Genomic DNA, 103,519 nt, shown 5'->3' with positions numbered 1-103,519 from the left:
CCTCAGTGTGGCTCCAGGTATGCTGCAGGAGGTCCTGCCTATTAAAGGCCCCACTGTCCAGCAGGCTGGAAACCTTAGTCATAGAGTCCTGAGTCTTGAGGTCAGCTGGGGACCTGATGGCAAAATAGGAAGGGAAAACCCAGGGTAGAGGGGCCTCCAGTAATTGGAATAGCTCTATCTACTACCCAGGACAGGAGCCATGAGAAGGGGGAACAGAGGCAGGAGAGCCTGAGGGATAGCTGGCCACTCCATTGCTGTCTCCAAAACTGTTCATGTGCTTGGATCTTGAGTAACCCTTAATCCTCAGGGTGGATCCCACCATGACCCTGTCACTGGGAACCTCAGAATGTTTTCATAGCAGGTGGTTTCCCACAAAATTATTTCATCCAGTCAAGACCTGTGGTGGTGCAGTGGATAAAGCGTCAACCTGGAAACGCTGAGGCTGCCGGTTCAAAACCCTGGGCTTGCCTGGTCAAGGCACATATGGGAGTTGATGCTTCCTGCTCCTCCCCCCTTCTCTCTCTCTCTCTCTCTCTCCCCCCTCTCTATAATGAATAAATAAAAAAATCTTAAAAAAAAAAAAAAGGCAGTCAAGAAAATTACTTTAAAAAAAAAATTATTTCATCCAGTGTTCACTTGGTTTATTGTGCACCTTCCTTACTGGATCTTTTGCCCCATGAGGACAGGGGCACTGTCCACCTTGATCCTTAGTCAAGCCCAAATGGATGTCCAAAGACCCGCCTATATGGGCCAGTCCTAGACACTGGTGGTGTTCTGAGTACCACTGGGCACCTGGACCTTCTTGGGCAGGGAGATGCCACGGATAGTATGAGGAGGGATGTCTAGGTAGGCTCCAACACAAACCCAGAGCAATGGAGACACCCCCCTCTAGATTAGCGCTGGCCCCAGCCTTGTCAAGAGGCAGCAGAGAACTCTCATCCATGACGCCTGTCAATCTATTCTGACTTGGCAAGAGAAAGCGGGGACTGCGCGAGCGCCCACATCCACCCGAATGTAGCCCCTACGCGGGCAGCATGAGCACACCCAAGTTTTGGCCCTTGGCGCCCGCCAAGCCCGCGCTCCCACCCAGGGGCCTGCGCGTGTTGCTCTTGGCGACCGGCGACCCAGGATCAGGGGCTCTTGGCCTCGCTGCATCCTCGGGTTCGGTGCTGTGGTCCTGCTGACTGTCTCCGCCGCGAGACCGCGGCCATCACCTCTCCGCGCTGACCCTGCCTGGACCTGGCCCAGGGCGAGTCGCTGGCCGCATAAGGCTCGGGCCTCGGTCTCCTGGCCGCCGCCTTACTGTGCTGGCACGCTCAGCTGGCGACCGTGGCGGAGGGCCTGGCGCGGGAGTAAGGGAAGCGAAGCTGTGGCGGGAGCCGGGAACGCCCTGAGTCCCAGCGCGAGGCCGGGTCCCCAGTGACGTCGCGGCGAGCCGGGAGCCTCCTCTCCCGGGACCTCGCCCAGGCTGGACAGAAGCAATGCCGTGCGCGGGTCGCGGGAGCCCCCTTCTCAAACTGTTCCTTTCCGAACCTTTGGGAGGCCCGGACGAAGAGGGTTACGAGACCATTTCCTTCCCCTTCCCCATTGGTTTTCCTCTTCTCGCAACACCCTCCGCCCAATGTTGCTTTTCAGCATTTCGATTGGCGCGCAGAGCTGATCGCAACCGCAGAGCCGGCCAGGCTTGAGCGCGGGTGGCCGAGAGTCAGCGCAGCACCGGGACCCTGCCGAGTGCAGGGTGCAGGGCGGCGGCGGGCCGAGGACTCGGCGTGGCCACCCAACTGGGGGCGAGGAGCAGTGTGAGGTGCCCCTGTCCCCAGCCGTCCGCCTTCCCCGTTGGTTTGGTTGAGGCATAATAGGCGCTTAAAAATACCTGTTTGTGTGATACGTAAACAAGTGGTGGCTAGAAAGCGTCCCGCGGAAACAGCAAGTCCTAGGGCTAGATCGGGAGTATTTAATCAGTTGACCTTTTAAATGAAAGACCCCAGCCCCCTGAGGCCTCAGACTGTCGGACCCGCTCGGTCTGTCCCCCAGATAGGTTCCCAGCATGCCCCCAAACCAGCAGCTGTCATCCTGCGGGGCTGAGATTGGGGGTGCGGGGAGCACAGCGGCCTGAGAAGTTGCAGGTTGGGGAGGCAGAGCATCTTCTAAGGTGCCAGGAGGGGACAGGGTCAGCGAGGAGGTAAGTAAGATGTTCGAGAAGGCCCAGTCAGGGGCTGGGGACAAGTGGCAGAGTCTACCCACAAGCAGCAATAAGCCTTCACTGGGGGTTGTGGGGGAGGCCCCCCTAATATCTTCCAGGGCTGCCCTAGGGGCCAGAAGAGAATGTGTTCAGGGGGCAATTCCAGGGAAGAGACTCAGCTGCCTGCAGCCTCCTCGCTGGGGAGCTGGTGGTGCAACAGGCCCAGGGCTGATCCCCATGAACACTCACAGCAGTCTGAGCCCAGTGGGACTCCTTCCTCCCACCAGATGTTCTGCAGACTCCACTGAGGAGGCTGAGCTGCAGACAAAGCCCTCAAGGCTGACAAGGAGGGGAGAGGCTGCTCCTTGCTTGCTCCCTCCTGGCGGGAGTCCTATATCCAGTCAGTAGGGTTTCCCTGGAGGCTTATCTCAAGCCCTGTGGAACTCCTATATCGGGCCTGGGCATTTTCCCCCACCATGGCTGTCTGGTCACCTCGCTTCTAATGGTGACCCAAGGATATATCACAGTACCCACTCTCCCACCAGAGCTCTTCCCATCCTAGGCGGCATTTGAGAATGGCCACTAGACGGCCTTGAAAAGGGTGGTTAGGAAGGTGCTGTTTCTGAACTTGACCCCTCTGGTAGCTCAGTGTGCATCCACCCTGCCATTTCTCCATGCATGGCTTTTTATCCTCCTAAAGATTTTATTTATCAATTTTACAGAGAGAGGAGGAGGAGGCTAGAAGTATCAACTCATAGTTGCTTCACTTTATTTTTTTTTGAGAGAGAGAGGAAGGGAGAGAGATGAGAAACATCAACTCTGGTGGTGCTGTGGCACTTTAGCTGTTCATTAATTGCTTCTCATATCTCATATGTGCCTTGATTGGGGTGTGTGCGTCTGTGTTCCAGCTGAGCCAGTGACGCCTTGCTCAAGCCAGTGAGTTTGGGCTTCAAGCTAGCAAGCTTTGGGCAGGCTCAAGCCAGTGGCCGTAGGACCATTCAATGATACCACACTCAAGCTGGCGACCTTAGGGTTTTGAACCTGGGGTTTTGACGCTCTATTCACTGAGCCACCACTGGTCAGGCGCTTCACTTTACTTATTGATTGCTTGTCGTATGTGCCTTGACCCGGCAAGCCACACTGATGACTTCAACATTCCTGGCTGATGCCTCATCCACTGCGCCACCACAGGTCAGACTTGAGCATGGCTTTTTGTTGTAAAGGGCTCATTCTCTTTACTGGGAAGCTGAGGGCCTTGTAGCACACACTCTGTGGGGCAGGAGGAACCCACAGTCTTCCTATTGCTGCCAAAGGTAGAGGCCAGCAGCCCCTGTGACCCTCCTGGGTGAGTCTTTCCAAAGCCTCCCATCATCTCATTAGCCCCTCCACACACACCTCCACCACTGCATTTGTGCCAGTCAGGTCCCAGGCCTGACCAGAGGATATCAGTCACTCTAGGTGCCCCGTCACCCTGTCTTCCTCCTTCTTCTCGAAGGTCAAGCCCTCCGGCTCTCTTCTCCAGTTTCCCCTGGGAGGCTCCAGTATCTTCCTCCCCCCCCTCCATCCTAAGATTCTGCTTCTTTCTATCCTCTTCTTGGGGGTCCTTGCAGCATCTCAGGCCCAGTAGAGAATGATAGGTCCACTAACACAGACATACTTGTGGCATCCTCCATTGGCTGCAGGACTTGGCCTGGAATCACTATCTGAAACTTCAGGCCTCAGAGCTGTCCCAAGTAGGACGTGTCCCTCTGTGCCCTTCCCTTTCAACATGGGTCCAACCCCTCCTGGGATGCTTGGCCCCCCTCCATCAAGGACCTCAAGGTGGTTGGGGTGGGGTTTCTCTGTCCAGAGCAATTCCTGGACCCTCTTGGCTGGAGCCACTCTCAGCTGCAGCTGCCCCATCCCCAGTTGGTGTTCAGGCTACCGAGCTGGGCTTTTGCCTCAGTCTCCCTGCCTAAGCCTGCTGATTTGTGGGTCAGGCTCAGCAATACAGCCACCTGTAACTAGGCCCTCCTTGTGATTCAAACTCCACTCTTTACCTCGTCATAGGTGGCCAAACCCCTAAACCCCAAAACCATCTACCCCTAGATGGCTGTTACACTCTCACATATACACACACAGCTTCTACTTCCTCCCTGCCTGTTCTGGGGGCTGGGCCTATCATGATGTTGCAACTAGACACTCAGAGACCCAGGGAAAAGAGTTTGGCTTGATCTGGGTGGAGGACCCCAGCCTCATCCCTTGGATTAGCTCAGGGCAGTCCCAGGCAGTCCTTCCTGAACATAAGGCAGGAGGGACTCAAATCTGTTGAGCCTGCAGCAAATCAAATTCCCCACCCCCACCCCCACCCCAGCTCAGCAACGTTGAATAATAGGCATGTGGCCAAAGAGGAAACTGAGGCTCCATCAGGTTAAGGAATCTGAACCACACAGCCGGAAATTGGAGCAGTTTAGATTCAAAATCAGAACTGGTCCCAATCGTGGTTTTTTGTACTAGAGCAAACTGCCACCTTGGGGATGTCCCACAACCACACCACCAGCATGGCTTGGACTTCCCATGGCCTGTGCATGTCCTGTATGGACATCAGGGAGCATCCCAGCTCCAGACTTCAGACCTAGGGCCTAGCTGGCCTAATGGGCCTGAGGAAGGAGTCTGCCAGACCCCCCTGCTCAGCAAGTGACAGGGCCCCAGGAGCAGTCAAGGCCTGGCTGTGGGCCAGAGGCCCTGCTGGGTGGTCCCCCACGGGCTGCGTGGCTGAGCTTTCCCCTCCAGACCCCTCCCAGTAGTGCATTCCAGGCTCCCCGGCCCCTCCCCCGCTGGCCCAGCCAGTGATTGAATCTGCTTCTGATTCCCGCTATGCCGACGAGGCCCCCTCTTTTCCCCTCCCTCCTTCGCGGCCCCAGCAGCCCCGCCCCCGGCTGGGCCCAGGCTTGAGCCTACTGCGCCCCCCACCCCCACCTGGCACAGCTCACCCGCCCTCTTTGCAGCGGAGAGGAGGCGGCGGCCTGGGCGCCCCAGGGCCCGCCCGCCCTCAGCCATTCCCGGGAGGCCGGGAGACCTGCTCCACCCGGCCCTCCGTGGGTGAGTGTGAGCTGCAGGCGGCGGGTGGGGCCTCCGCAGGCGGAGGCACTGGGAGCTGAGGCGAAGGCTGTCATCGCTGCAGGCCCAGCGGGACTACCCGCCAACATCCTCGCTGCTTAGGTAGGCCCGGGGAGTGCCAGCGTCTGCTCGCACCTCTGGGCCCCGGTGGGGGCCGCTAGGGACCTGCGGTTGCTCCGCATTGCAGGCCAGCCAGCAGAGTCTCCGACCCGGGCTCTACCCTCCCGAGGGCAGCGGCGTGGGGCCACGGCCATCTGGCTGACCCACGGCGGCTCCGGCCATGCCCAGCTGGTCCTGGGGGCTGCTGCTGACCGCGGGCACGATCTTGGCTGCGCTGAGCCCGGGGCCGCTCGTTCCCGCGGACCCCTGCCATGACGAGGGGGGCGCGCCCCGACGCTGCGTACCTGGCCTGGTGAATGCCGCCTTGGGGCGTGAGGTGCTGGCGTCCAGCACGTGCGGGTGGCCACCCACGCAAGCCTGCGACTTCTCCGACCCGCGGCGGGCACACCCCGCGGCCTTCCTGACCTTGGCAGGGGGCACCACAAACCCTGCGTGCTGGCGCTCCGACTGGCTGACGAAGGCGCCCCTCAACGTGACCCTCACAGTACCCCTGGGCAAAACTTTTGAGCTGGTGTTTGTTAGCTTGCGCTTCTGCTCCACGCCCCCCACTTCAGTGGCCCTGCTCAAGTCCCAGGACCATGGCCGCAGCTGGGTCCCACTGGGCTTCTTCTCCTCCTGCTGTGGTCTGGACTATGGGCGCATGCCTGCCCCTGCCAGTGGCCCAGCTGGCCCCGGGCCTGAAGCTCTGTGCTTCCTTGAGCCCCAGACCCAGCCTGATGGTGGTGGTCTTCTGGCCTTCAGTGTGCAGGACAGTAGCCCACCAGGCTTGGATCTGGACAGCAGCCCAGTGCTTCAAGACTGGGTGACCGCCACGGACATTCAAATAGTGCTCACAAGGCCTGCCATGCTGGGGGACACCAGGAACTCTGAGGCCATGGCCCCTTACTCTTACTCAGCCACTGAGCTCCAGGTGGGCGGGCGCTGCAAGTGCAATGGGCATGCCTCAAGGTGCTTGCTGGACACCCAGGGCCACCTGATCTGCGACTGCCGGCATGGCACCGAGGGCCCTGACTGTGGCCGCTGCAAGCCCTTCTACTGCGACAGGCCGTGGCAGCGGGCCACAGCCCGGGAAGCCCACGCCTGCCTTGGTGAGGCCTTAGAGCAGTGGTAGTCAACCCGGTCCCTACTGCCCACTTGTGGGTGTTCCAGCTTTCATGGTGGGCGATAGCGGAGCAACCAAAGTATAAATAAAAAGATAGATTTAACTATAGTAAGTTGTTTTATAAAGATTTATTCTGCCAAACTTAGCGAAAATCTGACAAAGTACTTGGTAAGTAATTATTATTATATGCTTTAACTTGCTGTAACTCTGCTTTATAAATTTTATAAAGTAAAGTTACTTCCCTACTTTATACATCACCATTACTGTGGAACCGGTGGGCGGTTAGAAAATTTTACTACTAACAGAGATACGAAAGTGGGCGGTAGGTATAAAAAGGTTGACTACCCCTGCCTTTAGAGGGTAGCCTGGGGATCTTGGACCCAGCCAGCCGGCCGGCCCCTGACCCATCCCTCTCTGCAGCTTGCTCCTGCAATGGCCATGCCCGCCGCTGCCGCTTCAACATGGAGCTGTACCGACTGTCCGGCCGCCGCAGTGGTGGTGTCTGCCTCAACTGCCGGCACAATACTGCTGGCCGCCACTGCCACTACTGCCGGGAGGGCTTCTATCGCGACCCAGGCCGTGCACCAAGTGACCGTCGCGCTTGCAGGGGTGAGCTTGTCTACCCTCACCCTCTGGCTTCCCATATCCCCAGATGGGTTTCTGACCATTTTACCTCTGTCTTCAGCCTGTGACTGTCACCCTGTTGGTGCTGCTGGCAAAACCTGCAACCAGACCACAGGACAGTGTCCCTGCAAGGATGGTGTCACTGGCCTCACCTGTAATCGCTGCGCCCCTGGCTTCCAGCAGAGTCGCTCACCAGTGGCACCCTGTGTTAGTGAGTGACCCTGCTTAGGCCCCCCCAGCTTTCTGCTGCTGCCTACCTGTCCCCCAAGTGCTCCAGATCCCTCTGCTCCCCACAAATGTAGGCCATTCTCTCATCCTCTCTGCAGAGACTCCTGTCCCTGGACCCACTGAGGAGAGTAGCCCAGTGGAGCCCCAGGGTGAGTGGACACAGATCAATGTTCTAGACTGGCATGTCCATGAGGGAAGGAGTGCTATGGGTTCAAGGAGGTGAGGAGGAGAGATTGGGGGAAGGAAGTGGGGATCTGCACCAGCCTCTCCACTACCTTACCCCCCCTCCCCAGACTGCAACTTGCACTGCAAATCCACCCGTGGCAGCTACCGCATCAGCCTGAAAAAGTTCTGCAGGAAAGATTATGGTAGGCAGCCCTCAGGCCCCCTGCCTCTACCTTCTCATCTTGTCCTTTCCCTTTGGATACCCTACCCTTGCTGGGTCCCAAGGCCATCCCCACCCCGCAAGGTCCTCCTCTGCTTCTGGCTCTGCCCCATCAGCCCCTGGTGGTCTCTCTGTTCCCTCCCTTGCCATAGTCTCTATGCCCTTCCTCTCCAGTGGGTGTCCTCTATGCCCCTCCTCTGCCCTCCCTCCCGGCCCTGGGTGCCGAGATCCTCTGCTCCGTGTCTGCCCACTCCCAGCTTGACCCCACGCCCCTCTCTGCAGCTGTGCAGGTGGCTGTGGGTGCCCACGGCGAGGCACGTGGATTGTGGACGCGCTTCCCAGTGGCGGTGCTCGCAGTGTTCCGGAGCGGCGAGGAGCGCGCACGGCGCGGGAGCAGCGCACTGTGGGTGCCGGCACGGGATGCTGCCTGTGGCTGCCCACGCTTATTACCTGGGCGCCGCTACTTGCTGCTGGGGGGCGGGCCAGGGACCGTAGTCGCGGATCCAGGAGGCCGAGGTTCCGGGCTCAGCGCCGCCCGCGGGAGCCTCGTGCTGCCCTGGCGCGATGCGTGGACGCGCCGCCTTCGGAGGCTGCAGCGGCGCGAGCGGCGGGGGCGCTGCGGGGTGGCCTGAGGCCGCGGGCCAGGCTGGGGTTGGGCGGGGCGCTGCTCCCACATCAAGACGCACATTCAACCAGTGCATCTGTCTGCGAAGGAGTCTTTGCTCACGTAGTACGCGTCGCCATCTGGACCCCTACCCAACCCTGCCGGGCACCTCCCTCTGAGCCTCGCGCGGGTGCCCAGAATGGGTGTGACCCACGCAGCGACACAGGGATGTGATAGCCCCAAAGAGCTTCTTGGAGGCTTCCTTTGGTAGCTGTTATCCCAGAGGATTCCTTGGATCCCCCACACTCGAGCTACCTTCCCCCTCTACGGGGCACCGTGATACCTACAGAAAGCTGTGAATCTCCTTGTGGGTCCCACACTTTGGGGCTCTGCGAACAACCCAAGGACATCTGCGCCTCGCCTCCCCATGATATCGTAGTCCCTCAGGGAGCGTTCTCATCTTTCTAAAAGGCACTGTGACACCCCCCAGACGTTATGAAGCCCCTTATCAATCCAGGACCCATTATAGGTCTGAAAACACGCAAAGGGCCGCTGTGACTCCACTCCCCACACGGACTCTTGTAATCCGCCAGAGAGCGCTATGACTCACCTAGAGGCACTGTAGCCACCAAAGATGTCCACGGATCCCATAGGGGCTCGGCGACACTGGTTTCCCCGCCCCCTGCCAGAACCCGCAGAGGGGGCTGTGACTCCTTCCCCAGCGAGGACGGTGGCCTCTGGTCCCCGTCTGTCCCACTTGTCCCCTATGCCTGTCCTTTCTCTGCTGGTGGAGCGTCCGTGCCCCTGTCTTCGCTCCGTCTGCCTGTTTGTTCAGCCTCTTTCTTGGCCTGTTGTGTTCCTGTCTCTTGTCTCCGTTCGTTGTCTTATCGGACTCAGCCTCAGGGCTCCTCCTCTAAGGTCCCAATCCTAGGCCCCCCTGAGCCCCTTCTGCCACTCGGAACCGAACATCGTGCCCAGGGGGACGCGCTTCCCGGGTCAACACGTAACCCAGCGGGGCGGCAACGCCGGCGGAGAGCCCTCCCGGCTCCAGATGCCCTCGGCCCGGCCCTTCGCAGGGGCCAGTAGCCGCCCGCCCCCTCGATTCCTGCAGGGAGAAACCTCTCACGAAGCCCTAACTCTCCGCGCGGGGACCCTCCTGGGCCGGCGCAGTATCCTGCCGCCCGCTGGGTGTCGATGCGCATGCCCAGAGCCCGCTGCCGCGGAGACCCGCGGCGCCAGTGGTGGGCAGCCGGTGGCGCGTGCTCGGCGGGGGCGGGGCAGCATGCGCGCATGCGTAGAGAAGCCCGCGCTCAGTTGCGCGGCGAGCGGAGGGAACAGCAGTTCGCTGCATGGTGGGGTGCGGCGGGACGGCGGTGGTAGGTACGCGGCGGGCCGCGCGCGGGTTGTGACGATCCGCAGTGGGGATTCGGGGACTGCGGAGTCAGGTCGCAGGCTGTCACCGCAGCGGGGGCGTGCTGAGGGTTGGGGTGTGGGGGCCCAACTGTGGGGCCTCGGTCCGAGGTGGGCGCGGGGGCTTGCCGCTGCGCGGAGGTCCGGGGCCCGCGGCCATACGCCGGTCACTGCCTGCGGGCCCTGGCGCTGCCGCACGGACCTTGGCTCCGCCGGACACTCACCACGGGGGCAGGGACGGCGCTCCCGACCAGCCGCCGTCTGCGAGCCGGCTGGCCCAGGGAGAAGCATTGGTCAGAAGGCGCTGCCTGTGTCATTTCTTCTCGGGCCACCTTCTCTCTCTGCGGGGTAGGAAATTCTCTCGTCTCTAAATTGCAGAAGTCTCCAATAACGTTCTGCCGCCGAAGACCTGCAGCTGCTCCCTTTCCTGCCGTCCGCTTGCCTCGGGATGACACTCCCGCCCACTTACCGCCTATCTCTGAGCCCTGTCGGGACGGTGCCCCCTTGGCATGGCCACTGGGCGGGGAGACAAGCATTTCCACAGGGTTCCTGGGCACCGTGCTTTCTGGGCCTTGAGGAACGCCGCTGGACGTCAGGGAGGGGCTACCCCGGTTTGTGGTTTTCCCAGAGCAGGGGTACTGGTGACCGGGGCCCACCCAGGTTTTCATCTGCGATCTTATGGAAACAGACGTGCCGTGGGCCTCCTGAATTACCACTCTCGGGGCTGACACTAAAGGCCACAGGTTGTCTAAGGACTGCCTGGGCTGTGTGGAGGCCTGGGTTGGCTGTTAGAGTAGTGGTGTGCTGGGAGGCATATAGGCCTGGCGGCCGATGTGACTGTGGTTCTGATTCTGGTGTTATGGTCTTTTCCAGATGCTTATTCCAAGTCATTTATTTGTCTGCCTTTCCAGGGCCGATAGAAGTACTGGAAGGTGATTTCCCTTATTCTGCTGTATGTTTGCTTGGGACTCAGCAAGGATTTTCAGGCAGTTGCCTTGTTGATAGACCATCCCATTATTCAAGGACTGTAGCTATTTCTTCCACTTGAGGGTGAGGGCTCCGTCTTCACATTCTATCCCCAGCACAGAGTAGGCATCTGTAAATGTACGTTTAATTGTCTTAAAGATAGGTATACAGGTTCTTTTAATTTTAAGGGATATAGACTGGGAGAGACAAACCCAGATAAGGAAAAAACAAGACATAGCACCAAAGTGTTTCAGCTTACAAACATTTACAGCCAGTGGAATGACCCTCAACATGCACTTCCTTTTTTTCTGAAGACTTGTCCTCATTTAATTTTCTCAGCCTTCAGATTAAAACTTTAGTAAAGTGCTTATCAGGTAGTGAGTGCTCTAATATACAAGCTTGTCTGTCCCTGTGAACAGAGCTGTAGACACTTTGCATTCATTTTTTCTCCCCCATTGCCTGGCATGGAATGGGTGGGAATAGCGCTTGAAATGAACCAAGGTGCTAAATAAAACTGGTGTGGTAGTAAGGGTGACCTATGGGGGGATATGGAAATAATCTGGTAATCCAGGCAGGTTTTTCATAACCATAATAAAATTCACCTCCTGGATCTGCAAGTTCATCGGCAGGTGAGCCTCACCACCTCTTGCTGACCACACCTGCCAGAACTGTCTAGAAGGCCAAGTGACCTTGGGCACACATTGTTGTTTCTAATTATCACTACAGTCTCTGCTAACCTCATATGACATTTTAAGTGTTTGCTTTTAGATGGTTTCTGGTTTAAAGTACATAAAGACAATGAAGCAGGTTGTAAAAAAGCACTTAACATTTACCCTGTTCAATGTTTTACCTGTTTGAGCATACCTTTTCTGTTATGACAACTCAGTACATAAAAGAAAGAAGCCCTTTTTAACTTGAAGCAGCAAGTTCAGTGATTCAAATGTCATTTTCTAAATGAAGATAATATCAAGGAAACGAAACCTCTGGCTTTTACTAAGAATCAATTTCACTTCATTATTTGATGACTTTAAAGTTTTTTCTACATAAGCTTATTGAAATCATAGTTCCCCTGAGGAGGGCGTGTACCCTGTGTTCTGTGGCTACGAAGTTGAGTGAGTCTCTCTCTGCTCTTAAGGAGCTTACTATGGAGTCAGGAGACAGGCCAGTGAACAGTGGCACTGTGGGAGGCACTCCCATAGAGGAAGATAGAGCTTGCTTTGGGCACAGCATGGCATTCAGCTGGCCTTTGTTGGGGGCTCCTTATAAATGTTTGGGCTATTCTGAAGAATGAATAGGAGTGGCAAAATCATATGAGAGAGCTTTCTGGGCAGAGACTGTGTGTGAAGTTATAAGAGTATGACCCACCCAGTAGCTGTTGGGAGAAGGGCAATGAGTAGCTCTGGTAGGTGGGGTAAAGAGAAGATGAGCTAGGGTCTGACCTGGTGGTGGCGCAGTGGATAAAGTGTCGACCTGGAACACTGAGGTCGCCAGTTCAAAACCCTGGGCTTGCCTGACCTGGTGGTGGCGCAGTGGATAGAGCGTCAGACTGGGATGCGGAAGGACCCAGGTTCGAGACCCCAAGGTCGCCAGCTTGAGTGCGGGCTCATCTGGTTTGAGCGAGGCTCACCAGTTTGGACCCAAGGTCGCTGGCTCCAGCAAGGGGTTGCTTGGTCTGCTGAAGGCCCGCGGTCAAGGCACATATGAGAAAGCAATCAATGAACAACTAAGGTGTTGCAATGCGCAATGAAAAACTAATGATCGATGCTTCTCATCTCTCTCCGTTCCTGTCTGTCTGTCCCTGTCTATCCCTCTCTCTGACTCACTCTCTGTCTCTGTAAAAAATAAATAAATAAAATTAAAAAAAAAATCTCTTTTAAAAACAAAAAACAAAAAAAAACCCTGGGCTTGCCTGGACAAGGCACATATGGGGGAGTTGATGCTTCCTGCTCCTCCATCCCTTCTCTCTTTCTCTCTTCTCTAAAATTAATAAAAAAGTAAAAATAATTTAAAAAGAAAAGAAATTAAGGGGCTAGGCTGGGAGCAGATTAGGGGAGGCCTTGAGTATCAGGTCAGAGTTTGCATTTTAGCCTGAGAACGGTGGGGGGTCACCAAGGGATCTTGGGTCCATGACTGACTGATCAGATTGTGTTCTCCACTGGTGACCTGACAGTGGTTACCAGGATGGATTGGTGAAGGGTTTTACTGAGACCAGCGTGGTTAAGAGACCACCATGGCTTGCTTATTTATTTATTTATTTATTTATTTATATTTTAGTGAGAGGAGGGGAGGCAGAGGGACCTTTTTTTTTTTTTTTTTTTTTTTTTTTTTTGTGGCAGAGAAAGGGACAGATAGGGACAGACAGGAAGGGAGAGAGATGAGAAACATCAATTCTTCGTTGCGGTTCCTTAGTTGTTCATTGATTGATTTTTCATATGTGCCTTGACCGGGGGGCTACAGCAGACCAACTGACCCCTTGCTCGAGCCAGCAACCTTGGGCTCAAGGTGGTGAGCCTTGCTCAAACCCGATGAGCCCACACTCAAGCTGGCGACCTCGGGGTCTCGAACCTGGGTCTTCCGCTTCCCAGTCGGATGCTCTATCCACTGCGCCACCTTCTGATCAGGCGAAAGACAGACTTCTGCATGCGCCCTGACCAGGATCCACCTGGCAAGCCCACTAGGGAGCGATGCTCTGCCCATCTGGGATCTTTGCTCCATTGCAACCCGAGCCATGTTTTAGCGCCTGTGGTGGAGCCATAGAGCCATCCTTAGTGCTCAAGGCCAACTCGCTAGAGCCAATTGAGCCCTGGCTGTGGGAGAGGAGGTGGAGGGGGGGTAGCAAAGCAGATGGTCTCTTCTCCTGTGTGCCCTGACCAGGAATTGAACCCAGGACTTCCACATGCCAGGCTGACGCTCTACTGCTGAGCCAACCAGCCAGGGCCCACCATGGCACATATAGGGAGAAGGAAGACGCAGCACCAATGAAGGGCAGCCGGGCAGAGAAGGCAGAGCAAAAACCATGAGACAAATGGCTATAGAGATTGAGAAAGGGCCAGAGAGAAAGGAAGACTTGGGGAATAGTCCAAAATTGGGTGACTGGCAGCTGGGTCCATGCTACCTACAGTGTGCAAGAAGTGGGCAGGCTTTGGGGCAGGTGACAACTTTCAATTTAGAGATGTTGAGCTGATTGGTAAGCTGGTTGGTAAGGCTTCTTAGTGTAGGTTGATGGATATATTTTGATTTGAAGCCAAGCAAAGTGTACTAGGCTTGAGAACATTTGGGGACTCTTTCCTGTGTAACAGTAAACCCAAGGAGTAGTGGAGTAGGCCTTCCTAGAAGAGTATATGGAGTGAGAAAAAGAAGACTGAAACCTGGAGGCACTTAATGTTTTATGTTTATAAAACAGTAGATAAGCTAACAAAATTCTCATTAATAACCCCTTGCTTTTTGGGAGTGTGAGTGCAGAATGGTGTTTTTTTATTTCTGTGGTGAAGGCCCAGTATGTTGCTTAGAGTAAATGGGAAGGTATAAAATGCGCAAGGTTAAAAAAAATCACACAATCAATTCCAGGGGCCTGTCTCATGTGTTTGCTCTTTGGGACACTTCCAGATAGTCATTCATCTTAAAGGACCACTTTTCCCTCCAGACTGAGGATTAGTCCTCTCAGAGCATTCTCACAATTCTATCTCTGAAAAAAGGTCTTTTCAGACCCAGAGATGGATCCAAGGTTGCAGAACCTTTGGGGTCCCCTTGTTTTTATTCCAGGACCCCACAGTTGGACCAGCTGAGACCAGCAAAGCTATCCTCAGTTCCAGGGCAACGCTTAAACCAATCAAGCCACTGGCTGCTGGAGGGGAAGAGGGAGAGAAACAGGAGAGGGTGAAGGGAGAGAAACAGATGGTTGCTTCACATGTGAACTGACCAAGAATTGAACCTCAGTATTGTTCCATCATTTTTCCAAAGCTGGAAACAGGGAGGCAGTCAGACAAACTCCCACATGTGCCCGACCGGGATCCACCCGGCACGCCCACCAGGGGGCAATGCTCTGCTCATCTGGGGTGTAGCTCTGTTGCAATCAGAGCCATTCTAGCGCCTGAGGCAGAGGCCACGGAGCCATCCTCAGTGCCTGGGCCAACTTTGCTCCAATGGAGCCTTGGCTGCAGGAGGGGAAGAGACAGAGAGGAAGGAGAGGGGGAGGGGTGGAGAAGCAGATGGGCACTTCTGTGTGCCCTGGCCGGGAGTCGAACCCGGGACTCCTGCACGCCAGGCCAACAATCTACCACTGAGCCAATCGGCCAGGGCCTAGAAATGTCTTTTTTAATCTGAGCCACAAATGGCACTCACTGGCCTGCCCTCTTAAAGAGCTGTGAAGGACTTGCTGGCCTGAATAGCTGTGCTGTCCAAGGCCCTGTGTTATGCCCATGCTGTTTCTGATGCTTCCTGGACAAAGCCCACCTATCCTTCAGGACTCAGTTGAGACACGCTGGCCCCCAACCCGTCTTTCCTCATAGCTCATTTCCTGAGTTGGCATGGCCAGTACACCCTTGTCTGCAAAGCCAGAAGCTCAGTGAGAGCTGGAGCTGAGCCTCTCATCTTTGTATTCCAGCATTTGGTACACTGTCATTCAGGAAGTGTTTTGAATGCCTGTTAAAATGATTAAACCTGCAAGATTTCTTACTGGCCCGTCTGTTGTCAGATCTAAAAATACTTTTGGAGAACCTGCTATTACCCTGCCTTCTGAGGCACACTTGTTGAAGGCACCCTACTTGGAATTCTGACTAGTCAAATTTCTAATGCTGTTAAAAAGGAAAAAAAAATTCTAATGCTGCTGACAACCAAATTCTCTTTCTCTGGTTCTCATTCTTTGCAGCTAGCTGGTTTATCCTGTGCCCTGGGGGAGTGTTTTCCCAGCTTTCAGCTGAGAGGACCCTTTGAGCTCAGAATACAAAAATCCTGAAGTAGCAGAGCTCCATCCAACCCCTGATGGACCAGATCAAGTTGGGGAAAAGGTTTTCTGCCTGAGAAAGGGATGCAGGGAACTATTTTGCGTGGCTAACCAGGTTGGGATTCTTCTTTGCTTGGGGCCCCATGCCATAGGTGAAGGTGCCACTTACAAGACCTGCATTTGAACTTCTGATAGGCAGCAGGCAGATGGGACAGCCAACTGGCCTGGGGTGCTGTGACTCACGCCTAATGCCTTAATGGTTATACCCTTTGTAGCTGGCACGTGCCCTCATTAGCAAAGGGCCCATTATCAAGTTCCCCAGTAACTGGCTGCCTGATAGTCACTGTGGAATGCCAGTTGCCATTAATATTTGAGAAATGCCTGTGCTCTGCTTCAGTGCTGAGGCAGCCTGCCTTCCTTTCATGCGAAGATTGTGGCTGCGAAGGTCACATGCCTAAACAAGTTGGCGAATGCCTTCTGTTGTTGTTTAGAATTAAATTTTCCTCTTGCACCCACGTGGTTTGGGATTTTTCTGAGTTCCCATGTGTTTCTCTCTTGTTTCTTCTTTCCTGGGTACACTGGGTATGGTGTGAAAGAGCTGGCTCAAAAGTATAGTAGAGGATCTGTACTCATAAGCAGGTCATCACGATGACGTGCCAAGAGTTAGAACAGATTTGGATAAGGAGGGGTAGACTGTAGCCAGGGTGCCCTCAGACCTGCCTGGGAGGTTGATAAGGGCTGGCAAAGGAGGAGGCATCTGTGCAAAGTAGATTGAACTGAGAGGAGAAAGGAGAGCAAATGTGTCCTTTCTTTCCTCCTGTGGATGTGCCCTGTGCATATGTCGTGGGGGCTGTAGTTGGTGCTCTGTGGGCAAGGCTCCTGAAGTTGCCCTTGGAGGGGAAGTAGGGCCAGATCCTAAAGGGATGGTGGGAGAACAGGATGTGGGTGCAGGTAGAGAGTGGGCAGAGCGCATTAGGGTCAGAGCTGAACATGTTGGAGTCATGTGGAGTGTACAAAGGATGGGAGATGTTCAGGAAAGCAGTTGGAAGTATGGCGTTTGAGTTCACAGGAGGATTCCAGGCTGAGAAGAGGATGGACCTCCTGTCTTCAAAAATGACATTTAAGAGACAGGCGGAGGAACAGAAAGGACAGCATCCAGAGAGGTGAGGAGACAGACACAGGAAAGGGCTTTAGGAGGCTTAGGGGAAGGAGACCTGATAATACTGGGGTTGCGCTGTGTGCTTCAGGGATAGAAGGGCCCAAAGGTGTTTGTTAGACAGTCTTGTAGCCAGGCAGTGAAGATGGGGGAGGGATGGCAGACAGGTGTAGCCTGCTTTCACCAGAAGCTTGGCTGGGAAGGAAAGGAGGAGAGGCAGAGCTGGAGTAGAGCGTCAGGCTTCGTGAGTGGCTCTTTTGGGGTTTATCTATAATAGCAGAGAGGGAGCATTAAAGATACAGGAGAGTTGGAGTCCCCAGGAGGTGAGATTTGAGGTCAGAGGAGAGAGGAAGCCCTTTCCTGGCACCTCATTCTCAGGAGAGGGAGGGCAAGGGCTACAGGCGATGTGAAGCTATAAGCTAGGGGAATAGGAGAGGGTGCTGGCACAGCATGCCAAGAAAGGCTGCCAGGTGATGAGCAGGGCAGTGTGATTTTTCCCTTTGTAAGTAGTGTGGGAGCACGAGAAGCATGCTATCGATCTGGTTCTGTGGCTGAGACAGGAGCACAGGAGGAGCTTGGAGTGGGTCTAGGCTGAGCAGGCAAAGACATAAAGCCACAAAGGGCTGGTAGGTGAGGGAAATGGAGTCACGTGCTTGAGAAGAGGGTGATAAAGAGCTCTAGAAAAAGGTTAGGAGAGAGTAGGGTTATGATATGCTACCTCTGGCTGGAGTGGTTTCCAGGGCTGACCAGATTGTGGATAAAATACTAGAGAGGTAAAGTCTTCTGAAGGTGAGGAGATTCACACCACGGCTGCCTGCTCAACCCTCGAGAATGGAGGCCATGAGCTGGAGTGAGAGTAGTCTTGAGTCCTGGAAATATTCTGGAAAGAGGGGGCAGAGTCCTGGGGAAAGCCTGGGGAGAGGGGCCAGCAGGGTCCTGGGGAAAGCTGGCTGCTGTCTGACCAGAGGGGGAAGGGGTGCTTTCTGGGAAAGGATGACGTGATGGGTTCTTTTTTTTTTGCTTTTCTTTTTTATACAGAGAGAGACAGACAGACAGACAGGAACGGAGAGAGATGAGAAACATCAATCATTAGTTTTTTGTTGTGACACCTTAGTTCATTAATTGCTTTCTCATATGTGCCCTGACTGTGGGGCTACAGCAGACTGAGTAACCCCTTGCTCGAGCCAGCGACCTTGGATCTAAGCTAGTGAGCTTTTTTTTTTTTTTTTTTGCTCAAGCCAGATGAGCCCGCGCTCAAGCTGGCGACCTCAGGGTCTCAAACCTGGGTTCTCCGCATCCCAGTCCAACACTCTATCCACTGTGCCACCGCCTGGTCAGGCAGATGTGATGGGTTCTTACCCTCAGACAAGTTTCAGAGAAAGATGAGAGGTGGGGGTGCGGTAGGTAAAAAAAGGACAGTGAGGCACTGGAATGTGGAGGACCCATGGTTACCTGTGGTTACCCCAGACAGTGACCGTGTCACCAGTGGTCGTCTGCAGAATTGAGATTCAGCTGTCATTCTACAGCTGAAGCCTGGGGTGGGGAGATGAGTCTCCACCCACGGTCCAGACAGTCCTGAAGCTGTGTCTCTGGGAGCTACAGCTGAGTCCTGGGGTGGGATTGGACATTTTCCTCGCCTCTCCCCATGGCTCGGTGGGAGGACTGGGCTTTTCATGAGGAAATCAGACTTGACTCAAGCTTGGGAGGAAGTTCCTGCACAATAATAGGAGAGGGTGCTCATCACCTGCCTTGGAGTATGTCTTGCTCCAGGCCTCTTCCCGCCCCTTCTTGTTGTCCACGGTGGATGGCCTCACCTTCCTCCACCTTCTGCTTCCCAGACTCCCAGCTGTCTCATGGCCCCTGCTCCTCCACCCTAATGCTCTGCAAGCTGAATCACACTCTCAGCCACCCAGATACACCCCCCCCACACACACAGGTCCTCTTCCCTTCCCTGTCCTGCTGCCCCCTGTCACTGGCACTCCAAACATCTCCTTATCAGGCAGTGAACATGTCCTATAATTACCGTCTTTCTCATCCCCAGACTCACACACCTGGGGGCTGGAGTGAGGTGCTGTCACCTCTGCATGCCTGTCCCCTGATGCCAAGTAGGTGTTGAGGGACTTGATCATTCTGCTGTGTCCTGGCTTGCTCCACCTCTGCAGGCTCCACCTCACTGGGTATTGGTGGTCTCTAAGGTACAGGGACTATCTAGAGAGCGAAACTGAGAGAAGTATGCATTTCTTTGTCACATGGAACTCTTCAGGCCCAGAACAGAGCACCTTCCTGCCCCTCCTTCCGGTCCTTGCCCAGTTGTCTGCCAGGCTGGAGCTGCAGCCTCCTTCCTCTTAGTTCTTTGTTGCATTGTTCCACTCCTGGGAAACATGGAAGGTTACTCAGACTGGAGAGGAAGAACTGAGACACAGCAGCTAACACCCACAGAGCTTCCACCCTGTCCTGTGGCACAGTGACTAAGGTCCAGCCCTGCCCAGTCCAGGGTCCTCTGACTGTGAGCTGTTTCTGCAGCCAAGGTGGGGTGGTGGTCAGGCCCAGGCTGGGTAGGGGGCAGTAGGAGGTTGGTGATTGCTAACCTTTCTAACCTTTCTCTGCTCAAGGGTGCCTCTTGCCCGGTGACCCCACAGTTGGCACTTTGGTGGTGCTCTGGTGTGTGTGTGTGTGTGTGAGGTGCTATCTATGAGGTCAACTGGGTGAGAAGTCCAAGAGCCAGCATGGGCCTTTGAGGTGAGGGCTGGATGTCTGGGCAGGATCTTGGAATAGCAGCCCATGGTTCTGCCTCCAGCCTGAACTGCTCTGGCATTTGCCTGAGAGGCATCTATATCATAACAGGCATCTGTGTCATAACTTTCAACTCCAAAATGGAGTGCTGTCTCTGCACTACCAAAACTCCATCCCTGGGCCAGAAATCTCTGTTCAGTGCTTGGGTCCTGCTCCTAACCATTGGTTACCTTGTCTGATAAAATCTAACCCCTGGGCAATCTTTTGGGTCCACCCCATTTTCTTCATCCTTCCTGGCCAGGCTTGGCCCAGCCTTCCTCATGCCTCCTCTTCTGGACTGCCCTTCTTCCTCCTTTTTTTTTTTTTTTTTTTACAGGGACAGAGAGAGAGTCAGAGAGAGGGATAGATAGGGACAGACAGACAGGAATGAAGAGAGATGAGAAGCATCAATCATCAGTTTTTCGTTGCGAGACCTTAGTTGTTCATTGATTGCTTTCTCATATGTACTTTGACCGGGGGCTTTCAGCAGACCAAGTAACCCCTTGCTCGAGCCAGTGACCTTGGGTCCAAGCTGGTGAGCTTTTGCTCAAACCAGATGAGCCCGTGCTCAAGCTGGCGACCTCGAGGTCTCAAACCTGGGTCCTCTGCATCCCAGTCCAACACTCTATCCACTGTGCCACCGCCTGGTCAGGCACCAGGGCGATATATTTAAAGTGCATGTCGCCTTCTGGCCCTGGCCTGTAGGCTAAGTGGCAGAGCATCAACCTGGCATGTGGTGTCCTGGGTTTGATTGCTGGTCAGGGTACACAGGAGAAGCAACCATCTGCTTCTCCACCCCTCCCACTTCTTTCTTTTTCTATTTCTCTCTTTATCTCTCTCTCTCTCTCTCTCTCTTCCCCTCCAGCAATCATGGCTTAATTGGCTCAAACGAGTTGGTCTCTGGTGCTGAGGATGGCTCCATGGCCTCTGCCTCAGGTGCTAAAAAATGGCTCCAATTGCCCCAGATGGGCAGAGCATCGCCCCTTAGTGAGCTTGCCAGGTGGGTCCTGGTTGGGGCACATGCGGGAGCCTGTCTCTCTGCTTCCTCTCCTCTCACTAAAATAAATAAATAAAAATTTAAAAAGTGCATGCCACCTTCTGCTTAGACTCTCCTCTGACTCTTTCATATGAGGGTGACATCCAGGCCATCAGATGCCCTCTTAGCCCATCTGCAGCCACTCAACACCACCTGCCTGAGGCTCCCCAGCTTGCTGCATCCTCCCTCATACGTCCATCCTCACCTCCACATTGGGCTGGCTCCCCATCTTGATAGTACAATTGGGGGACCATTGCTCCTTCTGTGGTACTCATGTGAAGTCAGCGTCCTGCCAGGGCTCTGCATGGACTGTGATAATTATTCTACTCAATAGCCGTCTTCTACTCTCTTGTCCCCAGTTCCCTGCCCAGGACCCAGCTCAGAAGGGGCAACTCAATATAAGTTTGTCAAACCAATAAAAGTTTGGGGCAGGGAGGTTATGATGGGGTGCCGGGGCCCCTAGGAAAGACAACATGAATGGGAGGTGTAGTGCCCAGTGTTGGTGGGTGGTTTATATGGAATCACCCAGGCTTGATGTGAGAGTCTGTGTTTGTCACAGGAAAACAAATTTGTTTTCAAATCTAATTGTTTGGGAAAATCATGTTCCCTGTTCTTATGGTTCAACAGACCTAAGGTGTGTTTTAGGACAGCAGGTGGCATTGAGAAGCCAGCCCTGAACTTGCTGAGGATGGAACATGGGTGGGGCTGCCCAGTTTGGGTGGGGGAGGGGTCTCAGGCACTGTGGGGTTGCCATGAGCACTCTGGAGGCTGACAGACCAGATACAGTTTTCTATGTACTTAGGGACACCCCCCGCCCCTGTAGCACTCTGTGCCAGTTTCCTCATCTATACGATGGAGCAAATCCCTGTGCTGTGGGGTTATTATCCTCAGGATTAGAGATAGAAATGCAAAGCTAAATCACCTGATAGCCAGCAGCTGTGGAATTTGTGTTTGGTGGTACCCGAGGGTGGGATATGAGGGGGTCCCACTTGAACCCCAGCTACTTGGTCCTGATGTCTCCTGCCCTGCTGTCCACAAGGTCTTGTCATTCCGTCTATATCCACTTTCCCTCCCACCCTGGTCCTGATCAAAAATCTTGGAGGGCTGCACCCAGAGCAGGTAGGTACAGGGAGACCTGGGCTCCTCTCACCCCTGCTGGCCACCTCCTTTCTGTGGGCACAAATTGGTACCAATCTCTGTTAGTACTCTGGGCCTGCAGCCACTGAATGGGGGCCCCCTAATGCATTGGGTCTCTTCAGAAGCTGATGCGAACTTGGCCTTGGCAGACCCAGGACAGTGTACTTTGGCCAGAGGAAGCATTGGTTATCATGATGGATAAAAGCGCGACAGAGGCCCTGGCCAGTTGGCTCAGTGGTAGAGCATCGGCCTGGCGTGCGGGAGTCCCGGGTTCGATTCCCGGCCAGGGCACACAGGAGAAGCGCCCATCTGCTTCTCCACCCCTCCCCCTCTCCTTCCTCTCTTGTCTCTCTCTTCCCCTCTCACAGCCAAGGCTCCATTGGAGCAAAGTTGGCTCGGGCGCTGAGGATGGCTCTGTGGCCTCTGCCTCAGGTGCTAGAATGGCTCTGATTGCAGCAGAGCGATGCCCCAGATGGGCAGAGCATCACCCCCTGGTGGGCATGCCGGGTGGATCCCGGTCGGGCGCATGCGGGAGTCTGTCTGACTGCCTCCCCATTTCCAGCTTCAGAAAAATACAAAAAAATAAGAGGAAAAAAAAAGCTCGACAGAGATGTCACTGACATGGAAAGATAATATTTTGGGGAAATGAAGGTCATTCATTTCCATGTATGTGTTTTTCTTTTTAAGAAGTATTTGCCTGACCTGTGGTGGCGCAGTGGATAAAGCGTTGACCTGTAACACTGAGGTCACTGGTTTGAAACCCTAGGCTTGTCTAGTCAAAGGCACATACAGAAAGCAGCTACTATCAGTTGATGCATCCTTTTTCTTTCTTCCTCTCTTTTATGCTCTCCCTCTCCTCTCTCTAAAGATCAGTAAATAAAAATCTAAAAGCCTGACCTGTGGTGGCGCAGTGGGATAAAGCGTCGACCTGGAAATGCTGAGGTCGCTGGTTCGAAACCCTGGCTTGCCTGGTCAAGGCACATATGGGAGTTGATGCTTCCAGCTCCTCCCCCCTTCTCTCTCTCTGTCTCTCCTCTCTCTCTCTCTCTCTGTCTCTCCCTCTCCTCTCTAAAATGAATAAATAAAAAAATAAATAAAAATAAAAATCTAAAAAAACCCACAAAACCTAAAAAATATTTTTTTAAAAAAGATTAAAAATAAAAAAAGAAATATTTGCTTCCCACCATGTAGCCTGAACTCTCAAAAGAGGCCCAGTAATTGTGAGGAAAGGGATGTGAGGATCACTGAAAGGGGCTTTCTGGGTGGGAAGCTGCAGCTTAGCAGGGAAGGGGAAGCAGGTCTGTCAGAATGGCCACTTGGAGGGTCCATCCCTGAGAGAGCAGGGAGCTTGTGTGGGCCTACAGGAGAACCTCAGTGTTGGCCTGTGGCTACACCTCTCCCCTGGGGCGGGAGATTGTGCTCAGGCCCCTCTGGAGGACTGATCAGGCATTGATTCCCCGTAACCCTGTCACTTCCCAGGCATCTCAGAGCCAATGCCAGGTCAGGGGACCCCAAGGAGCAGTAACAGTGAAATACCCTCAGGACATCTTAGCTGCCCTGGCAGGTCAGGCTAGGCTGAGTGCTTTCTATAAATGGTCTCAGTTAATCCTTACACACATCTGTTGGATCACATCTCTTCACTGCTTCCCTTTGTGCTTGGAATAAAATCCAAACCCCTCCCTGTCCATGATCTCTATGCTGTGGGTCTCTCTGCTGTTCTTGTTCTTGCTCACTGTGCTCTGCCACACTGTTGCCTTTCTTTCCTTGGAGCACATCAGGCCTGTTTCTGCCTCAGGGCCTTTGCACTTGTTCTTCTCATTGTCCAGAGTGACCTTTCCTCAGCTCTTCTGGCTGCTTCCTCTCGTCACTTAAGCTCAAATTGAGGAGGTTTGCCCTAACGACCCTAGCTAAAGTAGCCACCACCCTGCAGACAAGCTATGTGGTTAGTATCCCCGCTCTCTGAAATGATCATTGTCTGTAGTTCTTGTGATTCTAACAGGATGAGTGGAATTTTTCCCAGAATTGCAGTCTAGGCCTAAAGCTGAGGACAAAAGACACAAAGTACAGTTAACCCTTAAAAAACATGTGAGTTAGGGTACCTCCCCAAAGAAAGGTCAGGGGACTCCCCACACAGTTGAACATCCCAATACAACTTTTGACTCCCCAAAAACTTGACTAAGAGCCTACTGTTGACTGAAAGCCTTACCAGTAATGTAGTCAATTAACATGTTTTGTACATTATGTATATCTATTATATATTCTCACTATAAAGTAAGCTAGAGAAAAAAAATCCTAAGACCTGACTGGGAGTGGCACAGTGCATAGAGCATTAACCTGGGACACTGAGGTCCCAGGTTCGAAACCCCAAGGTTGCCAGCTTAAGCACGGGGTCGCTGGCTTGAGCGAAAGATAATCAGCATGATCCAAAGGTTGTTGGCCTGAGCCCAAGGTCTCTGGCTTGAGCAAGGGGTCAATGGCTCAGCTTGAGCTCCTCTGGTCAAGGCACATATGAGAAGCAATCAGTGAACAACTAAAATGACGCAGCTACGAGTTGATGCTTCTCAACTCTTTCCTGTTCTCCCTCCCTCTCTCTCTCTCTCTCAAAAAAAAGAAATAAAAATGATAAGAGAAAATACATTTACAGTATTGAAAAAAAATCCTTGTATAAGTGGACCTGTGCCATTCAAACCCATATTGTTCAAGAGTCATTTATAAAAAAAAAAAAAAAAAAGTCATTTATATTTCCCGTACATTCCAAGTTTAGATTGCTGCAGGCAACTGGGGCCAGTGCCCTCCCAAGGGTGGGCTGATAGAAAGGTGTCATTTCATAAACCAGCCCTGTCCCACCCCCACCCCCACCCCCATTCCTCTGCAGTGAACTTGGACTGGTGGCCTTTAGGTGAGTGCAGTGTTTATCATAAGAAGCCATGCCCTCCCTTCCTCCCACTCTGAGTCTGAGGGTAATTGCACCAGCTGGCTCCCTGCCCTGAACTGCTTAAGCAGGGGTGAGTGGAAGTGAGAGAGAGTGGGATGTCACCTGCACCCTAGCCACTGAGCCCCAAGTAAGAACTTAGCCCTCAGGTCTTACATGGGGACTAATGCCAGTGATGCTGGTTGTGTTTGTCAGCTGTGTTTTACAGACAGGCACCTGCCTTTCGGAAAGGAGCCATGGCTTGTTTGAGGTTCAGGCAAACAAGTGGCAGAAATGGACATTGAAGCCAGGCCTGTCTGATTTAAAACTGGATCATTTCCCACATCTGCCCCTGCCTCCCTTTTTTCCTTTGACCTTTGTCAGGAGCTGGGGGACTGTGGGGGAGCAAGCAGTGTAGATAGTGTTGTAAGATGGATGCACGCAGCAGATGGAATAACAGGGAGAGAGCATCACTTCAACTCTTAAGACTTATCTCCAGAGTGTGAGTGTGCAGTGTTTTCTTTTGTTTTAGAGAGAGAAAGTGACATACAGGAAGGGAGAGAGATGCGAAGCATCAACTCATAGTTGTGGCACTTTATAGTTCATTGATTGCTTTCTCATAGGTACCTTGACTGGGGGACCCGAGCTGAGCCAGTGACCCCTTGCTCAAGCTGGCAACCTTGGACTTCAAGCCAGCGACCATGGGGTCATGTCCATGATCCCACACTCAAGCCGGTGACCTTGAGATTTTGAACCTGGGTACTCAGCGTCCCATATCAACTCTCTATCCGCTGCTCCACCACCTGGTCAGGCTGATTTTATGTTTTTGATGTTTCCTGCCTCCTGACTTCCCCTTTCCAGTAGCCAGCCTTATCAATCTAACTCAGCTGTGGATGTGTATGTAAATATATATAAGAAAAGGCTTTGTAGGATTGCAATAACGAGAGCAGTGGTTGATTCTCTGGTGAAAGAGGGAGTAGGATTGAAGGGATAATGTGAACAGGACTTTACATTTTATTTTATTGATTGATTTTAGAGAAACAGGAAAGGGAGAGAGGGAGAGAGAAAGAGAAAAGCATTTATTTGTTGTTCTACTTAGATGTGTATTCATTGGTTGCTTCCCATATGCACCCTGACTGGGATCAAACCTGCAACCTTGGCGTTTCGGGACAACACTCTAAATGACTGAGCTAAGTAGCCAGGGCAGGACTCTACATTTTTACTCTGTAATTGCGTGTTATTTGACTTTTTTTGTGATTATGCATTCATGTAAAAAGAAATCTAAGGAAACCACCCTGAACCTGGTTTTATAGGTGTCTAAGAAGGTCACACTGCAAGCCTGTTGGCCCAGCCCCAGAGACATCATGCTTGCTTTCTGGATGGAGGCTGGGAAGGAAGCCTGTGGGTGTCCAGGGGACTCCTTCAGGGTAGCCTGCATGTGTTCCTGCCTCCGAGTCCCTCGGAACCCAGCTTGTCTCTGGGCAACTTGCTGCAAGAAACAAAACGGTGGGTCCTCTCTGAAGGAACTTTGCAAGGTGCAATAATCACTTTTGGAGTTTCTAGTTTAATGTTCAACCTGAATCTGAGACCAGTTGAGTGAGGGTTGGTGCTGTCCTGCCCTGTTCTTGTTCTGTTTTTAAACATGTTTATTGCCCCGAGAAGGAGCTGGTTCTTTTCACACAAACAGGATGGGCCTGGGGTTCCTTTAGCGGTTAGTGGGCTCAGAGCCTACACAGAAGGATTTAAAAGCTATAGGTAATTTGCACATGAAAGATTGGGGAGTGCAAACTGGGCATGGCCATAGGAGTGTGAGTGGGCCTGTTGGCCTGATCTTTTGAAACTGTGAAAGAAGGGAATCCTGCTTTCTCTCCCAGAACAGAGCAAACAAATCAACCCCAAAGGGTATCTTTTCTTCTGAAGAAGAAGGTCCCACTACCGTAGCAGCCCTGGTTCTGCTGTGGGCAAGGGATTTCCAGTGGGACATATTAAATGGATGTTGTCAGAAAACCTTGTTTTGCCTGACCAGGTGGTGGCGCAGTGGATAGAGAGTCAGACTGGGATGCTGAGGACCCAGGTTCAAGACCCTGAGGTTGCCAGCTTGAGCGCGGGCTCATCTGGTTTGAGCAAAAGCTCACCAGCTTGGACCCAAGGTCGCTGGCTCGAGCAAGGGGTTACTTGGTCTGCTGAAGGCCCACGGTCAAGGCACATATGAGAAAGCAATCAGTGAACAACTAAGCTGTTGCAATGAAAAAATGATGATTGATGCTTCTCATCTCTCTCCATTCCTGTCTGTCCCTCTCTCTGACTCTGTCTCTGTCTCTGTAAAAAAAAAAAAAAAAGAAAACCTTGTTTTAATTAATGTTTTCTATAGGGAAACAATATCAGTAGATAATACTGTATATCCAAAGAAACTAGTGACAGGGACTTGAGCAGATACTTGCACACCCGTGTTCACAACAGCATTATTTACATCACCAAAATGTGAAAACAGGCCCTCACTGGTTGTTGGCTCAGTGGATAGATGCCAGCCTGGCATATGGATGTCCCAGGTTTGATTTCCAGTCAGGGCAAAGGATTTTTAGGGCAGTGAAAATGCTCCATGTAATACAGTAATGAGAATACATGTCATTTTACATTTGTCCAAACACATAGGGACTGTTACTCTTTAGGTTTTGGGTGATTATGATGTGTCCATGTAGGTTCGTCAGGTAAAATAGATGCAGCACTTCATGGTGGGGATGTTGATAATGGAGAAGGGCATGAATGTGGGGGCAGGGGGTATATGAGAAATCTCTGTCTTCCTCTCAATTTTGCTGTGAACCTAAAACTGCTCTGAAAAACATTGTTAATTAAAAATTTTTTTTTGATGCATGCTGTAAACATAGATGAACCCTGAGGACATATGATCAGTGAAATGAGCCAGACACAAAAGGACAAATACTGTATGATCCCACTAAAATGAGCTCCTTAGAGGAGTCAAATTCTCAGGGACAGAAAGTAGAGTGGTGGTTGCCAAGAGAAGGGGGAATGAGGAGGTAGCATTTAATGGGCACAGAGTTTCAGTTTGGGAAGATGAATAAGTTCTGCAGGATGGTGGTGATGTTGGACAAACAACAGTGTGAATGTACTTAATGCCACTGAACTATACATACACTTGCAAATGGTCAAAATGGTAGGTTTGTTATGTGTATTTTACTACAAAAAAATGCCATATTAACAGTGCTTTCTTAAGGTATCTTTGGCCCTGGCTGGTGGCTCAGTGAATAGAGTGTTGGCCCAGCATGTGGACATTCCGGGTTCGATTCCTGGTCAAGGCACAAAGGAGAAGCAGCCGTCTGCTTCTCTCCCCCTCCCCCTTCTCCCTCTTTCTCTCCTGCAGCCAATGGCTCAGTTGGTCCACACATCAGCCTCAAGTGCTAAAAATAGCTCAGTCCTTGAGCACCAGTGCCAGAAGGGATTGGCAGGTGGATCCTGGCCCAGTAGTATTTGGAAGTCTGCCTCACTATCTTCCCTCCTCTCACCTAAAAAAAAAAAGATGTCTTATAATGCAGGTTTTACAATATAACTTTTTACTTTCCATTCGGTGTTCTTAAGGTATTTTTTGCTTTTTTTATTTTCAGATGAATGTTCTAGATTCAAGATAAACTGGAATGATCTGATAATTTACCAGAACTCACTGAAGCAAACCCTGTGACATCTCCAGACACTTATACCGTCACAGGCAGAAAGGTTGGTCTGAGGTGCATGGGCAGGTTACTGTAAAGGCTGAAGACAGGAGCCTTTAGCAAAAACGGATGTTAAATTGTGGTGCCCTCAACAATAGACTTCTGTCTTGCTGTCCACGTGCAGTGGCCTATGAGCCAAAAAGTTTCATATAGCAAGTATATTTTACCCATTTAAAAAATAATTTCAACAACAGCCTGACCAGGTGGAGGCACAGTGAACAGAGTGTCAGACTGGGACACGGAGGACCCAGGTTCAAAACCCCGAAGTCGCTGGCTTGAGCACGGGCTTATCCAGCTTGAGTGTGGTATCGTAGACATGACCCCATGGTCACTGGCTTGAGCCCAAAGGTCGCTGGCTTAAGCAAGGGGTAACTTGCTCTGCTGTAGCCCCCTGGTCAAGGCACATATAAGAAAGCAATCAATGAACAACTAAGATGTCGCAACGAAGAACTGATGCTTCTCATCTCTCTCCCTTCCTGTCTGTTGGTCCCTGACTGTCTCTCACTTAAAAAAAAAAAGAAGAAAGCCCTGGCCGGTTGGCCGGTTGGCTCAGTGATAGAGTGTCGGCCTGGCATGTGAAAGTCCCGGGTTCGATTCCCGGCCAGGGCACACAGGAGAGGCGCCCATCTGCTTCTCCACCCCTCCCCCTCTCCTTCCTCTCTGTCTCTCTCTTCCTCTCCCATAGCCAAGGCTCCATTGGAGCAAAGTTGGCCTGGGCGCTGAGCATGGCTCTGTGGCCTCTGTCTCAGGCGCTAGGATGGCTCTGGATGCAACAGAGCGACGCCCCAAGATGGGCAGAGCATCGCCCCCTGGTGGGTGTGCCGGGTGGATCCCAGTCGGGCGTATGCAGGAGTCTGTCTGACAGCCTCCCCGTTTCCAGCTTCGGAAAAATGAAAAAAAACAAAAAAAAAAAACAGCAGCTTCCTCTCAGAAGGCCCACAGGTCATAGGGTGGTAGTGTGCGGAAGCCTTCTACCCCCCCAGCTGAGAGATGTTTTTAACAGGGTCAGGCTCTCTTTTGAAGCCTTCTGGGAACTCATTGCTAGGCTTTCAAAACTGTGACCTATTACAGTAACTTGATAAGCCCCATGAAAAGAAATTATACTCCAAAGTTTATAGTGAATACTCAGAATATGTTTACTTATTTTAAGTGAAATTCCTTATAATACATTATAGAAGAGTCAAACAATATATTCTTTAAAATGTGAACTTTTATACACATGTATTGAGCATGGTTTTTAATCCTACAGGATATGAGGTGGCAAACAGGTTATCAGAAAAGCCTCTGAGGGCGCTGGAGGATTTAGCTGCTCTTTGTCCCCTCCTGGCAGACCAGGGCCCTCCCCTCGGGTGCTCCCTGAACTATGTACTCCGAGGGGTACAACTGCTTTGTGGACAGAGATAAGATGGACACTGCTATCCGGGACCTGGGACCCAAGGAACTGAGCTGCACTGACCTGCAAGAGCTAAAGCAGCTGGCGCGCCAGGGTTACTGGGCCCAAAGCCACTCTCTGCGGGGGAGGGTGTACCAGCGCCTGATCCGGGACATCCCCTGCCGCACGGTCACACCTGATGCCAGTGTGTACAGTGACATCGTGGGCAAGATCGTGGGCAAGCACAGCAACAGCAGCCTGCCCTTACCTGAGTTTGTGGACAACACACAGGTGCCCAGCTACTGCCTGAACACACGGGGTGAGGATGCTGTTCGAAAGATTCTGCTGTGCATCGCCAACCAATTCCCTGACATCTCCTTCTGCCCTGCCCTGCCCGCGGTCGTGGCCCTGCTGCTGCACTACAGCATCGATGAGGCCGAGTGCTTCGAGAAGGCCTGCCGTATCCTGGCCTGCAACGACCCCAGCAAAAAGCTGATCGATCAGAGCTTTCTGGCCTTTGAGTCTTCCTGCATGACATTTGGGGACCTGGTAAACAAGTACTGCCAGGCAGCCCACAAGCTGATGGTGGCTGTGTCAGAGGATGTCCTACAGGTCTACTCGGACTGGCAGCGCTGGCTATTTGGAGAGCTGCCCCTCAACTATTTCGCTCGCGTCTTTGATGTCTTCCTGGTGGAAGGTTATAAGGTGTTGTACCGTGTTGCACTAGCCATCCTCAAGTTCTTCCACAAGGTGAGAGCTGGGCAGCCGCTCGAATCGGACAATGTGAAGCAGGACATTCGTACCTTCGTCAAGGACATCGCCAATACCGTGTCACCCGAGAAGCTGTTGGAGAAGGCATTCGCCATCCGCCTCTTCTCTCGGAAGGAGATCCAGCTCCTGCATATGGCCAACGAGAAGGCTCTGAAGCAGAAGGGCATCACCGTCAAACAGAAAAGGTAGGCTGGCCTCTGGGCAGGCTGCCAGGGGCCCACTGAGGGCGGGGCTTTGGTGGAATACATCCTGGGATTGGGGGCATGAGCCTGTCTTGCCAGCTTCTTGGTCTGCCTACTGCCAGCCAGCCATCTGTGCATGGATAGAAAATGATGGGGAAGGAGAGAGGGCCTTCCTGGTTACTGCCACAGGCTACTGGGGCACGGTGGGAGTGGAAGGTGTGGTTACTGTCCTCAGGCTTGAGGCCCATGGCGGAGATAAAAGCTGTTGACCATGTAGTTGGAAGATCAGATAGTGGGCCAAGCTAGCCACCTCTGGTCATTTCACTGCAGCCCTTTTCTGCCCCTCCAAATCTGGGCTCCCTTGTTGCTGGGCGTGGCCCCCTGCCCTGAGCACAGCCCCCTGGGGAGCAAGGGTGGGTAGGGCCCACGATGTCCTGAAACTGGGTGTCAGATGATGTGATTTTCGACATGGGGACCTTTCTTCCAGGCCAATGGCAGGCCTGTCCTGGGCACCGATTCTTGCCACTAACCTCTCCTTGTCTGTTTTATTTTTCTTCTTCTCCATGTCCGTTGCTTCCTCCTGTTTTTCAGTGTTTCACTTTCTAAAAGGTAGGTCTGGAAACTGCATCTCCATGCCTGGATTCTCTCTGTCTTCCAGTCTGGCTGTCCTGGGGCCTGGCTGCTTGTGCTGGCTCTCAGGACTGGCTTTAGCAGTGCTGCCTTAGAGCCTAGCTGATGTTTAGGCGCCATCTGTTTGTCCTGTCTCTGTCCATCTGGTCCATTGCCTCAGTTGTGTGCCTGTGCTTGGCTGGCTCTGAACATTATCTTGCCAGAGCTGACTCACTTTCTGTTCCCATTCCTTAGAGAAAAGATGCTTTTTGTTCCTTCCTGGACTGGATGCTCTTCCCTCTTAGTAATAGGATGGGAGTGAGGCTCCAAGGGTCAGCTCTATCCCATTTCTCCCTGAGGATACTTAGGGCCAGGCTTTAAGCTGGTTAAGTAAGTGAGAAGTTCCCTTCAGGCTTGGCTTCCAAGAGAACCAGTGTACACCCCTGGGGTGGGGGGCATGGTCAGGACTGGGTCACAGCTGTGCTCTGAACCTTCCCTGGCTCTCCCCAGGCAGTTTGTGCACCTGGCTGTCCATGCAGAGAACTTCTACTCGGATATTGTCAGTGTGAAAGAGATGAGAGACATCTGGTCATGGATCCCTGAGCGATTTGCCCTCTGTCAGCCCCTCCTGCTCTTCTCCTCACTGCAGCATGGGTACAGCCTGACCAGGTAATGCCAGGGAGACTGGGGAGGCAGGGCCTGCCTTCCAGGGCCCTGAGGCATGGACTCTGAGGGCCAGGTGTTACAGGAGGGGCAAAGGGAGTGGTGGATTTGCCCAGCTTCTGGTCCTTCCAGAAAGTCACACTGGGAATGGGCCTATGAACCTGGGCACCTGGGTGAGGCCCTGCCCCTTCCTGTGGGCTCTAGGATTGGGAGGCCCTTTTCTGGGCTTCTCTTACTCCCAGACCACCCAAATTCAGGGGTCACTGCCGTTCACACCACAGATCCAGGTCCCTATGTAGGTGTTGTGATGACATGGGAGGCAGAGCTTACAGAACTGTAAGAGCTGTGATTCATTACTCCCCGCCCCCACTCTGTCAGTCCACAAGCCAGGAGCTGGCTCGCCCTGTGGGACTGTGGCTGTGCTGGCCTCCCCAGGGCACACTGCCTCCCTGGCAGTTCTGTCAGGTTCAGCTCCCCCTTGAGCCTCAGACTTCAGGTGACATTAGAAGCTCTGGCTTGGGTCACAAGTGATCCAGCAGAGGCAATACAGGCAGAGTTAGCCCAGCCCACATAATGGCCACCATCTGTAGCCACATGAACATTATAACACAATTAGAGCTGCATTCACCCAGTTTTTTTTCTTTTTGTTTGTTTGTTTTTGTGGTCACAGAGACAGAGAGAGTCAGAGAGAAGGACAGATAGGAACAGACAGACAGGAAGGAGAGAGATGAGAAGCATCAATTCTTTGTTGCGGCTCCTTAGTTGTTCATTGACTGCTTTCTCATATGTGCCTTGACCGTGGGGCTATAGCAGAGCAAGTGACCCCTTGCTCGAGCCAGCAACCTTGGGTCCAAGCTGATGAGCTTTGCTCAAACCAGATGAGCCCACGCTCAAGCTGGCGACCTCGGGGTCTCGAACCTGGGTCCTCTGCATCCCAGTCCGACACTCTATCCCCTGCTCCACCGCCTGCTCAGGCCTCATTCACCCAGTTTTAACCTCTGTGTGGCATGGGAGGCCCACTGAGGGACGGCTAAGCGGAGCCACTGGAGCCGCCAGACAAGCCCAGGGCATCTGGAGCCACCACAATGGCAACCTCAGGCCTTCTCACATGCTTCCCAGGCCAGTTGGCTCCCATGTGCTTGGATTTTGAGCTTTCCTAGAGCAGGGACCTGTTCTTCTTGTTCTTGCTTCCCCAAAGCACCTGGCACATAGTTCTGTCTGCTGGGGGCTGTTTGCCTTGCCAGTTCCCCCCGCTTCACACCAGCGCAGACAGTCCTAGGGCAGCTGACTGCTCAGCCTGCAGGCCACCTCGGCGGAACTCCATCTTGGCTTAGAAGATGCCCAGGCCAGAGTGTCAGCAGGTCTTTGGCCACTATGCCTGGTCCCCAGGAGATAAGGAAATGCAGTTCCTAGGCCTGTCCACCATGGCCAGTCCAGGTTTCTCAGCTGCTGTGGGCACTGGTCAGCAGAGGCTGGCTGGAGGTGGCATGGGGAAGGGATGCAGGATAACTGCTTCCTTTCAGGACTGGCCCATGTGGTCTCTTCCCCCAGGTTCTATCTCCAGTGTGAAGGACATGAGCCCACCCTCCTGCTCATTAAGACCACACAAAAGGAGGTGAGCAGGGACCAGAGGGAGCCTGGGGTCTGGCCTCTGAGTTCTGGTGGGCTTGCTGCTCCTGTGGCCCAGGAAGGGTGGGTGCCCCTGGCCCTCCCCCAAGCCTTCCTGCACTTAGGGCCACAGAGCAGAGTCACCCTCCATAAAGAAGTGAATCCAGTCTCCCTGTCTGACTCCCAAGTACTCAGGGCCTCCTTGCTTCCCCTGAGGCCCAGGCCCAGCTGAAACAGCCTGGCTACTTAGGAGGAACATTGCAGAAATGCCTGGTAAGGAAGGCCCCGCATCCACCCGCCACTGTGGCCCATACCAGGTGAATCAAATGCCTTCACCTGCCTCCACTCCCTAACAGGTAGCTATCGGGCCCGTTCTTCTACAGTACCTTTCCCCTGGAAAGCCCCCCAAGACTAGGGAGATCAGAGCTCATGTGCTCCCATCCTGGGGTGTCTGCCTCCAGTAGAGGCTTCTTTTCCAGTGGCTCCCAAACCTACACCCATGGAAGTTTTAGATTCCTCACCCCATTCCAGACTCTGCATCTGGCTTTCCTGGAGGAGCCTGGGCATCTTATCATAGATGACTCTGATGGTCACTTTGGGAAAAGCCTGCAGCCATTACAGGGACTTAGTTCTAATGGTGTAATCAAGTGCTCTGCTGGCTGACGGGTGGAGAATGTTGTTGAGCAGGTGTACCTCCTGGAAGCTCTCATCTGAGGGACGTCCCTAGAACTGATGCCCAAAATCAGAGTGTGGACATGAGGCTTATTCCAATGCTTGAAGACCAAGAAGGGAAACGAAATGAAAATATCCCAAACAAGCTGATGGCAGCCACCACCCCCCCACTCTCACTGCCTACCCCATGCCCTCCAAACTCCAACTCCCCACATCTCTTTACCTTCAGTCCTTGCCCTAGAGTCGGGGTGGGAAGTGCTGTGACATCATCACCCCACCCCAAGCTGTGTCGGTTCCACAGCCCCTCCGCAGGCCCTGAGCAGAGGGATGCTCCTGCAGGCCAGCACGGTGCAGCTTCACCTTGGGCTTTTCTCCCCAGGTTTGTGGAGCTTACCTGTCAACAGACTGGAGAGAGAGAAATAAGTTTGGAGGCAAACTGGGCTTCTTTGGGACCGGAGAGTGCTTTGTGTTTAGGGTGAGTGGGTCTCCCTGCAGGCGCTCTACGGTCAGCAGGCCTGTCACCCCTGCTCACATGACCCTGCTTACTTTCGTTTTAGCAGTTACCCTACAGGATAACCTCCCCGTTTTCTTCCAGTCTGTGATCATTAGACCGACCGTTAACTCCATGAGAGCAGGCAGGCCCTTACCTGCCCACGTGGCACCATCTCCCCAGCCCTGGCTGGCGTGAGGCCTTGTACACAGAGGGCTTCAGTGAAGATTTATGGGAGGAAAGGGGCCAGAAAGGCCCTGCCGGGCGCACTGTAGCAGCTCCTCATACTGCCCTTTCCTCCTCAGTTGCAGCCGGAGGTCCAGCGCTATGAGTGGGTGGTCATCAAACACCCAGAGCTGACTAAGCCAATGTCTGTGGGGACCACTGCCACACCATCAATGCGCTGCCCTTCCATGTCCTTGCCTTCATCCTCATCCTCGTCCTTTGACCCTGCTGACCGCCTCTCACCATTCCTGGCCACTCGGCACTTCAACCTGCCCTCCAAGACTGAGTCCATGTTCATGGCAGGGGGCAATGACTGCCTCATCATAGGTGGGCACCTCCCTTTGTCTCGGGCTGGCCTCACTTAGCCTGGGAGAAGGGTATGGGGTCATGGGTGGCCAAACCCCTGGGCCAACCATTGTGGACCCAGATGGCAAGTGCCTCAGCTGAAGGACAGGCAGGGCCCACATGGCAGAGGAAGAGAACGGGCTTGAGGAGCAGGAGTGGGGAAAGGTATTCTGGGTTGACTGGCCGGGAAGGGGGCTCTAGCTGAGAGTTTGGACCCCAGCGGAGGGCTGGCAGGCTTTGGAGGATCAAAGGTCATCCCTGTGGTTTTTAGAGTAGCCTCTGACAGGGCTGGGGTAGGGACAAGTGGAGACGCTTCTGGGCAGGAGGAGAGCACCTCCAGGGCAGTCCCAGACAGAGGGCAGCCACTGACTGAGCATCCTGCAGGCGGAGGGAGCGGCCAGGCTCTCTACATCGACGGGGACCTGAACCGGGGCCGCACGGGCCACTGTGACACTTTCAACAACCAGCCCCTCTGCTCTGAGAACTTCCTCATCGCTGCTGTGGAGGCCTGGGGCTTCCAGGATCCCGACATCCAATGACAGGCCTGTGCCGACGGTGACCAAGCTGTTGCTATGGGGTGGGGTGGTGGCCGGGCTCCCTCTTCAGGGAGGAGGTAGTGAATGAAGATCCCCTCTTCACTTGCATGGGCAGCATTGGGGTATACCTGGGGCCTTTTTTTTTTTTTTTTTTTTTTTAATTCCTGTCTCTCTTTATTTATTTATTTTTACAGAGACAGAAAGAGAGTCAAGAGAGAGGGACAGATAGGGACAGACAGACAGGAACAGAAAGAGATGAGAAGCATCAATCATGAGTTTTTCATTGCAACACCTTAGTTGTTCATTGATTGCTTTCTCATATGTGCCTTGACCACGGGCCTTCAGCAGACCAAGTAACCCCTTGCTTGAGCCAGCGACCTTGGGTCCAAGCTGTTGAGCTTTGCTCAAATCAGATGAGTCCACACTCAAGCTGGCGACCTCGGGGTCTCGAACCTAGGTCCTCCGCATCCCAGTCTGACACTCTATCCACTGCGCCACCGCCTGGTCAGGCATACCTGGGGCTTTGATGCTGGTCGGGCATCAGCTGGCCAGGCTTATTCTTCTGACTCTGCTAGGACTTGCTCAGACTTGCCACTGCCTTCACCATGGACTCAGGTCCTGGCTCTCCTCTCTGGGGGCATCCTGTGTCCCAGGCCTGGGAGGGACTTTGTCTTGCAGCCCCTGAGACTTAATCCCTGTGGAGACAGGACTGGTAAGGCAGAAGGGACCTGTTGTCAGCTGTGGGTCTTTGGCACCCCCTGTTGGTGCCTCTTTGCATGGCTTCTGTGCAGGCCCCTGCACCTTCCTCCCTGGCCTACTACTGTGGCTCCCCAGAGGTGTGTTGGTCCTGAGAAGAGACAGGTTCCCCAGGGATTATTTCTTGGCAGGAACGTCTACCTAGGGCTTCTAACCGATTCTTCTTCCTTCCCATGCTGGCCTCCTGGGGCCACCTCTTGGACAGTTAACCAGAAGGTGAAAGGTTGGGGAAGGAAGGATATATGCTGAGCTCTGGGCTCCTCCCAAGGGAGGGTCAAAGGCCAGTGGGATGAAGGACCAGAAAGGACATCATGTGTTCTTGTGTTTCTGCAGAGTCTGAAGCTTCTGCGGGGCCTCGCGTATTTACGCCTGGAGAAGACTCCCAGGGTGGCCCTCTGACCTCAGACCAGCCAGCTCCATTTCCAGGGGCCTACCTGGAGAAGCCTGGACCCATGGAGCCTTCTCCAGTCCTCTTCCTCTCCAGCCAGGTCCTCGTCAGCCCTCCTGAAGTCTCTGTGGTGACCCCGTTTCTCCATGTTGCTGCAGTGAGCTGGTTCCCGGATCCCATCCCAACTCCTCAGCGTGGTGCGCTTGTCTCATCTAGTACTGCCCGCCTCCACTTCACTGCACCCCACCACTTTCATCTAGTACTGCCCGCCTCCACTTCACTGCACCCCACCACTTTCATCTAGTACTGCCCACCTCCACTTCACTGCACCCCACCACTTTCATCTAGTACTGCCCGCCTCCACTTCACTGCACCCCACCACTTTCATCTAGTACTGCCCGCCTCCACTTCACTGCACCCCACCACTTTCATCTAGTACTGCCCGCCTCCACTTCACTGCACCCCACCACTTTCATCTAATACTGCCCACCTCCACTTCACTGCACCCCACCACTTTCATCTAGTACTGCCCGCCTCCACTTCACTGCGCCCCACAAGTCTCATCTAGTACTGCCCGCCTCCACTTCACTGAGCCCCACCACTTTCATCTGGTACTGCCCGCCTCCACTTCACTGCGCCCCACCACTTTCATCTAGTACTGCCCGCCTCCACTTCACTGCACCCCACCACTTTCATCTAATACTGCCCGCCTCCACTTCACTGCACCCCACCACTTTCATCTAGTACTGCCCACCTCCACTTCACTGCGCCCCACCACTTTCATCTGGTACTGCCCGCCTCCACTTCACTGCACCCCACCACTTTCATCTAGTACTGCCCGCCTCCACTTCACTGCACCCCACCACTTTCATCTAGTACTGCCCGCCTCCACTTCACTGCACCCCACCACTTTCATCTAATACTGCCCGCCTCCACTTCACTGCACCCCACCACTTTCATCTAGTACTGCCCGCCTCCACTTCACTGCACCCCACCACTTTCATCTAGTACTGCCCACCTCCACTTCACTGCGCCCCACCACTTTCATCTAGTACTGCCCACCTCCACTTCACTGCACCCCACCACTTTCATCTAGTACTGCCCGCCTCCACTTCACTGCACCCCACCACTTTCATCTAGTACTGCCCACCTCCACTTCACTGCACCCCACCACTTTCATCTGGTACTGCCCGCCTCCACTTCACTGCGCCCCACAAGTCTCATCTAGTACTGCCCGCCTCCACTTCACTGAGCCCCACCACTTTCATCTGGTACTGCCCACCTCCACTTCACTGCACCCCACCACTTTCATCTAATACTGCCCGCCTCCACTTCACTGAGCCCCACCACTCTGTGTACCACGTCCGCACTCTCCGTAGCTCCCTGCCCACACGGCACCTTCGACACCAGCCCCTGTTCATGGCGTGTGTCCTCCTGCATCCCTCTCACAGCACTGTGAGTTGGCTACTTAGTGTGATATTTTTCTGCTGCCACCTCTCCCCTTCTGCCCTGCCCTGCTCTGCCTGGATCTACACCAGACTCATGCATAGTAGGGGAGGTGCCAAGTGAAAACTGGCCAGTGAGCACTGCAGGGAGCAGCACCCCTGCCCCATGACCTCCCTCAGCTGGTCCTGAGGGCCTGGGCACCCAGGAGGGAAGTGGGGAGAAGCAGACACCCAAGTGGCTGAACTGCAGCAGCCTGGGCTATGGGTGCCAAGAGTTACTACCCTCCAATCATCCCCCTTAGTGTCCCTACACACCACACCCCTGCACATCTGCACACTCTGCTCACTCTTCCTGTGGGGTGTTTGTCCTCCCTCCATTCACTTACAAAAATCTCCAGGCCAGACCACAGTGAGGCTGAATAAAGCACCAGGAGCCCTGGGTGGCTTTGGAGAAGCCAGTGAACCTGTTCAGAACTCAGTTTCCCCAGCTGTAAAATAGAGCCAGTCGTCCTGCTCTGCTGTCCCCCTGGGACTGTTGAAAGGCTGTGAGGGGAAAGATGCTGGGTGGCAGTATCACTTACCCCAGATCACTGCAGCCCTTGCCACACCCCTTCCTTTGAGCTCCCGCAGCCCTTGCATGTATTTTGGTGTTCATTAAACATTGTCTTATTACATAGTCCAAGTTTGGTCTCTTTAACAAGAGGGGTCGCCAGGGGCTCCCCTGTCCCAGGTTTGTTACTAAATGGGATCTATAAGGCTATTCCCCACAATGCTTTTCAGTGCTTTATCACTGGAATGTTGAAGGCCTTTTAAAAAAACAGCATTGCCTAACCAGGCGGTGGTGCAGTAGATAGAGCATCGGCCTGGGACGCTGAGGACCCAGGTTGGGAACCCTGAGGTGTGAGCACAGGGTCACTGGCCTGAGTACAGGGCACTGGCTTGAGCATGGGATCACCAGCTTTAGTGTGGGATCACAGACATGACCTCATGGTTGCTGGCTTGAAGTCCAAGGTCGCTGACTTGGCTGGAGCCCCACGGTCAAGGCACATATGAGAAAGCAATCAATGAACAACTAAGGTGCCACATGAAGAATTGATGCTTCTCATCTTTCCCTGTCTGGTTCTCTAAAAATAAATAAATGAAAAAAACATTTCTGGCCCTGGCCAGTTAGATCAATTGGCTAAGACTCATGCATAGTAGGGGAGGTGCCAAGTGAAAATTGGCACCTGGCCGGTTGGCTCAGTGATAGAGCATCGGCCCAATGTGTGGATGTCCCAGGTTTGATTCCTGGCCAGGGCACACAGGAGAAGCGCCCATCTGCTTCTCCACCCCTCCCTCTCCCCCTCTCCTTTCTCTCTCTCTCTTCCCCTCCATTGGAGCAAAGTTGGCCCAGGCACTGAGGATGGCTCCATTGCCTCCACCTCAGGCACTAGAATGGCTCTGGTTGCAATGGAGCAATGCCCCAGATGGGCAGAGCATCGCCCCCTGGTGGGCATGCCGGGTGGATCCTGGTCGGGCGCATGCAGGAGTCTGTCTCTCTGCCTTCCTGCTTCTCACTAAAGAGAAAAAGTGTCATTCAGAAATGACAAGGTTGTGGGTTTGATCCTCAGTCAGGGCGCACACATGAAGCAGACAAAGGATGCACGACTGAGTGGAACAACAAACAAATGCTTACCTTTCTCCTCCCCTGTCTTTGTCTTTCTAAAAATCAATAAAAATTGGCTGTATAGCTTGGTTGGTTGGACCATCCCAGAGTGCAGAAGTTGCTGGCTCACTTCCACAGTCAAGGCACATACAGTAGCAGCTCAATGTTTCTGTCTCCCTACCTCTCAAAAAAACAAAAGCCATAGCCTGACCTGTGGTGGCGCAGTGGATAAAGCATCAACCTGGGAACGCTGAGGTTGCCGGTTCAAAACCCTGGGCTTGCCTGGTCAAGGCACATATGGGAGTTGATGCTTCCTGCTCCTCCCCCCCTCTCCCCTCCCTATAATGAATAAGTAAAATATTAAAAAAAAAAAAAAAAAAGCCATAGCCTTTCAGCCTGATTGTTGGTGGTGCAGTGAAGAAAGCATCAGCCTGGAGTCACTGGTTTGAAACCCTGGGCTTGCCGGGTCAAGGCACATACAGGAAGCAGCTACTATGAGTAGATGCTTCCCACTTCTCCCCCTTCTTTATCAATGTCCCTTTCTCTCTTTCTCTCTCTCTTCACTCTCTCCAAAAATCAATAAATAAAACAAAGAAAAATAGATCTTATTTATTGATTTTACAGAGAAAGGAGGGGGAGAAGCGATGAGAAGTATCAACTCATAGTTGCTTCGCTTTAGTTGTTTAGTGGATTGCTTGTTGTATGTGGCAAGCCCAGGGTTTCAAACCAGCAAACTCAGCATTCCAGGTCGACGCTCAATCTACTGCACCACCACAGGCCAGGCTAAATGTTTATTTTATTATTATTTTTTTAAGTGAGAGCAGGGGAGATACGGAGACAGACTTCCACATGCGCCCCAATCGGGATCTACTCAGCAACCCCCGTCTGGGGCAGATGCTCTGCCCATCTGGGGCTCCTTGCAACCGAGCTGTTTTTAGTGTGCCTGAGGGGGAGGCTCCACAGAGCCAACGTGCTCGAATCAATTGAGCCATGGCTGCAGGAGAGGAAGAGAGGAAGAGGCAGGGGAAGAAGCAGATGGTTGCCTCTCCTATATGCCCTGATCAGGAATCAAACCCAGGACATTCACATGCTGGGTCGATGCTCTATCATTGAGCAAACTGGCCAGGGCAAAATGTTTATTTTAAAAATAAAAACTTCAATACAGTTTAGCCTGACCAGGTGGTGGTTCAGTGGATAGAGTATCTACCTGGGACGTTGAGGGCCAGGTTCAAAACCCCGAGGTCACTGGCTTGAGCGCGGCCTCACCAGCTTGAGTGCAGGGTTGCCAGCTTAAGTGTGGGACCACAGACATGATTCTATGGTCACTGGCTTGAGCTCAGAGGCCGCTGGTCTGAAGTCCAAGGTCACTGGCTTGGCTGGAGCCCTCCAGTCAAGGCACATATGAGAAGCAATCAAACAACTAAAAGCAACTAGGAGTTGATACTTCTCATCTCTTTTCCTTCCTGTTTGTCTCTGTCTCTGTCCTCTGTCTCTCCCTCTCTCTAAACCAGGGGTCCCCAAACTACGGCCCGCAGGCTGCATGCGGCCCCCTGAGGCCATTTATCCGGCCCCCGCCGCACTTCTGGAAGGGGCACCTCTTTCATTGGTGGTCAGTGAGAGGAGCATAGTTCCCATTGAAATACTGGTCAGTTTGTTGATTTAAATTTACTTGTTCTTTATTTTAAATATTGTATTTGTTCCTGTTTTGTTTTTTTACTTTAAAATAAGATATGTGCAGTGTGCATAGGGATTTGTTCATAGTTTTTTTTATAGTCCGGCCCTCCAACGGTCTGAGGGACAGTGAACTGGCCTCCTGTGTAAAAAGTTTGGGGACCCCTGCTCTAAACTTTAGTACAGTATAAACCACTTCACTGATTGATTTATTAAAATGGACTATATGCCTTTAGGACTTCAGAAAATAAGTTTGTCTATAATTTTTACTATAAGAATCAGCCACTAAAAATTTAAAAAAAAAGCCACTTTATTTTTCAATTCTAATTGAATTAAACTTAGTATTTCAATTTTTAAATATTTTTATGACCTACATGTTTAATTTTTTTAGTTTTCTAGGACAGCTTGTTTTAGAAAATTTTAGAATTTCAGAAGGCCTTCAAATTTCTCTTATTTCCAGCCCTGGCTGGTTGGCTCAGCAGTAGAGCGTCGGCCTGGAGTGCGGGAGACCCGGGTTTGATTCCCGGCCAGGGCACACAGGGTGCTTCTCCACCCCCCCTCCTTCCTCTCTGTCTCTCTCTTCGCCTCCCGCAGCCAAGGCTCCATTGGAGCAAAGATGGCCCGGGAGCTGGGGATGGCTCCTTGGCCTCTGCCCCAGGCGCCGGAGGAGTGGCTCTGGTCAAGGCAGAGCAACGCCCCGGAGGGGCAGAGCATCGCCCCCTGGTGGGCAGAGCATCGCCCCCTGGTGGGCAGAGCGTTGCCCCTGGTGGGCGTGCCGGGTGGATCCCAGTCGGGCGCATGCGGGAGTCTGTCTGACTGTCTCTCCCCGTTTCCAGCTTCAGAAAAATACAAAAAAAAAAAAAAAAAAATTCTCTTATTTCCTGAAGCAATAGAGTATTAGTTTTTTGGTTTTTTTTTAGAGAAAGAAAAGAGAGAGGGAGATATGAGAAGCATCAACTTGTAGTTGCTTTGCTTTAGCTTTAGTTCATTAATAGCTTCTAATGTATGTGCCTTGACTGGGGACCTCAAGCTGACCCAGTGACTTTGGGATCATGCCAATGATCCTGTGCTCAAGCCAGTGACCCTACACTCAAGCTGGTGCACCCATGCTCAAGCTGGTGACCTCAGGGTTTGGAGCCGGGGAACTCAGTGTCCCGGGTCAATGCTCTATCCACTGTGCCACCACCAGTCAGGCCTATTTTATATTTAATAGATTCAGTTTTTGTAACTTTTTATTTTGAAATAATTTTAGATTTACAGAGGAGTTGCAAGATGGTACAGGCTTTGGCCAGTTGGCTCAGTGGATAGAGTGTTGGCCCAGCGTATGGATGTCCTAAGTTCAACTCCAGGTCAGGGCACACAAGAGAAGTGATCATCTGTTTCTCTCCCACTTCTTTCACTCTTCCCCTCCCGCAGCCAGTGTCTCGATTGGTTGAGCAACGGCCTGGGCGCTGAGGGTAACTCAGTTGGCCCAAGTGTCATCCTCAGGTACTGAAATAGCTTGGTTGTTTAAGTATAATCCCCAGGCAGGGGTTTCCAGGTAGATCCCTGTTAGAGCCTGTATGGGAGTCTGTCTTACTATCTTCCCTCTTCTCACTTAAAAAAAAAAAAGGATAATACATAGTTCCATATGTTCTCTCCTTAGTTTCCCCCAGTATTAATATTGTACATTATCAAAACAAAGAGTCTGACCTGTGGTGGCGCAGTGGATAAAGCATTGACCTGGAACACTGAGGTCACCGGTTTGAATCCCTGTGCTTGCCCGGCCAAGGCACATATGGGAGTTGATGCTGCCTGTTCCTCTCCCCTTCTCTCTCTCTCTCTCTCTCTCTCTCTCTCTCTCTCTCTCTCTTTTCTCTCTAAAATGAATAAATAAAGTTTTTTAAAAAACAACAACAACGCCTGACCAGGTGGTGGTGCAGTGGATAGAGCCTTGGACTGGGATGCGGAGGACCCAGGTTTGAGACCCCGAGGTCGCCAGCTTGAGCGCAGGCTCATTTGGTTTGAGCAAAGCTCACCAGCTTCGACCCAAGTTCGCTGGCTCGAGCAAAGGGTTACTCGGTCTGCTGAAGGCCCACGGTCAAGGCACATATGAGAAAGCAATCAATGAACAACTAAAAAGTGTAGCAGCAAAAAACTAATGATTGATACTTCTCATCTCTCTCTCTTCCTGTCTGTCTGTCCCTATCTCTCTCTCTCTCTGTCTCTGTAAAAAAAAAAAAATTAATTAATTTTGGCCTGACCTGTGGTGGCTTAGTGAATAAAGCATCAACCTGGAATGCTGAGGTCACTGGTTCCAAAACCTGGACTTGCCCAGTCAATGCACATTTGAGCAACAACCCCTACAAGTTGATGCTTCCTGCTCCTCTCCCACCCCCACCTTATCTTCTCTCTCTCTCCCTCCAAAAAAATTAATAAATAAAAAAAATCTTCAAAAAATAAAGAAATGGGGCCTGACCTGTGGTGGCACAGTGGATAAAGTGTCAACTTCAAATGCCGAGGTCACTGGTTCTAAACCCTGGACTTGCTTGGTCAAGGCACATATGGGAATTGATGCTTTCCGATCCTTCCCCCCTTCTCTCTCTCTCTCTGTTTCTTTCTCTGTCTCTCCTCTCTCTCTAAAAAAAAAAAAAATGAATAAACTTAAAAAGTAATTTTTAAAAAAAGAAATGGTATAATGCTATTCATTTAAACTAGCCTTTTTCCTTTTTCTTTTTTTTTTAATGAGAAAGAGAGAGACAGAAAGGGAAAGAGATGAGAAACTACAGCCATTTTTCTCTGAGTTTTTCTGCAGTCTGTTTTCTGTTCTCTATAAAGTTTAAATGCATTATTTTATAGATATCTACTTTCCCACATTTTTATTAAATCCAGAATGTCATCAAATTCACAAGGCTAACACTGGTTTAAAAAATGCCACTAATTAGCCTGACTAGTGGTAGCTCAGTAGATTGAACCTCTGCCTGGGATGCTGAGGGCCCCAATTCAGTTTGAAACCCCAAGGTCAGCCCTGGCTGGTTGGCTCAGTGGTAGAGCGTCTTCCTGGCATGTGGAAGTCCCGAGTTCAATTCCTGGTCAGGGCACAAAGGAGAAGCATCCATCTGCTTCTCCCCTCTCCCCTTCTCTCTCTTTCTCCCACAGCCATGGCTCAATTGGTTCAAGCACACTGGCCCCGGGTGCTGAGGATGGCTCTGTGTAGCCTCCACCTCAGGTGCTAAAAATAGCTCGGTTTCAAGCATAGCTTCAGATGGGCAGAAGATAGGCCCCAGACAGGGGTTCCCTGGTGGATCCCAGTTGGGGTGCATGCAGGATTCTGTTTCTAGCTCCCCTCCTCTCAGAAAAGAAGAAAAAGAAATCCCAAGGTTGCCTGCTAGAGTGCAGGCTCATTGGCTTGAGCACAGGATCATTGAAATGATCCCGAGCTCTCTGGGTAGAGCCCAAAGGTCGCTGGCTTGAAGCCTAAGGTCACTAGCTTGAGCAAGGGGTCATTGGCTCAGCTTTAGCCCCCCAATATCAAGGCACATATGAGATGCAATCAATAAACTACCAATAAATTGAAGCAACTACGAGTTGATGCTTCTAAAAACAAAATTCCACTAATTAAGTAATACAGCGATGATCTCAAACATACATTCATATATCCTGACTCTTGTTGTCTGCCTAAATGTTGTGTGGGTTTTTTTTACTTAAATGTCTTTTTGCATGGAGAAATTACCAAATGGTGCAGGGGTACCAAGCATACCTCATGGTGCTTCCCCCAACAACACTGTTAGGTAGAAAAGCATAGGGATTAAAAAAGTAATCTGGTGTAAAAAAAATTTGTTCTTTCTTATTCCAATGTCAGCCTGACCAGGCAGTGGCGCAGAGGATAGAGCGTCGGACTGGGATGCAAAGGACTCAGGTTCGAGACCCTGAGGTTGCCAGCTTGAGTGCGGGCTCATCTAGCTTGAGCAAAAAGCTCACCAGCTTGGACCCAAGGTCGCTGGCTCGAGCAGGGGGTTACTTGGTCTGCTGAAGGCCCACGGTCAAGGCACATATGAGAAAGCAATCAATGAACAACTAAGGTGTCACAATGAAGAATTGATGCATCTCATCTCTCTCCGTTCCTGTCTGTCTGTCCCTATCTATCCCTCTTTCTGACTCTCTCTGTGTTCCTGTAAAAAAAAAATAGTATAATGGGATAGGAAATTCTGGGTGCATCATCTCCAGAACTGACAATATTTGTTGAGAAGTAAGCACTGGACTTAAAGGAGCATTGCTCCCTTGAAGAATTTTATTTTATTTTTTTATTATTTTTTTCCCTTGAAGATTTTTTTTTTTTTTTTTCATTTTTCTGAAGCTGGAAACAGGGAGAGACAGTCAGACAGACTCCCGCATGCGCCCGACCGGGATCCACCCGGCACACCCACCAGGGGCGACGCTCTGCACACCAGGGGGCGATGCTCTGCCCATCCTGGGCGTCGCCATGTTGCGACCAGAGCCACTCTAGCGCCTGGGGCAGAGGCCACAGAGCCATCCCCAGCGCCATCTTTGCTCCAATAGAGCCTTGGCTGCGGGAGGGGAAGAGAGAGACAGAGAGGAAAGCGCGGCGGAGGGGTGGAGAAGCAAATGGGCGCTTCTCCTGTGTGCCCTGGCCGGGAATCGAACCCGGGTCCTCCGCACGCTAGGCCGACGCTCTTCCCTTGAAGAATTTTAAAGACTGCATTCGCTGATTGAACATTAAGAAAAATTTCTCTCTTTTCCTGGCTGGTTGCTCAGTGGTAGAATATTAGCCCAACATTTGGATGCCCTGGGTTTAATTCCTGGTCAGGGCACACAAGAGAAGAGACCATCTGTTTCTTCACCTCTTCCCCTTCCTCTCTCTCTCTTTCTTCCTCCTGCAGCCATGGCTCTGTTGATTCAAGTGAGTTGGTCCTGGGCACTGAGGATGGTTCATAGCCTCACCTCAGGCACTAAAAATAGCTTAGTTGGCCTGACCAGGAGGCGGCGCAGTGGATAGAGCATCGGACTGGGATGCAGAGGACCCAGGTTTGAGAACCCGAGGTCGCCAGCTTGAGTGCGGGCTCATCTGGTTTGAGCAAAGCTCACCAGCTTGAACCCCAGGTTGCTGGTTCAAGCAAGAAGTTACTCGGTCTGCTGATGGTCCCCAGTCAAGGCACATATGAGAAAACAATCAATGAACAACTAAGGTGTCGCAACAAAAAACTGATGATTGATGCTTCTCATGTCTCTCCGTTCCTGTCTGTCTATCCCTCTCTCTGACTATCCCTGTTAAATTAAAAAAAAAAAAAGCTCAGTTGCTGAGCAATGGAGCTATACCCTAGATGGGCAGAGTATTGCCCCATAAGGGGCATTTCAGGTAGGGATGCATACAGGAGTCTGTCTCTTTGCCTCCTCTGCTCTCCCTTAAATTTTTTTTTAAAAAGGAAGAAATAAAACAAAAAGTTTCTTTCTAACAAGGTTGTGCGTTTGACCTCTGGTCAGGGCACATACAGAAAGCAACCAAAGAATGCATGACTGGCCTGATCAGGTGGTGGCGCAGTGGATAGAGCGTCGGACTGGGATGCTGAGGACCCAGGTGTGAGACCCTGAGGTCGCCGGCTTGACGGGCTCTTCCGGTTTGAGCAAAGCTCACCAGCTTGGACCCAAGGTCACTGGCTCGAGCAAAGGGTTACTCAGTCTACTGAAGGCCCGCGGTCAAGGCACATATGAGAAAGCAATCAATGAAAAACTAAGGTGTTGCAATGCGCAACGAAAAACTAATGATTGATACTTCTCATCTCTCTGTTCCTGTCTGTCTGTCCCTGTCTATCTCTCTCTCTGACTCTCTGTCTCTGTAAAAAAAAACAAACCAAAACAAAGAATGCATGACTGAGTACAACAAATGAGTGCTTCCTTTTCCCCTCCCCTCTGTCTCCCTTCCTCTCTCTGTCTCTCTGTAAACCAATGAATCGATAAATTTTTTTTTTATAAAAAGGAAAAGTTAATCTCCATTACAAGAGTCACATACTTTGCTCCATTTGCAGCCAAGGCCAGTGCAAACCAAGCCTTCCCTAATTTTGTTTTGTTTCCTCTTGTTCACACAGCCTATCATGTAAACATGTTTCAAAATAGGAGGAATGAAAGAGGCTGCCAAATGTGTCAGTCAAGAATTGCTTGGGCCCTGGCCAGTTGGCTCAGTGGATAGAGCATCAACTCGACGTGTGGACATCCCGGGCTTGATCTCCTGTCAGCTGCTTCTTTCCCCCTTTCCCTCCCCCTTCTCCCTCTCTTCTACTCTCGCAGCCAGTGGCTTGATTGGTTTTAGCGTCAGCCCCAGATGCGGAGGATAGTTTGGCCTGACCTGTGGTGGCGCAGTGGATAAAGCGCCGACCTGGAACTGCTGAGGTTGCCGGTTCGAAACCCTGGGCTTGCCTGGTCAAGGCACATATGGGAGTTGATGCTTCCTGCTCCTCCCCCCCCTTCTCTTTCTCCTCTCTCTCTCCTTTCTAAAATGAATAAATAAATAAATAAAAAGAAAAAAAAAAGAGGATAGTTTGGTTGGTTCCAGTGTCAGCCTTAGGCACTAAAAATAGCCTGATTGATTCGAGCCTTGGCCCAGACAGGGGTTACCAGATGGATCCCAGTCAGGGTGCATGCAGGAGTCTGTCTCTCTATCTCCCCTCCTCTCACTTAAAAAAAAAATTGCTTGGCCTGACCAGACAGTGGCGCCGTGGATAGAGCGTCGGACTGGGATGCGGAAGACCCAGGTTCAAGACCCCGAGGTCTCCAACTTGAGCGCAGGCTCATCTGGTTGGAGCAAAAAGCTCACTGGCTTGAGCCCAAGGTCAGTGGCTCAAGCAAGGGGTTATTCGGTCTGCTGAAGGCCAGCGGTCTAGGCATATATATGAGAAAGCAATCAATGAACAGCTAAGGTGTTGCAACACGCAACGAAAAACTAATGATTGATGCTTCTCATCTCTCCGTTCCTGTCTGTCTATCCCTCTCTCTAACTCTCTGTTTCTGTAAAAAAAAAAAAAAAAAAAGTGCTTGGATCCCTGTTATGTGGAATATCGAGGATCAAAAATTCATGTTCACCTGACCTGTGGTGGCGCAGTGGATAAAGCGTTGACCTGGAAATGCTGAGGTCGCAGGTTTGAAACCCTGGGCTTGCCTGGTCAAGGCACATATGGGAGTTGATGCTTCCAGCTCCTCCTCCTTCTCTCTCTCCTCTCTAAAATGAATAAATAAGTAAAAAAAAAAAAAAAATTAAAAAAAAATTCATGCTCACCTGACCTGTGGTGGTACAGTGGGATAAAGCATTGACCTGGAACACTGAGGTCGCCAGTTCAAAATCCTGGGCTTGCCTGGTCAAGGTACATATGGGAGTTGATGCTTCCTGCTCCTCCCCCTTCTCCCTCTCCCTCTCTCTCTCTCACACTCCTCTCTCTCTAAAAATCAATAAATAAAATATAAAATAAATAAATAAATAAATATCTGTAAAAAAAATTCATGCTCATCAAAATGAGAATATCTTATCTGGAAGGTTATGTAAGTCAATATCAATCTTTTCTAATACCTAGTATTTTAACTGTGTACCTATATAATATAAAAGAAAACATACCATCCTTTTTCTCCACCTGTCAGGCTCTTCCCAGTGCCCTTCTCTTTCTTCCTGCAGCTGCTGCTGGGGCCTTTGTCCCCCTCCTGTGAAACTGCTGCTTCTTTCTTTCCTCTCATTCTGTTTTCCCACTCTGTCTCAGCATGGAGACAGGTTCCTCTTCCTTCGTGGCTGCCGGGGAGACAGAGAGGAGCGCTCCCTATCAGTAAGTACCCTGACGGGTGGAGGCTGGGCCCAGGTGGGAGAAGTCCTGATAGGACAGGTGAACGGACGCTTGGTTTCCGGTTCTTCCTCTGAACCAAGAGCCTCTGCCTCCAGGCCTTTCTTTTCTTTTCTTTTCTTTTATTTATTTATTTATTTATTTTTGTATTTTTCTGAAGCTGGAAACGGGGAGAGACAGTCAGACAGACTCCCGCATGCGCCCGACCGGGATCCACCCGGCACGCCCACCAGGGGGCGATGCTCTGCCCCTCCGGGGCGTCGCTCTGCCGCGACCAGAGCCACTTTAGCGCCTGGGGCAGAGGCCAAGGAGCCATCTCCAGTGCCCCGGCCGTCTTTGCTCCAATGGAGCCTTGGCTGCGGGAGGGGAAGAGAGAGACAGAGAGGAAGGAGGGGGCGGGGGTGGAGAAGCAAATGGGCGCTTCTTCTATGTGCCCTGGCCGGGAATCGAACCCGGGTCCCCCGCACTCCAGGCCGACGCTCTACCGCTGAGCCAACCGGCCAGGGCCTCTTTTATTTTATTTTATTTTTAATTGATTTTGAGAGATAGACAAGAAAGGAGAGAGAGAGAGAAGCATCAGTTCGTAGTTGCTTCACTTTAGTTGTTCATTGATTGCTTCTCACATGTGCTTTGACGGGGTGAGGGGGAAGGGGAAGCTCAAGCCGAGCCAGTGGCCCCCCACTCAAGCCAGTGAGTTCATGCTCTAGCCGGAGACCTTGGGGTTTCAGACCTGAGACCTTAGCGTTCCAGGTCGACGCTCCTTGCCACCACAGGTCAGGCTGAATTTAACCATTTATTGTTATTATTTTTAAATTGTATTCCTTTTAGAGAGGGGAGAGAATGAGAGAGAGAGAAAGAGACAGAGAGAGAGGAGCAGGAAGCATCAACTCCCATATGTGCCTTGACCAGGCAAGCCCAGGGTTTTGAACTGGTGACCTCAGTGTTCCAGGTCGATGCTGTATCCACTGCGCCACCACAGGTCAGACTAATCATTTTTATGTGAACAGTTCAATGGCATTTAGTGCATTCAACAGCTGTGCAACCATCACCTCTAGTTCCAAACATTTTTATGCCCTTAAAAGAACCGCTGCCCATTAAGCACTTGTTCTCCACTCCTCCCCATCTTATTGTTTTTGAAAAGTAAAACGTGCACACAGTTTTTGAAAAATCAATACAGGTGGCTCAGCGGACAAAGCGTCATCCTGGCATATACCAGGGTCACTCGTTTGTCAGGGCACGTACAAGAAGCAATGAGTGCACAACTAAATGGAACAACTAGCTGGAACAATGAGATGATGCTTCTCTCTCCCCCCCCCTTCCTCTCTTTCACAAATCAATAGAAAAAAATTTAATCCATACATTCAGGAATACCCACAGTGGGTAGGTAGCTTCCTTCCCCATCAGTTCCCCAGGAGCCACCACTGTTGGCAGTGTCTGCACGCATGTTCGGGCAATGCACCTGTGCACTCTCCCCCATCTTGCTTCTTGTCCCTTAACTGCCTCTCTGGGGTCACCAACACCAGTATGTATTCACCTGTTTCCATCTCATAAACAGTGCCCAATATTCCATGATTGGGATGGTCTGTAATTTAAGTACAACCTGGCTCACATAGATGCTCCCTAAATGTCAGATCAGTGGCTTAGGATGGATGGCAGTCAGGGCCCAGGGGTTGTGAATCCTGACTGGTGGAGGTGAGAAGGTCGTGCTGGCCTTCAGAGTGCCGAGCCTAGACCAGAGAGAGCGTCCAGAGCAGTTGATGCTTCTTCTGGCACCCTTTCTGAGAACCCTCTGCCTGTGTCTGGCTCCATATCAGGTCCTGGTTTACAGTCAACTAGTTTTCCTTCCTTCGGTCAGGTTGCCCAGGAAGAGAGCCTCACACTGCCCCCTGGTGGTTGGAGACAGCTCCAGGGCGACCTTTACCAGTGACCGCCAAGGGTGTCAGACCCAGCTTGTACTTCGTTGTGTTTACCTATAGGACATTTTTTTTTTTTTTTTTTTTTTTTAGAAAGGCAGACTGCCACATGCAGCGCCTCACTTGGATGTGTCTGGAGTCTTGGAAGCTTGACTACCCTACGTTCTCCTACAAATGGAGCTTGAGACTTGTTTGGAGGTTCTAGCAGGGGAGCGCAGCTACTCGTATACCCTTGACCGAAGAACGGTCCTCTCCTCTAGCGGGGAAGGTCGTCCTCTTCGACCGAGCGTGCAGCTTCGGGAGGGACGCACATGGAGCGGTGAGGGAGGAAGGGGACACCCGCCTAGCCAGCCAGATCAGCCGAATCAACCCTGGCGATCAATGGGGTGACAGATGTCGCAGCCAGATCGCCCTCACATCCTATAGGACATATTTTATTTGGGGAAAAAAAGTGCATCATTTTATAAGCCCTATTTTTTTTTTTTTTTTGAGAGAGAGAGAGGCAGGGAGAGAGAGGGAGAGAGACAAGAACATTGAGCTGCTCCTGTATGTGCCCTGACTGCAGAATCGAACTGGCAACCTCCGTGCTCTGGGACGATATTCCAGCCAACCGAGCTATCTGGCCTGGGCTTAATTTTTTTTTTAATTTATAGACAGAAACAAGAAGTGAGAGAGAGGAGAGGGGAAGGGAGGCATTCATTTGTTGTTCCACTCAGTCATGCATTCTTTGTTCGCTTCCCATGTGTGCCCTGCCCAGGGATCAAACCTACAGTCTTGTTATTTTGGCACAACAGTCTTAACTACTGAGATAACCAGCCACAAGCCTTTCTTTCTTTCTTTTTCTTTTTCTTTTCTTTCTTTTTTTTTTTTTTTTTTTTTTTTTTTTTTTTTTTTGTGAGAGGTCGGGAGATAGTGAGACAGACTCCTGCATGTGCCCGGACTGGGATCCATCCGGCAACCCTGTCTGGGGCCGATGCTTAAATCAACTGAGCTATTTTTAGCATCTGAGGCCAGACCAACTGAGCTATCCTCAGTGCCCGGGGTTGACACTCAGACCAATCAAGCCACTAGCTGTGGGAGGGGAAGAAGGTGAGAAAAGCAGATGGTTACTTCTCCTGTGTGTCTTGACTGGAATCAAACTTGGGATTTTCACACACCGGGCCAATGCTTTATCCACTGAGCTACCCTTTTTTTAAATTACACACATAAAAAAATCACTTTTACTCATCTCCCCCCACCAGTACAACTATATGTTTTGTTGCATCTCCTCCTAGCCTTACCTGGGCCACATGTAACTCTAACCTAGCACGTCAAGAGAGCAGGGGGTCATCTCTCAGCATGGTGCTCCCCCTAGTGTATCTTCACGGTAGCTCGCAGGGAGAACGGGACTGTTCACAGGGAGAGCACACCGAGCCTGGGACGCTCGCAGGTCTGCAGTTTCCCGATGTTCTTGATAAGGCCCTGTGTCTGGCAGCCAGACTCTCTTCTTTCTTCTTTGAAGTGGCATCTTCAGATAAGTTCATCTTTCCAATCATTTGAGGCCATTTGGAATCTTATCTCTGTTGTTTTCTCTACAGCCGTCCCCCTTCCGTCCCTCATGTCTTGCAAAGTGCCACTGGATTTCCTTCTGCCACCTTCTTTCAGTGGAGACAATGGCCCTTTTGTCCCCATTAAAACCCTCGGAGGGCCTGGCTGCTGGTGGCACAGTGGACAGAGCTTTGACCTAGAATGCTGAGGTCGCTGGTTTGAAACCCTGAGGTTGTGGCTTGAGTGTGAGCTCGCAGGCTTGAGTGCAGGGTCACCGCCTTAAGTGTGGAATAATTGACATGATCCCAAGGCTTGAGCCCAAAGGTCTCTGGTTTGAGCTCAAGGTCGCTGGCTTGAGCAAGGGCTCACTGGCTCAACTTGAGCCCCCCAGTCAAGGCACATATGAGAAGCAAACAATGAACAACTAAAATAAAGCAACTATGAGTTGATGCCTAGAATGTTGAGGTTGCCAGTTTGAAACCCTGGGCTTGCCCAGTCAAGGCATATACTAGAAGCAACTACTGGCCCTGGCCATTTGGCGCAGTAGTAGAGTGTTGGACGTCCCAGTGTATGGACGTCCCAAGTTTGATTTCCAGTCAGGGCACACAGGAGAAGTGACCATCTGCTTCTCTCTCCTCCTCCTTCTTTCTCTGTTTCTCTCTCTTCCCATCCCATAGCCATGGCTTGACTGGTTCGAGCTCATTGGCCCTGGGTGCTGAGGATGGCTAACTGGAGCCTCTGCCTCAGGTGCTAAAAATAGCTCAGTTGCAAACATGGGCCCAGATGGGCAGAACATTTGCCCCATATGGAGGTTGCTGAGTGGATCCTGGTCAGGGCACATGTATAAGGAAGTCTGTCTATCTCTCTCCCCCTCTCTCACTTGGATAAGAAGAAGAAAAAAAGCAACTAGTATAGGCCCTGGCCGGTTGGCTCAGCGGTAGAGCGTCGGCCTGGCGTGCGGGGGACCCGGGTTCGATTCCCGGCCAGGGCACATAGGAGAGGCGCCCATTTGCTTCTCCACCCCGCCCCCCTCCTTCCTCTCTGTCTCTCTCTTCCCCTCCCGCAGCCAAGGCTCCATTGGAGCAAAGATGGCCCGGGCGCTGGGGATGGCTCCTTGGCCTCTGCCCCAGGCGCTAGAGTAGCTCTGGTAGCGGCAGAGCGATGCCCCGGAGGGGCAGAGCATCGCCCCCTGGTGGGCAGAGCATCGCCCCTGGTGGGCGTGCCGGGTGGATCCCGGTCGGGCGCATGCGGGAGTCTGTCTGGCTGTCTCTCCCCATTTCCAGCTTCAGAAAAATACATTAAAAAAAAAAAAAAAAAAAAAGCAACTAGTATAACTTGATGCTTCCTGCTCCTCGCCAACCCCCGCTTTCTTTATATATATGAAATCTTTTTTTTTTTTTTTTTTTTTTGAGAGGCAGGGAGATAGACAGGCTCCTGCATGCGCCCTGACCAGGATCCACCCGACAAGCCCTTTAACAGGGATGCTCTGCCCATCTGGGGCTGCTGTTCCATTGCTCAGCAACCAAGCTACCTTAGTGTCTGTGGTGAGGCCATGGAGCCATCCTCTGAGCCTGGAGCCAACTTGGATTCAGGAGAGGAAGAGAGAGAGAGAGAAAGAGAGAGAGAGAGAGAGAGAGAGAGAGAGAAGCAAGAGGGGGAGGGGTGGAGAAGCAGATGGTCGCTTCACCTGTGTGCCCTGGCCAGGAATTGAACCTGGGTCTTCCACACGCCAGGCTGACACTCTACCACTGAGCCAACCAGTCAGGGCCTATAAAATCTTAAAAAGAAAACAAAAAACAAAAAACAAAACACCTCAAGCCCTCAGAGGATTCAGGACCCCATTCCACATCTCTCTATACCTCCTTATTAGTGTCTCTGACATGAGTTTCCCAAGGCTCCTCCTTCTTTATTCCTGGAAATCCCCAGCTGCACAGTGACAGGCCGGGGGCCTGAAACTGTGGTTTCAAGTTGGGGACTTGGCTGTGAGGGAGAAAGCAGAAGAATGTGTCCCTGGCCACTCCCCTCCACAGCCCCAGCCATCCCACCCCAGAGCCCTGCCCAGTGCTGGGAAGCCTAGGTAGGGGAAGGCGACCTGGGTCCCTCCTGGCCCCGTCACTAGTCACCAGACTCCCGCTCTTCCGCTGAGCCCTGGTGTAGGAGACTGGTGGTGGGAGACCGCATGGACCAGGAGCAGCCTGTGTTGCTAGAGTTTCAATTCCACCATTCTCAGCTGCCTGACCTTGGGCAAGGTGGTTTTCTTCTTAGGCCTATTTCCTTTTTTCATAAAATGAGGGTAATGGTGATATTTTCTTCAGAGGATCATTGTGAGAATTAGATAATACCCCAAAAATGCTCAGGACAGGTCTGGCATACATTTTTTTTTTACAGAGGCAGAGATAGACAGGGACAGACAGACAGGAATGGAGAGAGATGAGAAGCATCAATCATCAGTTTCTCGTTGCGTGTTGCAACTTCTTAGTTGTTCATTGATTGCTTTCTCATACGTGCCTTGACTGTGGGCCTTCAGCAGACCGAATAACCCCTTGCTGGAGCCAGTGACCTTGGGTTCAAGTCGGCAAGCTTTTTGCTCAAACCAGATGAGCCCACACTCAAGTTGACGACCCTGGGGTCTCGAACCTGGGTCCTTCCGCATCTCAGTCCAACGCTTTATCTACTGCGCCACTGCCTGGTCAGGCCTCTTTTTTTTTCTTTTCTTTTTTTTTTGAGAGAGAGAGAGACAGGAAGGGAGAGAGATGAGAAGCATCAACTTGTAGATGCGGCACCTTAGTTATTCATTGATTACTCTCATACGTGACTTGACCAGGAGGCTCCAGCCAAGCCAATGACCCCGCACTCCAGCTGGTGAGCTTGCGCTCAAGCCATTGACCTCGGGTTTCAAATCTGAGACCTCAGTGTCCTAGGTCAATGCTCTATCGACTGCTGGCCTGGAATATGCTTAGTGATTGGTAAATGTTAGCTGTATGCATCGGGCACCCTACCAGGAGTCAGAAATACAGAAAAAGAAGAACAGGGACCCTTAGTGCGGAAGGCAGTAAGTAAAAAAAACATAGTAATGGAGTGCAAGGGATGAAGAAGGGGGCTGAGGAGGAGGAACAGAAGTCAGGAGGGCTTTCTTGAAGAGATGGCATTTTAAAGACTGAGTAGCATTCCCTAACTAAGAAAGAAGGAAGAGCAGTTGGTACAGAGAGAATTACAGGCTCAAGGACAAAGGTGAGGAGGGGAGCAACACCAGGAAAAGAGATGGGAAGGGCCTGAGAGGAGACCACCAAGCCTGTGTCAGGAGGACAGTGCAGGATTCCAGGAGGGAGCAACTGGTAAGATGCGCCAGTTAGAAAGAGCCTGTTCCTGGCCCTGGCTGGTTGGCTCAGTGGTAGAGTGTCGGCCTGGCGTGCAGGAGTCCCAGGTTCAATTCCCGACCAGGGCACACAGGAGAAGCACCCATCTGCTTCTCCACCCCTCCCTCTCTCCTTCCTCTCTGTCTCTCTCTTCCCCTCCTGCAGCCAAGGCTCCATTGGAGCAAAGTTGGCCAGGGTGCTGAGGATGGCTCCATGGCCTCTGCCTCAGGCACTAGAATGGCTCTGGTTGCAACAGAGCAACGTCTCAGATGGGCAGGGCGTCGCCCCTGGTGGGCATGCCAGGTGGATCTGAGTGGGGTGCATGAGGGAATCTCTGACTGCCTCCCCACTTCCAACTTCAGAAAATACAAAAAAAAAAAAAAGACAATTTAAATTCAGGAATTCCTCATCTGTGAAACACCTATCTGATGACAAATATATTAAAAAAAAAAAAAAAAAAAGAAAGAAAGAGCCTGTTTCTGATCGGTGGTGGCACAATGGATAGAGCATCAACCTGAGAACCCTTCTAAGAACCCAGGTTCGAAACCTCAAGGTAACTGGCTTGAGCGCAGGCGAGCTTGAGTGCAGGGTCACTGGCTTGAGCGTGGGGTCATAGACATGGCCCCAAGGTTGCTGGCTTGAAGCCCAAGGTCATTGGCTTAAGTAATGGGTCACTGGCTCGGCTGGAGTCCCCTGGTCAAGGCACGTATAAGAAGCAATCAATGAACAACTAAAAGCAGCTAGGAGTTGATGCTTCTCATCTCTGTCTCTTCCTGCCTGTCTCTCTCTCTCTCTCTCTCTCTCTCTCTCTCTCTCTCTCTCACACACACACAAAAAAGAAAAAGAAAGAAAGATCCTGTGTCTTTAAGGTAAAGAATGGTTTGGAGGGGGAAGTAGGACTGAGCAAACAGATCAGTAGAGGCTGTGAAAAGACCCAGGCCAGAAATGAAGGCCCACCCAAGGGGCAATGGGCACCCGATGGGGTCAGAGCTGAGCGATGGAAACAGGAAGCTCAGGCTTTGGTGAGTAACGAAGAATGAGCAGTACATGACTCGATGGCTGCTGGTGTGAGCAGCTGGGTGGATGGTTCTGCCTCTTGCCCAAAATGGAAATAACGGAGCGGAAGCTGGTGGTGATGAGAGTGGGGAGTAACCCAATGTGATGTCTCATCACAGCTTGGGCAGAAGATGAGAGGACCAGGAGTGAAGCTGACCAGCCCCTGAGCCCAGTGAGGGAACTGTCTCCTGACTTTCCAGTCTTAGGATTTCAGCTGTCCTGGGGTTCTTCTGTGCACTTTGCCCACCGCTGTGCTTCTGACTGTTGTGGACTGTGCTTCCCCTCCTCTCCCTGGTCTGAATTCTTCCCCTGCACACCGCCTCCCTGGCGCCCCAGCCAACACCAGCTTTCTGGCCTAGGCTCCTTCGGCCCTGGACCCTAAGTGTATGGAATTCCGGGGGCGGGGCCTAGGGTAGGGCTGGAAAGGTGCAGACAAAAGACATGATCACCCAGGTGTGGTGGGTCAAGGAGGAAAGAGCCCTGGGAACCAGCGTAGAACCTGGACCTGTCCTTGCTCCTTCCTGTCACTCTAGGAAGGAATAAGGGCGCCTGGGCAGTAGGAGATGAGCTGGAAAGAAAAGAGAGGTTGTGGAGGGGTAGGCAGCAGGCCACAGTAACTGAGAGACCCCTCAGCCTGAAAATGTCCCTCAGATGAGAGAAACGGCAGTCATCTGTGATCTTAACGGAAGCAAGGGGTTGGGGAGGGATGGAGGGCAGGTGAGGTGGAAACAGTGAGTCAAGTCTAAGACAAGAAAAGGGGTGGCAGAGGAGGTGGCAAGAGCTCTAGCCATATGGTGGCCTCCTCTCTGACAGAGACAGAGAGAGGGACAGATAGGAGAGAGATGAGAAGCACCAATTCTTCATCATGGCATCTTAGTTGTTCACTGATTGCTTTCTCATGTGTGCCTTGACCCGGGGGACTAGAGCAGACTGAGTGATCCCTTGCTCAAGCCAGTGACCTTGGGCTCAAGCCAGCGACCTTGGGTTCAAGCTTGTGAGCTGTGCTCAAACCAGATGAGCCTGTGCTCAAGCTGGAACCTGGGTCCTCTGTGTCCCAGTCCAACGCTCTATCCACTGTGCCACCGCCTGGTCAGGCCTGGCCTCCTCTCTTTTGAAACAGCACAGACCTGGCACTTCTGTGGGCTCCAAGTTTAGAGGGTGGCAGACCGGGCCTCACCAAAGAGAAGAGTGTAGGAGGGAGGTTCCTGTTGTAGAAGGTGGGGCTGAGAGTCCAGTGGGAGGACCAAGCCAGGGAGAAGATGGATGACAACTGCCACCCAGGAACTCTTTTTTTTTTTTTCTTTTTGTGGGCCATTAGCTTTAATCCTAGCTTGCACCCAGTGGGCAAGTAAAAACACACACTGGGCTCCAAAACCCATTCATTCAGCACTCACAAAGCTACTGACTTATCCAGGTTTCCTAGAATCAAAGGTGCCTACCTCACCAGAATCATTCTCCTTTGTTCCCTATCTCTTTCTCTCTGCACAAACTCTGCACTAACTGGCTTCTCTTTCAGCATTCCGCCATCTTGGCTCGAGAATTCTTATTTCTGAATTAAAATTTTTTTTCTATTGATTTGTCTGACCGGTGGTAGTACAGTAGAAGCATCGACCTGGGAAGCTGAGGTCCCATGTTTGAAGCCCCAGAGTCGCCTGCTTGAATGAAGGCTCATCTGGCTTAAGCACTGGCTTGTCAGGGTCACTGGCTTGAGCATGGGATCATAGACAGGACCCCATGGTCACTGGCTTGAGCCCAAGGTTGATGTCTTGAGCAAGGGGGTTGGCTGGAGCTCCCTGGTCAAAGCACATATGAGAAATAATCTATGAACAACTAAAGTGACACAACCATGAGTTGATGCTTCTCATCTCTCTCCCTTCCTGTCTGCCAATGTCTCTCTCTAAAAAGAGAGTGAGAGAGATGGGAGGGAGATAAGCATCAACTGCTGTTCCATTTAGTTGTGCTCTCATTGGTTGCTTTTCAGAAGTGCCCTCACCAGGATCAAACCCATGACCTAGGTGCACGGGGTCAATGCTTTATCCATTGAGTAACCCAGCCAGAGCTTTTAAAATTAAAAAAAAAAATTCATTATATTGGCCTGACCTGTGGTGGCGCAGTGAATAAAGTGTCGACCTGGAACACTGAGGTCACCGGTTCGAAACCCTGGCTTGCCTGGTCAAGGCACATATGGGAGTTGATGCTTCCTGCTTCTCCCCCTTCTCTCTCTCTCTCTCTCTCTCTCTCTCTCTCTCTCTCTCCTCTCTGAAAAATTGAATAAAATCTTAAAAAAAATTCATTTTATTTTGTTTGGAGAGAGGAAGGAAGAGAGAGATATAGGAACATTGAGCTCCTCCTGTATGTGCCCGAACCAGGGAATCAAACTGGCAACTTCAGTGCTCCAGGAGGATGCTCCAACCAACAGAGCTATATGGCCAGGGCAAAAAAAAAATCATTATTTTAATTTTTTTTATCCTTTGATTTTAGAGAGAGGAAGGGAGAGAGAGAGAGAGAGAGAGAGAGAGAGAGAGAAACATCAATCTGTTCCTATATGTGCCCTGACTGAGGATTAATCCTGAAACCTCTACGTATCTGGACAAAGCTCTAACCAACTGAGCTATCCAGCGAGGGCTATGCAATTTTTTTTTTTTTTTTATTTTTTAGAGAGAAAGGGGGAGGGGAGAGAGAGAGAGAGAAAGAAATATCAATTTGTTATTCCATTTATTTATGCATTCATCGGTTGATTCTTGTATATGCCCTGACCTAGTGTGGAACCCACAACATTGGGATATCAGTACAAGGCTCTAACAGCCTGGACTACCTGGCCAGAGCCGTAGGGAAAGCTCTTTATTTTTATATTTATTTTTTTAAGGTGTGAGGAGGGGAAATAGTGAGGCAGACTCTTGCATGCGCCCCAACCAGGATCTACCAGGCAACCATCTGGGGCCCATGCTCAGTACCGAGCTATTTTTAGCACCTGAGGCTAATGCTGGGAAAAACTGAGACATCCTCAGTGCTTGGGGACACACTAGAACCAATCGAGCAACTGGCTGCAGGAGGAGAAGAGAAAGCGGAGAGGGAGAGGGAGAGGGAGAGAAGCAGGTCACTTCACCTGTGTGCGGTGAAGGGAATTGACCCAGGACATCCATTCGCTGGGCCCACACTCTATCCACTGAGCCACTTGCCAAAGCCGGGAAAACTCTTTACTGGCAGAAACAGGGCTAGGAGCTCAAGGACGACCCGAGAGGCAGTCACTCCCTAGAGCTCCTGAAAGGGAAGAGACAAAAGAGCATAGGGAACCAGAGCTGGTGGGTAGTTAGGGCAGCCAATTGGGGTGCCCGACCAGCACAGCCGATCAGCAGGACAATGTCAGTTCCAGGCTGCATTGCTGGGCTAGAAGCACCGATTGCTTGCTGCTCCAGAAATAAGGGCAGCACTGCAGGTGCAAGCTTTGCGTGGGAACAGGCAGGACAGGGACCCCAGAGCGGGCGGAAATCCGGGAAAGCCTCCACAGGTCACAACACTGACGGACTTCAAACCAGTCACGCTTTCATCTTAAAGGGCAGACACCTCTCCCTCCTAACTGAAGTCTGGGTCCCTGATGCAAGAGAGGAGACAGATACCGGGGAGGGGGCTCCTTTTCCTAGGAAGCCAGGGAAGTCACTAATTTCGGGGCCGGCGACTGGGGTTCTGGAGGAGACTGTGCAAGGGGTCGGGGTGGGGCGACTGAGGGACTTCATAGGTGGGCTGGGACAGAACAGGCAGGCGCCCGGAACTCAGGATTTGGCCCCGTCTGCTCAGACCCTCAGATCGCTCAAGTTGGAGAAATCAGTGATCGTGGGACCCTGGGGGCAAGGCCGTGAGAACCCTGCCGCCATGGTTCACGCAGCAAATGCAAAGAAAAGCAACCGAGTAACCGAACACCAGCTGGCGCCACGCAGCCGCAGAGGAGGCGGGGCATCTCCACGTCCTGCCCCGTATGATAATATGGCGCGCCACCGCCCCGCCCGGTTGGGGGACCCTACAGGCGCGACGCCTCAAGGTTCCAGGGCCCGCGAAGCCCGGCAGCGCACCCGCGGAGGCCGAGATGGGGCGGGACGCCAGAGTCGGGGCCAGCGGGGTGGCGGCACAGAGCAGGGACGGTCACCGGGGCCATAGCGCCCCCCACCGGCACAGAGTGGTACGGCTCGCGGGGGCGGGGCTCGGGTCATGTGACACGGCTGCTGCGGCCATTTTGTTCTGCGGTGCTGGTATTTAGAGCGCAGCGGCTGACGAGCCGGGAGCCTTCGCAGTGGTCTGGTTGCTCTCCTCGCTCTCGCTCCCCCGGCCCGCCCGCCTCGTCCAGCCCGTCCTCGCCCCCGCCTCGGCCCGCTGAGCTCGCTCCCTCCCCATCCGCAGACATGTCCGAGACCAAGAACAACCCCGAGTACGCCTCCTTTTTCGCGGTCATGGGCGCCTCGGCCGCCATGGTCTTCAGCGGTGAGCGCCGCGGCAAGGAGGGAGGCGGGGGGCACCGGGGCGCGTGGGACTCGTGCCCACACCTCGCTGGGGTTCGGCTGTGACGTCATTATGACGTAATTCCGAGCTGCTGGGGGGTCCCGGGCCTCACGTGACTGGGGGTCGGCGTTCAGAAGGCTGCCGGGGCCATCGGGGGTCGAGTGTAGGGCAAACAGGCTGGACCGGGGTGTGGATTCCGAGGGTCTCTCGGGGGGGGCCCAGGCCAGCCTCCCTGCTCCCGGTCCGTGTCGGTGCGGGGTTGGGGCGGTGGCGCTGCTGCCATCTTAGCCCCGGGAGAGGTGGGAAGGAGACTGAGGTGGGGGCGCGCGGGCCTGCGCCTGCTCCGGATCCACCCCACCCCACCCCCAGTCCTGCGGGCAGGTGTGACATCACACCTCGGAAAGCTCCCCCGATGCGGGGCTGGCCCTGTCCTTGGGCGTCGCGGGCGGGGGATCGGGCCCTGGCGCTCCCTGCTGAGGTCCACAGCCCTTGCCCTTCCCCCACTTTCCCCCTGGCGCGGGTCAGGTGGGTCTGTACCCAGAGATAGGTGCTTCCGGTTAGGGCTTGTCACTGTTTCCCAATAGCCTTGTGTGGGTTGGTTGGGAAAACTGGGCTGAGGAGTTGGTCCTGAGAGCCGGCAGGGATCCAGGGGTTGGAGTATCTAAAATCGAGGGGGGCATCAGACAGGCCAAGGACCAAGGGAGTCTGGCCAGCATCGGCGCTGTGTTGTGTGGATGCGTGCAGAGAATCTGCTTCGGGGTGGGTGAGAGGGTCTCAACCTCAGCGCTGGGGAGATTGGGTCTTTGTCCTTAGAGTTTTCTAGTTCTGTCGCCAATGAATGAAAATGAATGAATGAATAACCTTCCTTCCCTTCTCTGAGGCCTAGTATTGGGAGGGCTGCCCTAGGCATGGGGAAAGGGGTTCTTTATGGCATTCGCTTTTGAAATTGGGTCTTGACCATCCTGGGGTGTCGAACTTAAGTGAAAATTGCCCTGCCCGGGAGAAGGACATTTGGCCAGTCTCAGGAATGTGCAACCCAGAGAGGTGAGTCCTGGCAAGATGCAGCCCCCATGGACTGGTCTGGTCTGGCCTGGTCTGGGGCTGGTTTTTGGCTTTGATGACCACACCCTGCCCCACCCTACCTGGTGGATTGGGAGGCTCCCTATGCAGGTATGTGGAGGGTTTGAACTCCAAACAGCCTCTGCTGACTGTAAACACTTGTTAGGTGGGGACTTGGGGGCTCTGCTCTCCTGGGGACCTTCTCTTCCCTCAGCCTGCCTGCCAGTCACGAGCTGCTGAGTGAGCCCTGCCCTTCCCATCATGTGCAAGTCAGAGGTCATTGTGGTGGGAGAAGTGGTCTGGACTTCCCCTTCCCTCCCAGCTAATGCCTGCTCTTTCCACATCTTCGGGGGCTGACGGCTTTCCAAGGCCTCTTAGCAGGCTCCTATGCCCACTTACCCTAGACTTCTCTGTGTTGCCTCAGGGATTCTGCTTTGCCTGACCACCTGTAGGATGCTGCTTGCAGCTGTTACTCATTCATTCAACAAGTCTTGATTGAGCTCCTACTATGTGCCAAGCACAGGAAGACATCTGTAAACAAAACAGTGCCTGCCCACATGGGATTCCAGCTGTTACTGCTTGCTCCTGAAGCTGAGTTTGCCTCCTGAACCCTTGATGTGTACCCAGTTCCTGTCCTCCCTCTCGTTATGAGGTCCTTCTACACCTTGCTTGGAACTTTCAGATGGAGCCTGACCAGCAGGTCTCCAAAAGTAAATGACAATGGGATAGCACTGGTCCAGGGCTTTTTTTGCTTGCCCCAGGCTTCTGAGGATTGAGGCCACTCATTCCTGTTGGTCTGAAAGCAGCTTCACTCCTGCTCCCTTCCCTACATAGTACTTAATGTGGTTGACTTATTTCATTTCTCCCGAGCCATTCCAGCACCTGAGGCAGAGGCCACAGAGCCATCCTCAGCGCCTGGGCCAACTTTGCTCCAATGGAGCCTTGGCTGCGGGAGGGGAAGAGAGAGACAGAGAAGAAGGAGAGGGGGAGGGGTGGAGAAGCAGATGGGCGCTTCTCCTGTGTGCCCTGGCTGGGAATCGAACCCGGGACTCCTGCACGCCAGGCCAACGCTTACCACTGAGCCAACTGGCCAGGGCCTTTTGTGGTTGTTTTAATTTACTTACTGATTTTAGAGAAAGAGAGAAAGCAAGATGTTGTTCCACTTATCCATGCATTCATTGGTTGTCTCCTGTACATGCCCTGACCAGGAATTGAACTTGCAACCCTGGTGTACCAGGATAACACTACAACCAACTGAGCTACCTTGCCAGAGCACTGATTAATCTTACAACTAAACAAGGCCCACTCACCCTCAGGCGTCCCCGATCCCCATCTCCCACTTTAGCTTCTCCTTTTTTTCTTTTTAAGTGAGAGGAGGGGAGATGGATAGCTTTCTGCATGCGCCTCAGCTGGAATCCACCCAGGAACCCCCCATCTAGGGCTGATGCTCAAACCAACTGAGCTATCCTCAGCACCTGGGACTGATGCTTGAACCAGTCGAGCCACTGGTTGTGAGAGGGGAGAAAGGAGAGAAGAGAAGCAGATATGGTTGCTTCTCATGTGTGCCCTGACTGGAGATCGAACCCAGTACGTCTGCACACTGGACTGACGCTCAATCTCTCTATCCACTGAGCCAACCATCTAGGGCCTCTTCCCCTTTTTTCTTAACTTGTGGCAAAAGTCCTCTTGTCGATTCTTTCTTCATCATACCTTCCCCGAAGCTGTCAGTTGTTCCTATTCCGTATCTTCTGTGACTTCCTCCCTGCTGGTGCGCTCCCAGGATATGGTGCTGTGTTCCTGGAACTGCCAGCTGATTGTACTCTTCCTGTCTCCCATTGGACCTGTAGCCCACATCAGGCTTGGCCTTCAGAGCTTTCTGACACCTGCTGCCACCCAGCCATACTGCTTTTCTCTCCTGGTGGTCATCCCTGATTTTTCCCCTTGTTCCTCTTGTTGCCTCCCCAACCCCAGCTACACGATCTCCCTGCTGCCCTCTCAGAGAAGTGCCCAGCTCATGTCCTGCCTCTCGCAGGGGTCCACTGCCTACAATGCCAAGTCTCTAAACGCTCTCCCACCCTGTGCCCTTCCTTAGAATAATGAGCCATGCCACTGGTCCCTTGCACATATGTGGCACAGCCTGACAGGTTGGGCCTGCAATAGGAGCCCAAAGAATGCACTGCAGCCAGGAGAGTTCCAGGAAAGCCTTTGTGAAGACAAGGCCTGAGCCCCAGGCTGAAGCCCCTGAATGTCTAGGCAAGGCAGTGTTGAGATGCCTCTGGGTCTGTAGGGGAAAGGCTGTGCAGGCCCCTCTGCCCCCACCCTTGCCTCCTTCCTCCATTCGCTCCCTATCCAGTGTGATCTTGGTTAGCCTCTCCTTTCATGCTGTTTGGAATCTTACTGGTCATCGGCTCAGATGTCACCTCTATGAAGCCCTTCCCCAGATCCTACCACCACCCTCCTCCCCATTCTCCTCGAACATGGCACTGCTAGGAGGTGCCACACCTGTCTCTCACCATGGTTAGAGACCTGGAAAGGCAACGACCCTCTGAACTTATATCCTGCTTGGCCATGAGCAGAATAGAGACACCTTGTGGCCAAAGCAGGTGAATAAAATGTGTAGGGGAATGTGCATAATTGTGTGCCCTCCCGCTCACTGACCCATGTTGTCCTTTGCTCAAGAAACCCATTGGAACCCTGGAGATCAGGTGATGGGAGTTGGAAGAGCTGCCTTACCCCCTGTAGCTCTCTAATCCTCTAATCGGTGCAAAAGTTACTCTAGACTTCGAAGCCAGAAGCCAGGAGAGGGGAACTTTCAGGAAGGCAGCATACGCTAGGAAGAGGGGGAAGGGCAGCTTAGGAGACAGGCACTCTAGAACACTCCCATCCCTGATACTGGGGCCTTGGGCAGAAGCTAGGTTTCTGGGAGGTCTGCCGAGGCCTCACAATTGGGCTGGAGGATGGCTCCCCAGCCCCGTTTTCCTGTGCCCTGTCTTCTTGGCTCACCTTTTCTTCTCTGGTTATTTTTAGAGAATTCTCTTCGAACTTGAGGGTCTAGGCCTGCTGTGTTGCTGAGGGTGTGTTCGTGCCATCGACAGGACAGCCCTCCCGGCTCTGTGTCCCAGGGCTGGGAGTGGCAGGGAGTCGGGGAAGCTCTGGCCTGGGAGGACAGGACTTGTCAGGCTGCTTCCCTCGACTAGTGTCATCAGTAGAAGAGCCCTGTGTGCAATCTGGCTCTACCAGCATGTTGCCCCCAGGCCATCTGGACTGCCAACATACAATCATTTCATGCTTTTCCAGGTTGTTTCTGACCTGAGTGCCTGGAACTCTAGGTGGTACACAAAGTGTCTAGAATCTCCAGCAAGGCATCAGGGACCCAGCTGCCTGTTCCTTTGTGTGACTGCTTGCAGTGTGTTAGAGCCCCACCTTTTAGGTTGGGGCAGCTGAACCGAAGCCCCTTGGGAGTATGGGGTCTGTACAGCAGACTTGGGAAGCACTGGTGAGCATGGGTGGGAGCTCCTAGCGGAGCAGGAGCCCAGACAGACCACACAGCCCCAAGGGCCTCTGGTAGAAGAAAGAGAGGAGGAGTTCCCTGGGTTCCTTGAGCGTTCAGCTGTGATCATTGCCCCTAAGGGCCACCTCCATCTCCCCCTTGCCTGTGGTAACTTGGGGTAGCCCTCAACTGTGTTAGGGCTTCCCCCAAAGTCCTGGCCCCAGATGCTGAGGGCTCACCTTTATCTCCCCCATCCCCAACAGCCCTGGGTGCTGCCTATGGTACAGCCAAGAGTGGCACAGGCATTGCAGCCATGTCTGTCATGCGGCCAGAGCTGATCATGAAGTCCATCATCCCAGTGGTCATGGCTGGCATCATTGCCATCTATGGCCTGGTGGTGGCAGTCCTTATCGCCAACTCCATGACTGAAACCATGTCACTCTACAGGTGAGTGCTGGGTTCCTTTCACTACATCCCCCTGCCTGGGCTCGGGCCCCTGCACAGGCCTGGAGGGATGGGGAGTGGGTATTGGACTGGTGGCCCATGCCCACCATCTCCCTTGGTGGGCAGCTAATGTCTATCCTGTGTCCTCTCTCCCTTAGGAGTTTCCTTCAGCTGGGCGCGGGCCTGAGTGTGGGCCTGAGTGGGCTGGCAGCCGGCTTTGCTATCGGCATTGTGGGGGACGCCGGTGTGCGAGGCACTGCCCAGCAGCCCCGACTATTCGTGGGCATGATCCTGATCCTCATCTTCGCAGAGGTGCTGGGCCTCTACGGGCTCATCGTGGCCCTAATCCTCTCCACAAAGTAACCCCTTTCCAAGCCCACCAGCCACAGAATATGATATAAAGACCACCCCTCCTCATTCCAGAATGAACAGCCTGACACACACGCACGGGGCAGCTGCCCCTCCCCCCAGTAGTTGGTCTTGTAAATGCGCAGTGTCCTAGTGCCCATCGTCTGTTGCCCCTGCCCGCCCCGTGCCGTGGACATCTGGGCCCACTCATCACCCATCCAGGTCCCCTGACCAGTGAGGATGCTGGCTTCTGGCCACCCCCTCCCATTTACCTGCCGTAGAGTGCTCTGTGTATAAGGATGAATTCGAGTTGTCATTTTCACTGGATGTTTATTTATAAAGATTTGACCTGTTCGCACGTCTGTGGAGCAGCCCTCCGTCTCCCAACTATAGTAATCTTTATTATAAGAGTGTCGCTTTGTGGGGTTGCCGTGTGCCCTGAGACTTTTTGGATGGAACCACCAACCTCCAGCCCTCGTTGCGGGGCTGTGAGCCGGGTCTGCCAGGCCCGGAAACGTCTCCAATAAAATTCTCGGATGTGACTGGAATTCTGTGTGCAGCGATTGTGTGGGGCGGGCTGCGAGGTGGCAGTGTTATTGCGAGCTCCGCGGCTGTGTGGTCACGTGGACATCCAGGTCACGTGGCGCGCCTTAGTCCTCTGAGTCATGTGGGCTGGGCCGCGCTCCCGGTCAGGATTCGGCTGCGGGGCTTCCGGCTCACGCGGCTCAAGATGCGCAACGGGAAGGACGCCGCCCGGTGCCCGGTGCTCCAGTTCACCAACTGCCGCATCCTGCGGGGCCGGAGGCTGCTCAGGTGGTGTGGGGCTGGTGGGTGCGGGGCTCTGCGCTGCTGGAGTGAGATCAGCGGGCGGGCGCAGGTTGGGGCTGGGAGGTTGGGGTGGTGATCTGAGTCCCCGCTGCTCTGCCCGCAGGGAGGATCTGTGGGTGCGCGAGGGCCACATTCTGGACCCAGAGAAGCTGTTCTTTGAGGAGCGGCTGGTAGCCGACCAGCAGCGGGACTGTGGGGGCTGCATACTGGCGCCGGGCTTCATCGACCTGCAGATCAACGGTGCGGTCTAGGTCCCGAGGGTGGAGACAAGGGGGAGGAGCCCTGAGCATTGTGCGATCCCCTCTTTCTGTGGCCACAGGTGGATTTGGCATTGACTTTTCTCAGGCCACGGAGGATGTGGGTTCAGGAGTTGCCCTGGTGGCCCAGAGGATCCTGTCGCACGGAGTCACCTCCTTCTGTCCCACCTTAGTCACCTCGCCACCGGAGGTTTATCACAAGGTGAGGCCAGGTTTCTGGCCTTAAGCAAAGGGGGCCAGCTCATTGATTTTCAGATTTCATCTCTCTCCACAAATGCCTCTTGGCACTTTGGTCCGACCTTGCCTGCTGGCCTCCTTCCACCTGGTGCTGGGGTCCTATTTCCTGGGCTTTCTCAAATTCAGGTGTTCTGCTTGCCTCCCTAGACCCACTGTCATTTCGGGTCTGACTGCTTCTGCAGCTGTCCCCACAGGCCTCCATATTTGCTACTGCAGCGCCTCCACCTACTACATTCCTTTCCTACCTTGCGCTCTGGCCGCCTCTAGGCTCCAGAAACGGGCTCCTGGACTGAGGCCGCTGGGGACGTTCCCACTGCCAGCCACGTCCTTTGCGGCTTCTCAGCTCTTCTTCCCCAACCTGCCTTGTAGTATATGGTAAACAGACCTCCCAGAGGGAAGCTCCACTATACCCCGCCTTTCTCTGCTGCTCTTGCCTACATTCCACACCCTCCTACTTCCCACTTGCAAGTCCTGCCCTTCATGTGTCTGGGGTCCTTTTTCCATTAATAAGTTTAACATTTTATGTGGGTGGTCCACTTTGCTCTTTTCCACATTTTATTGGTCTCATTCTGTGTGTATATATGTTCTTTTTTCCTGAGGTGTTTGAGAGTAAGTTGAGTATGTCATACCTCTTTACTTTTTTTTTTTTTTTGTATTTTTCTGAAGTTGGAAACGGGGAGGCAGTCAGACAGACTTCCACATGCGCCCGACCGGGATCCACCCGGCATGCCCACCAGGGGGCGATGCTCTGCCCATCTGGGGCGTAGCTCCGTTGTGACCAGAGCCATTCCAGCGCCTGAGGCAGAGGCCACAGAGCCATCCCCAGCATCTAGGCCAACTTTGTTCCAATGGAGCCCTGGCCGCGGGAGGGGAAGAGAGAGACAGAGAGGAAGGAGAGGGGGAGGGGTGGAGAAGCAGATGGGTGCTTCTCCCGTGTGCCCTGGCAGGGAATCGAACCCAGGACTCCCACACGCCAGGCCAACGCTCTACCACTGAGCCAACCGACCAGGGCCCCTCTTTACTTTTTAATAAACTGTTTCTTAAAAGCATAGGTATTCTGCAAGCACAGTAGAGTTACTGAGTTTAGGAAATTAGCAATTATCTTTTAAACTACCATTTTTGTCCCAGTTTTGTAGTTTTTTTTCCTTCCAGTACAGAATCCATGTCAGGACTGCTGATTGCGTTGTTCTCTGTGGCGTTCCCTCCTGGGTGTTTAGACACAGAGTCAGAATGAGGAGCTATGGGAGGTGGGTGTGGCCTCCTGACTTTATCAGCTGTCAGCTGGGAGGGAGACTCCAGATACTCCTTACTCATTCTGAGCCTCAGTTTTCTCAAATCTAAAGTGAGACTAATTGGCCCTGGCTGCTTGGCTCAGTGGTAGAGCATCAGGCCGGCATGTGGATGTCCTGTGTTCGATTCCTGGTCAGGGCGCACAGGAGAAGCGACCATCTGCTTCTGCTTTAGGTCTGCCCTTTGCTACCTTTCCTGGAGGAAGGTTTGCTTGCTCTGTTCTCTGCTTCAGGTCCATTTCAGCTGAGGAAAGATCAGGCATCTCCTCAGGGTGGCAGCCAGGCCATCGCCTCGCCCTACACACCCTCTACACTTTGCCCTTTCCCCCTGATTTCATCCCTTGCAGGCACCTCATTCTTCTCACTTCCAGACTTTATTCTATTATGTTAGGTGCTCTCTCGTTCCCCCTTTCTAAACTCTATTCTGGCCTGACCTGTGGTGGCACAGTGGATAAGGCGTCGACCTGGAATGTTGCGTTCCAGTCACTGGTTCAAATCCGAGGCTTGCGCAGCCAAAGCACATACAAGAGGCAACTACAAGTTGATGCTTCCATCTCCCTCCCTCTAAAATCAATAAATAAAATCTTTAAAAAAAAAAAAAAAAGCTATTCTGGAGAAACTTACCCATTGTTTTTTCTTCAACCTTTAGTGAACTTATACATGTCACATGGCGTGTTCAGAAAAGTAGCAGCCCTTTTGCCACTGCCAGTTCTCACTGAGAGACAATCACTTCGAACTCAGTTGAGCCTTTGGAATTTGCCCTTGTATCTCTCAAAACTATGCTGGTGCTTCTGCCATGACTTTTCACTGTAGAGTAGTATATACGTTTGCTTCCCACCAGGAGAGATGAGGACTGGATCGCTTTGACCCTTTGAGCCCTCTCTCTTCCAGCTTACCCACCCTCCCCAAATAGTTCCTGTGATTAGTATGAGATTGTGTCAAGGGGACAGGTGGCTTGCTTGCTTGCTTGCTTATTTATTTATTTTAGAGAGAGAGATGAGAAGCATCACCTCGTTGTTGCTCACTTCAGTTGCTCATTGATTGCTTCTCATACGTGCCTTGACCAGGGTGCTCCAGTCAAGCTACTGACCCCTTGCTCAGGCCAGTGACCTTTGGGCTCAGGCCAGCGACCATGGGGTCATGTCTCTATGACCCTACACTCAAGCCGGGGACTTTGGAGTTTTGAACCTGGGTCCTCAGCGTCCCATGCTGACGCTCTAGCCACTACGCCACCACCTGGTCAGGCCTCCCTTCCCTTCCCTTCCCTTTCCTTCCCTTCCCTCCCCTCCCCTCCCCTCCCCTCCCCTCCCCTCCCCTCCCCTCCCCTCCCCTCCCCTCCCCTCCCCTCCCCTCCCCTCCCCTCCCTTCTGGGGGAGTAGTAGGAAGCATCAACTCCCATATGTGCCTTGACCAGGCAAGCCCAGGGTTTCAAACCGGCGACCTCAGCGTTCCAGGTCGAGGCTTTATCCACTGCACCACCACAGGTCAGGCCAGGGTTCTTTTTTTTTTTTTTTTTTTTTTTTTTAAGATTTTATTTTATTGCTTTTTAGGGAGAGGAGAGAGAAGGGGTGAAGGGGTGAGGAGTGGGAAGCATACAATTGTAGTTGCTTGTTGTATGTGCCTTGACTGGCCAAACCCAGGGTTTTGTACCGGCAGCCTCAGCATTCCAGGTCAATGTATTTTCTTTTTTACAGAGACAGAGAGAGAGTCAGATAGAGGGATAGATAGGGACAGACAGGAACGGAGAGAGATGAGAAGCATCAATCATCAGTTTTTCATTGCAACACCTTAGTTGTTCATTAATTGCTTTCTCATATGTGCCTTGACCGTGGGGCTACAGCAGACCGAGTAACCCCTTGCTAAAGCCAGTGACCTTGGGTCTAAGCTGGTGAGCTTTGCTTAAACCAGATGAGCCCATGCTCAAGCTGGCAACCTCAGGGTCTCGAACCTGGGTCCTCCGCATCCCAGTCTGATGCTCTATCCACTGCGCCACCGCCTGGTCAGGCCAGGTCAATGTATTTTCCACTGCGCCACCACAGGCCAGGTTGTATTGTCTTCATATATATATATATATATATATATATATATATATATCTCCACCACAGGCCAGGTTGCATTGTCTCCATATATATATATATATATATATATATATATATATATATATATAAATAAAACTTTATTTATTTATTTTAGAGAGGAGGGGGGGGAGCACGAAGCATCAACTCCCATATGTGCCTTGACCAGGCAAGCCCAGGGTTTTGAACCAGCAACCTCAGTGTTCCAGGTTGACGCTTTACCCACTGCACCACCACAGGTTAGGCTGTATTGTCTTTTTTTTTTTTTTTTTTTTTTAATTTTTCTGAAGCTGGAAACGGGGAGAGACAGTCAGATTCCCGCATGCGTCCAACTGGATCCACCCAGCACGTCCACCAGGGGGGTGACGCTCTGCCCACCAGGGGACGATGCTCTGCCCCTCCGGGGCGTCGCTCTGCTGCGACCAGAGCCACTCTAGCGCCTGGGGCAGAGGCCAAGGAGCCATCCCCAGCGCCTGGGCCATCTCTGCTCCAATGGAGCCCTGGCTGCGGGAGGGGAAGAGAGAGAGAGGAAGGAGAGGGGGAGGGATGGAGAAGCAGATGGGCGCTTCTCCTGTGTGCCCTGGCCGGGAATCGAACCCGGGACTTCTGCACGCCAGGCTGACGCTCTACCACTGAGCCAACCGGCCGGGCCTGTATTGTCTTTTAACTCCCAGAGTTGCTGATGAGAAGTTGGAAGCCATCTGATCCCTGATCCTTTGTGTGTAACCTTGTTTCTTCTGTCTGGAAGCTTGTGGGATCTTTCTTTGGACACTGGGTGGTAAAGTCTCAGGTTGACGCTCTGCTCTGAGGACTGGGCGAGTTTATCTACTGTGCTGGTCTTTGGTACGCCCTTATCAATCTGGAAGTTTAGGGTTTTGCTATTTGTTTGTTTTATTTGTATGTTTTACTTTTCTTGAATTACTTCTCGCCTTCATTTCTCTCTTCCTTCTGGGAGTTATTATTCTGCTGTTGGGCCTCCTGAACACCTTCTCTCAGTTTTCTCTCCTTTCTTCCTCTTTGACTGTTTTCTAGACATTTTCTTAGCTTTTTAATTTCTTATGTTTATTTTATTGGTTGTAGAGAGAGATGAAGGGAGAGAGAGAAAGAGGGAGAGAGATGGGAACAGTGATCTGTTCCTGTATGTTCCCTGACCTGGGATCAAACTGGCAATCTCTGCACTTCGGGTCAGTGCTCTAAACAGCTGAGGAAGGAGAGGAGGAGGGGTGGAGAAGCAGATGGGCGCTTCTCCTGTGTGCCCTGGCTGGGAATCGAACCCGGTACTTCTGCACTCCAGGCCGACACTTTACCACTGAGCCAACCGGCCAGGGCCAATTTATTCATTTTTATTAGAGAGAGAGGGGAAAGAGAGAGAGAGGGAGAGACAGAGAGAGAGAGAAGGGGGAGGAGCAGGAAGCATCAACTCCCATATGTGCCTTGACCAGGCAAGCCCAGGGTTTTGAACCGGCTTTATCCACTGCGCCACCACAGGTCAGGCCTTAGGCAAGGCTTTTTTTTTTTTTTTCTTTTCTTTCAGGCAAGGCTTTTTAAAGTGAGAGGGAAACAAGGATTTATTTGAGACCAAAGAATAGCCTTCAGAAAGCATTTATTCAGGTGGCTATCCACATAATGTTCCGATTTGAAGACAAAGGCAATGAGTATTGATAAGAAGGAGAAAGGAATAATTACATCAGTAGAAGGCAGGCACTTTTATTGAAGTGGGCAGCAGTGATGTTAATTTTAAACGATATTCTTAATTTTCAGTCTAGTGGTCATTATAATGACTACTTTCTTGTTATCCTTATAGACATTTCTTTGGGACACAGTGTTGCTGCAGCCCCAGTCCGAAGGCTGTTTTGCAAAGATGTGAGTGAGGTATAAGATGTTCCGGGCAGCTTCCCTGGCATGGTGGCTCTGGCTCTGTTTTGTGGTGGCTCCGTTTATTATCTTTTTGACAGTTCAGTATGGAAGCTCTTGTTTTTTCCCCCAGAATGTTTCTTTTTTTAACATCCCATTCTTTTTTTTTTTTTAATTCATTTTAGCGAGGAGAGGGAGAGACAGAGACAGAGAGAGAGAGAGAGAGAGAGAAGGGGGGAGGAGCTGGAAGCATCAACTCCCATAACATCCCATTCTTGTTTCAGTGAGTGCAGGACCTCTTCTCACATGTCTGCCTCTTCTCGGGTTTCTGCTTCCCGGCCATTGTGTCCTGTCATTTGTTCATCTTTCTGTGTGTCCTTTCACCGGCCTTCCCCAGCTGGGAGACCTTGGTGGTTTGCTCCGATTGAAAGCAGGTCTTAGCCAGCCACCAAGAGCACCAGGCCTGGAGGGATTCCTGGCGCCCGGGAGGTTGAGATCTCCTGAGTTCTTACTGGTCAGATCCCCAGAGATGAGTCTTGTTCTGCTAAGAGGGAAGAGTCCTAACTGGTGACATTCAGGGAGCATTAGAAATAAAAACTTCAGCCTGACCAGGCGGTGGCGTGGTGGATAGAGCCTCGGAGTGGGATGCGGAAGACCCAGGTTCGAGACCCCGAGGTTGCCAGCTTGAGCGCAGGCTCATCTGGCTTGAGCAAAAAGCTCACCAGCTTGAGCCCAAGGTCGCTGGCTCAAGCAAGGGGTTACTCTGTCTGCTGGGGGCCCGCGGTCAAGGCATATATGAGAAAGCAATCAATGAACAACTAAGGTGTCGCAATGAAAAACTGATGATTGATGCTTCTCATCTCTCTCTGTTCTTGTCTGTCTGTCCCTATATATCCCTTTCTTTGACTCTCTCTGTCCCTGTATAAAAAAAAAAAAAAAGAAAGAAAAACTTCACATGACCAGGTGGTGGCGCAGTGGATAGAACGTCAGCCTGGGACGCAGAGGACCAAGGTTTGAAACCCTGAGGTCGCTGACTTGAGCACAGGGTCACCAGCTTGAGCACGGGCTCATAGGCATGACCCCATGGTTAGTGGCTTGAGCTCAAAGGTTGTTGGCTTGTGTAAGAGGTCACTGGCTCAGCTGAGCCCCCACCCCTCAAGGCATGTATTAGAAAGCAGTCGTCGACCTGGAAATGCTGAGGTCTCTGGTTCGAAACCCTGGGCTTGCCTGGTCAAGGCACATATGGGAGTTGATGCTTCCAGCTCCTCCCCCCTTCTCTCTCTCTGTCTCTCTCTCCTCTCTCTTTCTCTCTGTCTCTCACCCTCTCTCTCTCCTCTCTAAAAATGAATAAATTAAAAAAAATGAAGAAAAAAAAAAGAGAGAAAGCAATCAATGAACAACTAAAGTGCCACAACTACGAGGTGATGCCTCTCTCCGTCTGTCCCTCTCTCAAAAAAAAAAAAAAAATATGTGTGTGTGTGTGTGTATAAATTTCATTTAATTGTTCCATTTTCTTCATCTGCCCACCGGTCTGGTTTACTTCCCCAGGCACTTGGCAGGGCACACTCCGGGGTCCAGCTGCTCTTCACTGAGGCTCCTGCTGTTGGTCTCCCCATTTCTGAAGGCACCAGGTGCTGCCAGGGCCTGAGCCTATGGGGGCTGTGGCGCCTTGTTTCCTCCCTGTCCCCTCTGCACGGCTGCCCACATCCGTCCAGTACCTACTTGTCAGGCTCCCAAGTCAGCCTGCCCTTCCCCCATCCTCTCTGTCCCACGAGGCTTAAACTTCTCAAAACTCTCTGTACTCCTGTCCCAGGCTCACCCCAGGGACTGCACAGTATCCTGTTGTATCCCCGTCTGTGTCCTTCACCTTGAAGGACGGAGATGTGGGCTGGGGTGCTTGTCTGCCTGCCTGCTTCCAAGATAACGTATCGCGTGTCCACCTGCTACGGACGAGTGTCTAGCTCCAGGCACAGCATGGCGACACCATTGGTGCCTGAGCCCCTGCTTTGGCCCCTCACTCGGCCTGGATTGCATGTACCCCTTCTGCCTCTGGGCCTCAGGGAGGCCAGGCCCTTGGGACACGTACCCCACTGTTTCTCAGCTGCTGCCTGGACTGGTGTCACCTCAAAGGCCAGGGCAGGCGGAGTTGCCCCCAGTGTCCACTCACCTCACCTCTGCCTGGGGACTCTCTTTGCCACCTGGTCCTCGTAGGTAGAACGGTCTTACATCCTGCAGCCTGTCATTTCCCGGTGCTCCTCACCTTGTGTCCTGCTGGTTCTAAGCACCATGCTCTCCCTGACTGTGGTTGGGGGCCTTCAACCATCTTCCAATACTTGGTAGAAGGCCAGCAGGCCCTGGGCTGGGCTGTAACCTCTGGGTGCTGGGCCATGGGGGTCAGGGCTTTAACAGCTGGTTCCCCCCAGGTCCTTCCTCAGATCCCCGTGAAGAGTGGTGGTCCCCATGGGGCAGGGGTCCTCGGTGAGTGGCTGACCCCTCTTCCCGCCCCCACCCTGGAAGGTTCCTTTGGTACCTGTTGGCAGCCCCTACACGTCCAGATGCCCAAATGGGGTGGGCGGGTGGGCAGGCGAGAGGGGCTAGGGCAGGGACTGCAGGGTGTGAGGCCTGCTGGAACCATCTGCTCCCCTCCTCCCAGGGGTGCACCTGGAGGGCCCATTTATCAGCCGAGAGAAGCGGGGTGCACACCCTGAGGCCCACCTACGCTCTTTTGAGGCCAACGCCTTCCGCGATGTTCTGGCCACCTACGGGCCCCTAGACAACGTTCGCATCGTGACACTGGCTCCTGAGCTGGGCCGCAGCCATGAGGTGATCCAGGCACTGACGGCCCGTGGCATCTGTGTGTCCCTAGGTGAGGGGGTATGTCCCCATCTGAGGGGGCAGGCTCGCCAGGGTGTCCTGGGCTGGTTGCAGAATCTGAGTCCGGGTCCTTGTGCAGGGCACTCGGTGGCTAACCTGCAGGTTGCGGAGGAAGCTGTGCAGAGCGGGGCCACCTTCATCACCCACCTCTTCAATGCCATGCTACCTGTGAGTGTGGCCCTCACCCCTGGGCGGGCGGGCATGAGCACTCCTGCTGTGGCTCAGCTTTCCCCATCCTGGCCCTGCCCAGTTCCACCATCGTGACCCGGGCATTGTGGGACTCCTGACCAGTGACCGCCTGCCCCCGGGCCGCCACATCTTCTATGGGATGATCTCCGATGGCATGCACACCAACCCTGCTGCCCTGCGCATTGCTCACCGGGCCCATCCCCAGGGTGAGTGGCCAGGCAGGGTGGGGGCAGGTAGGAGGACCAGGTGGGACAGGTCCTGAGGCCTCTTCATCCCCAGGGCTGGTGTTGGTCACTGACGCTGTCCCTGCCCTGGGCTTGGGCAATGGCCGTCACACGCTGGGGCAGCAGGAGGTGGAGGTAGATGGGCTAACAGCCTGTGTGGCAGGTGAGTGACCCTCGTCCCCACTGGCTGCCCACATTAGACGGCCCCCTCAGCCCTTCTGGTGGGATGTAAGAACCTGGGTGTTCCCTGCCAACCCACACCCCATCCAGTGTGCCTGGTGGCCCTCCCCTCCCCTCCCCCAGAGCCTGCCCTCTCTGCTCTCAAGGCACCAAGACGCTGTGCGGCAGCATAGCCCCGATGGACGTCTGCGTTCGGCATTTCCTGCAGGCCACAGGTCAGCAAGACTGGTGTGTATGTGTGTGTGTGTGTGTGTATACCTTTTGGGGGTCAAGGCTGCAGGTGAGAGGCTAGAGGGAACGGTGGGGACCACCAGGGTCCTGCACCCATACCCTTTGCCATGTCTAGTCGGGTTCCCTGGGGAAGGGGCACTGGTAATGTGGCCAGAGTCCCACCTGTAGAGAGTTAACAGCAGGGTGAAAGGAGGGAGAGTGAACAAATGGCTGGAGCCCAGAATGACAGGCCCCACAGCCTTGGTACCCGAGAGAGGAAGGGTGGGAGGGATTCTGCCTCACCCTGAGGGCAGCGCCTTGGCCCCAGGCCTGTGGGGAGGTTAAGGGGCCAGAGCAGCAGGCCAGGCTCCTGGGTCAGGCCATGTGGGGGCCTCGCCGGGGAATCCGTGTGTTCAGGAAAAGTGGGCAGGGGGTGTCTGGCAGAAGCTGTGGTTGGCCCGGCCCCATAGGGCTCTTGGTAGCACCCGGGGTAGGGTGTCATGTCGGGGACTGAGGGTCACCAGGGTTCAAGTTGCTGTTCACAGCAGCAAGGAGACAGGCTGGGAGGCAGGCGACAGCTGTGTTCTGCTATGGGGGGTGATGCAGGGGATGAAGAGGATTGGGTTTGGTTATTTGACTTCCTGTGGGGAGGAAGGGGCAGAGCACTAAGTCCCAGGTGGCCTCATGGATGCCCAGGTTACAGCTTTCTTGTGGGGTGCTTTCCCTGGGACCCAGGAGGAGGATGGGCTCGTGAGTGTTCGGGTCCAGAGGGTCCCCCACAGGGCTGGGATGGGGAGTGGCTGGGAAGGATGGCACTGGGGTCCTGGTCCACCTGCTGCACAGTCCTGGGATGTATTCTTGCCACCCTGTCCCAGGACTGGGAGCTCCAGGGCTCGGTGGGGGAGCTCCAGCAGAGCCCCCAGGGCTGAGGATGCTCACTCAGCTGTGTCTCCTGAGCAGGCTGCAGCGTGGAGTCGGCCCTGGAGGCGGCGTCATTGCACCCCGCCCAGCTGCTGGGACTGGAGAAGCGCAAGGGAACCCTGGACTTCGGGGCTGATGCAGGTCAGGGTCCAGTGTGTTGCGGCCTGGCCAAACTCGAGTTCTTGTAGGCCTGGGAAAGGGACTGGGTGGGCAGAAGGGCGGGATCTTATGCATCAGGCCAGGCCTTCTGGCACCTGAGACCAGGTCAGGCAAGGGGCTGCCGGGACCCTTAACCCTTACCCCTTACTGCCAGGAGTCTCGGTTACAGGGCCCCCATCAGTCATCCTAAACAAGTTGTGTCCCAGGCCCCGGTTTCCCCATCAGCCTCGGGCTGGGGGTGGGGGGCCAGGCAGTCCCGCCCCTCCCTCCTTCCCACAGCCCACGTTTGACCTAGACTTTGTGATGCTCGATGACTCCCTCCACGTCCGGGCCACCTACATCTCGGGCGAGTTGGTGTGGCAGGCGGAGGAAGCCAGGCCGTGACCAAGGACTGCAGCTGAGAAGGACAATCAGCCCCAACTGGGTACTGGCAGTGCTGGGCCAGCAAGGAGCTGGTCTCCGGGGAATGAGCGGGAACCCTGCCCAGGTGGATGCCCTTGGCGCTGGAGGTGGCTGGCTCGGATAAACCGTGTACCCCACAGGGACTCGCCTGGTCTCAGAGTTTTGCTTCAAAGCAGGCTTCTTCCTGTTTCTGTTGTCATCCTGGTGGCCCTCCTGGGACAGGGGGGTTTTCAGGGTTTAGGGTTGGGAGTGGCTGGACTCCAGCTCAGCCCAGTCTTGCGAGGAGGCTTTCTGGGGCCCAGTGGAGGTGATGACAGGGCTCCTTTCTGTTAGAAGAATATCTGAAGCCTGCAGACGTGCAGGCAGATGTGTCATTAGGAAACGAATAGAGGGCAGCAGAGGGACGCCACGGGCTACGGGGCCGGAAAGCGGAAAGCTGGCGGGAAGGAGCTTGGGGACAGTGACTGTGGGCAGCTTCAGTAGTTCACACGTGGGGGCCGAGGGGAAGGGCACATCTTGGAATATTTAAACATGAGAACATTGATGATGGAGACAAATTAAGAGGTGGGCAATGCCTGACTGGCGGTTGCACAGTGGATAGAGCATCAACTTGGGATCACAGGCTTCAGCACGGGCTCACCAGCTTGAGCGCGGGGTCACTGGCTTGAGGTTGGGATCGTAGACATGATCCCAACGTCACTGGCTTGAGCCCATTGAAGCCCAAGGTCTCTGGCTTGAGCCCGAGGTTGCTGGCTTGAGCAAGGGGGTCACTATTTCAACTTGAGGCCCCCACAACTAAAGTGAAGCAACTACAAGTTGATGCTTTTCATCTCTCCCTTTCATCTCTCCCTTTCTGTCTCTCAGAGAGGGAGAGAGAGGCAGGGAAGGGCCTCAGGTGGGCACTGCAGAGGTTTGGGAAGCCAGGTAGTGTGTCGGTATCTGTGGTCTCACTCCGTGCGCCCGAGTTGTGCGGGGCCTGGGCACATCACCCGACGCTCCTCTCCGATCTTCAGAGAAATCCACACTGGCCTCAGGACCTCGGGTTGCCCGGTTCTGATTGCAGGAGGTAGGATTGAAAAGGGCCCCTGAGCTGACTTTGGTCACCTCTTCCTGGCCTGCCCAGCCTTCGTCCTACCTTCATGAGCCTTTGGGATTGTCCAGGCTCCGATTCTTTGGTATCTTTTCTGAACCCCATCTGACCTGACTTCAGGGAGGGTACAGTGAGCTGTTCTGTACACTTGCGTTTGTCCAGCTGTGGGTGACCCCGTCTGGTGTTGGTGGGCAGTTCGTGCCCCGTGCCCTGCTATTGGACCCCATCTTTTGAGTTTCCTTGGCCCTGGTAGAGGTCCCCAGGGGCAGGCAGATGAGCTGGCCAATAGGTTAGAAGCTGAGCAGCAGTTGTCAGTGCTCTCTCGGTATCAGGCCTCATCCTTGTGACCAGTAGGTGCTCCCTTGCTCCATTTGCCTGCCCAGAATCCAAAGGGCATCCCGTCTGTCGTCTGGAACACCGAGTCCCAGGGCTGGTGAGCCTCAGGGCCAGCGTTTGCCCTGGCCTGGCCAGCCCTGAGAGCCTCCCTGAGACCTGTCCCCAAGGCCTCTCTGGGTGGACAGTCACAGAGGGACTGGTTGAGATACTAGCTAGCCAGGTGATGCCGGAGATGACAGGAGCCAGTGCTGGCAGGGTAGAAAGCACTTCAGGGAAAGGGAACTGCCCCACAAAACAGTGACATACAGGCTTAGTGTGTTGGAGGAGATCTAATGGCCCTGGGCGCTGCAGAGTGGTCCAGGTCTGGGGCCTGGAGCTGGGCCCTGCAGCTACAGAGGGAGTTCAGATTTTACTTGAAATATCGGGGTAGGGGTTGGAGGGTCTCTTTTTTTTAAGAAAATTGTGGTAAAATATATAGCATTAGCAGTCGCCATTTTTTACCATGTTTAAGTATACAGATTGTTGGCCTTAAGAACATTCACAGTGTTGTGCAATCACCACCACCATCTGCAGAACATTTTCATCACCCCGAGCGGAAATTGCACCCATTAAACACGGACCACTTCCCCCCTCCCCCAGCTCTGGCACCGCTTCGTTTCTGAGTCTGAGGCTACAGTTTTAGGTGTGCCTTCAGGTTGCTGGGGGGTGTGGTGTTGGGGGTGGCAAGGAGGCCTGAGCGGCCAGCTGGCTGGTGGCCGTGGGACAGAAACAAGTGACAAGGGAGGACAGGCTTGCCCTCGTGTGGGGGTGGACTGGAGGGTGGGGGAGGTGATGCCAGGCGTGTGCCTGACTCACTGGTGAGCACGGTGACTTGCACTGAGATGGAGAGGCAGGGGTGGGATCCCTGAGGAGGTGATCTGAGCGCTCGCAGCATTCCCTGGCTTTAATGTGCGTGGAGGAAAAAAATCAAGGGCCCAGTGTTGGTTGGAGCCTGGCCCAGAGACTGGTTTAGGCCAGGCTGCCGCCCCATCACAGCCCCATCACAACTTCCCGTTAGGAGTGATGGTCACATGACTGCCAAGTCTGGGAGCCTAGAAGCTTCCACGTGGCATGCCTAGACCACACCAACCACACACGGGCCCCAGGGCTGGCGGGATCCCTTCCAAAGGCTCAGACTCCACATTGGGATGGCAGGTACATCACGGTGGAAGAGGCACTATGAATCTATTGGACGCTGATTCAAGTAGAGGTTTTGTGTGGTCCAGGCCCCAGAAGGCTGTTTGCGAGTGGGGAATGGACATTACCAACCCTTTGGAGAGTGGCCACGCTTCCAAGCTGCAGGGCTTTCACAATGAATTGGTAGTAGATGTAAAGGTATGAGCAGAATAGGAACAAGAGGCTAGGTGCGGAGAGTCATCAGGATAGAGAGTGCCAGGTGCCTAGCAACAGGCAAAGTGACAAGCCTGTGCACAACCATTCCCTTAAGCATTAATCCCTGGAGGTGACATCAAGGCTGGGCAGGGCAAAGCCATGGCTGATATATAAGGACCAGCTGCAATGACTAATAACCCTCTGGCCTGGCGCTGACCAATTAGTAGAGATCAAGACCTGGAAAGCTGATGAATATTCTCTTGGGATCCTCCCCTGAGACTTCCACATAAAAGCCCCCAGGGCAGAGGACCCAGTGCTGTCCTATGGAGCATGCCCTGCCCTTTCCTTACCTACTTCATGCAGGCGTGTTTTCATTGCCTCTCTTTGAAGATCCAGGAGCCCTTCTTTTGCCTCTGTAACTTGCTTCCTGAGCCCATTTCTTCGACAGCTTACTACTTCTACCTCTGTGACTTTCTAAATAAACTTTATATTATAGTTTGAGTCTTGACTGTGAATTCTTTATTAACCAGAATTCAAGTACCAAGGTTGCTGAACTGATAGCCAGTCTGGCTCCAAAGGTCTAACACCTTATACTGTTTCTTTTTTTTTTTTTATTAAGTGAGAGGCGGGGAGGCAGAGACAGACTCCCACATGCGCCCCAACCGTGATCCACCTGAAAAAACCCCTACTGGGCGATGGCTCTGCCCATCTGAAGCCACTGCTCTATTGCTCAGCAACAGATATTTTAGCACTTGAGGTGAGGCCACAGCTATCCTCAGTGCCCAGGGCCAACTTGCTCAAAGTGTTTGAGCCATGGCTGCGGGAGAGGAAGAGAGAGAGGGAAGGGGTAGAGAAGCAAATGGTCACTTCTCTGTGCCCTGACTGGGAATCAAACCCGGGACTTCCACACGCTGGGCCAACATGCTACCACTATGCCAACCAGCCAGGGCCCAGATGTTTTGTTTTATTTATTGATTGATTTTAAACAGGAAAGGAATGAGAGAGCAACATTGATTTGTTGTTTCACCTATCTGTGCATTCATTAGTTGATTATTGTATGTGCCCTGACCAGGGGCTGAATCCACAGCCTTGGTGCATCAGGATGACATATCAACCAACTAAACTACCCAAATAGGGTTCCAAGTATCCACTTTTAATATGCAGTAGGAGTTATTAATATAGATTAATGTGCCTGATGTTCCAAAATTTCCCAAATATTGGCTGTGGCTCAGTTGATGGCAAAAGTTGGCATCTAGCCTGACCAGGAGGTGGCACAGTGGATAGATCATTGGACTGGAATGTGGAGGACCCAGGTTCAAGACCCTGAGGTCGCCAGTTTGAGCGCAGGCTCATCTGGTTTGAGCAAAGCTCACCAGCATGGATCCAAGGTCACTGGCTTGAGCAAGGGGTTACTCAGTCTGCTGTAGCCCCACAGTCAAAGCACATATGAGATAGCAATCAATGAACAACTAAGGTGTCGCAATGAAAAACTAATGATTGATGCTTCTCATCTCTCTCCGTTCCTGTCTGTCCCTATCTATCCCTCTCTCTGACTCTGTCTCTGTAAAAAATAAAAATAAAATAAAAAAAAAGATGTCACTATCTCAAGAGAATATTAAGACCATTGAGTGGTAAAATAGATTAGCAGAACCCTACCCCAATCAAATTGGGGCTTATTAAAAATAAAGAAGAAAATTAAAAAAAAAAAAGCTGGCATCTAGAGTCAGTCTTTGTGTTCACTGAGGGTGAGACTGGAGTGGGGTTAGCAATGGGTGATTGGCAGCATGTATCATAAGTTCTGAGCCCTGGCTAGATAGTTGGGTTGGTCAAAGCATCATCCTGATGCACAGAGGTTTCTGGTTTGATGCCTGGTCAGGGTACATATAGGAACAGATCAATGTTTCTTTTATTAAAATTTTTATTTATTGATTGATTTTTAGAGGGGAGAGAGAGAGAGAGAGAGAGAGAAGGGAGGAGCAGGAAGCATCAACTCCCATATGTGCCTTGACCGGGCAAGCCCAAGGTTTCGAACCGGCAACCTTAGCGTTCCAGGTTGATGCTTTATCCCACTGCGCCACCACAGGTCAGGCTTTTATTAAAATTTTTAAAATCCATTTTAGAGAGAGAGGAATGGAAGGACAGGGAGAGGAGAGATGAGAGTCACCAACTTAGAGGTGCAATACTTTAGTTGGTTCATTGATTGCTTCCCTAACTGAGCCAGTGACCCCTTGCTCAAGCCAGAAACCTTTGGCTCAAGCCAGCAACCCTGCCCACAAGCTGGTGTTCCCAAGAAGAATACCTGCACTTCACTTTGACCTAGCAGTTCCATTAGCTAAGAATTTATCCTAAGAAAATAAAACTGGGCCTGAATTTCAGTGCAGGGCCTTGCTCTTGGAAGAAAAGGCTAGAATCCACTTTAGTGCAACTTAGGAGGAAGCTTCATTAATACATGGATCTAGCCCTGGTTGGATGGTTCAGTGAACAGAGCATCATCAGGTGTGCTGAGATCACAGGTTCGATCCCTGGACAGGGCACATACAAGAAGCAAACAATGAGTGCCCAACTATACTGCTCACAAAAATTAGGGGATATTGCAAAATGAATATGAAGCGATAAAATATCTCCTACTTTTTGTGAGCAGTGTAAATGGAACTAAGTGAAATAAGTTGATGCTTCTTTCTCTCTCTGCCCCTGCCTCTCTGAAATCAATGGAAAAATACAATACATGGGTCTATAAGCTATAGGCTTTCTCCAGTAGAGTCCTACTGGATGACACATTGTTAAGTGACAAAGGTGAGTATCAAAGCAGCAAGAGAGCCTGGCCTGTGGTGGCGCAGTGGATAAAGCGTCGACCTGGAAATGCTGAGGTCGCCGATTCGAAACCCTGGGCTTGCCTGGTCAAGGCACATATGGGAGTTGATGCTTCCAGCTCCTCCCCCTCTCCTCTCTCTCTCTCTCTCTCTCTCTCTCTCTCTCTCTCTCTCTCTCTCTTTCCCTCTCCTCTCTAAAATGAATAAATAAATAAATTTTTTTAAAAAAAGCAGCAAGAGACCTAGAGGACAGAGTTATACTTGCCTTGTTTTTTTTTTGTTTTTGTTTTGTTTTTCTTAAGTGAGAAGCAGGGAGGCAGAGAGATAGACTCCAGCATGTGCCCTACAGGGATCCACCCAGCAAGCCCTCCAGGGGTAATGCTCTGCCCATCTGGAGCCATTGATCTGCTGCAACTAGAGCCATTTTAGTGCCTGAGGTGAGGCCATGGTGCCATCCTCAGCTCCCGGGCCAACTTTACTCCAATGGAGCCGTGGTTGCAGGAGGGGAAGAGAGAGATTGAGATAAGGGAGAAGGGGAAGGGTGGAGAAGTAGATGGTTGCTTCTCCTGTGTGCCTTGATCAAACCCAGGACTTCTACATGCCGGGCCAATGCTCTACCACTGAGCGAACCGGCCAGGGCCACTTTTTTTTTTTTTAAGGATTAGTAAGTGTGCCAAGAACTGGAAATCCAAACCATCTAACACAGGATCTATAACCCAGTGATTCAAGGACAGCCTCTGGCATGCAGGTATCAAGCTCCTGGTTCAGATACTACAACACCTAGGGCAAGTTACAGAACTGAGCTATGCCCCAGCATCCTCATCTGAAAAGTTGAGCAACAATATCTGGATGCTTGTGTAGAGTAAATGAGGTTAAGCATGAAAATTCTTTATTAAGAATAAGTGCTGCTGGCCCTGGCCAGCTGGTTCAGTGGATAGAGCACCAGCCTGGCATGTGTACATCCTGGGTTCCATCCCTGGTCAGGGCACACGTGAGAAGCAACCATCTACTTCTCTCATCCTCCCTCTTCTCTCTCCCCCTCTCGCATCACTGCCTCAATTGGTTTAGGTGTGAGCCCCAGGCGCTGAGGATAGCTCACTACCTCCAAGGAAGGGTTGACAGAGTTGATGCTTCTTTTTATATATATATATTTTATTGATTGATTTTTAGGGAGAGAGGAGTGAGAGAGAGAGAGAGAAGGGGGAGGAGCAGGGAGCACCAACTCCCATATGTGCCTTGACCAGGCAAGCCCAAGGTTTCGAACCGGCAACCTCAGTGTTCCAGGTCGACGCTTTATCCCACTGCGCCACCACAGGTCAGGCCAAGAGTTGATGCTTCTTATCTCTCTTCCTTCCTGTCTCTCTCTCTCTCTGAATCTCTGCCTTGCTTTAAAAAAATTAAAAAAAAAAAAAAATGAATAAATGCTGAGTAAATGTTATAAAGGCTCTTATGCTATTCAACAATTAATTCTGGCCAGCGTGAATTAAGGGTTAAGGTACTTTATTGTTACTTCAGTATTGTCCAAAGTGTTATTTTAAAAAACAAACACATGTTCTGGCCGGATAACTTGGTTGGTTAGAGCACCACTGCCAAGTGCAGAGGTTGCCAGTTCCATTCCCAGTCAAGGCACAATGTCCCTGTAATTAAACGCAAAGAAATTCTGAAAAATGTTTTTAGGACTATTAGCGGAGAAGAGACAGAATTGTTTTCTGCCTTATAAATACGACTTGATAGCCTAAATTTCCTACCTTGAACACTTTTCAGTTTTGTAACTAGTAAAGTTTGGTCTCTAGGTGTTTACGCAGAGCCCGGCTTCTGAGTCCCAGCGGTGGGTTGGAGTACGGCCTAGCCTCATTCCGGTGTGACCTTCGCGGGCCTGGGCCCCAGCAAGCCTCATTTCTCGGACCTGGAAGCCTGGGATGACAGCTCGCCCTCCACTCCCCACACAGCCTTGAGGCTCTGGGATTGGTTCCCACTGGGTCGAGGCCCCGCCCACCCAGACGGGGGTCCCGATGCTCCAGCCCGCTGGGCCCCAACCCGGAAATACGGGGCGGAGCCAGGCGGCCCGGGGGCGGGGAGGGGGCGGGGTTGGGCGGTCCCGGGGGCGCCGAGCGGCGGGGCGGGCGGGGAGGACGACGCTGAAGGGCCGCGGAGCCGCGCAGCGCTGCAGCGGAGTGCCGGAGCCGGCGCCGGGCCCATGGCCAGGACGACCAGCCAGCTGGTGAGTGCGCTCGCGGCAACCCGAGCTCACCAGACGATCATCCCTCCGAGAACCGCGGCCGCTCGGGCCCGGTGAGGCGCGGCGGCCCGTGATTCCGAGGGCCGGGTGGCGTCTCACCTGGCTGGGTCCGGGCAGCAAGGAGAAGGACCGTGGGCACCGTGCGGACGCCGCGCAGCCACCGAGGGAGCCCGGTCCCCGGGAGGCGGGCGCCGGCCCGACGGGGGCGCTGACAGGCACGCGGAGGGCGGGGGAAGCCCTAGAAATGTCACGGGCTCGCCGCGGTTCGAGTGTTTGGAAAGTTTGTTTTCGGCGCGGCCTGGAGCCGAGCCTCCGGCGTTACCTTCCGTGCTGTCTGCGGAGGAGCCTTCCTGGGGCTGCACTAAGAACGGGGTCCCGGTACCCCTGCCCGCAGCAGAAGTAGGAGTGCGAGCTCTTGCTCAAAGGGTCTGATGCTCCGAGCCTCCCAGGTTCCTGGATCGCGTGGAGTGGGGACGCTTTCCCGACCCGGCGGGTGCTTCTCCTGCCTGGAGTCCGCGCTCCGCCCGGCACAGGCACCGTTGTTGTGGGAAGTCCCTGGGAGCTGGGCTGGAACTTACCGCCGGGGCAACGGGAGCGTGACAGGGAGGAGGGATTTTAGGGGGAAAGAAAAAGAAAACGCACTTGTTGAGTTAAATGTTTGACTAAAAGTATCGCTAGTGGCTCTGTATTTTGTCTCTGTCGCTGAAAGTCTCCCTAGTGCTTTTATGTTTTTTCTCTGCTAAGTCTGCACCCTTGGGAAAGGGTTTAAGGATTTATACCTTGTGTGCAAATGTGAAGTGGATGATGGAAGAATGTTTAGACAGCTTGTCAAGTTTGGTTCAAAAAGCAGATCCCTTAAATGAAGGAAGACCTGGGAAATGTATTTGACTGCTCATCTTGTGGGGAGGGGGGCACCTTTGGGAATCTGATGGTAGGTGTGCGACGTCTCCTGAGAAGAACGCACGCCACACCGAGTTTTTTATTTATTTTTATTTATTTATTTCAGAGACAGAGAGTGAGTCAGAGGGATAGACAGGGACAGACAGACAGGAACGGAGACAGATGAGAAGCATCAATCATTAGTTTTTCGTTGCGCGTTGCAACACCTTAGTTGTTCATTGATTGCTTTCTCATATGTGCCTTGACCGCGGCCTTCAGCAGACCGAGTAACCCGTTGCTGGAGCCAGCGACCTTGGATTCAAGCTGGTGAGCTTTTCTTCAAACCAGATGAGCCCGCACTCAAGCTGGCGACCTCGGGGTCTCGAACCCAGGTCCTCTGCTTCCCAGTCCGACACTCTATCCACTGCGCCACTGCCTGGGCATGCCACACCGAGTTTTGTAATGACTTCAGGAAGCTCTTGACCCCTCTGCCGCTCACCCGTGGACTTCGTGTTAAGAACACTCGGCTTTGTAGAGATGGATGAGAATCCAGAGTCTAAGAGCGGGAGGACCTGTTCTGTTGAGGAAAAAGGTGAAAGGCGAAAGGGATGTCTTTGGTTATTGCGACATGTGGTGCCTGGGCTGACACACAACGACGCAATTTAGGACGCTTGGCAAACCTCAGTGGAGGCTGGTTGACGATAATCCTGGATTTTGTAAAATGGATTTTTGCACAGCGATGCGGTTGCAGTCCGAGGTGTGTACGTTATGGCATCCATCGGAAGAATAAAAGCGCATTTTCTTAGTGTTTGTAGTTCCTCCTGATGGACTTTAGACATCTGCAGATTTCTTTGCACAAGGCAGCTTTTTGGTTCAAAAACGGTGGAATCCACGAGAAGAAATGAAGTGCCGAAAAGGTTAGCTCTCTGGTCAGGAAGTGATAGGAATGAGATTTTTGTGTCTGGAGCTAGGTTCCTTCACATGTGCGTATGTCTGTGTGAATGCGCCCCATTTCCAGTCAGTAATGGCAGAGACGCCTCCAATGTTGGATTTTTCACACGAGGACAGATAGATTTACACGTGTCAAGTGAGTTTGCTGTTCAAGCTGGGAATTTTAAGATGAGAATCCCGTGTCGGGATGATTCATCTTCCCATTTTTTGAAGCGTGTACAGCCAACAGGGGGAGCACTTGGAGTTGCCAGTCTGAAGATGGTCTGGCTCACCTTCACAGTCAGGTGTGTCCTATGCTGTAGTACCACTGATGGAGCACTTCCGTCAAGGCAGGCACTGGGCTAGCTAGCTCACACGTGTTGCTTGGTTTTCTCAGCAGTATTGCGAGGTAGGTGGTGTTCCTATTGTACAGGTGTGGAAACCGAGGTGCAGAGAGGCTAAATACTTCTCTGGTAAATAGCGCTCATCGGAGGCTGGCAGAGTCCCGGGTGCCACCCTGCCCCTCACGTGAGGAGGGAGGACCTGGTGGGCAGCTCAGTGCAGCACTCAGTCTAAAGAAGTCCTCAGTGCTGCCCAGGAGGTCATGCCTGAATGTCCTGACTGTGCTGGAGGCAAGAGGGACATTGTCGGATGGAAGGACAGCACACTTACTTCTTTAGGCAGATAGCTGAACTCTGAGCCCCGGAGCCTGTGGCAGCCTCACTGTCAGAACGCAGCTGTTTGGAAAGAGACTCTGGTTCATCCTCATTTGAGGGCTGATATTCTGAATGGGTGAGGCTTGGAATCTTCCCTTTGTAAAATGAACTGTGGTGGCCCTGGCCAGTTGGCTCAGTGGTAGAGTGTCGGTCTGGCGTGCAGGAGTCCCGGGTTCGATTCCTGGCCAGGGCACACAGGAGAAGCACCCATCTGCTTCTCCACCCCTCCCCCTCTCCTTCCTCTATGTCTCTCTCTTCCCCTCCCGCAGCCGAGGCTCCATTGGAGCAAAAAGATGGCCCAGGCGCTGGGGATGGCTCCGTGGCCTCTGCCTCAGGCGCTACAATGGCTCTGGTTGCAACAGAGCGACAGATGGGCAGAGCATTGCCGCCTAGGGCGTGCCCAGTGGATCCCGGTCGGGCACATGCGGGAGTCTGACTGCCTCCCCATTTCCAACTTCAGAAAAATACAAAATAAAACAAAACAACAACAAAAAAAACTGTGGTTCCTGGCCCAGTGGCTCAGTGAAATAAAACCTTGACCTGGCGTGCCAATGGTCACAGGTCCAATCCCGTCCGGACACGTAGGAGAAGCAATCAGTGAGTGCGCAACAGAATAGAATAACTAAGTGAAACAATGAATGAAGGCTTTTCTCTCTTCTTTCTTTCTCTCTTCTCTCTCTCCCTCTCCCTCCTCCACCTCAAATCAATGAAAAAATTAAATAATAATAAAAAAGGAACCATGTAATGATTCTGTTAAATGTAAAATTGACCACTAGGCAAAGTAGCTCCCTGTAACTCTAGGGTGGCTGTGTGTTTGCAGCAATGGTTATTACTGGGGCATGTAGTGGGGAAAGCAGAGAACATGGAAACAAGCAGATTTTCTTGGAGTGTCATTCAGATATGCCAAGGTTATGGGTTCGATCCCTGGTCAGGGCACATGGAGGCATCAACCAGTGAATGGATAAATAAATGGAACAACAAATATCTCTTTGTCCCTTTCCCTCTCTTTCTCTCTCCCTTACCCCCTCTCCCTTCTTTTCTCTAAAATAATAAACAAACAAACAAATAAATAAATTTGGGTTAAATCTGGTTTATCCCATTGTTAGGGACAAGCCAACAGTATCCTAGGCTGAAGCTCTCCATGTTGGCACTGCTGTCTCCATGTTGGCACTGCTATCAGGTTGGGTGAGGCCTGCCTTGGACTACTGTCCTCACATCCCAGGACCCCGAGTACCTAACCCACAGAGGGGCCAGTGTTGGTGATGTGGACCCTGCATAGGATCAGCCCCTCGCAAGACAACAGATCTCTGAGGATCAAGATCACCCTAGGCCTGACCTGTGGTGGCGCAGTGGATAAAGCATCGACCTGACCTGGAAACGCTGAGGTCGCCGGTTCGAAACCCTGGGCTTGCCTGGTCAAGGCACATATGGGAGTTGATGCTTCCAGCTCCTCCCCCCTTCTCTCTCTGTCTCTCCCTCTCCTCTCTAAAAAATGAATAAATAAATAAATAAATAAATAAAAAAGAAACAAAGATTAAAAAAAAAAAAAAAAAAAAAAGATCACCCTAGCAGTCTGTTCACTGGAAGCCAAGCTGCTTTTCCCTGGCAACAGAGGGAGCTGGGGAAATGGCCCTTCTGATGTTTGGTCCCTTTGACACACCTCTCTGCCATTTGGGGAAGGTCAGTGAGGGCTTTCCCCAGGCCTCAGCTTTGCTCTAATTTCTGAGTGTCCTGTCCCAAGGGGAGCATGTGCTCCATGGGTGAGTACAGCCACATAGAGCACCGTGCCTATGCCCCCCAGGTATCAGAGGCCCCAGGTGCCAGAGGTGCCACCCTCCAGAAATGGTTTGCAGCTGGTGGTCGTGGGGGAACCCCAGGACTCTTTCTCTGAGTAACCCACGTTTTCTCCAGGTTTCACGCCATGCACCTGTGCACAGATACACCGTGAGTGAGCATGGTGGGCCAGAGCACCATCAGCATAGGAGGAGGGCGGGCTTGGATGGGAGCGTTAGACCCAGCGTGTGCCGCCATTGGCTGTCCAGTGGTGCTGCATGGACCTTTGGGAAAGGATTGGAGCAGCCCCGTCTTTGGCAAAGCTGCCCAAATACTGGCTCTGCTCAGCCATGTTCTTAGGTTCTGGAAAGCCTCAGCATCCAGACCCTGGGGAAGCAGGTAAGTCAGCAAGCTAACTTCTTTTTTTTTTTTTAACAGAGACAGAGAGAGAGTTAGACAGGGACAGAAACAGAGCGAGATGAGAAGCATCAACCATTAGTTTTTCATTGCGCGTTGCAACACCTTAGTTGTTCATTGATTGCTTTCTTATATGTGCCTTGACCGTGGGTGGGCCTTCAGCAGACGAGTAACCCCTTGCCCGAGCTAGTGACCTTGGGCTCAAGCTGGCGAGCTCGGAGTCTCGAACCTGGGTCCTCTGCATCCCAGTCCGACGCTCTAGCCACTGCGCCACCGCCTGGTCAGGCAGCAAGCTAACTTTTTTATCAAGCTACAAAGCTTGATAACTGCTCATTTCCAAGGTCTTGTCGTTTTTAAATTATTTATTTATTTATTTATTTCAGAGACAGAGCGAGAGTCAGAGAGAGGGATAGATAGGGACAGACAGACAGGAACAGAAAGAGATGAGAAGCATTAATCATCAGTTTTTCGTTGCAACAACCTTAGTTGTTCATTGATTGCTTTCTCATAGTTGCCTTGACCGTGAGCCTTCAGCAGACCGAGTAACCCCTTGCTCGAGTCAGCGACCTTGGGTCCAAGCTGGTGAGCTTTTTGCTCACACCAGATGAGCCTGCACTCAAGCTGGCGACCTCGGGGTCTCGAACCTGGGTCCTTCCGCATCCCAGTTCGACGCTCTATCCACTGCGCCACCGCCTGGTCAGGCGGTCTTGTCGTTTTTTTGTTTTTTTACAGAGACAGAGAGTCAGAGAGAGGGATAGATAGGGACTGACAGACAGGAACAGAGAGAGACGAAAAGCATCAATCATCAGCTTTTCGTTGTGACACCTTAGTTGCTCATTGATTGCTTTCTCATATGTGCCTTGACCGTGGGCCTTCAGCAGACCGAGTAACCCCTTCCTCAAGCCAGCGACCTTGGGTCCCAGCTGGTGAGCTTTTCCTCAAACCAGATAAGCCCGCGCTCAAGCTGGCGAGCTCGGAGTCTCGAACCTGGGTCCTCTGCATCCCAGTCCGACGCTCTATCCACTGTGTCACCGCCTGGTCAGGCAAGGTCTTGTCATTTTTAATGTGCTTCCTTTTTTTTTTTTTTTTTTAATTTTAAATTTTATTTTTTACAGAGACAGAGAGTGAGTCAGAGAGAGGGATAGACAGACAGGAATGGAGAGAGATGAGAAGCATCAATCATTAATTTTTCATTGCGCGTCGCAACACTTTAGTTGTTCATTGATTGCTTTCTCACATGTGCCTTGACCGTGGGCCTTCAGCAGACTGAGTAACCCCTTGCTGGAGCCAGCGATCTTGGGTTCAAGCTGGTGGGCTTTTTGCTCAAACCAGATGAGCCCACACTCAAGCTGGAGACCTCGGGGTCTCGAACTCGAGTCCTCTGCTTCTCAGTCCGATGCCACCGCCTGGTCAGGCCATTTTTATTTTTAAAATTATTTTTTTTAATTTATTCATTTTAGAGGAGAGAGAGAGAGAGAGAGAGAGAGAGAGAGAGAAGGGGGGAGGAGCAGGAAGCATCAATTCCCATATGTGCCTTGACCAGGGAAGCCCAGGGTTTTGAACCAGCGACCTCAGCGTTCCAGGTCAGTGCTTGATCCACTGCACCACCACAGGTCAGGCAATCTCAGGGTTTTGAACCTGGGTCTTTTGCTCCCAGTCCATGGCTCTATCCACTGCACCACTGCCTAGTCAGGCTATAATGAGTTTTATGAAATGAATAATATTACAAGTATTGTTCCATCATTTTTTTGTTGTTGTATTTTTCTGAATTTGGAAATGGGGAGGCAGTCAGACAGACTCCCGCATGCGCCCGACCGGGATCCACCTGGCATTCCCACCAGGGGGCGATGCTGTTCAACCAGAGCCATTCCAGTGCCTGAGGCAGAGGCCATGGAGCCATCCTCAGCGCTGGGGCCAACTTTGCTCCAATGGAGCCCCAGCTTGGGAGGGGAAGGGAGAGACAGAGGAAGGAGAGGGGGAGGGGTGGAGAAGTAGATGGGTGCTTCTCCTATGTGCCCTGGCCAGGAATCGAACCCAGGACTCCTGCACACCAGGCCAATGCTGTACCACTGAGCCAACCGGCCAGGGCCCCGTCAAATTTTTTTTCACCTTTGGATGTAATGAACATTACAACAGCAGTTAGAATATGCTGTTGTACAGATGAACATTAAAAAAGAGTAAGGAATGTAAACTGGTGATTTCCACATTGGGCGGCTGCCTAGGCGCTCACCTTAGAGAGAACCCTGATTATAAGCACCATTTTAACAATCGGTTTCCTGAACTAAAAAAATTAGGCATTGGTTCTGCCAAACCGGTGTGAACTGGTGAATCCCACCACTGATCATCTGTGCTTTGACCAGACAAGCCTGGGGTTTCGAACCAGCAACTTCTGCATTCCAGGTCAGTGCTCTGCTCACTGCGTCACTGCAGGTTAGGCATGGGCCCCTGTTCTTCAGGGGCCAATTTACTCCACAGACCAGCTTCTGGAAGATGTTGTTTCAGCAACATCCCTACTGGTAAAAATGGCCACCATTTTCTATAAAGGGGCTGAGGTCTGGTGCAATGGACAGAGTGACCCTGACAGGGAATCAAGAGGCTTTGCCCTGCTGCCTCCTAGATCCAGAGTATGAAAAGAAAAAAAGAAAAACGATGACATTTGCACATCACCAAGCTTAGGAATTATTCATCAGCTTACTGTTCCCTCAAAGACAGCTGACAGAGGTCAAGTAGGAAAGATCAGAAGAGAGATTTCCACCTCTGCGAAGTGCCAGGGCCCCTACCTACACCAAGACCCGGAGCCTCCACGGGCCCTGATCTCCAGCTGCAGCCCAGATGAGAACAGAATGACTCTCAGTGGCTTTTATAGAGCCCTGCTCTTGTACTTCTGTTAGGTTGGCCGGAGACACGGGTTTGTAAAAAATTTACAAAGAGTGGAAAGGCTGAAATAGAAAAGTGTTTGCTTTCCAAGAGAGGAGACGGCCAGGCCGCAGGAGGAGTACCGGCCCGAGTGAGGAGGGGGGTTGGCTTTCATTGAACTTTTCCAAGGGCAGTGTGGTTCTTGTTGCTACACAGCTGAGTATGGGAGGGTGGTTTGTTTCGTTAGTTGTTCAGCTAAGTAGGTCCTAAGAATTATCTCAGGTACCCTGGCTGGATAGCTCAGTTGGTTACAGCATTGTCTTGAAGTGCAAAGGTTGCCGGTTCGATCCCTGGTCAGGGCCCCTACAGGAACGGATCGATGTTCCTGTCTCTTTCTCTCTCTCCTTTCCTCTCTGGCTAAAAGAAATAAAATAATTTAAAAAATAATTATTTCAACTGATGGAAACTGTTCACGAGTGGAGGCGGCTTACTGGTGGTTTTTTAGTCCTCTGTGTCTGTAAAACAGGCTCAGAACTGTCAGGAGACTAGGTTAGGAATGAGAGGCTTTTTGGCTTTCTGTCCTTTCAGAAACGTCTCCAGGAACCTGAGCATGAGCAGCGTGCTCCAGAGTCGAGGAGCGCTGGCAAGAGTGGGCCATGGGCACCCTCAGACATCGCTGCTGGGTGAGCTGACCAGACCGCAACTGACACGCCAGGCCTCAGCCCCTCAAGACCTCATGTGCATGCGCTGCCAAGGTGGAAGTAAAAATAAATCATAGAACACGAAGTACAAGTCACCCCAAATGCAGACGTCTTAGGCTTACGTGTGCACGATCACAGAGAGAACCACCACAGGGATATCTGCTCTAGCAACTGGGGCGTGACTGCGGCCCAGCTGGCAGCACGCTGCATTAACGTCACTCCGTCACTCCACACGGCTGCACCAGCCCCGGAAGGAGAGCCTGATGATGAACACGTGGGGTGGCCACACTCACAGAGCGAGGACCTGACCCAGACTCAACACTGGCTCGGTGGCAAGACTCCTGGATCTGTTTGTTGTCTTCCTCCCTCTTTATGTGCTTTCCCTGATTGACCTCACAAGCAGGTACTATAGTGTGATAAAATAGCCTGAATTAAGACTGCATTCTCTGCCTGACCTGTGGTGGTGCAGTGGATAAAGCGCCCACCTGGAATGCTGAGGTCGCCAGTTCTAAAACCTGGGCTTGCCCACTCAAGGCACATATGGGAGTTGATGCTTCCTGCTCCTCCCCTCCCTTCTCTCTCTCCCTCTCTCTCTCCCCACTCTCTAAAATAAATAAATAAATAAAAATTTAAAAATCTTTAAAAAAAAGACTGCATTCTCAGCCCTGATAGGTTGGTTCAGTGGATAGAGCATCAGCCCGGAGTGTAGAAGTCCCGAGTTTAATCACCACTCAGGGCACACATGAGAAGCGACCATCTTCTTCTCTTACCCTCCCTCTCCCCTTTCTCTCTCTCCTCCCCTCTTCCCCTCTCACAGTTGGCCCTGGGTGCTGAGATAGCTGGGTTGATTCAACCCAGATGGGGGTTGTGGGGTGGATCCCAGCCGGGGTGTATCCGGGAGTCTGTCTCTCTATCTCCCCTCTTCTCAGTAAAAGAAAAAAAAAGACTGCATCTCTTCAAATGATTTTCCTCTATTGACCTTCCCCAATTCTCACTGGATTAGCATTTGACCTACTTGGGAAGTGCTGGCTTTAACAACAATACTTCCACCCTAAAGTCTTAAAAAAGATGACTGCTGGACTTGGCTCTTGAATATTTAATGGCAGCCAGCATATGCCCCCCTCTAATCCAGACATTGAGGAGTGGGGGTGGCTCACTGATGCCAGGTTGGCTCAATCCCTGAATCCCACTCCCAGGGGGCCAAGGGGGTGCTGATTGAAAACATTTGCGCACAGAAAATCCTATGCTGCACTTCGATTTCAATGGGGCCTGACCAGGCGGTGGCACAGTGGATAGAGCATCGGATTGGGACGTGGAGAACCCAGGTTCAAAACCCCAAGCTCACCGGCTTGAGCGCAGGCTCATCTGGTTTGAGCAAGGCTCACCAGTTTGAGCCCAAGGTTGCTGGCTTGAGCAAGGGGTCACTCACTCTGCTGTAGCCCCTCAGTCAATAAACAACTAAGGTGCCGCAACAAAGAATTGATGCTTCTCATCTCTCTTCCTTCCTGTCTGTCTGTCCCTCTCTCTGTCACTCTCACACACAAAAAAAAAAGACTTCAATGTGGAAATTTGACAGAAAGACTATAACCTGCATTTAGCTCAGGACACCCATCTTTTTTTTTTTTTTAAAGAGAGAGAGACAGGGCCCTGGCTGGTTGGCTCAGCGGTAGAGTGTCAGCCTGGCATGCGGGAGTCCCGGGTTCGATTCCTGGCCAGGGCACACAGGAGATGCACCCATCTGCTTCTCCACCCCTCCCCCTCTCCTTCCTCTCTGTCTCTCTCTTCCCCTCCCACAGCCGAGGCTCCGGTTGGAGCAATGATGGCCCGGGCGCTGAGGATGGCTCTGTGGCCTCTGCCTCAGGTGTTAGACTGGCTCTGGATGCAACAGAGCGACGCCCTAGAGGGGCAGAGCATCGCCCCCTGGTGGGCATGCCAGGTGGATCCTGGTTGGGCGCATGCAGGAGTCTGTCAGACTGCCTCCTTGTTTCCAGCTTTGGAAAAATGAAAAAAAAAAAAAGAGAGAGAGAGAGACAGGAAGGAAAAGAGATGAGAAGCATCAAATCGTAGTTGCGGCACTTTAGTTGTTCATTGATTGCTTCTCATACGTGCCTTTACAGGGTAGGGGTGGGGCTTGCGTCTAGCCAGTGAACATCCAGCTTAAGCTCCAGCTTAAGCTGGTGAGCTCACGCTCAAGCTGGTTGAGCCCATGCTTAAGCCCAGGGAGTTGAGGTTTTGAAGCTGGGGACGTCAGTGTCCCAGGTAGACTCTCTATTCACTGCACCCCACTGGTCAGGCCCAGTCCTCCTAATTGAAGTCTCCAGTGGCCATTGCTTTTCTCTTCTTTTTTTAAGTGAGAGCCCAAGACCAAGTTCTTCCTGCCTGTGCTGTGGGCCCAGCCGTAAACCTGGCCCTTAACGGCCGAACTGAATGCACTGCCGAGATAAGCCTCTGGGGTAAACTGGAGGCCACTTGGCCCTAAGGGCTGCCGCTCTGTGACACAACCACAAGCTTGTCTTGAAAATGGCAAGGAAAAGGGCCAAGAATGTCAGGCTCTCCTACAAGATTCTACCCAGAAAATAACTGTTCACATATCACACTCCCGCTCTGCGAGAGCACTTAACAGAGCATCTGCACTTGGTCCCTTCAGTCACTTCCAGGTGTCCACAAAAACACTAGCAAATGGACACGACCACTGCTTTGTTGCAAGAGAAAAGGGATGGGCATTAGAGACTTAAAATTGAGAGGGCTGGGTGTCCTATGTTAAATGCGAGATATAGTTTCTGTCAAATTCCTCCCGTTGAAATCTAAACACAAAAGCATAGGATTTTGTGTGCACAAATATGTGCGATCAACCTAATTAGAAACACCTCGTTTTTATTCTGAAATCATCTATCTCAAATTTGCACATAAAACCTTCACCTCTGGCCTCTCTTCTGCTTTGTTTTCTACAGTTTCTCAAATACCTGAGCAGAAGTGGTAGCTATCACTGATAACAAATGAGGAAACAGAGGCCCAGAGACCAGAGGCTTGTTCCAGGCACCAGATGCGCAGAGCGGGGCTGGGACCTCACACAGCAACCGTGCTGCGCACGTGCCGGATGCCAGCGGTTCTGACTTACTTTTCCCTGCAGGAGACCCCACAGTGCCCTGTGTGCACCCAGAGAGCTGACACCTTCAGGCACCCTCGGGAGTCATGGAAAAACTAGGGGTCCGCGCATAGTCGGGGCCCAGGTGATTCCGACCTTCAGCACTGCCCCTGGCCACCTCCCATGGGAACAAACTCCCTCGGACATCAGCGCCCTGACCCCCCTGCTGCCACCCCAGCCCAGACAGACACCATTCCGTGTAGCTTAGAAACAGAATTTAGGGTGACACATGACTCAAATGAGGGTCACCAGGAGCAAAGGTGGGACAGTACTGGAGATGGCTCACAGGGCCCTTCAGTTGGGCGGGACTGGACACACCTAGAGAAGGTTGGCTGAGGGGGAGGGCCGTCCTGAGCAGAATGCTGTGGTGGGCCTGCCGGCTGGTGCCCCCGCCCAGGTCACAGCTGCTATGAACACCGCTGTCACAAGGGGGACGTCCACCTGCCCAGTTTTCTCCCTCCCTAGAGACATCTCAGATACAGACCACCTGCACTTAAAATCTACATTAAGTTTTACACTCACTCACATTACTTGTCCCGGTGATGTGAGTGAGTGTAAAACCGCTGGCATTATGCCTGACCAGCAGTGGCACAGTGGACAGAGCGTCAACAGGGGCGCTGAGGTCGCTGGTTTGAAACCCGGGCTTGCCTGGTCAAGGCCCATGAGAGAAGCAACTATGGGCTGATGCTTCCTGTTCCTCCCCCACACACACACCTCTGCCTTTCTCTCCCTCTCCTCTCCCTAAAATCAAATAAAATCTTTTTTTTTTTTAATTTTATTTATTTATTTATTTATTTATTTATTTTTTTACAGAGACAGAGAGTGAGTCAGAGTGAGGGATAGACAGGAAGAGAGATGAGAAGCATCAATCATTAGTTTTTCATTGCACCTTAGTTGTTCATTGATTGCTTTCTCATATGTGCCTTGACCACGGGCCTTCAGCAGACCAAGTAACCCCTTGTTGGACCCAGCGACCTTCGGTTCGAGCTGGTAGGCTTTTGCTCAAACCAGATAAGCCCGCGCTCAAACTGGTGACCTCAGGGTCTCGAACCTGGGTCCTCTGCATCCCAGTCCGACACTCTATCCACTGCGCCACCACCTGGTCAGGCAAATAAAATCTTTTTTAAAAATGCTGGCATTAGACCTGATCTGTGGTGGCGCAGTGGATAAAGCGTCGACCTGGAATGCTGAGGTTGCCAGTTCGAGACCCTGGGCTTGCCTGGTTAAGGCACATACGGGAGTTGATGCTTCCTGCTCCTCTCCCCTTCTCTCTCTCTCTCCCCCCTTCTCTAAAACGAATAAAATATTTTTTTAAAAAAGTGCTGGCATTAGAAAAGAACTAGAGATGGCAGCAGGTGAGAGCAGTGCCCCCTGGGGTGGAAGCACCAGCTGGAAGAAGCAGGGCCCCTGGCTACGGACACCCTGCGGCGGCTCTGCCAGCCCGGCAGTGAGGCCTCCTCCGGGCCAGTCTCCACTCCCCTGGGCACCAGCCACAGAGCAGGAAGGCAGCACACTGGGGGCAGGACACTGGCCTGGGGTTCAGACCCGGCCCACTGCTGGCTCAGGGCCCCCGAGCCCTCCCCACCCGCTGTCTCCATGGCCACCGCCCTGCCGGCTCCCAGGCGGCCTCTGCTCTCGGCCTGCACTCAACCCTGCTGGCCCATTCGGGACAGAGTCCACCCGTCCTCCGCTCCGCTCCGCTCCGCTCCTGCTGGCCCATCCAGGGCAGAGTCCACCCTCCTCCGCTCGCTCTGCTCTGGGACCAAAGGGCAGGCCTGTGGCTGCTCCCAATCCCCTCCTCCCCAAGGCCTGCCTGGAGCTCAGCGCCCCTGCATCTGTTTGGAAACCTACCTTGTCCTATCTACTGGAAATGAGTGTGGCCCAGCTCATCCTTCCAGACCATCCTCAGCCACCCAAGAGCAGGCCAAGATCCTGGAGCCCAGTGCTGAGGACACGAGAACCACCGGAACAGAACTGCAGGAGAGACAGTCGGTGTGTCCCCACTTAGATGCCGGCCAGGTGCATCGAGCCCATCCCAACACACATGACGATGACGGGTACACTCTGGAGCAGTGTTCCCTTGGCCCGAAGGGATCCTGTTTCTTGCAAGAAACCCCAGCGGCTGCCCAGGAAGCTGTGCCCCTCCCGCAGGGCACGGGCTCCAGAGCCCGCAGCAGGAACTGGCCCTGCGGGGCTGTCCTAAGACCAGCCAGGGGCTCTGAGTGGAGCATGAAGAGGCAGCTGGGAAGCGAGAGAGACAGGGGGACGGTGTGGTGGGGGGCGGGGGCAGGGGCACCGTGCATTTTGGGTGACTGTGTGTGTAAGAGACAACAAACTTCATGAGGGGGAGGAAAAAGCCATTCTCGGTACATTCTTTCTAAAAATAAAGTACAAAAGTCAAGACACTGAGAGCAGACTCTACCGACTGCAATATCCCGGCACCAAGCACTGGGCGGGCCAGGTGGTCCATTCATCATGTTCCTTAATGCTCACACGCCTCCATGACGTAGAGAAGAACATTAACCCCCCAGCCACGCTGCCGGTTAAGCTGTGCGCAGAGTCCAAGTCGGAAAAGGCACCATCCCACCCAACACCCACAGCCCACCGACTCCAGACTGCAGGGTTCTGAGTGCTCTGTCCTGAGGAGAGCTGCCCAGTTAGGGCCTGCTGAGAGCACCGGTGCTCGAGGCGGCCTGCTGGCACCCTGGCCACACAGACCCCTCCCTTGGTGCCAGGCGGTCAGCTCCTTGAGAGGACGTGAAAGCCTGCTGGCCCGTCCCCGCTGACCTGGAGAGTCCCTGGAAAGGAGCCGTGAGCACCTACTCGCAGGTGGAAGCAGCCACTGACAGCCTGGCAACAGGCGGGCATCTCTGTACCCCTACAACTCTACGTGCAAAGGCAGCTGCACCACGTGTTCTGACCGCTGCTCTGAACCAGGACCAGTCACTGTCCTGCCCGAGGAGAGCTGGAGGGGCGTGTGCACTCGGCAGAAAGAGGAACTGCTGTGGCCGACACCACTTCCTCCTCCCGCCGCCCCCCACTTGCTCAGGTGACTGAGGGTGGGACAGCTGATGGCCTGGGGTCCCCTGTGTCCTGAACAAAGCTCTTCTCACGCTTTCTTAGGATTTAGGACTTTCCAGCAAGTTGCCTCTTGTGCTGGCTCAGGTCAAAGGAGCCTTCAAGTTAGGCACCTTGTGAAGAGGTGACCCCAGCACTCACTGGGAGCAAGCACCTGCTGTATGGTGGGGGGCGGGGGGAGGAGGGGCTGCTCCTCGCACGCAAGGGGTCCGTCCATTCCTTCAGGTCTTGAACCACCACGATGCGTGGTCAGGGCTAAGACATAGTCAGAGCCACAGCCTCAGCACAGTGTTATCTGACAGGCCCCAGGGTCTCAGGGCACCGCTCCTGGCCTCAGACAGGCTGGCATAGTTCTCATCGGTACACGAGACACTCGCAGGACTTCAGCACGCTGGCCCTTCACCACTGATCAGTTACAGTTTCCACTCAGAATAATCCCCACTTCTCTTACCAGGTGGCTTAAAATTTCTTTCTTCCTGTGGGATCTGCGGTAATGCAGTGGATGGAGCATCGACCTGGAATGCTGAGGTTGCCGGTTCGAAGCTCCAGGCTCGCCTGGTCAAGGCACATATGAGAAGTAACTACTATGAGTTGATGCCTCCTGCTCCTCTCCCCCTTCTTTCTCTTCCTCCCTCTCTCTCCCTCAAATTATAAATAAAATATTTAAAAAATATATCTTACTTCCACCACCCCACCCCACCCCGTCTATAAAATTCCCTTCAGGTTCTTTTCAACCCTGAGACTCTTGCCGACAGCAAGTACAGCTGGAGTGAGCACAAAGAACTGCACGGGGCCTCAGGAGCGCTGTGATGGCCCCACACCTCAAAGGCCCGTCTGATGACACAGAATCCGCAACCCCAAAGTCAGGAAAATGTCCCGTCAGAGGACAAAAGCAAATGGGCAACCCACAGTTTTCTCCAGGGCTTGCTTAGCTACCAGAGACCAAACCCTCTCCAATCCTACTTCGTTCGCATGTGGTATTTCCCGTTGCCCTCAAACTCCTAAAGCATCTCCACACTGAAACGGGCTGATTCAGCTCTAAACAAAGTCTAACCTGTTTAACAAACAATACCTACGGGCCAGGTACCACAGAATTCAAAGAGACAGAACCAAAATGAATCACACATCAAGTATTTACGAAACACTTCCGGGAAGGAGTGTTACACCTTGGCCTGCCCCTGAGGGAGCATGGGAGAAAATATCACCCAGGACAGCTGACATGAATAACGCAGGCTCAGCCCAGATGGAGGAAAAGAGAGTTCACACCAGTGCTGTCTATAGAGAGCTTCATGGTAGCAGTGGCTCCAGAGTCAGAGTGTGAGACAGAAGGTTAAGGGTTTCAGGGTTTGGGGGTGGTGGTGGCAGTGGTCCGGGCTCAGTTCTGAGGCAGGGAATGTGAAGACTTAGGGGGAGGGGAGACCAGTCGCAGCCCAGCTCCCCACCCTCCCTAACACCTTGTTGACCTCTGAAGAAGCACTCCTCCAGAAAAATGTCCTGGAACTCCACCTCTGCCCCGGGGCTTCCCCGACCTAGCTCCCCACTAGACTGTGTACAGCCAGCCACAGGCATCGTCCTAGCGCACTCCAAACCCGCCAGGCTCCTCAAATCCAGGTCTTCTGTTTCTTGGAACTCCTGCTCAAATCTCCCCACGCAACCCCTGTCCAAGCACCACTCCTGTAAGCCTAGTGCTCAATAAACACCTGTCAGTCAAATGCCCAGCAGGAAATCTTCCACCAGGCCGCTCAGCCTCAACCCTAGGATTATCTATCTGCCAGGCATGCTTCCATTAATTTGTTTTTTAAAGAGGAAGAGATGAGAATTATCAATTCTGTAGTTGCATCATTTTAGTTTTCATTGCCTCTCATACATGCCTTGTTGGGGGGTGGGGGTGGAGGGCTGGTTGTTCCTGGGTTGTAGCTGAGCCATCAATCCCTTGCTCAAGCCAGCGAATTTGGGCTTCAAGCCAGTGACCATGGGGTCATGTCCATGACCCCATGCTCAAGCTGGCAAGCCTGTGCTCAAGCTGGCAACCTCAGTGTCCCAGGTTGATGCTCTATCCACTGTTTCACCACCAGTGAGGTTGCTTTAATTGATCTTACCCAGGAGGTCAGGGTTTGAGACTTTTACATGTGAATCAACATCCTGTCTCTTCCATTTTGTAGTTACCAGCACCCCATTCCTCCAAACACCCCTTCCCCTCC

At 52.5% G+C, this 103,519-nt stretch overlaps 4 protein-coding genes and 2 long non-coding RNA genes across 13 annotated transcripts; 5 read left to right on the top strand and 1 right to left on the bottom strand.

Moving 5' to 3' along the window:
* The first annotated feature begins 5,197 nt into the window (after positions 1-5,197).
* NTN3 (netrin 3) lies at positions 5,198-9,533 on the top strand. Its single transcript, XM_066382841.1, has 6 exons — positions 5,198-6,489; positions 6,924-7,112; positions 7,189-7,338; positions 7,454-7,504; positions 7,649-7,723; positions 8,023-9,533. The coding sequence occupies exons 1-6, from the start codon at positions 5,562-5,564 to the stop codon at positions 8,370-8,372; spliced, it is 1,743 nt and encodes a 580-aa protein (XP_066238938.1). The 5' UTR covers positions 5,198-5,561; the 3' UTR covers positions 8,373-9,533.
* Positions 9,534-9,652: 119 nt separating this feature from the next.
* TBC1D24 (TBC1 domain family member 24) lies at positions 9,653-38,041 on the top strand. Of its 6 annotated transcripts, none has more exons than XM_066382825.1 (10): positions 9,653-9,720; positions 28,295-28,403; positions 29,649-30,727; positions 31,316-31,333; positions 31,844-32,002; positions 33,548-33,611; positions 34,656-34,751; positions 35,072-35,318; positions 35,721-35,891; positions 36,962-38,041. In XM_066382825.1, exons 3-9 carry the CDS (start codon positions 29,763-29,765, stop codon positions 35,873-35,875), a joined length of 1,704 nt encoding a protein of 567 aa, XP_066238922.1. In that variant the 5' UTR covers positions 9,653-9,720; positions 28,295-28,403; positions 29,649-29,762; the 3' UTR covers positions 35,876-35,891; positions 36,962-38,041. The 6 variants fall into 6 exon arrangements, with proteins under 6 accessions (XP_066238922.1, XP_066238924.1, XP_066238921.1 ...); XM_066382827.1 differs by having other exon boundaries at positions 9,654-9,724; positions 35,721-35,878; XM_066382824.1 differs by having other exon boundaries at positions 9,654-9,724.
* A 23,628-nt stretch (positions 38,042-61,669) lies between these two features.
* Positions 61,670-67,826, top strand: ATP6V0C (ATPase H+ transporting V0 subunit c). Its single transcript, XM_066382823.1, has 3 exons — positions 61,670-61,919; positions 66,750-66,933; positions 67,089-67,826. The coding sequence occupies exons 1-3, from the start codon at positions 61,841-61,843 to the stop codon at positions 67,291-67,293; spliced, it is 468 nt and encodes a 155-aa protein (XP_066238920.1). The 5' UTR covers positions 61,670-61,840; the 3' UTR covers positions 67,294-67,826.
* A 131-nt stretch (positions 67,827-67,957) lies between these two features.
* On the top strand, positions 67,958-80,066 carry AMDHD2 (amidohydrolase domain containing 2). 3 transcript variants are annotated; one of them, XM_066382820.1, is made up of 11 exons: positions 67,958-68,091; positions 68,210-68,346; positions 68,426-68,565; positions 76,242-76,296; positions 76,472-76,684; positions 76,772-76,860; positions 76,943-77,087; positions 77,161-77,268; positions 77,432-77,500; positions 78,456-78,557; positions 78,871-80,066. In XM_066382820.1, the coding sequence occupies exons 1-11, from the start codon at positions 68,009-68,011 to the stop codon at positions 78,957-78,959; spliced, it is 1,230 nt and encodes a 409-aa protein (XP_066238917.1). In that variant the 5' UTR covers positions 67,958-68,008; the 3' UTR covers positions 78,960-80,066. The 3 variants fall into 3 exon arrangements, with proteins under 3 accessions (XP_066238917.1, XP_066238918.1, XP_066238919.1); XM_066382821.1 differs by lacking the exon at positions 76,242-76,296 and having other exon boundaries at positions 68,452-68,565; XM_066382822.1 differs by lacking the exon at positions 78,871-80,066 and having other exon boundaries at positions 77,409-77,500.
* Positions 80,067-86,067: 6,001 nt separating this feature from the next.
* LOC136403740 (uncharacterized) lies at positions 86,068-86,618 on the bottom strand. The gene is made up of 2 exons (XR_010751180.1): positions 86,333-86,618; positions 86,068-86,221 (listed from the first exon to the last, which is right to left on the bottom strand). It is a non-coding gene; the product is annotated as an uncharacterized lncRNA (long non-coding RNA).
* A 95-nt stretch (positions 86,619-86,713) lies between these two features.
* LOC136403739 (uncharacterized) lies at positions 86,714-98,732 on the top strand. Its single transcript, XR_010751179.1, has 3 exons — positions 86,714-86,805; positions 94,983-95,077; positions 98,047-98,732. It is a non-coding gene; the product is annotated as an uncharacterized lncRNA (long non-coding RNA).
* Positions 98,733-103,519: the final 4,787 nt, after the last annotated feature.

Source organism: Saccopteryx leptura, chromosome 4, assembly GCF_036850995.1.
Source record: "Saccopteryx leptura isolate mSacLep1 chromosome 4, mSacLep1_pri_phased_curated, whole genome shotgun sequence".
Taxonomy (NCBI): domain Eukaryota; kingdom Metazoa; phylum Chordata; class Mammalia; order Chiroptera; family Emballonuridae; genus Saccopteryx; species Saccopteryx leptura.
This window is presented reverse-complemented; position numbering and strand designations above follow the sequence as displayed.

Coding starts and splice junctions, on each gene's coding strand:
- NTN3 (XM_066382841.1), top strand. CDS start 5,562: ATGCCCAGCTGGTCCTGGGGGCTGCTGCTGACCGCGGGCACGATCTTG. Junction 7,339..7,453: donor ACCAGTGGCACCCTGTGTTA/GTGAGTGACCCT, acceptor TCCTCTCTGCAG/AGACTCCTGTCCCTGGACCC. Junction 7,724..8,022: donor GTTCTGCAGGAAAGATTATG/GTAGGCAGCCCT, acceptor CCCTCTCTGCAG/CTGTGCAGGTGGCTGTGGGT.
- TBC1D24 (XM_066382825.1), top strand. CDS start 29,763: ATGTACTCCGAGGGGTACAACTGCTTTGTGGACAGAGATAAGATGGAC. Junction 33,612..34,655: donor TTAAGACCACACAAAAGGAG/GTGAGCAGGGAC, acceptor TTTTCTCCCCAG/GTTTGTGGAGCTTACCTGTC. Junction 35,319..35,720: donor CAATGACTGCCTCATCATAG/GTGGGCACCTCC, acceptor AGCATCCTGCAG/GCGGAGGGAGCGGCCAGGCT.
- ATP6V0C (XM_066382823.1), top strand. CDS start 61,841: ATGTCCGAGACCAAGAACAACCCCGAGTACGCCTCCTTTTTCGCGGTC. Junction 61,920..66,749: donor GGCCGCCATGGTCTTCAGCG/GTGAGCGCCGCG, acceptor CATCCCCAACAG/CCCTGGGTGCTGCCTATGGT. Junction 66,934..67,088: donor GAAACCATGTCACTCTACAG/GTGAGTGCTGGG, acceptor TCTCTCCCTTAG/GAGTTTCCTTCAGCTGGGCG.
- AMDHD2 (XM_066382820.1), top strand. CDS start 68,009: ATGCGCAACGGGAAGGACGCCGCCCGGTGCCCGGTGCTCCAGTTCACC. Junction 68,566..76,241: donor CACCGGAGGTTTATCACAAG/GTGAGGCCAGGT, acceptor GGTTCCCCCCAG/GTCCTTCCTCAGATCCCCGT. Junction 77,501..78,455: donor GCATTTCCTGCAGGCCACAG/GTCAGCAAGACT, acceptor TCTCCTGAGCAG/GCTGCAGCGTGGAGTCGGCC.